Source organism: Pezoporus wallicus, unplaced genomic scaffold, assembly GCF_028554395.1.
Source record: "Pezoporus wallicus isolate ANWC-B61680 ecotype Strahan unplaced genomic scaffold, APGP_CSIRO_Pwel_v1 scaffold_3294, whole genome shotgun sequence".
Taxonomy (NCBI): Eukaryota; Metazoa; Chordata; class Aves; order Psittaciformes; family Psittacidae; genus Pezoporus; species Pezoporus wallicus.
In genome coordinates, this window is record NW_026635478.1 from 10,580,603 (window position 1) to 10,712,268 (window position 131,666).

A 131,666-nucleotide genomic window follows, 5' to 3' on the forward strand; every position below is an offset into this window, starting at 1 on the left:
TCTGAGAACAATTAAGCCAGGAACAAGCCAGTAAATTTGGTCATGACAGCCATCTGTCACAGTAAAAGAGAGCTATCTGGATCAACCTTGTAGAAATGAGGTGTACCCAGAACGTGCTGCAGCAGCAGTTCACCAGCTCATTCACCACTCCACCTGCCTTTTTTCACGCATCCTTTAATTCTGCTGCTCTGAAACATGGTTCTGTATCTTTTAAGCTGCAGGAACCTATCATCACAAGTATCTTCTTGACCTCTGTATTTGCACAGAACAAAAATCATTCTCATCAGGGATAGGGGAATAAAATTACCACCTTCAGAGAAGTCCTAAGTGGCACAAAGCTTTCCAGCTGATAACTACTTCCTGGAATTCCAAGACATTTTATGAATTTACATGATCGATGACAGCTCACAGAACAGAAGTAAAAGACTAAGTGGGAAAGGCCAGAAGCCAGGGTCTGGAGGGAATCAACATCACTTATGCGAGAATAAATGCTTCATTTCATTTGGATCATGAACAGGAATGCACTGCTGTGAGCAACCACTAAAATAACTAACTTTAGCCTTCTGTGCTTGTGAGTAAACCAAATTTTCCAATACTCTTAAAAAAGCATAAGATCCACAGAAAAGTCCAGAACTACAACGCACCACAGGAAAGAAACACGGACTGAAGCTCTGCTTTGAACCGTTCAAGAGCACAGCACTTGGCTAAACACTACAAGGAAATCCCAGAAAGGAGCTGCATCCAGGAGAGCTCAGAAAGGATCCCTCTGCCCCCACACCACCAGCTGTCAAATATCATTACAGGAAATGCAAAAAATTTCCTAAATAAAAGGTTTAATGAGATTCATCGCTGTAAGGCATGAGGTATTCCGAAACACTTTTAATCCTGTGTGCCACATGGCAGCCCAGGCCTTTCTGCAGTCTGCCTCTGCTCCAACTCAGGCTGCTGACAACCAGCTATTGCCCTCTGCCCAGCCAGACCCCTTGCTCATTCCAACAGGTGGAATTTGTCTCTACCACCTTCTCATTCCCTGCTCCTAATTCTGAGAATAATTTTCTCACGTTTTCCTGTCAACACAGGAACTAGTTTCCCAAATAAGCTGCTGCTTACATCTGAACTCCTCTCCCATCAAGATTTTCTTATCTTTAATTCTGTATGTGCCCTCAGTAACAAATTAGTTGACCTATCTCCAAGTACAACCCTGATAACTAATAAGGCTTTTAAGAGCCTGTTGATACCTGCTTTATCACTTAGCATACCTACCCGAAACAAGACTCTGGAAGAATGCATGCATTCTGTTTAAACAGCATCTTTCAGGTAGAGCCTACAGGCACTTTCATTTCCAGATGTGTTCCAGTGAAGCTTCAACACCAGGGTTTTTAGTACCCAGAAAATGGACATTGGTTTGGATTACTAAATTATCATGGCTAGGGAACATCATCTTGAGCTACTAAAATCCTCATTAGTTCAACCTCCCCATTTATATTTTCATGGAATGAGCCTGGGATCTGAAAGCATGCGTACTTCGTATTTAACAGCAGTGCATCAAAATAACATTTCATTGACCTGACTTAAACACATCTGTCAAAAATAAAACCTCTGTCAATATCTTACTAGAATTGTATTGGTACACAAACAGCAATAAGCACATACCATCTCAACTGTATTCAGAAAGTGTGTTACCTTCATCATTACTTACAAGTCACACTTTTTCTGTAAGACTGCTTTAAGCCACAACAAGTCACAAATCGTAAAGGGAGACTCTAATAAATTAATTGAGAGCCACAATACTGATCATTGCAAAATACTCCAAGTCACATTTTTGGTTTTATTTTTCAGAGAAACCCAAGAAGAATCAAAAAATAGTGGTTTGACTCTAGACAGTTATATAAATCTTGTGAAAGAGTGAATATGCTCCTTCAATAACAACATCTGAACAGTTTTCAAAAAGAAACTATGTCGAGGAAAGTCTGCATAATTTCAAGTTATTTATTTACTCATTTATCTGTGTTCGCTGCAGTATTTCTTGGTTTATTGTTTATTTCTATAATTAAATACAAAAAAGAAAATGCATTTTACAGTGGCAAAACCTGAAATTCTCCAAGTTCATTTATACAAATAGAGTTTGACCAATTCTTTAAAAGCGCCAGTTTATTTTTCTCATTTTTCTCCGTGATGTAGCCCAAAATCCATTGTCTGTGAAGAAACAGCAAAGTTTATTCTAATAAAGCTAGCGAACAGATAATTTTGGCCCCATGTCTGTAAAAAAAAAAACAAAACCTCTGACTGCAGGAAATCCCATGCAAAATCTATAGACTGAAAAATAAAAATCAACCCAACAATCCGTTCTAGAAAATCTGGACAAGATGTCACCAAAAAATTCATCATTTGCAAATAGGTACATATCTATAAGATACAAAGGTGCTCTGCCAAAGCATATGAAGAAGCCAGTGCATCACCAAATGATGTATTCCTTCAGGAAAGGGCCGTTATCCAATAGTGGAAGCCTGACATCTAGCGGCTACCACATCCATTTGTGCACACACCTCGGCCATCGCAAAAATAGCCAAATAGGCTGCCTCCCTTTAGTGTTAAAACAAATACCACAGTGCTTATGGTAGTACCTGTGGTTAAATGTCTGTATTACATATGCATGTTTTGAGTATCTTCAAATGCTTTCCTTTCACTACCCGAATTTAGAAACCAAAACAAAGCAGAAAACTGTGCTTTTATGAGCTATAACTGATGCAAAAAGTAATCTAAACCCTTAATACCAGAGATAAAAGATCCCGTTTATATATTAATGCTATATTGTTCTAATACAACCCATTAAGTGCCATGTTCTTGAGTAATTCTCTGTAACTGGGTTACAATTCTTGCAAAAGCTGTCTCCCAAAAGAAGGTCATCCTATATAGCATTTACTTACACACAGCACTATATTACACAAATACTTTTAAAAGTCACAGACTCAAGCAACAGAAAATCACCCTAATCTCTCCAAAAACATGGAGAGGACAAAAGATACTATAGAACATGTTTGCACTAACAGACAGTGCTAGCCTCACGCTGGGACCAAGACAATCCAAACTTCTCTAAGTTAGTAAATAACCCGTGGCGAGACCAAAGTGCTTTATTACAGTTCTAGCATTACTTTTCTTAGGTTCTGTGCACTGCCCCTCTAATAACACATTACAAATAATACAAAATAGTAATTAAAATTTTGTTGATCCTTTCTTACACCCTTATTATGTACTGGAGAAATGACCATTTTTTTCTCAAAACATTATGTTATGGTGCTCCAATGCAAATCCTTGCTCCCAGAGCTGTATGCTTTATTTTTACTTTTGACTACAAAAATTGCACTTCTGAAAGGACAAGGAATCACAAACTGCTTCATCTGAGTATTACAATACCTTATTTTACAAGTGTAGTGTGTGCAATTCATCATTGCAATGAAATTTAATAGTTACAAATAAACTGTGTAAGTACAGTACGCTCTACAGAAAGCAACACGGATAATCAATATTCTACCATTTGAAACAAAAACAATAAATAGAAGGTTTAAGTATTAAAACTAAGAAAAAGTATTCCTGTACACTGTACAGTACCTTTTGGTTAAAGCTTCTTAGCAAAAATATAGTGTTTTAAGCATTCCAGTTACAGATGGTTCAATATTAAAATTTCAAGGTTTCCCCATCATGAAAAAAATATTGCATTTTTCCATAGGTGCATCAGAAGAAACTGTCGCTCTCTGAACAAGGCTTCAGTCTTTAGAAATATACAGACAGTAAGTATGAATTCAAATGAGACATTACAAAATTATAATACAGTACTGAGGATGTATGGTTGTTGTGCATTACGGATTGTACATTCCTTCTTATTTTGAAAAAGCAAAACTAGAGAGCCCATTGTATATCACTGAGTTCCGCTGGATCCCCAAGTCCTCCATCAGCCTCCAAGTAGTTCATAAGAGCTGTCATAGCAGTGTCATCATTTTCACATATTGCATCAAAGTCCAGCTGAGAATTACCACCTGTAAAATTATTAAAACATTAATGCAAGCAGTACAAAGCATGAAGAATATGGTAACTTTCAAAACATATTTGTTTTTAAATAGCACCTTCCTCTGAAGTTAAGGCAAACATATGTTAAAAAAATAATCAAGTAATAGAAATAATGGCTATCCACAAACGGTTACAAGGACATAGATAACTTGATTTAAGACAATGACTGAGGTCTTTGGCTGATCCCTTGGACCACCTCCAACTGCTAGCTAGCAAAACTTGTATCCATGCAGTAAAGTTCACATCACTGAAGGAGAAAACTGCGTTCTACTTTATGTCACTTTAGTGAGAAACACAGTTGTGTACCTGAATTCTCATCTGATGTATTCTGCCAGATGAACTCCTGAACCTTAAGAGTTGCTATGTGTTAGCTCTAGAAATGAACACTATACCCTTGCCTTTAACAAAAGTAAGGTAAAATGCTTTGGCTCAAGTATCCATGAAAAACATTTCCTTGCCTATCTTAGATAACTGTTGTTGGTTTGGATTTCTTTTTCAAACACTTATTTGAGGATTAGCTGTTTTTTTTTTTCCTTTGGATTTTTTTGATACAAAGAGCTCATAGTGAAACTGGAATAAAGTTGTAGGTTATAAATAAGTAAAGCTCTAGTAACGGAAATGAAAGACGGAGATGGAAAAGTTTCTATGAGATGAAATACAGCATAAGCATAAACGTTACTTTTATAGCACTTTGCCTTTTATATTAAAAACAACACAATAGAATTCTCCTCTTACAATGCCAGGGAATTCTATATCCAGACAAACCGCTGCTTTAGTACACACTTGAACTAAGGGATAGGGAAAAATAAAATTCTTTCTAAAACGTTTTGACTAGCCATTTGTATTGACTATTCACAGCTTGCAGTTAAGAAAGAGATGAACTGCTTAAAGGATGAAAGTTTACAAGTTCACAAATTACAACCAGTTCCATTGCATTGAAATTCTCTATTTTCTTGAGAGAGAACTAGTAAGTACCTAATTAAAACCGTGGCAATGGTAGATTTCTATTACGCAATGTTATTTTTGTCACAAAATTCAATCACCGATCAAACTTTGCTGCTTGTCTTCCAATGATAACACATCAGTTTTAAGTCCTCTCCTCTTCAGACAGACAAACGTCTTTACAATTTACACATGGTTGTAAAGTTGTGCACTCAAAAATTACACCATTATCAGAAATGTCTTCATGTGCAACCCTCAAAATACCTACAAGAGCAACAAATCTTACCAAGGAGAGGTTCATTACTGGGATATGGACTAGCACCCTGGTTTTGTTCTGAAGTCTCTGTAACTTCTGACTCCGAAGGACATAACTGAATCAACTCTTTATTTGGCACCTGAAAGAACAGAAGTAGTAAAAAGGACAGAATTAAATCCTGAATTTAGTCACAATTATTACATTTCAGAAACTTAAATCACTGTCAAAGTATTAAGAACTAACTAAATTAAGACTATGCAGATCTACTGAATTTAAGAATAATTTTTACATAGGACTGGACTTGGCTTAAGTAAAAGGTGCTACTTATACATCTGTATAAGTATACTTTACAGTGATAGCATCTTTTTTGAGGGTTCAATATTCAGCAAATAGATCCAGCACAACAAATTGTACTGGTATATACATTCCACGTCTAGTACCATAAACTACAAATTCCCAGTGACACCATGTTTGTCAATGTTGACACATTCTAGCTAAAAGATAAACAAACAAAAAGACCTCCATACCTCCCATGTTCTATATGCATTAAAGCATATGAATTATAAACTTTTCTCTATTGTTTTGCATTTTGTTACCATCGTGATAAAAATCTTTGCTCTTCAGAAAAATTAGGCTAGCAACGATACGGATGGAAGTCATTCTAACCCAAACATACCAGGAAAAAAACCCAACCTTTTTAAAAACCTTTTGTTAATTGTTTCATGTAACTCCAACATGCAATTTAAGTTTCTTGGGCTGCCTGGCTTGTGTATATTCTACAAGGAAATTAATAAAGTTTAAATGCCTTACAAAAGCATTTTAGGAACAAATGGGATATCAAAGTATAAAAATAAAGAAAAACCTTCAATGATTACAATGAAATTATCCTTATGATGAGATGCTGCAAGACTTAGAGAGTTTAGTATATATGAATTCAACCAACTCTTAGGGAGAAAAACCTGCAGTAAGGCATAGGAGAATTGGTCATAAAAAAGGGAGGAAGCCAAAAGGGAGGAAGCCAAAACAATCCCTAGTCCAGAACGGAATTGTTAGGAAATGGAAATTGCAATGGGAAGACAGACTGTCTTTAAATGGAAAAAAAATTACATTCAAAGAAATGCTGATGGAGAAGTAAATGTCTTTTCATACAGTGCACAACACACAACACAGCATGTACTTAAGAAAATATCTAATTATTCCATAGGTATGGTCAGTATCTATGATAGTTATAGTTTGTGGTGTTACCAGCACTATTAGATTAGCAAAACAGCATATTCCATCAATTTTTAGAAGACTAAGTTTTTACTCTTTTTTATTTTTACTTTTTTCAAAGTAAAAATTTGAAACATTCAAGAACTGAGAACCTACAGCAAAGACTTTTTAAAAGGGTCTTCAAGAACACTAAAAGGACAAGTTAGAGAAAACAAGAACTAATATTTTATTTATATTTAGGTTGTCAACAGGTAAAGACATTTCTACCCTCTGACAGTTTTTTAGCAGAAGTTTTAATGCAATTCCAAATCCAGAAAAGTCCTTATCACATGAATCGCATTCATATTTAGCATATTGGTAGAGCTTCAGCAGAGATCCTAATAACTGAGTGGAGACTGCAGTGTTCTCAGGCTTGGGAATAGACCCCTTAAGACTAGAACTGATGCCCCTGTAAGTGAGGATGGAACTTTTAGTGCTGTTGCATCTCTGAAAAGATGTTCACAGTTGCCAGGTAGTTGGGCAATACCTTACAGGGCCTTTCACAAAAATGTAAGTCATGGTAATTTCATTCCAACAGAGGCTTTAAGCTAGCTGACATTAACGTTTTATTTTCAGATTTTTACAGGCAGTGACATACTCACATTGCTGCAGTTTACAGTTAAAGCTGGAGAAGGTGACTTTCTCAAGAGATGTGATGGACTTAACTCCTCAGATGGTGAAGAATGTAACCTAAAATTGTATATGTTTAGTTGATTTATCAAGTGACATTGATCGTCAACTGAAAAACAGCCTATTGCAGAACCCACCAGACCTCCCCAGTGATGAAGCACAAGCCAGCTAATCTGAGACAATGTTGTCTTAAATTCTCCTAAAGATTCCAAATCTCCTGGTCCAAGTTTTGATAACACAAAGACATCAATAAAGGCCAATGGTCATAATTGCTTGAGCACACTTTCATTTTTTCTGTTGAATCACCAGCACTGGCAGACCAAAGAGTAACAGGTTTCAGAATCATGCACACCGAGACAAATAGGTACATTTCAAATACATCTAGCATACAGACAACATAAGGAGGTTCTGCTAAATGACAGAGAGAAAACAACACATACTTCTAACGTTCCCTCTACTATTATTTATATATTATATATATTTATATATATTATATATATCTATATATTATATACTATTTATACCTGTCTTTCCATATTTTCAAATTATTCCAACTAAAGACTTTTTTTTAGCAGAATTCTTGAGATACTGCTCAACCTCCCTCACCGAATGTGCCAGATACAAAACTAACAATGAAAGTGTCATAACATGGCCCTTTGAACAGCTTGCTCCCATAGAATCATAGAATAGTTAGGGTTGGAAAGGACCTTAAGATCATCTAGTTCCAGCCCCCCTGCCATGGGCAGGGACACCTCACACTAAACCATCTCACCCAAGGCTTCATCCAACCTGGCCTTGAACACCTCCAGGGATGGAGCATTCACAACCTCCCTGAGCAACCCATTCCAGGTGCCTCACCACCCTTACAGTAAAGAACTTTCTTATATCCAGTCTAAACTTCCCCTGTTTAAGTTTGAATCCATTACCCCTTGTCCTGTCACTACAGTCCCTAATGAAGAGTCCCTCCCCAGCATCCCTATAGGCCTCCTTCTGGTACTGGAAGGCTGCTATGAGGTCTCCATGCAGCCTTCTCTTCTCCAGGCTGAACAGCCCCAACTTTCTCAGCCTGTCTTCATACGGGAGGTGCTCCAGTCCCCTGATCATCCTCGTGGCCCTCCTCTGGACTTGTTCCAACAGTTCCATGTCCTTTTTATGTTGAGGACACCAGAACTGCACACAGTACTCCAGGTGAGGTCTCACGAGAGCAGAGTAGAGGGGCAGGATCACCTCCCTCTACCTGCTGGTCACACTCCTTTTGATGCAGCCCAGGATACGGCTGGCTTTCTGGGCTGCAAGCTCACACTGAAACCGCCTCATGTTCATTTTCTCATCAACCAGAACCCGCAGGTCCTTCTCCGCAGGGCTGCCCTGAATCTCTTCTCTGCCCAACCTGTATCTGTGCCTGGGATTGCTCCAACCCAGGTGTAGGACCTTGCACTTGGCATGGTTAAACTTCATGAGGTTGGCATCAGCCCACCTCACAAGCGTGTCAAGGTCCCTCTGGATGGCATTCCTTCCCTCCAGCTTATCAACCGAACCACACAGCTTGGTGTCATCGGCAAACTTGCTGAGGGCGCACTCAATCCCACTGTCCATGTCACTGACAAAGATGTTAAACAAGACCGGTCCCAACACCGATCCCTGAGGGACACCACTCATTACTGGTCTCCAGCTGGACATTGAGCCATTGACCACAACTCTGTGTGTGGCCAGCCAGCCAGTTCTTTATCCACTGAGTGCTCCATCCATCAAATTGATGTCTCTCCAATTTAGACACAAGGATGCTGTGTGGGACAGTGTTGAATGCCTTGTACAAGTCCAGGTAGATGACATCAACTGCTCTACCCCTGTCCATCAGTTCCGTAGACCCATCATAGAAGGGCACCAAATTGGTCAGGCAGGATTTCCCCTTGGTGAAGCCATGCTGGCTGTCACCGACCACCTTGTTTTTCATGTGCCTTAGCATGCCTTCCAGGAGAATCTGCTCCAAGATTTTGCCAGGCACGGGGGCGAGACTGACTGGTCTGTAATTCCCCGGGTCATCCATTTTGCCCTTCTTGAAAATGGGGGTTATATTTCCCTTTTTCCAGTCATCAACTACCATCTACCCTTGCTCTTCCTAACTCCCAAAGGACAAGGCTATAGAAAAATTAGGGTAGCCTGGATGCTTCTGTTTCTGTCATTTCATCAGATCTGAAATGTGCTAAGGCACTGAAGGAAAGATAGAAAATGGATGAATAAATAGTCTATCAAGAGCTGTTTGTGGTGAATATTTGTTTTCCCTATACTCCAATTTCCTATGTGCCATTTGATAAGCACTACTGACATCTCTAAAAGCCAGGAGAGAAACTCCAGACTGAATAGACTGTTTTAATTGCATTGCTGTAACTGAACTGATCATTCATTAGATGCCAATTCAATTCAAATATAGCTGTAAATAGAGCTGTAGGCATAGTCCTGGAGTTTTTAAGAAAACTTGATCATGCCTGATGCACAGCTTGAGAGCCATCTGTATCTTATTGGTATTAAAAATGCAGAGAGCAGATTCAGGTAAGAAATGCACTCATCCTACTGGATTAGGTTTGTAGTCAGAAAGGTATTTGATGAAAAGCAGCTGCTGTTAGCCTCTGTTGATCGCTCTTTTGTCCAATTCTGATTCCTTCAGTGTGTGCAAAATGATAACTTGATTTCACAGAAATGAGAAATGAAGAAATAGCATGAAGTTCTGCTCTTCAGCAGGAAAGAAACACAGCCTCGTTTTCAGTAACAACTCTGGAAAAGTGAACTACATCTGGGTGCAAGCAACTACATCCAGACATTTCCAGAAAGTCAGTTCTTACAGACTGCTTGTGGTTCTTAGAAACACAAATACCAGGACTTTCAAGGTGTAGCTTTGAAGAAGATTTTCAGAGGAATACATTCATTCTTTCATCATTCAGTGAATTTAGTATTCATCTACTTCAACTTGTTTCCTTAAGCTGATGACACACATATGCTCACATGGATAAGCATTTTCAGCAAAAGTCAGGTCATTTCAATCAAGAACATCACACTGAAGTGTCTGAAGCATCTAGAACAAGAGTGCAATTAAGCTTTCGGGTCATGCATGGGATCTTAACAGTCAGAGATGAGAACTTCTGCCAACTTCTTCAGTCTTCAGAAAGATATTAATAGATTAATTTTATTATTAAGTGACTCTCCTTCTGTCTAGGTGGTACTGATGAAAGGACATTAACAATGGTATTTCCAAAATGTAATACCCCATCTTTGCTGCTGCTGGTACCAATCCTTTTTTTGTTGCTAGTGCTTTCTTCCTCCTTTCTGGAGAATTCCAGCAAGCTGCCAACGTGCCTTGTGGTGGATTTATTTTCTGTTGTTGTTAAGTAGCAATTTTTTTCCATCACAACTGAAATATTTATTCTTTTCTTCCTTGCACTGAAAATGAATGTTTCCCTGTTCAATTTGACTATTCTAGTAAAAGGATGTGGCTTCACAGTTGGAATGCAATTCCAGAATAATGGAAACAGAGTAAGAAACATCTACCACTTTCACTCATCACACTCTTCAGCTCTGACCACGGTTTTCACTGTTTCAGAAAATTAAATACTTTTTTCTGATGAAGAGACTGCTGAAAAAATGATGGTAATCCTGGACTTCAGCATGGATTCATGAAGGGGAAATCACACTTAACCAACCCTACAGCCTTCTACAAGGAGGTGACTAGCACAGTGGGTAAGAGGATGGCATTGTACGTTGTTGATGTTGACTTCAGTAAAGCTTTTCACGCTTTCCCTTAACCTCAACAGGTGAGCTGATGCTTACTTCTGAAACAGCAGAAACTGACTTAAGTGATGGCACACTGATATACCTATAGACTGGAGGACAACAGGCAGTGCAGCCCTGCTGAAAGAGACCTGGGGCTTTTGGTTGATGGTAACCTCAATGTTAGTCAAAAACATACCCTGACAGCCAAGTAGTATCCTGAGGTGCTTTAAGCTAACCAGTCAAAAGAAGGGATTGTCCCACTATATTCAGCATTGGTGTGGACTCACCTGAAGTACTGTATACTGATTTGGGCTCCACAATATAAGGATATAAAAATATTAGAATGTGTCCAAAGGAGGGCAACAAACATGGCAAAAAGACTAGAGGGCATGACTTCTGAGGAACAGCTGAGGATATTGGGTTTGTTCAGCTCAGAGGAGAATAAGAGGTGACCCCATTGCTGTCTATGACTTCCTTATAAATGGAGAGCAGAGAGGGAGGTGCTGATGTCTTTTCTCTGGTGTCCAGCAGCAGGACATGGGGAATGGCTTAAAGCTGTATCAGGGAAGATATTAAGAAGATCATCTTCACTGAGAGGATGGTCAACCACTGGAACAACCAGAGAAGTGGTCGTGACCCCACACCTGTTTGGACTTCACTCTTAAATATATGGTTTAACTTTAAGCTACCACATGTAATGTCAAGAGTTGAACTTGATCCTCATTGGTCCTTTCCAACTCAGGATATTCTAGGATAGAGACCTATTTCTTATACCATTACCGTTGTTGCCAAAACTGGTGTACTTATTCCTGGAAGACTTAGTATTACTACTCTTTCAGATCCAGTTGCAAAACTGCAAGTGGAAAGAACTACATGAGACCTTGAAACGAACTGGTCTGTAGACAAAAAATACCTTGCCATTTGTTTACCTGGTACTGGAATTATAAGATCTAAAGTCTGAGGGACAGCTTCATTACCCAAAACTAAGACTTACATAACTTCTCCTGTGCTGATGACAGTACCGTTATCCTAAATCTGACCTTAACAAAAGTAGTTAGATCTGATGAAGCCTTAATTCCTAAAAGAGTTGCGAGTGAAACAGACTTTCTGTGCATGTGCATCCCAAAGTCATGAAATTAGGGGGCTCAGAGACTTCTTAAAAATTGTTTTTAGACAACAAATGATACACTACAAACTGACATAGAGTAATATGGCAAGTCAGGCATCACACAAAAATACTCTGGGTACACATCACAAAAAAATACTTAAGGTATCTTCACATTAAAATCATGTTTCTTCCTTTCAAATTCCTTGCCTAAGCTGTGTACCTGCTAACACTAGTTAGTTTTAAAAGGGCCAATCTTTAATTCCCCATTTGAATCTTGTATGGATTCCCCTTTGGAATGATGCAGTGAGGTTTTTTTTAATCTATGGATGGGTATGGGAGGGAATTGTGCTATCACTTTTGCCTGCATTCAGGATAACCAGGCAAAGGACAATACAGGCTATGAAAGTGCTCCATTGGGTACTGTTTCAAGGAAAGTTCCCCTAGCAGAGCAGCACTATCAGAAAAATACAAACATTACTCACAGACAACTGATTTTCCATTCCCAAATGATTTATCTACCCATTTCAACATCATATGAAGCAGCTGCACCACAGTTAACACTTTTGAAGTCACAATTAAATAATACTTTCACTAACAAAGGAAGCTGCATGCCCAGAACAAAACTATTTATTGACATCAGTGATGCTTTCTGACATGTACGAGACTAACATTAGATTATAACCAATCAGTATCTCATACAGCCACTGCTCAACCTAAAAATATTTATACATATAACACAATAAAAACGAAACTTGAACAACCCTCACATACTGCCATATACCTCTTCCCTATCTTTACTTAAAAGCCTAATGCATGATGTTAAGCATTTATTACCTTTGCAATTCTAATATTTCATTTGCAATTTCAGTTCCTATACTTCCAGCACCAAGAACTGTTCCAGAGGACATTCCAGGTACACTTACTAAAGACTGTTTTACAGCATCTACAGTTAAAACAAAACAAAACAAAAAGAAAGCCTTAAGTCTGTAGCAGTTTCATTACAGAGCAAGGACAATCATGCAAGGATTCATTTTAAAGCAGTTTTTGTTCTATATCTCTTATTTTCAGAAATTAAATTCTTCAAAACACTGACTCATGGGAGAGGGAGTTGTCTCATTTGTAATACAAAGATAAGTTTATAGTGTATTTGTGAAAACTCCCGATCTCCATGAAATTAGCTTTAATCATTACCACCTCCAGTCTTACAGACAATGCAAAACACATGAAACAAAAAACCCATTGAATTTTTCAAACTGAAAGCAGTTATTAAACAGAATAATTTCAAAAGCAAAAATAAAAAGCCTTATGTAAAAAAAGATAAAAACCTTATATAAAAAAGATAAAAAATATATAGAAATCAGAATCCATGCACAGCAGAAAAATTTTAACAAAATATGTATCAATATCAGCATCACCCTCTATTCTATAGGTAAATTCAGATAGTACAATTGCATTTCTTCTGAAAACAAGGCAAGATATGAACAGAGGCTGTGACAGAGGTATAATATCCTATCCTATATTATAGGATATTGGTATTATAGTAGCTACAGTAGAAGCTGCTAGAAGGAAAAGATATGATATAGGCTTTTCTGATCAGAGTTATGTGAATGATATGAATTAGGATGCTGTGAGTAACTAGAAATTTTCACCAGAATTAGCTTTAAAAATAGTTAGTATTTCCTTGTACACAACCTAGAATAAAAAAGATTCCATGCACTATGATAACTGTAAGAAGCAACACTTGCCTTCTGCAGGCTGGGAACTGTAGAGGACCTCATCTTCAGCTGACTCGTTATGACCTCTAAGATTTAAATGAATTAAATTATTTTAAAGACCCCAAATCAGCAAGTTTTTCACAGGGAAACCCCAGCATATTTATGTTTGATTTCAAGAAGAATTTTACACAGAGAAAAAACTAACATCCTCAAACTAGTAACATCTTTCTATGCTCAATACTTTGTACTGTTTCTGAAGCATTGGATGAAATATCATTTTCACTTATTCTCCAAATAAAGAAAGGCCAATATAGTTGTCTGTGTGCCATGACAAGAGAACAAGAACACTATATTTACTACTAGGAGGCAGACCAGCTAACCAGAAAAAAATGCTACAAGGACAGGCCTTTCACCAGCAGCCTCTGCCTACCTTCCTTCCTCCAGACAGCTGCAGATGCCCAGAGCTCAAGGGCAGGCAAAACCGGCCTTTGGCTGTTGGATAGCATAGACTGCTTTAACTGCTCTTCTCTGTCTTCTTGAAGAAAAAGGACATGGCCAAAACAGACATGTTGACTTAACACATGAACCAGCTACAGAATGGGTAAAAGGCCCCTTTGACATCTCAAAAACCCAGTCATTGGCAAAGATCCTCAGGATCACTGGAACAATCAACCCAAATTATAACTCATTTGCAAGTCACAGAAAATGAAAAAGAATTAAAAAGAAGAATTAAATACAGACTTTAGTGTCTCACAGGCTCCTCTCCTGCAATCAGCTTGGAGATGATCTTTTTGTCCTGCCTTGCATTTCTACAGTCTATCAGTCACGCTTCTCCACATTCTCACATGCAGTAGGTAGGGTAACATTTAAAATTAGGTCAACTGACATGCAGTCTTGTAAAACTCAGAGGGAAAAGCAGAACTAACTTCACAGTTCCATTTATTCATATCTACTTTTCTTAAAAGATCCTTCATTTCTGCCTTTAAAGGAATTTTTCACCTCTTTTAGTTTTGTTGGGTTTTTTTTTTCTACTGGGAAACAGCAGAGTTTTCAGAGTCAAATCCATGACTTAAGCCTGAAATAAAAATAACCGGTGAAGGCAAAAAAATGTTCTTCCAGGCTACTCAACCACTTTTTGTGCAGTGCTGATATTTTCTAGTCTTGTTCTGCTTCATAAACAGGTTGCTTCCTGTTAATGCTAACTGCAATTAAGACAAAAAGATAACATGGGGAGGTCATATGAATTACTTACAATACCACAGTGTTGTTTGATACAATGTATTCCAGTTCTTTGGTCCATGGATTCATGAAACTAAACCACTGACTCTTTAAAGTAACAAAAGTCCCATCTTTTGCTCTAAATTTGTAGGAATTTGTAAATACTTTTTCTTTATTCTGCAACACTAAATAAGAAAGGAAAGTTACAATCACCATATTTATTCTTGGAAAGATAAAGTTTAATAACAATAAAAATCTGTTTCATAGCATCATAAAACCAAAATGGTTTTGATGGCCAGTAACACAAACTAAATGCCAGAACAACTGACAGGGCAGGACCCTTACTAAACCCAAACTATAGTTTCAGCAATGTTATTAATCTTAAATTAAAGCCCAAGTAGTATGCTTCTGCAAACCGCTAGTAGGAAGCCTCCCGACTTCGTGAACTATCATAATCAATGTCTTTAATTATATGATTAGCACACTTGCTTTTCAGGATTCTTTCTTCATTCTTTTAAAGAAATTAAGCAGAGGGTTGAAAGAAGCATTAACATTATTCCCTTGCAGTTAAAGCACCGCACCAAGATCCAAGGCAACAGAAGTTTCTCTCTGCTTTTACCACAAGCTTTATGCAGGCATGTCTTAACACAGATGTGGAAAAGGACAATGCTAAGATTGTTTAGTTTTCTTAATTCTCAGCTTCTGATATTTGATTTGTAGAGTTTTCACACAGCAGGTAAACGCAGTTGTAAGTAGTCTGGGAAGACCAATTATTTTGTACCTTCTTTATGTTTTTCAGCTAGATGATTGTGATCATCTTGATGGCAGTACTCATAACATGAAGTTCCTAGAAGCTCTTGTGGCAGATACCCTAAAATTGCTGTTGCACTGTTAGAAATAAAAACATGAACTACAGCGGATTCAAACAACTGCAAAGCTGTTTTCTTCAGTATCAGATAAAGCAGAAAATTAATATGTAAAGAAATAGATCCTTGTATTCATGTTTGGGAAAAAGATACAGCATTAGTATAGGTCTAAAACAACAGGAAATATTATTTGCTGGAAATTATCCATTTGCAAGGAATGACAATTAAAAGACAAAATAACAGTGTTTAAATATGCAAACCACAAGTACACACAAAATACTTTTGATCATTAGGTCTTCCCATTAGACAATCAATGGCCATGTAGGAGTCATTAAAAAACAACCAACCAATCAGTAGTTGAATTTTGCTCTGCCACTTTAAGGAATAGGTTTAAACTGTCACTGTTAGATGGTAGACAAGATGACCGAAAGCAATAAAAAGCTTCCAGTGACAATAATGACTCAGTCTCTACATCAAATAAAAGTCTGCTATAGGAAGTTCAGGAAATAGGAACTTCACTTTCACTTCTAATGAAATAATTTGGTACCTCATTTAGATAGAATGTATTTGTTCCAAACAGTAAGATTTAAAGAAGTATAATTTTTGGTGAAGCATTTATTGCTTAAGTCATATACATCACTATGAAGCTCTAACTTGAGGTTTTTTCTTTATGAATAAGTAAGTACATGAGTGCATTTTATGACACTTTAATCTTGCTACCTCACCTTTTCCTATAGGACAATACACTTACTTTTATACATTACATTTTGTTTGACAAAAAACCAAAGCACAAGTACTCATAGTTTCAAAATGAATTGCACCTAAAAACTCTATCCTGTCTGCGAAATCACAGTTTTGACCGAAAGGATGAAAAAAATTTAACTTGTGGTGCCACTGTCATTTTCTCTTCATTAAAAAACAAAACGCTTACCGCTGATCTACATAAACAAATTTTCCATCCATGGCAAACCGTGTAACAAATTCTGTTGCTTTGACTTTTATCTCTCCACTCTTCTGCGGAACAATATAAGGGTGTAACCTCCCAATTGCAACAAGACAGTTAAAGTTACTACAGTCCTTTTCCACATCAGTTTCCTCTTCTACTCCCACCTCATTAGGAGGCCAGTTCTTCATATACCCAGTGCAATGAATGGTACAGTATTTTCTGTGATCTAATGAAAAGCAATGAAATAAGAAGCAGTTACGGTTCAAAAAGTAAACTGAATTACCTTCTTTTATTCTGTTCACTGTAAGACCACAGCAACTATATTTTATGTTTACCTACAACAACTGTACAAAACGATAGATATTTTTACAGAGTACTTTTAAATTAATTTTGTACAACTTAATTTCAGCTTACCTGGAGAGAGCACTTCTAACCCTATGTAAGATTTAGGAAGGTAAGTTATAGGTGTTGGTAGTTCAAACACAGTCTCACAGAAATAAAAGTAAACCAACCGCCTGGTAACCCACAGATCACTTTCTCTTTATATGGCTGCATATGTATTGTAAATGAAAATGAACTAGAGAGGCCCTCTGTAGCTTCCAAATCAATTCACCTTTTGTGAACATGATGACCTTAACATACTGCAATTGCTAAAAGAACTGGTCAAGAGAGCAACCCAAAACGACCCAGCTTGTTTTCTATTTATCTCAGGCTTCTGAAATCCTCAATTCTCTGGGAACAAAAATATTTTATAAATCTTAAATTACAGCTTACACTGTCATTCATCCCTATGGCTGGTAGACTCTCTGATGCCTATGTAACATACAAATACCCCCATACACATCAAGGCATAGAGATGACATTATGCGTCCTGAACTATCTTTTTTGAACTATCATTCAAAAAATTGCCAAAGAATTCTTGATACCTTCATTCTGAACAAATTATGCTTTACACAGATTCAATTTCCTATCAACTATGCAAAATGAAAAAATGAATTATCTACTATGACTTTGTCACAATTTCTCAGACTGTCAAAGCGCCTTCTCTGAATACTGCTTTCCTGAAAAACATTTATAACAGTTAAATTCTTATCTCACACCAAGTTAGCCGGCACACCAAGGGAGACTGCATTCTATTTACTTACAATTACAGACCTATTTTAACATTTACTATTACAGACCTATTTTAACATTTACTATTGTATAGCATATCTCAACAGCAACAGGTTACACTGAAAAACAAAAAAGTAGGAGGATTTATTCAGGGACAAACAATTTCAGCACACCTTTGCAAAAATCAATACTAAGGTATTAAACAGAAGCCAGAAATTCCATTTTAAAAAGATCCATTCACTGAAAACTTTACAAGAGTCAACTGCTGTACAGGCATACCAAAATATGAAGTAGATTAAAATTATTGCAAAAAAAATAATGGAATTACACTGATAAATTAACTTTTAATAGTAGAAGAAAAAAGAAAATCATACTTTTAAGTACACAACACAGAAAAGTAAATTAAAAAAAAGTTGGTTTACTTGCTTTTTTCCTTCAAAACAGTAGATTTTGCAGGCCTTATTCACACAGGTATCTTCAAGACACAGGTTATTTAGTTTTCTCCTTCTGATCTGCTCCAGTGCTTTACAAAATTTCCCTGAGACTTCTAAAATTTGACTACAACAAACCACGCACTCTTAAACAGCCACTATAACTTAGGTTCCTCCCTCCTTCTTTTCCAGGAGTAAATAGGGAGGAGAAAGAACACAAACTGTATTTCTAGTCGCTAGTATGTATCTACACTCTTTACAGCTACTTTTGGTGATAACTACAAGGGTCACACTACTGACTCAGAACTTGAACATACCAATTTCAAGACAGAAAGCTCCCACCTTATCTACACTGTTTGAATACCTTTCTTATTTGAGTTGGGCAAGCATTCCTTTTCTTCTTTGACTGTGGTCCTGCTACATTTTATCCGACAGAAGAAGGAACGGCGAGCACCAGAATTCAGTCGAACTGGTCCAGCTTGAAAATCTGTGTGTACTTGCAAGCCAGCTTACAAAAGTTCAGTAAAATAGTTTAAAAAACCCAAACAAACAAAATCCAACAATAAAACTTCAGAATACAAGGACTTTTTTTTCATTTCAGCTTCCAGTACATTTTCCTTACTGTTTGCCTGTCTAAATTTGTCCTTACAATTAAAAATGAGAAAAGTTTAACTTAAATAGGGCACAGAAAATGTGACTGTCACAGAGATTCAAAAACTAGAAAGAATTATGACACTATTTTTAAAGCCTCTTGATATTCTGAATGGTATTTTAATAAATAAGCTTTATAAACTTTCAACTTCTATTTGGTACAAGGAAAAACTGCAAAGATGCTGATAAAAGCCAGCTATTAAACAGCTATTAGCTGCACAATACATAATGCTTTCCATATTAGAAATAACTGTAAACAAAATAAGATTTGGTTAAATTAGGATTGACACTTAGCATTTTCAGAGAAGACAGTGATTCTTGATATTGAAGTATTTTATCCCATGTTCGACTACATCAGGTCTTTTGTATTGACAAGACCTATCAAATACAAGAAAAAAAAGTAGTATGCCTGGTAGGAAGAGCATCAGACCACATCTTGCTAAATGTTTAACAATGCAGGTTTCAGTAATTCTTATTATCTAAAAAAAAAAATCTTTTCTGGGCTAGCTTTGAAACTGTAAATGCATTCTAAGCAGTAGATAAGCAGTCAAGTATGTTTGGTTCACAGAAATTATACCTCAAGTTTGTACATCTATGCACATATAAACACATTAATATAGCCTGTATAATAACTAGATTTATTAACATGCCTTTAATAAAAAAATTTGAGCACTTTCAAATATGACTTACTTTTCCCATCTACGAGCTTCTCCCTCGGAGAGACATCCGAAGAAGAAAGTTGCTCCTTAACTTTTGCAACATCTTTTGGATGCAAATAATCAAACAAACTTTGTCCAATTAAACTGGCCTATTTAAAACAAAATAAAAAACAAAATCACCACCCCCAAAAAAAAAGTTATAAGAACCACATCATTTTAGAACATGACCCTACACATACTACTTTTCTCAGAAAAACAACTTTCTACACTATTAAAAGTCAAACCTCCCAGTTACTCTAACCATCAATATTTTGATCCTCATTTAATTTCCGTTAATATTTTTAATATACAATTTTTATAAAAACAGGGTAGTAAAAGCATTTTTTTACTTCTCCTTTGAAAAATAGCAAATTTTAGCAGGCATTAAGAAAGTTCTGTAAAATCAAATGTTAAATGTTTTATTTACACACATAATATGATTTCTGTTAACAAGCAGTATGCTAGATTTGAATTGCAACTAACTTTGGATCCACACTACTTGCTATGTGATCACTGCATACATAAAAAGGGGAGCACTTTTCCAATAAGCCAGAGTCAAAAATTAGTTTAATGAAAAGCACCTAAGAAAGCAGGATAAATGTACAGCCTCTTTCATTAGCCTAGCCCCCATCTAACCCAATTACCAAGGGAAAATGCTGAAAGGGGCAATGACCATAAACTAAAACAATACAAGTTTCACCTCAACATGAAGAAGAATTTCCTTACGCCGAGGGTGGCAGAGTGCTGAACAGGCTGCCCAGGGGTTTGTGGAGTCTCCCTCTCTGGAGACATTCAAAACCCTCCTGGACACATTCCTGCGTAACCTGCTCTTGGTGGCCCTGCCTTGGCAGGGGGTTGGACTGGATGATGTCCAGAGGTCACTTCCAACCCTAATGATTCTGTGATTCTGTACATCACTGAAATGCTAATAGCAGCCTTGTCAAAATATACAGGGTGACATTCATTACCTACAATGACTCACAAATAAGTTCAGGAATTCATGCATTAATAAATCATATTCTCTGAACCTCTTTGGCTGGAACAGCAAAGATCTCATGGGTCTCAAAGTAGGCATGTCTGATGCTAGAAACTCAAACAAGTATTTTTTAGTCCTTCAGTAAATTCAGTGCAGAAGTTTGATAAAAAATAAAATATATCTCCTTTATGCTTGTTCTCATGATTAATTTTACTTTCATTTTAAAAAGATGTAGTTTTGGTGGTTTGGATTTGGTTTGTTTTAAATAAAACATTTTTAAAAATCTATAAAACATATGTATTAGAGTCCAGATTGTTTACTCTTCTGCTTATGAAGAAAATGGAACATATCACAAAGGGTTTCAAAGTTATAGAACTAGTCAGATGGAAGAACCAACTATTATAGCCTCTATTTTCAGAGAAGAAGTCATAAATATATGAACAAGTTATTACGCTTTGATTATTTGTTGCTATTGTCCATGATGTTCAATGTCAACTACTGTAAGGTAATTATATTTTTCCTATTTCTCTTCTTTTACAGGCTAAGATAAATCACAAGATCTTGGTTTCCTCCAAGAGTATCTACGTAGATAGTTATTGTGGATGAGGTGTTACGTAGTGCATCTGAGCATAAAGGCATTACCAAGGAAAGCTTTAATTAACTTCCACTATTTCAATTTTCCTTGGCCTAAAAAAAAAAAAACCAAACAACCCAAATCACTTCACCATTTAAAAGAAAATCTCTTGGGGATATAAATGAGGACATCTTCAAATTATCCCTTCCTTTCAAATTAGTAGTTTCCTTAAGGATGATCGATTGACATCTGGTGCTATTACTGAGGTCAGGAATACTGAGTAATAGCAGTTGCAAATATTTTGTTTTGGATACTCACTTACTCTGAAGGAGGTTAAATCAAAGAAATTCCAAGGAATTATATACATGGACTGTTTATAGCAATATACATTAAAATGTAAAAGTTTAAATATTCCTAAGAAAATGCAAGCCAAAAGCAAACCAAGAAGCTCAGTTATAACCACCTGATCATAATTCAGTATTTTGCAAACTGATTCCGAGACAAACAGAATTTTTCCTCTGTTGCACCCAACCACAAATAGGAATCCATCTGCTGCCTGAAAATACAAGGATACCATATTTTAAAATATACATTTAAAAAATACAATGAATATTTATGACTACAAGGAAACATACTTTTAAACCTGATTTAATTAGCCAAATTATACATCACGCTAAAGAGCAACTAAGGTTACAAGGACCAAATCAGACCTTCAGCTACAGATAGCTAAAGTTTCTTAAACACAGCCTTGGGAAAAGAGGTGACCAGCTGCAAAACAGCTTAACTTAGGAGTCATCTTACAGATCTTGGCAAAGCCTGCTATTGCAGCAAAAGGAAAAAGAAAATAGCTGCAAATGAGAGAGTAAAGGGGTGCTGCTATAAGACAAAGTGCAAAAGCAAAGATTTTCTTTAGGGTATTATTTCTGCATCTTTTCCAAGGTTTAAAAATTTAAAATTAAGGAGAGCAAACAACTGAAACTATATTTATGTGTAATTAAAAGCATTCTCTATACTTGCATACAGACTTCAATAGCAACATAAAAACCTGTATGTATTAAATATGCAGACTGCATACAAATTTATTATCCCTTCAGGGGTTGCTGTCTGCCATGCTCACAAATCATCTTCTGTACCACTTAATGAAAAAGCCTGTACAGTGTACAAAGTTTATGAAGTTAACAAGTACAACAAAGCACTTGCCTGAAGAAAAAGAAGGGAAAACATTCTCCAACTAAAAACTCTATGGCAAGCTGTAATAAGGACATAATTCCACTTCCACTTACCCTAAGGATTAACTGTCGGAGCTCATCATCCTTTAGAAATGAAGGTTTATACCGGACTTCTGTATAGGAGCTAGTGGAACCTGGTAAGTAGATTATTTGCAGGCATAATGTCAAAAGTTACATTTTAAATTTACTTTAACAGAATTATACTTGGTTTGTATGTTGGAAGTTTTTTTGCAATCAAAACAGCTTAATTAAAAAAATTCCAAAAATATTATAAACTTCATAAACACACGCTAGTTAATGAATACAGGCACACCAGCAGTTTTTTCCTGCCCTTCACTTGGCATAAACCAAGGAAACTTCTGTTCAGATATCTTTAATGCATTGCTAAAGAAAGGGTATTATGAGAACTGCATTTTCTATAAACATTTCATAGGCCTATTTCAGAATCCTTAACATTCTCTTAATCTGAATAATTCCAATGCTTTCAATTGACTTCTGGCATGAATATTGCTTCATTAGCACTATATATCCAACAATTCGTAAAACACTTTGTTGCAGTTAAATCAAGTGTCACTAAATGTAGTGAGACTGACTCACTACATTTACTGTTCTAGCACCCATGGCAAAAATAACTCAAAAATAACTTTTAACCATTAAAAGCATTTCCACAACTTCTTCTATATTTTTGAGGTATATAGCAGTTGAACTTTCCAGCAAATTTCAGCATTCACCATAATCTCACATAGTATCCTGTACTTTCTTAAAGCATTTCTTTTAAAGATACGTGTAACAACTGTCTCAGATGGAGTCCAGTTTTCGTGTGCTACTGTTAAAATACAAATGTTTTGAGCTGAAGATTTCTTGTACATGATTGTTTATGCTGCAAGTGCAATTACTGCCCTGCTAATTTCTTTATGCAAAATTCTCCTCCTGCTTGGACCAATGGAACTCTAGAAAATCTTCCAACCTAAATTATTCTATGATTCTATTACTGTCGAGTTAGTAGAATAATTTGTCTCCTACACTCCTTTGACTTAAGTCTAATGGGGCCCTTATTAGATATGCTTACTCATAACCAATTTCTTTTTTTTTCATGCAGACAATCTTTGATCTTTTCTTGCAGCTGACCAAATTATTATGCTGAAACAGTGATGCCAAAAACCTGAAATCTTGTGTGCTGCTGGTAGATTATGCAATATGCAACTTGTATTTGGACATTCCAGCACTAAACCATTCACTGAGATCGATGATTACTTTACAGTTGCTAGCTGACTGAGAATACAAATTTTTGATACTTTTTTCTTGGTACTCTGTTGTAGTTTAACCCTAGCTGACAACTAAGCCCCATTCAGTTGCTCACTCACTCACTCCCCCACCTCAGTGGAATGGGGAGGAGAATCAGAGAGAAATAAAATAAAAGGTAAAACTTGTGGGTAAAGATAAAAACAGTTTAATAACTGAAATAAAGTAAAATATAACAACAGTAAGAAGAATAATAAAAGGAAATAGAAGAGAGAGAGCAATAAATCATAAGAGAGACAAGTGCTGCACAATACAATTGCTCACCACCCACTGACCAATACCCAGCCCAATCCGAGCAGTGATCAGTCCCTTCCAGGTAACTCCCCCGGTTTATATACTGGGCATGACATGCTGTGGTATGGAATACTGCTTTGGCTAGTTTAGCTCAGGTGTCCTGTCTCTGCTTCCTCACAGTTTCTTGTGCCACTGAGGGGCATGAGAGCCTGAAAAGTCCTTGATCAGAGCAAGTACTACTTAGCAACAACTAAAAACATCAGTGGGTTATCAGCATTGTTCTCAACCTACAGCCAAAACCACAGCACTGTACCAGGTACTAGGAAGAAAATTAACTCTATCCTAGCTGAAATCAGGACATAACTCTCTAATATTTCATGGTGTTTAAGACTTTAATGGAATGAAAGTGTAATCAAAGTCATCAATACTCTATTTGAGTATTGTCTTGAAACATTCCTTTTGACTACTATTCTTGCAGGAGGAAAAAAAAAAAAAAGTTTGAAAGATGACTATACCCAAACAACTTTTTCTTTAGTTTTACACAACTGGTTTTGGCTTTATGAAGTTACACTGTAAAAGACTTGAGTTCTCTGTGCTCTGCACTGGTGCAACTACTTACATTAGTTTCTTTAGGTAACCATTCACATAGCTTCCCATTGTTGAGGAGACTTTTTTCCTAATCTCACACTGGACAAACAACTCATCAGAAGCATTTGGTATTTTTTTTAATGATTTGGTCTTCAACTTAAACCCTTCCCAAGATTCAGCTGTTTGGGGGTTTTGTTTTGTTTGTTGGTGGGCTTTTTCTTGTCAATGGTTTCTAACAGGATGTTCTAAATTTTGAAGTCAACAGATAAACATGAAATTCCAATATAAAGGGTTGATGTAATCACAAACATGGGAATAACAGAAGAGTATGTGAACTATTTGCTTCTGTATTAGCAGGATAGCTGTTGGCATCCATACAACACCACAGGTATTCCTGTTGAAGAAGGTACGATGCAAAGTGGAGACATCACAAAACACATTTATTTTGGGGGCTGGAAAATAATGAAAGACAGACTTGCTTCATCATTGTAATTTTAAAAAATAATCAAGGAGTAATTTGACTGCAAGTCATACCCCTACAGACAAAAAATATCAGACACCAAAGGGTGACTTTTTTCCTGCTGTACTAAGCAAAATGAAGAAATGAAGTCCTGGAAGCCACAAACTTAAATTTAAATGAAGAACAGACTCAGAACTGAATTGAGCAAGGAAATGCAAAATAAATGACCTTTGATTTATTTAACATCAAAGAAGATACGGATTATGACTCCTGACAGACCAAGGACTTTCAGAATTAGTTCCCTAAAACCCACCTTTTAAAGATTTTAAGTGTTGCACAGCCATCCGTAACACTGTAAGCTTGTCTAGCTTTCGTGCCACTGGATTGCACTGAGGTATCATAGCAGATAATTCCTCTATCAAATTATTCATTTTGTCTCTTCTTCGTTTCTCTGTTTGACTGTGAGCCTCTCTAAGAAGAAAAAAATATTTTAAGAAAGATGTAGAACACATTATTTTCCTGATAATCTTAATCAACTAAATTTTGGGAATGGAACATATCATAAGAAGCACTGAAACAGCTTTTCATACACTACTTGTATTTGACAATTAAACTGGATTCACTTGAACAAAGCAGAAATGGTCACAATAATGTTGGGAAATATTAAGGGGGAAAAAGTATCTCAAGCAACAACTTGATTATCTGTGGCAGGAACAAGAGGCTATGAAAGCTTACAAAAGCTAAAATTCTTCCATTGACATCAAAGAGTCATCCCTGACACCTTATTGTATACCAGAGAACTTTTGATGTCATTAGTAATCACTGGAAGACATTTCTGTTCCCTGGCCCTCTATCTACCTGGCGGTCCTGTGTAACCAGGATGGGGTATGCATACTGATACTTTTTTTTAAAGAAAGAATGCTCTCAGCACTTGCTAAAGCATCACTGAACTCTGTTCTGCAATTTCACCAGAGCTATTTCAGAAAGTTTTCCCCTGCATTCACTGGATAAGGCGGGTAGAAAGGGTTTCAGCCTCTTTGCACATGTTGTGTCTCAGGTTTCATCTTTTGGTAAGCCTCTGTCCAAGAACTCAACCACAGAAAGAGAGCATCTCTTCCCGGACAATTTTCATCAGAAAACCCCTTCTAAGGCACATGACAGTGCACATCACAGCCATATTTATACCTCAGGTCATCTTCTCTTTAATTCTTTCTAGTGGAGTATCTTAGCTTTTCTAGCTGGTCTCTTCCCCTTTAACATTCTCCAGCAGATCAATCATAATTCATTCTATTCCCACCTTACCCAGAATACAAGCTAGTTACTCAATTAAAAAAGATTACTTTCCCTTCTGATTGAGACTAGGCACAGTGATAGTTAACCAAACTGAGGGACAACTGAAACTCCTCCTTTTAGTCATACTATAACAGAAGGTATTAAAGGTAATAGCATTAACTACACCTGGCCTGTTCAGAAAAAAGAGAGTACCATTTTAAAGACCTTGCTGTCTATTATTTTTATTATTTCTCCTAAAAATAAATCCCTTCTCCACACAAATAACTCTGGTCATTATCCAAGCAATTAGCTTTTCTCTCTCCAAGGACTCTTCAAAAAATTAATTTTATCAGCCTTCTCTTTCATTCCTCAGTTACAAAGGGGAAGGAAGAAAAACAAGTTTCCCAGTAAGCTTGAGAAGAGGAACACTGGAAGAAGATAACTGTTAAGCAAACCACCAAAGAATCTTCTGTTTATTTTTTTTCCCCTTCAACTCATGAACCAAAACTTAAAGACATGAATTAACAATACAAAATGCAAGTTACTGAAGCAATGTACAAAACAATCTTGTCTAGCAATCCGGGATACTACATAAAGAGAATTAATTTTGCAGTTAAACCAAAAAACCCTGTAAACGTATTTTGGAACATTTTCATTCCTTCCATTTTATGTAAATTACAGGAACACTTCACAATTATTTGCTAGCCTTCTTTATAAATAACGCTTTTGACAGAAGACTGGATTATGTATTTCTGCCTTGACATCTCTGTTCACATGAGAAATTAAAGACACTATTTTTAAAACAACTTTATAAAACAGCTCTAGTTTTATTAAGTGGCTTCTCTATCATTTCAAATATTTGGATGATTCATGACTGCATTCAGTCACACAGCATTTCAAATCTTACAAGTGCTTTATGTGAATTTCAATTTGGATGCAGGTAAGATGCGAATTCGAAATGCAATGGCAAACTTTAAATAATTCCCTATTCAAAAACTTGTTCCAGAACAAGAACTGTCTTAAAAGAATGCTTTAGGTGAATCCATTTTCAAGTGGGATAAATTTTAAATGCCTCCAAGTGCAGACAAGTCGAGAAAAAACAATTCTCAAATGCATACAGACTGAGTATCAGCTCCCCACTTTATATGGAACTTCAGTGTACTGCATTTAAACCTCACTGTGAAAATTTCAACCTCAGGTTTTTGCTAAACCATCTGACAGATTCTGCAATACATTAAAATTAGTAGGAAACAAAATCCTCAAGGAGGCTCTAAAAATTACTACACATTTGGGAGGCAGGGTGAGGAAAAGTTCACTGTTAAGTTTTTGATAGTTTTAACGAATGTTACCAACAAACTGATATTTTACTATTGTGAATATTAGAATTTGCTAGCAAAATGTACTTTTATTATAAATTAGTACCTGAAATCTTTTATTTTAACATGTTCTTCATCTTCACTCCTAGACAAAACAAAATACAGTTTTATATTGCATATTTAATACTAGGCATTTCTTTCCTCCCATGAAATTGAGAAAATACAGAAAATGCTACAAATTTACTATGGCTCTAACACAAGTGAATCCACAAAAATTCCTAAACCAAAAATAATCTAGAAAGTGAAGCATAAGAGACCAAAGCATAACTTCCAATATTCCATTCAGCTATGTGAAGATGTTATGGGGATATTTCATAATTATGGGGCTATTTTTATCATGGAGAAAAAAATTAATGGAACATTCAAATAACTTAAGTCCAGGCTTGATTTTATTTGTTTATATAAAGTTTACAAAAAAGAGTATCTGTTCATGTTTTTATTTCCAAAATCTTATTGTAAAATGATAAAAAAAGCAACCCCAGCCTACACTGGCTTTAAAATACACTTTAAATGCTTATGGTCAGAAAATGTAAAAATTAAGTATTTTCATATACCCGACAGCAATGACTGGAAAGTCTGTAATAAAACTGTAAGTGAAAGACAATCATAGTCCTTATATCATGAAAAACACTTGGCAACAGGAAAATATAAAGGATGATTCAAACAAAGGCAATAATCTTTCTTCTTCACTAAGATCACTGTATTATTCACCACCATCTATTAAGAATTTCAGAACATGGCCTAAGTTACTTTGCCAATTCAGTTTGCATGATTTGGTACTTGCAGGGAGGCAGTTTCCATACAAATACTGGGCATTCTTTCTTTGAAAGACAAACTGGTACAAATAGTTTTAGTCCTTCTATAGCAGTTCTTCAGCTATTTTTAATTCAGCAGTGGAAACACTTCATACAGTAGTCAACTCCATTCTAGAGGAGAGACCTGCTAACCTATGTCCATTTTGGAAGACACATTTGTTGTACCAGCAGGATTATAAGAAGACAGGCCAATCAGTCAGCAGCTGTTTCCTATGAGAAATGGAAGTAGGAAGTAGGACAGTTGGAGATTACAACTTTAGGAAAGACCCCAAAAGCTGCTTCCACCTGTAGCTAAGCACTGACACCGGTGAGGTTCCAGGAGCCAGAGCCAAATTAACACTGACTCCAGCTCATCACCCTGAGATTTCACTGAACCCAGGAATCTTCTGGACAGTCTGATAAACCCAAACATGAAACTAGGTTGGGCTCAGAAGATGCTAGGATTTCTCCTCAGTGAAACTGTCAGTAATAACTAACTTTTTCTTTCATTTTAAAAGAAACTTTTACCAGAAATGTGCATGTATTATGAACTCAAACAGAAGTTATATTGTCTGACCATAAGAGAAGGGGTAAGGGGAAGCCAGACTAACTGCAGTGCAGCATGTGGCCTATTAACTATATCTCCCTTCTCCCACAGGAGCTCCACTTGGAGAAGAAAGTAGAGCAAATCTGCTGCTTTACCTTGCACACTGTGTGCAACTCTGGGCCCCATAATTTAAGAAGGATGTGAAAGTCCTTGAATGAGTCCAGAGGAGGATAACAAAGCCGGAGAAAGGACGGTAAGGAATGCCCTATAAGGAGCAGCAAAGGACTCCAGGTTTGTCTAATTTTGAGAAAAGGAGGCTCGGGGGTGACCTCATTGCTCTCTACAGCTTCCTGAGAAGGGGGTGTGGAGAGGGAGGTGCTGAGCTCTTCTTCCTGTATCCAGTGATAGGAATGTGGGAATGGTTCAAAGATGTGCCAGAGGAGGTTTAGACTGGACATTAAGAATCATTCCTTTACCTAGGGTGGTCAAACAGTAGAACAGGCTTCTGAGAAAGCTGACTGATGCCACAAGCCTGTTGGTGTTTAAGAAGCATTTGGCAATGCCTTTAACAATATACTTTAACTTCTGATCAGCCCTGAAGTGGTCAGGCAGTTAGATTATATGATCACGGTATGTCCCTTTCCAACTGAAACATTTTATTCTATTTCATAAAAAAGAACAGTGTACAGCTAGATATAAACCAATACATTTTCTAAGTAAGGTATCCAGATACAGAAATAGAAATCACAACAAAGCAATCATGTAATTAATAACTATCCTGTAACATATATACACAAAGGGTTTACTTATGCTGCACAGCCAATCTTAACTCTGGTTTGTCACCTTGTAACATCGTAGCACTATTTAACATAGTTGTGGTAGTTCTATTTTAAAAAGCATGCGACAAGGTTAAAACAAAAAAAGCCTTTACATGCACCAATCCTAGAGGAGTACAAAACCTTTCCTCCACCTCCCTAGTCTTCTTATTTAGGTGCTGCTTTTCATTCATTCCCATTGAGGTAAGGCAAGCCTTAACTTGAATGCTAACAAGTCTGGTAAAGTTATAAGCAAGCCAGAGTGTCTTTTTAGAAAAAAATATTAGAAAACCTTAACATTGCATGGACCTATGCATCCTGTTAATTAGCTGTATGTTTATCACCTTGTGCTGTATGAAGACCTGCTCTTAAACAAAGCATTCTTTAACATAAGAAACCCACATAGCTCATCTAGCCAAACAGAACACGTTTTTCACACTAAACCCAGAAATGGAATGATTTATAAAACATACCTTTTCTGAAGCTCACCATCAACTTCAACTGTATCTCTGCAGAAACAGGTAATTATGTTAAGCAAAACACAGTTTGAAGCACAAAAACAAGACTTGACGTACCCAATGAAAAAAGTCACAGAAAAATTTTAGTGGATTCCACTTGATCAGTTATTTTCAGCAAGAACATTAGTTTTTAGAAACTAATCACTAGTTCTGATAAAATAATGCGTTTTCGATTAGTATTTCAACTTGAACTTGTTATGACAGAAGTTTCATTAAATCAGAAAGATATCCAAACTTCAAGGAAACATTATTGATGAGCCAGCACTTTTACTGAACAGGTAAATAAAACCCAAGAATGGCAGCATGTTTTTTTTTTTCAGAAACTAATGTATTTCTGGAGTTTTCAGTGATCTATGAGATACATTTGAATCTCCAAGTCGACAACTGATACGTATCAACATCCACAGTATTGCTACATTCTGTAGATCAATGGACTGTATGTAAAAGAAGCAGTGATTAAAAAGACTTGCTTTAAAAATCACAAATACATGTAGATTTCCTACTTTCCCCCTTTTTAAATGTAGATTTTATGCACAAGTTTGGAGATACTTGTAATGTATTAGATCTACAGACTGACTTTTGTCCCTTACTTCTGGCTGATTAACACAGTTTTGATTGGATCACTTTTAAAAGTTATTTTTCTATGTAAATGCTTATTTGGTTAACTGTCATCTATTTTGCAGTTAAAAGAGGAGAAGGCAGCCGAAAGTATCATCTCACTAGTCAAGCGTGACCCACTTAAAAAAAGACTGAGCACTACTGTAAGACAGTTCTCTTTTTTAGGTCACAGGTCTATTTGCGCATTTAAGTAAAACGCTGCCCTGGTCACTGAAGAAACATTTCTGATTCTTCGGTACTAGATCAAAGAGCTTAACTAGTAATTGTGTTTCACACTTTAAGGTAATATTCTAGTGTGAGACTTCAGCAACTTAGTACCAATTTGCTGCAAAGAGAACTTGCCTTTACTAGCAGGCAAAGAAGGGGGGAAAAAAAAACCAAACAAAAAAAATAGTTGGGATTGAAATTTCAGCATTAGAGACACACTACCCAGACACTTCAAGCCAGGAAATTGCATTATAGAATCCTACACATATCCCTTTGATTTAGGGATTATTTTTGCTATTTTTAATAAATCAGGACAGTCAGAGAATGTGCTTGGAAGAAATTGCAATAAATAATGGTAATAAACAAAAGAAAGAGGATTCAACACGTTGCGTAAGTAACAGATGAATGTCTCAAGTTTATGTTGAGACACATGCAGAATTGATTTACTTACTGGTTATCAGAATCGCTTCCTTTGCGCTTCCTTGGAATCTCAGCCACAGAAGCATTGAAAGAAGTGGTGGTAGCAGGCTTAGTTGCTGGATTCATGAGGCTGGGTACTCCAGAAGCAATGCACGAGTTTCCATCTATTGAGAAATTATCTGTGAATGAGGAAAAAAAAAAGCTCAATGTCCAGTTAGAGCTGTATTACCATGTATGCATGGATTTTCATTTGGGAAAAAAAAAAAAAAACAACAAAAAACCCAACAGTTCGGGAGTAGCTTCTATGCCTCTGACAAAAAAAAAAACCACAAACCAAAAACATAAAGGTTGCACTGGTACCACCTAAGTACAGAAAAAAGTACATTGTCTTTCCACAGTCCTGTAATGATCTCATCAACCCAATCAACACACCAATGCAACATAAAATACACCTATTCTCCTCCTCATGCCATCTTGGCAGACTACACTTATAATTCCCCAGTACCTCAAACATCCTGCTGCAAAATCACAAGATGTGGCATTAGCAGAACAAAATACTGCAACTAAAAGTAAATTAAATTTAGAGAGTGAACTGTGGTTTTTAAACAAGCTGGATATCTGAAAAATGAAAGTTTGCCATAACAATGTTTCTGACAAAATCTGTAATTACACACAGTATTAGTCAAGTAATTAAGAAGAGTCTCGAAAGCTTGACAAGTTCTACCTCAAAGTTCCCTTCACAATTTTCTTCCCAAGGAGAACCATTTTGTTTCTGGGAGGGACAGAAGTCACAAGCAAAAATAATACTAGTAACCTACTGAGAAAGAAGAGTCTCAAGAAACCTAAGCTCTATTACACTTTTTCCCTACATCACTGCAAAGCTATCACAAAGAATCACTCAACTGATGTCTAGGTAAAGATCAGAATTAACTCTGTTCCAGCAAATGCAGGCCCTCCTTTAGGCTTCATGTGCTAGTGAGGCAAGAATCCTATGTCATACATCTAAAAACAATAAAGCATTAACTCCATGAAGGGACAGATGAGGGACTGAGAGTGGTTATTTAAGGACGCGAGCATCTCCTAGTTTTAGCAGAAGGCAAAACCCAAGATGAGTGCTTTGAAAATCTAGCAGGAAGAAAATCTGGATATTTTATTGTGAGGTTTTTCTCCTTTTTTTTTTAAACACTTGTGCCGTCTGTAAATGATAGGTAAATATGGACAAACAAAGTGATACACAGTATATGTTTTTTTCCTCTTAGGTGTAAGCACATCTTACACTGGAAATATTTTCTAGGTTCTCATTTTCAGTTGGAATATGACTCTGGAGAGTTACATGAAAATAGGCTAATACTTGAACAGCTTGCCTGGTCTTCCACTAATCCTCAGCCAGACTATATGGAGTTAGCCCCTGTTTTATTTTAGAAAGCTCTTTAACTCATTAAGTCACATGGGAAGTTTCATAAAAAGAGGTGGAAGCTCAAAGAATCAATAAATACTTGACAAGTAACAGCCTTTGGTCATCTGCAACAAAAAGAAAGTTACTTCAAATACACAACATATTTAAGTTGGTGATATTACAAATATATAACATCACAAATACTACAAGGGCACAAATGGCAGATGCTTGAAATATTTTTATGATTAATCAGCACTTCGTAATAGCCTTAATTTATATTTATACTGTAAATCCATGCAATTACAAAACAAACAACACCCTATCCCCCCCCAAAAAAAAACAAAATCCCAAAGGAACTCTGTATTTATAAAGAGTAGTTTTAATTCACTTAGTTCATAGCAGCCTATAATTACTAGATTAAGTTATCAAAGTATAATCATACTTCATGAATATTCGTGAAGGAGTACTTACTGAACAGAAACCTACATGTATCAAAGACAAGAATGCCCTCAACACAACAGATCCTTCAGTCCTGGAACAAAGCAGGACAGAACAGACCCACTGACCTAAATACTCCTTCACACACAGATGGCCAGCTTGCTTTCTAAACCACTTCCCTTTAAAGGCACAACATGAAAGGCACCATTTAGAGCTTTTCCAACTTAGCCTTCATATTATCAAAATACTGTTTTTTGACTCACACCCAAGCAACAAATTCTGAATACTGCACTTCTCCACATTTCCTAATAATTCTCTTTAACCAAAATACAAAAACATTTAGATTACCAGCAATGATGATCTGTTACGAACTTCTGCGCTAAAACGTTTACGTGATAAATTGAATCCTGTCACTGTGACAAACTAGATGCCATGTTAAATGCCATCTAACTAAATGCTGGTAAGATAGCTGGTTGTTCTTAGACAAAATATAAGGTTAAGAATCTGTATTGATCCCCGACATGTACAGTAGGTAGCATATATTCCTTATATACATTCTTTCAGATTCTCAATATAAATCCCAAACAAGTAGAGAAATAAATTTAAAGCTTCAGAACTATCAAAGATAGTAGAAGAGTATTTATTTGGAATTTAACAAACAAGAGTAAATCTTTTTAATACCTACTACTCATTGAACAAGAAGCAGACAGAGCATAAAGCTAAGTCAGCTTCAAGAAGTCAGTAAGAGCTCTTTAAAATAATATCGTAGGACTTTATAATAGCTATCATTATGGTACTAGGTGATTCAAGGTCTATATTGCAGTCTATAATGAAAGATTTATTTACTTCTCTGGTTATACCATTTTGGGAGAGCTGGATAAAGGATTTAAAAATCTTAGGGTTCGCAAAGAGAATGGGCTTGGATGCACCCCAATAACCTGGGTGTGCCCCTACAATGGGAAAAAGATGGATTCTTACCTTTCATTTGCGCTCCTGGCTGACTTAGTATCAAATTCTGTCAATATTTTCATACTATTGACATCAAAACCAAATACCCCTAAGAACATATGAAGCAAAACTAAATGTCTTCTAATTTCATAGCAGTCTTGCTTCTTGAAAAATATCATCCAGGAAGACTATTCATTATTACAAGTTTATTTTCCTGGAAAACCAAAATCAGTAAATTTTTAAACAACCAGAAATAGTTTAATTCAACTAGAGGTATTTTGTTTTACCACTCCAAAGGCTATTAGTTACACTAGTCTGGTTTGCAAATCAAATAAAATTCCAACTGAGAAATGACAATAAAAAACCCCAAAATGTTCCTTTCAAAGTTCTGCTAATGCCCTAGCACCGAATTGCAATTATTTGAATTGTAATAGTAAGATTTGAATTAGAATGGTAAGTGAATAGTTCTTCAAATACATATGTCTATTTATGATGTTTGGCTCTCAGTACAAAGCATATATGCTTATCTATATTAAAAATTAAAATTTTAAAAGCATAATATGCACATCAGGACAGATCTCTGAAAAAAAAACAAAGGTGTTGGTGAGGAAGTGAACAACTGCAAATGAGCTGCATGAAACTACTGTTCAGGTGTGGGATATGAAGTAAAGACATACAAAATCAGCTATATTCCTATGTTCAGCGTAAGTCACATGCAATGCATTAAGAAACAAGCTTTGGGAGACTCTATGTTTTTCCAATTACTGACAATAATATTTTCTAAACGCATGCCACATTCCTGAGCTGTTTTCTCCACCAACAGCTTTAAGGTTTCCAGTTCCTAAACAAACACGATCTATTAGAAAAGGCTTATGGCCAAACTCCACCAGCCATAAAAGGTGAGATTCATCTGAACAAATAAAGATGTCCACATCTGAAAGAGGCATTCTAGTCCCTCTTGGAGGGAAGAACACATTTCTAGGGTGATTCATCTCTACCTAAAATAGATTCCTACAGTTGGCTAGATGAAATACAACATTTCTAGGGTGATTCATCTCGATCTAAAATAGATTCCTACAGTTGGTTAGATGAAATGCAGTCCAAGAGTGTTCAGTAATTATACAAAGACCAAAGTAACTAGCTCAGACTTGGGTTTCTACTCTGTGGACATCTAAAGATAAATGAGACGAATTCCACTGAACGTGGCTATTAAACCATCATGCAATTCTTAAAATACACCAGCCACAGACAGCACCTGTTTGTGTCACATGTAACCAGTTTAAGCGCAAGACAGTATTTAAAATGATTGCCTTAATTATTCTGTACAACCTCATGACCCACTCACCCTGCTATGAAAGGTTAACTTTTCTAGCTAGTTTACTCCTCATAGGCTTTCCTAAAATGCTACTTTAGACTTTTTAGACTCGTCAAAAGGAAATCATAAAAGATATGCGCTTAAAAAAATCAGCAGAAAAATACAAGCCATGTAAGTATTAATGAATTTAATAAAAAGGCTGTCAGTCAGCCCCATTTAGCCAGTTTATAAAAAGAACATCTAAATCCATCTATCAGGATCTTACAGTAAAGTATACTTGAAATAAAATGTCAATGAATAAGTGCATTTATAAAACTTACGGGTGGCGCTCTTCATAGTCTGTGAAAAATGTACACACCAGACTTGGAGAAAGGTCGCAGCTCTGCAGCTGCTTAAGTTAACAATGTGGTGACACTAGCACAATCTTTCTAAGAATAAGAAGGCACTTTTAATCCAGCTTCCTATTTTGAAACACTTTCTGGCAGAAGGGAGGTAGAAGAAAGAAGCTGCTTTGAATTGAAATTTTTAAGACCACAGATGCCATGGACTATTACACGTGCATTTTCTAAATGTACATTCCTGGCAGACACAAAAAACTTTACTTACAAATTCAAGCTTTGAGAAGTTTAAAGAAGTCAAAACTATGTTAGAAGTGACTGTAGTTAAAGCAGCACATAACGGTTCTTTAGTGTCACCAGGTGAGTTACTAAAACTGCAATCTACTCACACAAGCTCATCGGCTACGTCTACAGTAGTAAATACAATACCATAACAGCAACAGGTCAGTAGAGAGAAGCAGCTGGTTCACAAGCCCCTGTTTCTAATTTGTAAGTAGTTCAGGGAGCTTACACTAAATCACATTTAGTCTGGTTCACTGGGCCAAAAATCCTTACAATGCATGTATTTGAAAGCTGTCTGAGAACAAACCACTGGTTCAGTCCCTTATGTTTGGAGTTGGAGTATGTTTGGTATGTGCCTGGAGTGGCCCTAACCTTGCTACAAAAAGATTCTAGTTTAGTTTCTTCTGAAAGGAATCCAGTTCATTTATACCAAAATTGCTGTTCAAACCAAACCCATGAGCAGGAAGTGGGGAGGATGGGATTCAGTTCAAACCAGTGCTATTGCTCTGAACCAAAATGCAGATGTGCACACAGACTCTGAGTACTTGCGTGATTTCAGTGTCTCAGTCTAAAATCCTTGGGAGCACACAGTCATACAAAGAAGCAGATATATATGTATATGCACTCAAATCTAGGCAAAGAAGCAACCTACATTTTCTAAACTAAGGTACTACTCGAGATGCCAAGTTGGATTCTTACGTTTTGTCAAATTGACATGTGGGTTTTTTTAAGGCATAAGATGTCTCTGATTACCTAAGCAATTACAGAGTTATCTATCTATACATGCAGCACAGAGGGTAGCTAGTGAGTCAAATAGTTTCAAATAATTGTATGTAATGTAAAATAAATTGCTTTATCTTAATATGGAGAGTTTGGGCTTTTTTCTAAAATTATTTTAATGAATTCTTACTGCAGATTTTCATCAGAGAATGGGAAAACTATACTTATATGCTACATACATACAGGACCGTATGAGGAAGGAAGTTACAGGTGCTGTGATATGCATCTGTTTACAGGTCCTGCAGATCTGAGCACCTATAAAACAAAGAACCATATTTTCTAAACAGGGATGAGAGTTGTGTTAAACAGATTGATTGATTTTAGAGCTTTAAAATAGGCCACGAAAAGCATCTTCAGACTAGTTATAGCAAGTGGCATTCATGTCATAGCCCACAGTATCTCTTACTGAAAGTACGGGCAACAATTTTCATTGGAGTTCTGAAAACAGTAGGAATGTACCACCTAAAACATTTGGGGTTCCTCCCACCCCCATTTTATAAGCATGCGTAATGCAGGAGCAAGATACGGAAATTTCAATAATGAAACCATCTTATCATTCTATACAGAGAATAAACTCTTACAGGTTAATTTAAGAACATTGGATTTGTTTTTAATATCACAAAATGACGAAAGGAAAAATTACAATATCCCGAATTATAGACATTTATATCAAACATTAACATGGGCAACTTTCCACATCTATTTTTACCACTCAGAAGAGTAGTCAAGAATCACAAGCAATTAAACACCTACCAGTTAAACAACACATTTACTTAATAGATTTCAAACACCAAGTATTTGGCCAAACCTATTAGCGTATTAAAAAGAAGACTGTAACCAGCTAATGAAAAGGTACTACACAAGCCCTTGAAAGACTACCCTGCTTTCCCAGTCACTTTCAGGCTCAAACCAGGTCACTGACAGAAATCAAGAGTCTCATATATCCTAGCTCATTACTGTAAAAAAAACCAAACACCCCACCTCTCTCTAATCAAACACAGATAAAGGAATGGAGGGTAGCTGTTTTCTTATAACTTTTTGATTCATATTATTGCAAAATTCTGATTCTCATCAAGTCAGCTGCAGAATTTCCATGGGTTTAGCTGGCTCTGGAGTTCAGAACAACAATCCACTTCCCACAGTCACCCACCAGCTTATTTCTTCTTAAAATGAATTTGATTCTTTGTTGATGTGAACTGTCCAGTTTACAGTTTGCTTTATATAATGTGCAAGTATACCAACAATAATGTGTACACTCAAGTGAAAAAACCCTGTTTAAGCAGCTAACCCTAGTGTGCACCTATTCCACAAAAATTAAGATACTTTTATCTTAAAACAAAACCAGAAAAAAAAACAAAACAGACCTGTCTCTTCAAAATCCGTTAGAACAGGTATAAGCATGGGTAACAAAAGAAACAAGGGAGGAGGGCTTCTTTCACAATCAAACATGAAAGCCTATGGTTTGTTGCTTTCCCAAACAAATTTGTAAATAGAAATGTCTGCATATTTGGAATTTTCCTTATTTTGATTATTTCCTTTCCCCACAATATGTGCATGATATAGAAACGATAAAGCCTTATTCTAAGCACAATTTAACAGATTGCCAAAACTCTATCAAAACCCCCACTTTGTTTTCAAACATTAAATTACTTGCTACAAAATCCTACCAGTTATTTACACAATCAAGCAGCAGAGGCAGAATAATGCCAATCATTCTAAACAACCAGGATACTCATATACATTAAAACACATATAACCCAACGGACGTTTAGGAAACAACTATTAAAAACCTGTAAGAACTCGTGCTAATGAACAGAACTGCAGTGATGACTTGGGAGAGGTTTGCTCACTTGTTTCTCAAAACCCCGTGCAAAAAACCACTTATTTCACCTCGGGAAAGCAACATACTCGTTTCAAAGCAGGAGGAGCACGAACAGCTGTCGATGGTTTACAACTAGCCTTGCTTTAGTAGCAGAAAGTTATGATTAAGAACAAGGAAGAAACATCAAACCCTGGTCACCATACAAGCGTGGGCATGCACACACACACACAGAGTCAAAATCATGGTACATAAATTACTACATTATGTTACCTAGCATATTAGGAACACATAAACCAGGCAAATACATATCAGAAACAACAAACTACACACTAAGTTACAAAAGCCATGACATTTTTAGTCCACGCCACACAGTGCGGTGACACATCTGTAACAAACAGAAGCACAGAGTGAACATTATACTCGGGAATTCTCTGTGAGTGCACAACATAACGCCTGGTAACACCCACCCTTGGTACGTTTACTGAACTTCACCAGGAGAAAGGAGTTTGCAGCGTTCAGGTTACAGTTTGAGCCAGCCGGCGCGCAGGCAACAGCGTGAATTCAAACAAAACCCACCACAAACCCTCACCACCACAGAGCGATACTGGGAACCTGACTAGACCGACGTGCCCCCACAGCAGAGCTCTATCTCCCTGCCCTGCACCTCGGGCACCCACAGCCACGGAGGGCTCGCTTGTGCCATATCACGAAGGCAGAGACGGGCAGGCACACCCCACCCCACCGCATACCGTACGCGCCCACGGCCGCCCCACACACAGCGAAACAGCCACTACAGCGGGGCAGAGGCCACCCAGCGACCGCCGCCACCCCCCCCCCCACCTTCAGGGCCCCGCCGCTCCTCCTCGGCCCCCTCGGCGCGTCCCGCTCCTGCCTCGGCCATGGCGGGCGGCCCGTGCCACCGCTCCACAGCGCCCCCGGCCCCGGTGGCATGCAGGAGGTGAGCTGAGGTGAGCGTGAGCAGCAGCAGCAGCAGCAGCAGCCGCCGGTCCCGCCGGCCCGGGGGAGGGCTCAGCGGCGCCCCATCGGCCTCCCCCCGCCTTGGCGCCGCCTCAGCAGCGCCGCCATCTTCTCGCGACATTTGGTGCCTTCCCGCGGAGCTGGGCGGTGTTCTCCCGTTCCTTGAGCAGCGGGGATGGGGGAGACGTGGCGTGAGGGCTGAGGCCCGCGGGAGGGGGTTGTGGCAGTTGGAGAGGCCACAGCACACCGCAGCACACCGCAGCACACCACACCGGCCGTGTTGAATGTATGGTGGAGGTGGCCCCGCTCCCTCCTGGTATGTTGCAGAGCCAGGGTAGGAGTGGCCCACTTTGGCCTTTGCTGTCTGGGGAAAAACCTCACAGCAGCCTTCCAGTACATGGGGAGGGACTTATAAAAGCAAATAGTGGTAGAACAAGGAGGAATGGCTTTAAACTAAAAGACATTGGATTTAGACTAGGTTTGAGGAAGAAGCTCTGCACGATGAGGGTGGTGAGGCACTGGCACAGGTTGCCCAGAGAAGCCGTGGCTTGCCTCATCCCTGGCAGTGTTCAAGGCCAGGTTGGATGAGGCTTTGAGCAACCTGCTCTAGTGGAAGGTGTGCCTGCCCATGACAGGGGGGTTGGAACTGGATAAGCTTTAAGGTCCCTTCCAACCCAAACCACTCTGTGATTCCATGAAAATACCAAAATTGCTTTGTACTTGTGAACCTGATAGTTTTCAGGGTACTGTATGGAGGACGCCTTGTCTGAGGAAGAACTGTGATCATGGAATAATTTTAATTATGAAAGGCCTCTGTGGGTCGCCTGGTTCCGTGTGTGGTCAGAGCAGGACAGAGAACAGTCACACCTACCAGTCAAAAAACCACAAAAATAGGGTTAACTTCTAGTAGTATATTAAATTGTGTTAGTAGACTTGGATTAACACTAGATGCACAGGCTGTAGCTATATTTTTTGCTAATGCCAGGAGTGCACTTTTGAAGTGAATCTGCCCATCACCCTCACTGCACTTGGGTTCACATCTTGGAAGAGTCTTGGTGTGTGCGAAGTGTATCGTTTTGAGCAAAGACCTGAAGAAGCACTTTCAAGAACATAACATGCTCCAGCTCTGAACGGACATTGACTCCAGCAGACTCCCTTAGAGCTAGTCTCAAATGAAACCTCTGTAACAGGATGTGGGCATCAGGACCTCAGCAATACCTGTTCCATTTGACAGAACCTCTCTTACTGTCCTGCCCTGCTTGTTAATGTTTAATACACACTGTGCTTGCTCAGTTCCAGTCGTAGGTGTAGTAGAACAGGCTTTCACCTGGACCCACACATCCCTGCCCGCGCCATCTTCATAGGTGCACGTGTGCCCGCTTCTAGCTGGTGAACTCAGGTATGAGTGATTTTTACATGTACAGTGCAGCTGGTATCACTTACCAGTAAGCCTGGATCTAATTATTGGCAATGTGTGTAAAGGAAGCTACTTCTGCAGGTGTACTGTTTAGTGGGCTTTCAGAGCATCTGTTGTTAGTAGTCCTTTGGAAATGACAAAGGTAGCTGTAAGTATTTTAACATTCTTTAATATCTAAGGTGTTAAAATTTACATGAGCTGCTGACACATGCAGCCCTGAACTCCATTTGTGCCATCTTTTATACTCTGTGAAGCTCCCAACACAGTTTACGCTTGACATGGAATCACCCTGTGTATGTGGAAGTGGGCAGCTCAACATCTAGCCCATCATTATGTCCAAGGATTACACATGGCATGTGGAAGTGCCGAATGGGTAAGCAGCTCTAATAGAATATGCTTGCCTGGGCAGGGAATTGTGGGTTCCAGCTGGGGATGTTGCTGAACAAATGTACTGTGACAGTCTCAATGCCCATTTTTTTCGTAAGGTGCTTTGCAAGGTGCCCTTGCAAACTCAGCTTTTCATCTCAGAATTTTAGCTTCTATGCGATCACACAGTTACTATTGCAGTGATACATATATTCCACTAGGCTGGCTTCAGCGGGCCTTACAGAATTTGTATTGGACAATAGCAATTACAAACCATTTCTGCCTTAAGTGAAATAAAAAGCAGTAGGATTAGCTAAAAAACAGGAGCTAGGGTTGCTGTCTTTGAGAAAATCATTATAATTAATGCACATTTGTTTTATTCATGTACTACAACTGATACTGGACAATATTTCTAACACTTTGTTCCTAGGGGTCTTAAATGTCATATTTGGCCCTGGCAAAATACTCTTTTTGCCCCAGTTTTAAAGCTAGGAGTTCCCTCCTCCAGCTTTGCATCACCACTGGACGCCCAAACGTGAGGGAGATTTCAGAAGAGTGAGTCAGTTGTATCGACTAAAACATGTTTGAGAGACTCAGTAACCACAGAACATTGAAGATGGCCATTGTTGCAAAGCTCAGTGAGATAAAGAGTTAAATAGTTTCAGAAAACTGCTTGAACAAACTTAATAGCTTAACAGCTATTAAATACAAAAGCCCTCCATATGAGGACATTCAATGAGGACATTTAAAATGCCTCTTCTTTTTCTTTTTAAGTGACTTACTAGAAACAGAGCTAATGTACCTTATCCATATTTTATTGATTTTTTTTTTAGTGCAGCAATAGAAGTACTTGTAATTCAATGCAGAAATTTTTGGCACTTTATGATATGTCTAGGTCAGAAAATCAGAGCAATCTCTTAGCAGTATTTCTGCCTGTCATGTTGCTTCTGTGCATTTCTCTTGATCTCATGGTCAGTGTCACACCTTGGCACTTAGGGAGTTCTTGTAAACATAATGTGCTCCAAATCATTAACAGAGATTCTAGACATCATTTACTATACTTGTTTCTTATTCAAAGGTGATGACTGGTCTCTATGGAACATCTCATACATCTCGTATATGACAGTAATTGGTCTTTATAACACATAGTTAGCCTTGAGTCTTGGCAGAGTAGGATCCCAGTTTATATAAGGCACTGATTTTGAACAGGCCACACTTGATATTTTTGCCCCATTTTTAGGTGAGCGCTTTCTCTTGAGGAGCCTTTACCTATAAAATACAGAACAGAATGCTTTATGTAAGCCTCTTTTTTCCAAACAACTTATACAACAACTTGCTAAAGGGGTAAAAATAACAATCAAATCTCAGAACAATTAAATAATAGCCTGAGACTAAGCAGTTAAAGAAAGGTCTCTGTATTATTACTCCTTTTTCTTTTCAGTAAATGATTAATGACATCCAAAGCATAGCATGTCTTAGCTGTTACACAGGACATGAGGAGCGTGCAGTCAGCATTTCCCTGAGATACCATCTTGAAGAGGATGCAGATTGCTTTGTGTATTTGCTAGGGCCAGGCTAGCTGCACGCATGCCACACTTAAGAGACTTATTTCGTAAGCTGAAAGTGACTGGACAAAAGCAATCTCCTCCTTTGAGGGAGCACTGGGAGTCTGTGTAATTAGAGTGACCTGTATTGCTTCACTTTGAAAACATACTTGGGTGACTGCTTAGGGTGAGCTAACCAACTTTTTTCTGTTGAAACTTTGTAGCAGTAAACCAAAGTTACTCAGCATACCTGTAAATAAAACCACAGATTTTTCACAGACTTCTCTTCCAGAACACAAGTGTTTGTGGTTTCCCCCCAATCATGGTATTACATGGCTCAAAGTAATGTAAAGAACAATCCCTGTGTCTTGAAATCAAGTGTGTTTTTATACAGGACACCTGAACCAGATAGCTAGTTAGAAGAATGAATACAATAACACACATGCACACACCATGATCAATTTACTTTGAGATTTCCTAACCAAGTTAAAGTAAGTCAAAAAGATTAGCATTTTCCAAAGTGCCTACTTTATTTTGGAGTCCTGGCTGGTGAGGTTTGTCCCCACAAAGTAATTCACTTGCTTGTAAATTTCTTGCCTAAAAGTCTCTCAATTTGATGGTGCCACTTTTGACTTAAAACCAAAATAGTACTCAGTTTTTAAATAGCCTTTTCATTCCTGGCCGAAACTGGTATTTTCTGAATGTATGACAAGAGCCTAACGTCTGATGTGTCTGAAAAACAGTATTGCTGTGACAGAGCTCTACACAAGGATAAATAAAGCTGCTTAAGGCAACTGTTGAAATGAAAAGCAATGGAATTGTGCCCATAGTGTACAACTGGCCACCTCTAAGCTGAGTCCTACCTCTCTAGGCTCAGCAAGATCCCACCCAGTGCCTTTTCTGCTGTGACTAAAGGAGAACAAAACCAGCTGTGAGGGCAGGGCATCTCCAAGGACAAAACATCTTCTCTTGGGTTTGCATGCAACTAATCTGTGAACCTCCAAGCTGTAGTTGTCTCACCCACCTTGCCTGCAAAGGTCCTGACAGTGCCTTACATGACAAAGCTTTCTCCTTGGTTAAAGTCTTAACAAGATTTTCAAGTGTTGATAGCCTTGCATTAAATAGCTGGTATAGGAGCAATGTGAAGATACAGACATGTAAACCACGTGTAGTCAGTCTGTGCCACTGAGTTGAGGCAGACTTAACTGGAGAGGTAAACCCAACAACTGTGGCACAGAGTAGGCCCATAAGTATGTCTAATGTCACTCAGCAGAACTGTGCTCATTGAATGCATCGCATTCATAGTTCACTACCTGAGTATTTCATAAATCAAGAAGTCACGCTGATCCCTCTGCTTCCTAGAATGTGCAAAATCCATACCGGGGCCCAGTTATGTACTATGCTCTTTCAGAAAAAGGCATTAAAATAAATTACACACTTTGCAAAGTTTCCTTGAGGCATTAGTTTCATTTTGTTTATTAAAAAAATAGGTAATATTTTCTTCTTTAATAGCAGAGGTGCCACACAAGTTTGTCTCCATTGTAATGTGAAGCTGCAAGGCATCCTCTTCACGTACTGCCTTTCAACTGACTGAATTGCGTAGGCAGTAGAATCTCCTTGTCTTATTTGTAAAGGATACAGAAGCAGCATCAGCAAACAGCTTGCTTTTGAGACCATCCTTGTTCACTGGTTTCTTTGGACCTTAGATAGGGATCTTCGGCTGACATTAGTGGGAGCTGGACAAGACCTTGCAGGCAGCCTGCTGGATTAAAAATCTTGAGATGCATGTCTGGTTTAACAGTGATTTGCACTGTCATGATCAAAAAGTCACTCAAGTTCTTATCTGACTCTTCATTATTATTAAATAGATACATTGAAGTCAGAAGCAGACTTTGTAGAGAAATAAAGTGTCCAAGAGCAGGACAGCTGTTGCAGTTTTTGAAGAAGTCCTGATGCTAGAGAGACATATCTTCACATCAGTGTTCCCATTTCAAGTCTCAAAGTTTTGTGGATAGCTCCATGTGCACAGGCATGGGGACGGGGATTGTCTTGGCACCTGCTTCCTGTTGGAGCTCCATTACCTTCATATTGGTTTTAGATTAGACATTAGGAAGATTTAGGTAGATTTAGATTAGGTTTTAGGAGGAAGTTCTTCCCTTTGAGGTTGGTGAGGCGCTGGCCCAGGGTGCCTAGAGAAGCTGTGGCTGCCCCAGCCCTGGCAATGTTCAAGGCCAGGTTGGATGGAGCTTGGAGCAACCTGTTCTAGTGGAAGGTGTCCTTGCCCATGGCAGGGGGGTTGGAACTAGATGAGCTTTAAGGTCCCTTCCAACCCAAAACCTTCTGTGATTCTACGATTCCAGCATGAACATCCACACCGACAGGCAGATTCTGAACACGTCCCTGGAAGGAAACAAGGTGTTACATAGGCTTGGTGCATATGTAACACTTGCTATCTGTACCTGCCATCTCTGATTCAAAACGTGGAGCAGGGATTGTGGTTATGCTTTTACACAACAGCTTCAAGGTCACAGCACGTACTCAGCTGATGAGCTGCCCTCTTAACATCATCTAGTTTTGTGGCTAGGAAATGTAAGAGTCAAGTTCAAAGATTTTATCTTTGGAGCATGGAGGATGGGCAGAGACCCCTGGGGGGAAGGAACTGCTACCAACTGAAGGTGGACTGCATGGGGACAGCACGTATAGGGAGCATGTATTCCTAGAGGAGAGAGAAGCAGCAGCAGATGGTGACTCACTAGAAATGGATTAAAGCAGCTGCTACAGAAACAAGATGTGGCATCAAGGGTCAGTTCAAATCAGAAACAGACTGCTTCTAGCAGAGCCTGACTTGATTGGGAAATGAGAAACCTGGGTTAATTTCCCTGCTCAGCATGAGGAGGTTCAAGCCTACACGTCCCATTTCCCCAGAGAACAGTAACCTCCATGCTATCATGTAACCTGGAGAAAGGAGGTGGTGGGAGGAGTAGGAGGCAGTGAGATAAACTCTGCAAGTATGAAGATTCATTTCCCCTCACAGTGACTGTAGAAGTGCGCCTGTGTGAAGAAGTGTACAAATCCCACTGCCATCACTATTGACAGAGAAGAAATTCAGTGTATTATATATATACACACATTAACTTGCCCTTCAACTATCCTAACAGCTCATGTACCTGGTTTCTTTCAGGTAGCAGCTTCTTTGAGGCAGAGTGGTGTTCTGTGAGGCAGAGCCTGAACCCAGCTTGGCTGACCCACTACAGTCCACTGGTACCCACATTTAAAACCTGCTTTCATCTTTGAAATTCAGCTATGGAATAGGAATTACAACCTCTGTAATACTTAAAATTTTCATGCTTGATAAAAAAAAATTACCTTAAAGGTTAAGACCTTCCTGAACTGCAGAGATAAACGTGTCGGACTGGCACTGGAAACCACTATTGTCATCACTCCCAACAGCAAGAAAGACTGTTTTGAATACTTCTCCCTTCTCTTTCCATAAGAAGAGCCTCAGGAAAGATATTTTCTTGTCTAGAGCACAACTGTTTTGCTTATATGCAAGATACATTTTGTAAAAGAATGAAGAAATTAAATATAGTAGGTTTTATACAGCATGTTTTATAAACACTATGTAGTATTTAAAAGTGGTTGATTTAAAAACAAGAAACATTTCTGCACATGATGAATGCATAGCCTTTATATTTGCCATTAAAGTGCTGTATTTTTGAGGAATACTAAATTTGGTAATGCAAGGAGATAAAGAACTAAGCCTGCTTATCCTTACGATACATAGCTCTGAGATATGATGTGGTTACTGAAAAAAATGTGTAATCCCGTCGAATAAAATTTGATACAATTTTAACAGGATTTTACATGTACTGAGAGCAGCAATTCTCAAGTGGAAGGGCCTCCAGAAAGAAAGGCCAGTCACCAGCTGTGAGTTCCACTTTCCTTTCAGCTGCTCAACTCTAATATTTTTACATGACTATTTCACACCTGTGTCTGCGGCTGCTGCTCTAAACTCAGCAAGAAAGAGGGAACAATAGGACAAAATTATTTCTACAGTGAATCAGGCCTCCAACTGCCCACAGAGGCCTTTATTCTATAAATCATGGCCTACAGGGAAGAAGGTCTCTTGTGAAAAGCAATAACCATTGTAGAAGTAACTTCACATGACTGCACTCGGTACAAGATGAGCAATTTCCGTGATCTCTACTTTCTGATTGAGAGAGTAGCGCCACTGGGGTTTTCACTATCCATGGAATTCAGGATGAGATACACAAAACAGCCCCTCAATACCTGAGATGTTGCCCGTTCTGGAAAATAAGCATTTGAAGTACATGGTGTGAAAGAATAAAACCAGCAACTTTACAAAAAGAATGCTACTTTTATTTTCAAATGCTGTAAAAAGCCTCATATAAATTTTTATAATGCTTCTATGTAACTTTCCCAACCACAACTAATGAAACAGTCTAGGAAAAATATAGCAGTTGCCATTTCGACTCCAAGAATGAGCTGCTGAAAGATATCAACATTAAAAGGACAAGGTACAGTATGTTACAATGCTTGTAATTGCTCATATTATTGAAAAAGTGAGAGCACTTCCTAAGCATTAGAGTATAACCGGGCTAAACTGCAGTATTCCCTACTTGCTGCTGCACAGAAAGAAAATCACCTCTTTAGAAGGAGCCGATGCAACACCCTGTGTACTGCTTCTGCCCATTTTTCTTAGTGTGGAGAGCTTTCAGCAAGCCCCTTTGCACTTAGGTGAATTCACCCATGTCAGATGCTATTATTCCATACTGTATCCAACGGCTCAGGTGTTTGAACAATTGACCTATAAAAATAACACATAACTCTCCAGCAAGGCAAATTCAACAGTGCAAATGCGGTATCAACAATATTTGATTTCTGAATGCTGGCAATTTTTTTAACTCCTTTTGCACATGAAACAACCTCTGCTGATGTCCTGGAGCTAAGGCCACTCACTCATGCTGATAGGAGTGCAAAAGCTCAGCTGCGTTTCCCAATCCAAGCTTCCTCCCCAGTTTCAGGGTATTCAGATCCAGGATTTGGATTCAGGCTCACCCCTTCCATCAATGCACTCAAGTTTTCTCTGCTGGTATGGGTTAACTTCCCAGCAAACCTCTGATTACAATTTGCATACACAATTCCACATTTTTAACAGAAGTTAACAAAACATACTTCCAGAAAATAATTTTTCACATGGTTGCAATCATCAAGCCATTTCAGGATCTTTGGTACTCCAAGAATAAGAAAAATAAATGGCACAGTGACAAACATCACCAAAGGAAAACACACAACCATCCAAAGGAATAAGACATAAAATAAACAACAGATATGTTGCACTTCCGTGTTTTGAAGCCAGTGTAGATTAACCTTCTGTTCTTTTTAGTCCATACAGTGTCACAGTTTCAACTTTAAAAAAAACAAACTATCCTAAAAGCAGCAGTTAATATTCTGTTTAACTTGACTTACTGATTAAAATAATGCTGTGCTTAAAAAATCCCAAAACAACCAAAAAACAAACTACCACAATGCAGTTGATGCTAAATAGGCTGCAGGCTGTTTCCCTATGGATATAATTCCTATGTGAGCACTGATATGATTAATCATCCTCAACTTTAAATGAGTATTATCTTTAGTGTTACAAATATGAGGGTTGAGCTGTTTTCCCAGGTTTGTAAACCAGTGAGTATGTACAGACGTTGTTGTTTAATAGCTTTAAATTGTGTATTTATCTCCCCTCCCCTGAACCTTGCAGGATAAAGAAAAAAAATCACCAGTATTTACTCAGCATTTGCAGTTTCCATGAAACTTATCTTGTCTCAGGACATTCAAGCAAAGACTTCTGTTTATATTATGCAAATAGGGTTACTCTGGTCTTTTGAAACGTGTTGTTCGCAGGAATTCCACTTCTGGTGCACACAGTGCCCTATGAATGACATAGGAAATTAAAACTAGGAAAAATTCTATTTTGAATAGCAGTGTCCTTTGCGGCTAAGTTTGCATTGCAGGTATTTTTTGCTCAGGCTCCTCTGTCTTATAGAATGGACTGAAGGCCTTAAAAAAGGGATTTCTTTTCCTGAGAAGCCTCAGAAGCTGCTAGGGCACAGGCAGAATGAAGCCTTAAAGTGTAAAGATGGACTGAAGTGAGTGACCACCTTTGGCCAGTCTTTGGATGGATACAGGCTGAGCTTCACTACACTGAGAAGGCTAAGAACAACACTGGGGAATTGCTGAGGGACCTTGTCACAACCGTATAAGGTCTGGGAAAAACAATGTGGAGATCAATGAACTGTTCCCAGGTAGTGATGAGCATTTAGGCAAAAGCATAAACTGTATAAATTGGATGGTCCTTGAGGCACTGGCTACTCCTCTTTGATGGCCTTAAGACTACAATTTTTTTGCAGAAATGCAGTATAAATAGCATATTAGATGCTTGAAGGGAAACAAAATAATGGAGGAAAGACATCACTGAAGGCCTTGAATCTGGTAGCTGTTGGATCAGGGAAGACCACGTGCACGTGAATGTGCCACATAAATCTGGTTGGCAAGTGTCGGGTTTTTTTTATGCAGAAGATGAACACTGCAGTGTTTTTAAAGCATACAAATAACTCAGAACAGCTGCACCATGGTGCCTAACAGCAATAAATATTTCTGTAATGGCTTTATAAATAGTCCCTTCCATTTTGCTGCAAAAGCCAGTCTAATGGAGCCTTCCCTACTCTATGCAAAAACATCCTGTGCTTCACTCCAATGGGTGCTGCAGAGGTTTTAGAGTGTCTGTCATTTCCGTTCAGAGGAAGACAGCGACAGTGACTCTGCTTGTTTAATTACTAGGGAATTGTTGGTTGCTGCAAATCTCTTTTAACCAGAAAGTGACATCAAAAATCTCTGCTGTATTGTGATAGATCACAAAGTATTGCAGATAATATTCTAGTACAGGCAGAGATTAACAGGTAAATTTGCCAACAACCAGTTAATTGTGAACTGTTGAGGTGTGCAATTCAATCCTCAACCGCTGCTGGGCTGAGAAACAAAACCATACACTGCATATGGAGGGATTTCTGCTTCAGTTTCCTTGACCTAGGAGGAGACCTGTCTCTGCTGCAAATCAGTCATCCGCAGACTGGGGAGAAAAGCAGTTGGATGTTCTGCCTAATTCAGTCATGGATGTTTGCAGTCCTTGGAAACTGGACAGCCGACTCATTGATCCTTTGTAATCCCATGGTCCATGTTAGATGGAGATCCTAGAAGACAATGGAGCCCACAGGAGAGTCTGACACAGGGTATTCTAGAAAGACAAGGCTAAAGCAGGATCCCTTCTGCCTGGAACTTCTCAGGGTGATGAAAAAGGAAAAGCAACAATTTGATCACTCTTATAGAATACATTTTGCACTGACAGAAGAGGCTATTTGAATTACAAGCAGCAAAAAGATGATCTGCTTTACAGCAGAGGCAGGAATGTGGTCCTGGAAACTGCCATCTCTTCAGAACTTGGAATCAGATCTCCCTTCTGTGAAAAATCTTTATGATTTTTACTCAGATTCCTTTTTTCTTCTGAAGTTGCCAAAAGGCATCATCATCTTAAACAGTAATACCCATCAACTATCATTTAAAGCTAAAGTACCACTGAACAGATCACAGGGACAGTCTCACCACCACAGACAGTGGGAAAAGGAAGGAAGAGAAGAAGGAATGATCAGATGATAAAGCCCTCCAGTGCACAAAAGCAAAGGCAGGCAGGGTACAAATAGGCCCACAGGACATTGCTATTTAAAATAACTCAATGTTGCCACACTCATGGGGTATCTGCAGACCACAACTGGAACACCCTGGAGCAACTGTTCAGAGAATTTTGCAAATGTGGACAATGGGTTTTTATACTGCATATCTAAAACCCAGGTAAGCAGTATAGTAACAATGCTGCATAAAAGGATATGTTTTACTCCTGGCTGGATTAGATGGTTTACAGTACAAAAGCCACAGTACAGAGAGGCATAATTAACCGTTATACACACATAGGCAGGGCAGTTAAAGGGATGTATGTTCCTTTTATTCCAGTACCTTTGTATAATAAAGTTAACAAAAATATTCAAATATTAAAAAAAAAAAAAAGAAAAAAAAGAAGGAAAAAAAACCAAACCAGCCAGTTGGCACTGCCAACTAATTCCTGTAGTAGTCTCAGAAATCCTAATCCTGTAGAATTTCCTTGTGAAATTGATGCGCACCAGAGTCAATGTATTGATAACTAATGCCAAGCGGGTCTGGTGATGCAGCTACCTGAGGTTTGTGTTTTTGTATCTTTTGTGGGGTTGTGTTTTGTTTCACAACTTCCCCGCTTTCATGTACGAAGGGATTGAGCCACGCTGCGTGAGCCCTTCAAACCTCTTGTAGGTATAATTGAGGAAAACCCAGTCTTTGGATTTGTAGTCAGGTTCCGTTGTGTTTGGCACTAGAATTCAGAAACACAAGTAAAAACAAAACAATTAAAAGCCAACACTACTTCTGAGAGGACTTTTCACAGAGCACTGATATAAACTGCCTTGAGCTCTTATTCCCCTAGTAAGCAGAAGAAATCCTGTTTCTGATCAAGTCAGTTTGCCTTTTTCAGTATGTCTACACACCCTCACAGGCTCATGGGAGCTTGTTAGCAGACCTTGACAAAAAACTCTTAACACAGCCAACAGGATACACGATTACAGTAAACACATTTAGGATGCTCCATGCACAGCAAACACACGTATACATATTGTGTTATCCTCACCACAAACAGAAGAAAAGGGATATCCAAGTTCTCCCAACAGAATTACATATATCAGACATACTACTTTCCCAGAACTTCCTCCTTCTTACAGCTTCCAGCAAGGTTTGTACAGCCTCTTTTTATTCCATGAGCAGCCCACATGGCTGGCATGCTGTACACAGACATTGATTGCAGTAGGCTTCTGTATTTAGCTCCTGGTTACTGCTTTTAAAGTTCTACAATAATATTTTCAACTTGAGATACCAAACACACCAATATTAAAGTTATGTAGGTATCTAGATGTACAGTGTCAGTTTCAGTGGGGCTGAAATGCCAAAACCAATACAAATGTACCTGGCATTATCCAAATACAGACTTAAACAGCTGTTCTTAGACACTGGAGATTGACTACTTTTGCATTAAACTTCCTTGCCATTAAATAAAAGCCATTTCAGAAAAAAAGCCCTAGCTTTTTGATAATTCTCATGGTTGTTAGCACATCTACACTTATCTGTCCTCAATCAAACTTTGTTATGTATCTGCCTATCTTTAAGCAATTAATAATTAATTGAAAACAGTGGGAGTTGGGAGAACTTGGCATATGAGAGAATCAAACCTTTTATGTGTAAAAATTTCCTACCACTTGCCAATAGAAATTAACAATTACAAAAGCTTCAATGATTTGCAGAACCACTCAGGTGCATAAATCATTATGTTAACTCATCATCTGTCTGAAATGTTTTGCCCACACATATGTGAAGATTTATGTTTGGCATGAAACACAGAAGTCATTAAAGATCAAAAGCAAGTCAGTGCATAATGTTTTACCAGAATTTGGTTAGACAGACTGCATGGTAGAAAACTGCACTCTTTTCTGTGCTTGCTATATATGTGAATGCTTTTTATTAACTGTTACAATCTGTGGGCTTTCCCCCTCTCCCCCCCTCCAAAGTTCTAAGGAAGTAAAAGCTATGAGAGATCATAGGTTTACATTCTTTCTTTGAAAGAAAGTCTCTAGATCATGTCTGATTAGAGCATCAAAAAAATTAATATAAGCCACCACAACAACAGCATCTGGCTCATCAGAGATAGAAATTTGGGATTTACAACAGCAGTCTCACCTGGCTGTAATATATCAGATTCAGGAAATTCATCGAAATTGGAAGTATCATCAATACTTTTGATTTCTATAGGGATTGCAGCTGGTCTTTCCCTGCAAATAGAAACAAGTGCCAGAAGAGTGAATAGTAGGAAGAGATACATTAAAATCCAGTTTTAACTTAGCTTTTTACAGTAACAATATGCCTTTAAAACACAAAGGTTCCATTGAGTCCATCAGTGATGTATCTGACTTTCCTGTTTGCTGACACCATGGGGAGATTTACTGGTTTCCTATCTGGCATTAGTATCTTCTTGACAAACACAATTTTCCCATTAATCAAAACAGCATTCCACACTTATCTGCCATATCGCTATTGCTATGATCTTAGTTGTCACCAACTTCATTTCATAAACCCAGCTGAGCAGGACTTCACTTGCATTTGGAGCCCAGATGTGTTACAATTCCAGTGCTCAGAAGCAGCCTGGACCTCATCCAAATACCTGCCAACTGTAGTTCCTATTTCTGACACTCAGTCACCAGTATCTTTCATCCAAAATGGGTTGGCTCTGACATGTTACTGCTTTATTAGCTTAACAATTAATTAGGGAGCCCTTTAAGAAGTCTTAAAGTGGCTTTCGAAATTGTTTAAGTGGCGTGTCCCACAAAAGCATTCAAACTGGAACACAGCACTGTGGGGAAGTCATTAATTTACACCTGTAAATTAATTTAAACTTATTACAGTTGTAATTATTACAATTACTATTAAATACCCTCCTGAGTGGAACAGGGAAACCATTTCACCAGGTTGCCAAATGTGGCATGAACAGATATGTTACTGCTCTTGCTGCTTATTAATACCTCCCACGCTGAGGAGAGGAATTAAATGAGGCTTTCTGCACCAGAGGAAATGAGAAGTACAAGAGCTGTACAACCACATGGCCTCAGTATGTATTTTCATGTGGAAAATTCAGTATTACTGAGGAAAAAAAAAAAAAAAGACTACATCAGACCTTATGGAAGCTGAACAATAGCCATTATTTCAACTGAAAGGATCTGTGGGGTCACCGAATTCTGCTCTAAAGCTGTTATCACTTTGAGTATGTGCAGCTGTAGCTCAGAATCTGCAGGCGCGAGCTCAGGCTGGAACTGGCACAGCTGCCTCGGCCATACCCTTTACCCAGGCTTGGCCCAGCAGAATTTGGCCACAGAGGCGAGTCAGTGCCTCTGCCCAGTGCTCTGTAGACATACCGGTTCCTTCAGGTGTAGCATCTGCAGCATGCAATAAAGACATGCCCTGTATTTTCCTCTCACTTGCTGCCTCTTGCCTCTTCATTCATCTATTTCCCCTGTATTTCTGGAATAGAGTTTGCTTTTCTTGTGTTCCTATTACAAAAAGTTAATTATAGCGATAGCTGCAGAGCCCATTACTACTGGAAGAGGAGGTCTGTGCTGACATCAGAGCATACATCAGGAATAACACAGCCACCTGTCGTGGTTTAAACCCAGTCAGCCACACAGTTTCTACTCCCCCCCCCGCCCCTTTCTTTCCTTCCTTCCCCCCCCCACCTCCCCGCTCCCGGAGGGATGGGGAGGAGAACTGAAAGAATGTAACTCCCATGGGTTGAAGATAAGAACAGTCCAGTAACTAATATATATAATATATAAAACAAATCACTGCTGCTACCAGCAATGATAATAATGATAAGGGAAATAACAAGGGAAGAGAATATGATACCACCCGCCGAAACAAGCCCGACCCAGAAGAGAGCGAGTGCCCTTCCGGGTCACTCCCAGTTACCTCCCCGGGCATGATGTGCTGTGGTATGTAATACCTCTTTGGCTAGCTTGGGTCAGGTGTCCTGTCTCTGCTTCCTCCCAGCCTCCCCTCCTCCCTGGCAGAGCATGAGACTCACAAAGTCCTTGGTCAGAGTAAATATTACTTAGCAACAACTGAAAACATCAGTGTTATCAGCACTGTTCCCAGGCTGAAAGTCAAAAACACAATGCTGCACCAGCTACTAAGAAGAGAAAAATTGCCTGCTACTGCTAAACCCAGGACACCACCCTACCACAGTTTCTTTCCATCCTGGGCACTCTTGGGCAATCTGAGGCATCTCAAGACATTTAAGTTCTGACTAGATCTGTGAATGTCAGCAAGGCCTGAAAATCTTTGTTGTCACCCACCTACTGCCAGTAGCTGCCTTTCAAAATGAAAGATAAATTGGAAATAATTATCCTTGACATTATAGTACATGAAATTCTTGCTTTCATGGCTTTTATTCTCTCTATAAAATGTGTGTATGTATCTATGCATACCTGATGTGTCCCCAGTCCACACCCTCAAAAAATGGGTGACTTTTTATTTCTTCTACTCCGTTACTACCAATTCTATTTTCTGAGTCAATACAAAACCTGAAAAAGTGGAAAAAATAAAGGGAAAGTTACAATCAATGCAAACAGAAGCAGCAGCAAATAAAAGTGCTGTGGCACCCTGTATTAGGAATACGAGGAAGTCATTTCCAATTGTTCCATCACTTGGGGTAATGTAAAAGCAGCCTGTTGCATCTAGGAGAAGCAAAATACTGTTAAGAGTCCCAAAACAAAAAGCTATGATGACAACATCCTACACTGCTGCATCCACATCTTCAAGGTTTGTGAGAAGTTGCAGCAGATCTAGCCCTGTAAAGTCAGTTTGGAATGGAGGCTAAGTCCCTACCACTCAAAACTCCTCTGCATGTTCTCAACTATTTAAAATCCACATTTCCAAGTCAAACTAACAGGAACAGATACATTCAGTGAAATAGGACCACTCTCTGATGTCACATTTTGGAACTACAATGAGTCAGACACATTCAAAGCATGCCGTGTCCCTATTCTCCCTATCATCTCCTTAGACAACCAGGTGCTGGTGGTACAAAGACCCAAGGCCTATTTGTGATATGGCCCAGCTGTATAACCTTATCTCAGACACTACAAGACACTGTCAATTTATGAGAAGCAACTGTGAGAAAGTCCATAGAGTCAAGTAAGAAGAAACAGGTGAAAATGGAGATAGAGATAGGACTGTTCCCTGCTTAGGTAGGCAGGAGAAAAAACACCAACAGCAGAAAGTATAAAATCCTGAAATAAAATAATAGGGAGGTGAAAGCTCTCTGACAGCAACTCAGTGACATCAGGGATTTGTTCCAGTGACTAGCAGAGGCTGACACTTCTTCCCTGGACTGATGCCTGCCTGCACCAATGCCTAAGCTGGCTGGAAAAGATTCTCATCAGAAGTAGCTCGTAAAGGAGACGATGAGCCTACCAATGCTTAGCCTAAGAGTTATTAAATCCTAGCTATCTTTTGTGTGTTAGCAAAGCTAAAACTGCTTTATATTTTTACACTGTCCTTGCAGTCTCTTTAAGTACAACCAAAGATGTCACCAATGCCACAAAGAGGGAGGCTTACAATAACAGGAAAAAACGCCCATGTCAAACAAAAAGCTTGGTCTTGCCAAGTGTGGAGTCACCTAATGACCTCCTGGAAATCAGGAGTACTTGGTAGCATGGGGATGTGGGCCTCCTGTTGCTCTAAAACTCAACTGGCCTTTGTTAAATGAAATCCTGTTTGCCTATATGAGCAAAGCCTCTGGTGGTTGATTTAGTTATCCTGAATTCAGTTTCTCCACATGATCACATCATTCACATTCACAAGGCACTTTTCACATGAGCACACTGCAATACAAAAAAAGGCACCATCTCACTAGTTAGGGAAATATTCGGCAGGTGATTTAGTAACATAGCAAGTTAGGCTGTAACTGTCTCCAATTATAGTCTGTAATGAATGTTCTTCTACTTGTAGTCAAGTGTCACTTGGAAAAAACACTGCTTACATTTCTACTGTACCCCAGCCATCTGGTTGATGCCAAGTACTAATAATAGACCCCAAACCTTGTAAAACAGTTAGCCAGACCAGACTGCAGGACTTGTCAGGCTTTGTCTGAACTTAAGCTTATTTTAGATCGGTTTTATCTCTATCCATAAAAATAAAGAAACTTCAGCTTTGTCTGCAACTTCCTTTAAGTTGAAATATATGTTGTCTGAACTTGTCCAAGCTGTAATGGATAAACTACCCAATGGCCAGCTGTTTGTTGCCTAACCTGCTGGTTTGACCTCATTTTAGTAAATGGCCTATAACAAAAGCTGGCTTACCCTAATTTAAGCCCTTCCATGTATGGAGAAAAACTAACAAATTCAAATAGTCATTGTATAAGTAAGTTCATGAGCAAGACGTTAACAAATATACTGCCTGAAATATCTAAAAATGCTCCAAACACAGCCAAGACTGAGGAGGAAGAAATTCTCAGCAGCAACACTATACTCTTTCCAGCAAAGATGGGATGCTGACAACACACAGGACACGTAATTGGAACACTAGAGACATAGATACGAACCCATAATAAATCCATTACACACAAACATTAATGAGGATTAGAAATAATAATTTGAATTGTTAGTATCACTGTAACTGGATTAAGGGTAATTATTTGTTGTATTTGCTACATTTGTATGCTACTGGAGCACTGCTTGGACTAATAATAATTCTAGCTCTTGGCTCTGCCTATGAAGCATATTCCCCTTTTTGCTTGTAACAAAATTGTGTAAGTGTGTAATATTTTGGGGGGAGGAGGGGGGAAGGTAGGAATCAAAGTCAAAAACCACCCTCCACACCCCCCGCCAAAAAGCACTCTAAGGACAAGAAAGCATTGTGACCTTGACACCAAAACCCGTTGCAAAAACTTCAATGCAAACTGAATGGATTCAAAACTGTCATTTTGGAAAAACTGAGTATAGCCAAAACATCCAAAGATTTCTGTTCAGTCCATTAAATTGTGGTGAGTGGTTATTTTCTAGCTCCCTCTGAGAAGACAAAAATTGTGTTAATCACCTTCTTTTCAGTCTGCTCTGTTTCCCCTCATACTGTGGTACAAATCAAGATCATTACAGCTTATTCCTCTAACTTAAACAAATGGCAAAGGGAAAAAAGATGATGGATGGTGATACAGAAGAAACCCACTTTCCCTCTAATCTAGTTTCCTTCATGCAGAATGGAAAATTAACCTAATGGAAGATGACCATGTCTGGGTAAGTGGCCAGAAGTGGGCTTTTGTTACTGACCTTAGAATTAAATCCTTTGCTTTTTCTGAAATGGGCACCTCTGGAGGAAATACCAATGTTTCTTTCCAGTTCATAACTTTCCTGTAAGTCTCTTGTGGCGTTTCTGAGCAGAAAGGTGGATACCCTGTACAGACAAATGGAAATATTAACAAGCTTTTTCCCAGAAGAGGAAAGTGACCTGGGCCTCTGCTTTTGCCACTAGGGTTCCCAAATCTAACTGGTAGCACCAGCCGAAAGTTCTCTCTTTTGTAATGCAGCATTAAAGGCTATTTTATTACTTCCAATAATGAGATTGAACTGCAAACACATGTAAGAGTGAACTCACTGAAACAGCCGAGGCATCACCTCTTGTTGTCTTTTTGGAAAGGAGGAAGGACTTAAAGGTTTTCTGGAAGCTGAATTTGGGGCTTACTTCAGGTAGAACAATGAAATTCTGGAAACTCTACTATGCAGGGGATCAGACTCAGTGAATTAATGAACCCTCTGCCTCTGAACCTTTTGAATAATTCTCAAGTTGGGGTCTTTCACATACCTATTAGCATTTCATACATAATCACTCCCAAAGACCACCAGTCACACAGCTTGTTGTACCCAGTTTGCATAAATACTTCTGGTGCAATATAGTCTGGGGTTCCAACAGTAGAATATGCCTGGAAAGAAAGAATAAACTCTTTAGAAGATAAAGACTATGTTTTCTCACTTTGCAAACCCTTTTCCTGGGGATATACATATAGGAGCATGTTATTTGGATGGACAAGAATTCCTAACTTGAGAATTCATACTATCTAAAATCCTAAGAACATTATTCTTTTACATGAGTAACCACAGAGAACCTTGAAAGTAAATGGAAATCATCCTCCTAAAAGTGATGAAGTAATGTAATATTCCCACTGCAATATCAGTGGGTCATCTTAGCTGAAGATTCAGGTATCCACCAAAATACACAAGAAGTTCTATAGTTGTTGGCTTTAAAGAGGAAAGAAAAGAAAAAGAAAAGAAGGAATAACCAGTGGTAGATTCCCATGTGTGACACTGGTGATAAATAGCTGTTGGATGTACTACCTTGTCTTTATTGCAGAATTAATTTATGCTATTTCTGGGCCCAGGCTCCATCCTTTTAACCTTTTAAAAGCCTGTATGATTCTGGCTAACAACTAGACCTTGAGCTATTTGGGAATTTTTCTCCACCAATGGAAATTTTTGCACAGGATGGTGAGGTAAGGAAAAAAAAAAACCAAACAAAAAAGGTTTTACTTTCATTTTCTGAGAAGAAACAAAACATTTTATTAAACAGAGCCGAGATGTTCAGTTTTGCACCAATGGAAAGCCAAGAATATGGCTCCTTTTAAAACACTGTTTATAAAAGTTGTCATATTGCCCTTTTATTCTTTCTGTTGGGCTGCCTCGTGATTAACCTAGCTTCATCAGAAAGTTCTACCACATCAGTCATAACTGACATGTAGATGTAGTCTTTTCAGGGATTAACTCCAAGCAGGAGTAAGGGCTTGAAATACAGTCCCTATGAGGCAGCGTGATTGCAATTTAATCACGCTATGTCTCATAAGGCAAGGAAAAACAACCAAAAGCTTCTTGGGAATCCTGCAGCAAGTCACTTTTAAACCAGAGGGTACAAAGTAAAAGGTTCCAAAATTTGAAAACTGCGGGTTCTGCAACTGCTATTTGGTGAAAATCACAAGCAGGGCTGAAATTCTGAAGTCCCACGGCTGACAGATACTTACTTTTGATTCAGTTAATACAACTGCTCCCTTTTATTACTTGACCACTCTTTATTATAAATGCAGGCTGCAGCCCTCTACTGCCAATACTCTCCACTGCCTTTGAATCACATTCCCATTCAGCACAAGGACAAACAAATTTTCCCCATGATTCTCTGAAGAAGAACCACACAGCTCTGCATCTTCTTGCAACACTGAACTGCAGGAGCTCATACACAGTGTCAGTACCACATCAGTCTAGGAGACAAACTCAAAATCCAGCTTTTCTAAGTGGTTACTGACACCTGAGGTTAGTTAGTTCAGATGTTTATAAGGGAAACAAAAGCACAGAGAAGAGCAGGGTCTTGCTAATCACAGATCTGAAATCAGATGAAGCAACCCTGATCCTAGAGCTATTCCACAACTGGAATCACTAGACCATCTTCTTTTGAGTTATTTTCAATTTTGGGAGCTTGAAGAGAACAACATCTGTAACAGATGAGGGCCTTTCAGTTTTTAAAGAAACAGTAGCATTAATGCAGAGCTCTTATTTAACATTTTCTGTAAACAGTTTAAAAGGAAAAAAAAATACATAATTTTAGTAACTCACCAGCTGTCGCCTGTTCTTCTTCCATGTTTCTGCTTTTCTCTTTGAGTTCATGTTCTGAAATGCTAATTTATAAAGTAGTTATTAGGTAATAAATGCATTTGTGAGAATTAAAAGAAAATATACAACCATTCTGATTTCAAAGAATGACTATTTTGTATCTTTAGAATGCTTTAGTCTAGAAACAAATACTGTTGTAACTGGAGATGGGAAAATAGTAACAACTACTGTCCAATTTGCAGCTGAAACTCATCTAAGTAGGATACAGTAGTAATTCTAAATTAGAACTTGCTGAAAGTTTTACACATTGATCTGGGATAAGCAGCACTTATTGTTGCAGCTGGCAATACATATTCAGATGCAGGCAATGGTATTTTTAAGCAACAAGTGAAGAATTCAGGAACTGCAGAGGAGTTTTGCATTTATAGAATAACACACTAATGTGGCTGTGCCACCAAGTCATGCTGATGAACAACTTTACTATTAGAGAAAGCTTAATGAGAGTGTCGCTGACTTCAGTAAGCTGGCACAGGAAACCCATGTCCCTTCCGAAATAGCACTTCTCCGAGTTCCTAACACTATTCTGAAAAATACATTAAAATACAGACACATTACCTGTATTTGTATCTGTGTATGGATGTGCAAAAATACATCAACACTGCAGAAATTATGATTTTTCCTGTGAAATGCTTCCCTGTCCGAGGGAACATGCATTTCCAGTTTTTCAATTAAATACAATCAGCCTGAGCAATCTTTCTTATCCCAGTAGACAGAAGTTAGAATGTGGCATAGCCACAGCTCAGAACTATTTAAATGTTTAACTAGGACACTGTCTACTTACAGAAGTCACTTGGCGGGTTGTGTGTGAGGTTCCTGTAGAACTCTGTTCTGTGAGCTTTTTTTAAACCTGTGCATAGTCCAAAATCAGACAGTTTTACATGTCCCTAAAACAAGAAAAAGAAATAGATAGATAGATCAGAGAAGATGAAAACATAGTTTAGAAAGGTAGTGCTTGAAAGTTTTAATAACTGCATATGCCTTCTCAGGCCATGATGGACTTGCACAGGACTATCTAACCCAGGACAACCAGGCAAATAATGACTGAATCTTGGTGTATTTGAGAGTGTGTTTCCTCTCAAACAGCTTATTGCCCCCTGGGAACAGTTGTAACTACAATGCTGCAAGAGCTGAGAGAAGCTAGTTTGCCTGATTTTGTTTTGAGCTGGATACCACTGAGACTGCAAAAGCCTTCAGGACAAAATTCCTTTGTTTTGCTTTGATGGCAACCTGGCTTTAATCAGATTTCCAGACATCAGTGCTAGATAGTCTACAGACTTGTATATGATGCTTACTAGATGCATTTAATGGCTTGCTATAGTTAGGCTAACAGACAGACTTGCCTTCACTGGCAAGTAGGTAATAAAACAAGTAAGGTAACTGTAGGAATTGAACTGGTTATCTAACATTGTCTGAATGTTTCATGCTTTCATTCATCTTGAAGTAACCGAGGTTATTAGTTTTTAATGTGTATGACTATAGAATCAGATTTGTTTAGGCTGGAAAAGATCTTTAGTATCGATTACAACTGTTAACCTAGCACTGCCAAGCCCACTGCTAAACCATGTCCCTATGAATATGGGCATCTGAGCATCTTAAGTGGGTCTAGTCTTGCCTTACAAGGGTTAGAAAGCTTTTCAATTAAAGCCAAGGGCGGTTTTACTTCAAGTATACAAGTGTTCTACAAGGAAAAGACAGAGACCACTTTCTGCCTTTACTCCAGCTAGTTTAAATCACTGGTGTGGCACTACTGGTTCCCACTGATTAGCACGGCTATAAATGGCATTATCTGTTTAAAGCATAGGCAGTTTATATGCACATTACATGCCTTAGCATCCAGCAGGAGGTTATCTGGTTTAATATCTCTGTGGATGAATCCCAGCTGGTGAATAGCATCTATGGCCAACACAGTTTCGGAAATGTAAAACTGTGTCTCCTCTTCTGATAAGGTGTCTTTCTTCATTAGTAAGGTCATCATGTCACCTAATCAAAGAGATGAAAATTCAGCTTAGAAATCAGAACATTTTAATCACAAGACTAATTCCAAATGAAACCCCAGTAGAATCCAAATTTAACCTTGCAACTGGCCTTATAGCTACTAATTATAAAGCTATTACTGCAAGGACCTACAAACCCAACATACTTTTTTAGTAAACTGAATGTAAACCTGTTGAAAATCCTAAATAGGAATAGCCCAGGATGTGAATTTTAACACATAATGGATATTTTGTGCAAATAAACTGTTTAAACAAGAGTTTTTATTGTTGTTTTTACTGTTACTAGCTCCAGCAGTAAAAAGCAGAACATTGGATTAGAATAATTATTTAATCCAAGTCTACTTTAACACCACTTTATAACTTTCTTCCTTCCCCTAAAACTCAGGCATGGTCACATTACTGGGACTTGATTTAAAACAGCATTAAAATTTTTATCACCACAAATTTTACAGCATGTTTGTTTCTAACATTTTACAAAGCTGACAACAAGAGCTAAGGAAAAAGTACTCGTAATCACCTAATGCCCCAACATGCAGCTTACCTCCAGGCAAGAACTCCATGATCAGGTAAAGATTTCTTTTATCCTGAAAGCTGTAAAACATTTTCACCACCCAGGCTCCATCTGCTTCAACCAAAATATCTCTTTCTGCTCGGATATGGGCCACCTAAAATTTAAAAGAAAAAAAAATATTATTAAAGGACAATTTAAATATTTCAAAGAGAAACACTATATTATTGCCTAGTCTTACAATATATTGCCATGATCTTTACGAAAGAAACTATTTTTCATGCTCTCTTCATAGTTTCATACTAGATCCTACAAAGTCCTCCCAAAATACCCACCAGGAACCCACAGAAGTCAACTCAATGTTGAAAAAGACCTGTTCACTCAACTTTGCAGAAGCAGTCTCTAGAAACACAAAACATAGCTTGTTAAGCTGGTTTTGTTTGCTTGGAAAGAACTGACAAAGGTGGTGGAAAAGTGCAATTCCCATTTTTTACTATACCTAAAATGAAACGGAAACATTAAATAGAAGTCACAAAGCTGACCCTCAGAGCTTTTTAAGTGTCCTGGGTTCAGCAGTAGCAGTCATTTTTCCCCTTCTTGGTAGCTGGTGCAGTGCTGTGTTTTGACTTTCGGCCTGGGAACAGAGCTGATAACAATGATGTTTTGGTTTGGCCAAGGACTTTGTGAGCCTCATGCTCTGCCAGGGAGGAGGGGAAGCCAGGAGGAAGCAGAGACAGGACACCTGACCCAAGCTAGCCAAAGAGGTATTCCATACCACAGCACGTCATGCCCAGGATGTAACTGAGAGTTACCTGGAAGAGCTAGTGGACTGCAGGGTTGGACTAGGTATTGGTCAGTGCTTGGTCAGGCTGGGGGGGTGAGTTATCGGTTGGCTGGTGGTGAGGTGTTGTATTCTCTTCCCTTGCTATTTCCTTTATCATTATTACTATTGGTGGTAGCAGTAGTGATTTGTGTTATACCTTAGGTACTAAACTGTTCTTATCTCAACCCGTGGGAGTTGCATTCTTTTCAGTTCTCCTCTCTGTCTCTCCGGGCATAGGGGGAGGGCAAGAAGGGGGGGAGTGAGTGAACGAGCTGTCTGGTTGGGTTTAAACCACGACAATAAGGTACATGTAGATGCAAGCTTAGACAAAAATTCCATTTGCAAATACTGATAAAGTTATTAGAAAAGGCCAGAGCTGGTCTTAAAGAATTCAAGAACCAAGAGGTAAATGGTAAATACATTATGATTACTATCACAAGTTACCAGATTTCTCATACACATATACAAAGAAACAAATTGCTAATAGCAACTTCTATGCTGCCATTACTGCTAATAGCAACTTCTATGCTATATCTCAGTTTAAACTTGGCAAGACAAGCATTGGGAATTCTCCTCTACGAAGAGTGACAGTGTCTAATTATTTCCTGCAAAACCCAATTCCTTCATTGCTGTGAAGAAAGAAATGCCTGACTTACAGTGAACTACTGTCTAGTTCCCAAATTACCATTGTACAAGCTGATGATGGTGCATGTACCCCTTCCAGATGATACACAGGGACTGCTCCTATGCACATGCTCCTTTTGCATAGCAAACCTTATTTAAACTGCATGGCATGTGCCTTGGCCAAGTGGGAAAAGGGCTGGGATGAGTTTCAGCCCACAGATGACGGCAGGTAGCAATGAGCTCAGTGGCAAGTGCTGAAGCAGTGCAAAAATGGTAAAAGTCTTGGGCTATGTAAGCAGGGGCAAAGTGAAGAAAAGATGGAGCCATTCCTCCAAGTGAGGTGTGTGAAGCTGGTCCAGAACTGATATAGCTACCACTGCTGCTGATGGGCAAGGGAGGTTCAGAATATATGACGTTACTCAGGCTATTCCAGCCCCAGCTGAAGCCTTGGGGGAAAAGAACCCCAAACACAGAGGGCTGTTACTCCATGAATTCACTGGGAACTACTAATAGAGATTGGAGGAGGATGGTGTGTTTCACTAGAATGTACCCTCATACTTCAGGAAAATGAAAGACATGCATGGGAAAATACTTCTTAACAGCTCTAAGATTTTCATTATTCACACCCCAGAAAACACCTTCTGTAGAGAAAATACGTACTACTATTCCAGCTTCAAGGGCTGTCTTCTGCATCTCTTTCCCAATTCTACTGGCCAGGAGCATCTTTACATGTACGTGTTCTTTCCACAGGGTTTCACAGAGCACTGGGTTCTCTCTCTGTAGTAGGCACTCCAACTTTGATTTATCTAGCTCTATTCTCATCAGAAAATATTTCTTTCCACCCTCCACTCCTCAATGTGGCTATAAAATACAATATTAAAACCTTGCTTAAAAACCAGCCAGGATATCTCCCAATGCTATCAGGCTTGAAAAAAAGTTAATAATAATAATAAAAAAAATCTTAATCTTCTTGCATTTGTGTCTTGTGTTGCTTTCTGCTGAACAAATCAGGCAATGAAAATTATACCAGAGAAACACTCTTCAGGGAAGATTTCCATCACAAATGAAATGGAGAGTCAGAGCTCAGCCTCCTTGTCACATCAGGTTACAAAACCAGGACAGGGCTTTGACCAGAGGGCCACACACATCCTGGCTGCTGTGCAGAACATGCTGCTCCTCTAGTCCCCTACATTCAGCACATGGGCATGAGGAGACAAAACGTCTGTGCCAGGAAAAAAAAAAAAAAAAAAAAAGAAGTACCACTGCTGGGAAATGTAATACAAGAGCAAATGATGAGCAAGGTTTGGACTTGGGTTTAATAAGGAAAAAACCTCTCTTATCTGCCCTTATGCTTGAGACATCTGCTCTTGATTTGCTTGCTTTGAGGTGCCGAAGTACTTGCCGTGTCCTACCAGGAATTTGGAGTGTATTAACTAAAAAGTAAAAGCAAAAACCAAACCAAACTAACAAAACCAAAGCAAAACAACACAAGACCCAGCTAAAAAGGAAAACAAAGCCACTGAACAGTGGGATATCTGTTGGTATCTAACCATCAAAAGAAAATGTCAAATACTCTCGGTTTACACTTTGGCACAATATTACTTTTCAAGAAGCATTTTCCTTGAACTGCAGTTTTACATATTACTATAAGGTCTGTGCTGATAAAGGGAGGAAAAGCAAAACCAAAACCCAACCCAACTTTGTTTCTATTCAAAACAGACTGCAAATAAAACGTATTTAAAAATGTTGTTACATGACCTTATTTCCTAACTTCTGCTTATTCTTTTGTACTGTGCTAGCAGCTCCATAGATGCTTTGGGCTGCTATACCGTTATTGGGGCTTTCAAAGTGGAAAATATGACCAAATAGGATCTGCACAAAGAACTTCAGCGATCTTCTAGAGAGCATAAGTTTGAACTCAAAGGGACTTATACAACACAAACCTGCTCTTTCTCCAGCATATCTGCTTTTCTTAGTATCTTCATTGCATAAATATGACCTGTATCCTTCTTCTGAACGAGGCGCACCTATAATGAGAAATACAACCCAATCAATCGTTTATACATCAGAACTTAGACCTCAGCATGGAATCTACTGGAAAGCTCAAAGTTGCTGAGCATGGAAAAGTTCTTTTGTTAAACATTTAAAAACACATGGAAAAAAGGAATATTTCTACACCACATATACTACTGATGAACAGACAGTTTGAAGTAGCTATTGTTTTAGGAAAACTTAGCAAGCACCATAAATTCCAGGCAGCTGTGAGATTGTGCATACTAAAACTCAGAAGCAGATATAATGTGATGGTAAACATTATTCCTGCCTTGTGTCACAAGAGGAGCTGTGCAACAGCAAATCACAGAATAGAATCATAGGGGTCCACATGGGCAACATCAGTTTGGGAAGTTGTGGGAAACCTCCCAGGGCTTTCCAGGGGCCTTGAGAAATGCAAGTAATTCATTACTTATCACACTTGCACAATTATTCAAATAGCTGTTCTTCTGCAATAAAACTCCCCAAGTGGAACGTTTTATTCTGTAATTAAAATGTTTCATTTTAATGTTCAATATAATTATGTCACGTTCAAGCAAAAATGCCACAAACCTCCCCAAATGCTCCTCTTCCTATAACTTTCAAAGACTCAAAGTCATCCAAGCCAAGTCTGGTCCTCTTCAGTCGCAGAAATTCTGTTTCTTTGCGAGCATGTTGTGACCTACGCAGTTTTTTCTAAGGGGACACACGGACAGAAGTTTGTAAGTCATTTAACAGTAGAAAATCCAGATATAGACTTTCCCTTCCTGTGAAATATTTCTCTGTAATCCTAATGGAAAAGAGAAATGCAAAAAGGAGAAGCCTTTTTGAATCTACTCAGCTCTCATGAGACCTCACTTGGAGTATTGTGTGCAGTTCTGGTGTCCTCAACATAAAAAGGACATGGAACTGTTGGAACAAGTCCAGAGAAGGGCCACGAAGATCATCAGGGGACTGGAGCACCTCCCATATGAAGACAGGCTAAGAAACTTGGGGCTGTTTAGCCTGGAGACGAGAAGGCTGCGTGGAGACCTCATAGCAGCCTTCCAGTATCTGAAGGGGGCCTATAGGGATGCTGGGGAGAGACTCTTCATTAGGGACTGTAGTGACAGGACAAGGGGTAATGGGTTAAAACTTAAACAGAGGAAGTTTAGACTGGATACAAGGAAGAAGTTCTTTACTATAAGGGTGGTGAGCCACTGGAATGGGTTGTCCAGGGAAGTTGTAAATGCTCCATCCCTGGCGGTGCTCAAGGCCAGGTTGGACAGAGCCTTGGGTGACATGGTTTAGTGTGAGGTGTCCCTGCCCATGGCAGGGGGGTTGGAACTAGATGATCTTAAGGTCCTTTCCAACCCTAACGATTCTATGATTCTATGATTCTAATTTCTACGAGTATGACCCACAAGCAGGGTTTTCAATACAGAGGCCCAGGTTCACTTTTCTGGGGAGGTCATTTTATTATTTTTAATACTTAGATGTAAATAAATGGTAATTAAAAATAATGAAGAAAAAAAAAAATCACACTGGTTCAAACAAAGTCCAAAGGCCAAAGTCGCTGCCTGAGACAGGGACTCTCGGTTTTGGGCATCTGAAGGATCAATAAAAGCTGAAACGTGCCCCCCACCGAAAAGAATGGGTGCAAAAAAGGCAGTAAGAAGCCTGACAGGCAGTAGAGATGCAACTTACACTCTCTGTAGCAAAATCCATTTGGTTTATGGCAGGCAAACACTTGCATTTGAAAGAAAAACCTGTCCAATCCTGCCATATATTTTGTTCTATAAAAATGTCAATGAGATTCAGCCTGAGAGGAGACAAACACCAATCAATGCTCCCAAAGATGCAGGGAGAATCTCAGACCCTTAACGAGATCCATCAATCAGGCACCTACCTGCCACATTTTGTACTAGGGTGACAGCACCATTTAAAACCACAAGATGGCAATACACACTCACGCTCGCCTTTCCCTCTTCCTAGAAGTTAGGGCAGCCACACCTCAGAAATAACCGAGGCACTGTTCCTACTTATTTCCCTGACAACCCTTGAAGGCAGTACAGACACCCATGATTTGATGGGCCTCAGAAAAGCAACTGACTGACCAAAGTTCTGAGAGATGCCAACCGAACACAGATTCCCTCCTTATCTGTATCTTAATGGAGCAAGGGTTTACCCATTTACTGTTTAAATGAAAAAATGGTTCAGCATTTTGCATTCTATCCACTTCTAAGCACATCTCACTGCTTTTTCTTCCCAAACAGAATGGCAAACAAGTTTAATTTTTGAAAAGCATGCTATATACTTGCTGTGGCCACATGCCTCATAAGGACTAAGGGTGGCATACAAAGTATCATTCAAGTATATTCACAGCTTCCCTAATAAACAATTATTTATAGGGGCAACATTCATTTACAGAATAAAACATACTGTCATGCTAGCTAATGGTCCCGTCAGCTTCTCAAATGCCAATTTCAAGTAGGGAAACAAAAGCAAAGCAGTCTCTTCAGAGGTTACTTAAGTAGTATTTACCTCCTCATCTGCGAGACCTTCCTCTTCCATAGCCACTTCTAGCTTCTTCTGCCTGAGAAGGGGAAAAACAGAGATTGCTTTTTTAAATATTAATGAAAAACAAATGGAACACTACAGCAAGACAACTCTTTTACTTCACATATTCCAGATACCAAAGAATTTGCATCAAATGGAAATTCGAAGACTTATTGGCCTCTCCTCCCATTTATTCATTTGTGATCAAAGCTGTTAAAAATGCATAAGCAAATTCAAGCAAGTACTTAAGTATTTGCACAATTAGGCATTCAAGGTCCAAACATACAATCACTCTACTGATTTGTACTTCTTCATATAACCTTGTTGAAACAAAGCTGGTTTCACCAATTTGGGTAACCAATCAGAATAAACACTTCTTTTTTCCCCACCGTTTCTATCTCAGCTCTACCTCCAACACCTCAGCCAGCTCCAGCTTTCACCACTATCCCCCACCCCAGCCTTGCTGACCTCTCTCTGCTCACACATCTGGTCCTGCTCCCCTTACCCTTGGGCCAACTAACTATACCCCCCCAGGGTCATCATCACCCAGTGTCCTGCCCAGGCCAGGGCTCACTGGTCCTGGGGCTCATCCAGCTGGTGCCATGCCAGGCTGGGAGGATCTGAGTGGTAAGTGAAGCCTGAGGGTTACCCTAGAGATGTCAGGGGGTCAGCATGTGGCGACACACATTCATAGAATGGTTTGGGTTAGAAGGGACATTAAAGATCATCCAGTTCCAATCCCCTGCCATGGGCAGGGACACCTTCCACTAAATCAGGTTGCTCAAAGCTCCATCCAACCTCTCCTTGAACATGCCAGGGATGGGGCAGCCACAGCTTCTCTGGGCAACCTGTTCCAGTGTCTCACTACCCTCACATGTCTACTGGACCCCTCTTCTTCTACCCATGGCACACTTCTTTATGACTCTCTGGGTGCAGGTTTCAGAAAGTTCATCACCCACTAGCAGCAGCAAAGAGTTTGAAGGCTCGCTACTGGTGTCTTTCTGCACTTTGGGAAGTACAGCAGGATCCCCTAAATTAAAGGCCCTCAGCAGACACTCTATTCTCCTAACTAGAAGCAACTCAATTACGTGGGATAATGACTAAATATGATGAAGAGAGAAACCCTGCTGCTCAGCTGAAAACCCCTCAATTAAAAACATATTACCAGGGGAATGATAATTTCACATGCTGATGACAATTTGAAATACAACATTCATTATCATCAAATACTGGTGTGTTGACACTTAATTCAAGTAGCACTTCACCACATCAGAGGCAGAATTGGGCACAGATGAGAAAAATTAAAGTGGAGATGACCAACACATACTCCCACAGAGTACCAGTTAGCACCACCCAAGAACAATTTAGAGGTGGGAACTGCATTATCCCCAGAATTCTTCCTGCCTACCCAAGAGCCTCTCAAACCCTCCATTACCAACCCTATGCTCTTTACTGCCCCTTATTTCCACTCCAGGCCACCCCCAACTCCCTGCCTCCTTTCCTTACCCCATCACTCCTGTCAGTCCTTTTCCCCACCTCCTGTAACCCTTCTGCAGGGTTTGGGAGTCTTGGCATGAGCCCCATGCTGCAGAGCATGAATAGACACCACAAACCCAAATTACCATTCATCAGCAGCTCTGCAGCATCTGCCTCTGTAGAGTTTTAAGAATTGGAGATTACCAACCTCACATGCTGAGGCAGAAACCTTGCATGTGCTGCAAAATAAGACACTGCACAGAGCAGTTTTCACAAAGTAGTAATAACCTGATGAGATTGTATGAGATGTCTATAGTGGAGGTCCTCTGTCACTCAGTGACTGTTACAGTAGCAGGGGATGTTCACAGCCAGCAGCTGCAATGTAGCCTGTGTCCTTCAGGGATAAGCTCCTTGCTACCAAGCAGAAAAAAAAACCAACCTTACAAGAATGGGGAATCAAAGTGCCCTTAAAGAAACACCGCAAAAAGCCAACCAAGAAAAGATGAAGCCAGTACCTGGTTTCTCTCTCTTCGTGCTGTATAATTAGGTTGCTGTAGAAGTTCTCCAGTGTAAGTTTGGCCACCGTCACCCTCTCCCGGGTGTGGTTACTCATGGGAAAGGATGTTGTAGTCCCTGCAGTCATCGCCATGGTAACATGTACTGAAACAGAGCATGTCACATCATTACTCACTTGGAAAAAATAATACAAAAATTATATATACACATATATTTTTTTCTTTCCCATTCTTCATCACCAAATTCTTAGACACTACAGAATTCACAGGAAAGGCACTGTTCTTTAGATAGAAGAAAATCCATTAAAAAAAAACCTTCTGTATTATAAAATTATCCCAAGATAGCAGGAGGGCCTATTACCCACTCTCTAAAAAAACACCCAAACCAAACCAATTGGAAAAACAAAGGGTGAATTATAGCAAAGAATTATGCAGGCTACAGGCCTTGTTCGTGAATGAGGAAAATGTACCTCCAGCAGGCTTGAGCCCAGCTTGGGCAAGAGAAGAGCTGGCAGAGTGGAAAGGAGTAAGCCAGAGGAGGACCAAGCACCTCCCACAGCTGGATACATCATAACTCTACAACAATTTCAGACTCCAGAAATTCTAGGTGCTACAAAAGGACAGGATAAAATGGAAAAGTAAACTGAGAAAATCCCTAATCCCATCCAGAGAAGAACCTATTTCAAGGACAGAAGAAAGTAATCAACTATCTTTCAATCTTAAAAGATGCTCAACAAAATTACATGGGGAAAGTTGGGGAGGGCTTCTAGAAATCATTGCATTGAAATGAAATAATGCAGCTGCCATATTTTAAATGGGAAACTGCTGCTGCTGGGGTTTGTTTTTCTTTTTGGCCGTTTTTTTTAAGCAACAACCAACCGCCAAGAATAGAAAACCCTTCCTTACCGCAAGGCCATTAGGCAACCAGTGTTTCTGTTTAATTTCCAGCCACCTCTGTGCCATGCTGCCAATGAAACAAGCATTTTCTGAAGTAGCTGTTCGTTTACAGACCTGCCTGTGTTTGGATTCACAAATCTATGGGGAAATCATCTTATGCAGCTGTAAATGTGTTGCCCATATAAATGATGTACTTGAAGGTCAGGGCATGTGGTCACTGAGCACTTAAAAACTGGGAAGAAAGAGGACAGAAGAAGGGCTGTTCTCTTCAATAGCTTTGATCTCAAACCCAAAGAACTTGGACATACTAGAACAATGCTTTTAATGCTGGAAAAAGACATCTTAGGGCAGTCCTGAGTCCCTTGCATCTGGTCCAGGGAAGCCAGGGGAGATGTAAAAAGAAGTACAATTTGTCCTGAGACTCATGCCCTACCTGGAAGTGGGTTGAGGCACTTCAAAAGAGCCTCACAAAGGAGAGCCACGAATAGCAGGACCTCAGCCCCATGCTCGTTTGATCAGGTTATTTGGGGTTGGTTTTGGAAAATTCCACAGAAGTACGTACACTTCCTTTTGACTATTTACGTAATCCCCTTCCATTTCACCAGGGGATTTTAAGGAAGACAAACCCTAAATTAGGCGTACGAACTTCAAGCAGATCTTAATACCTTTTAAGGTGAACTGATTAAAACTTTCATATGGAAGAAAACTTGTATGTCCACATCAGGATAGGGAAATTACTTAATTCTGCCTGTTTTTTTTTGTTGCGGATTTGACTGCTCCCCTCTGTGAGGACGGGATTTTCTCTCATGGATTTTTAATTTCATTGGTGCAACAATAAGATATCTGTTGCCAGAAATGCAGCTGATGCGTCACAAATAAAGGAGTTTTATAGTATTATGTACATATTATTTTAGCTGTGTATTTTGCAGTGTGCAAGATGTTGAAGTTCCAAGAATAAAAATTTAGCTGTCTATACACATACAAAGAGGTTTTAATAGCTCTACAGCTGCTTCAGGATGATGTCAATATTTCTGTTTTTTAATCACTTTTATCCCCTTCAATTTTCTACTACAGAAAGATGAGAGCTGTCAACTCTTAATAGCCTTTACTAAAAATTGAGGGGTTCTACTCTTCACACATGTACTACAGATTGGACACCTCTCCAAAAGCTGGGGAACTTCTCACTGCTCTCCCTACTGAGTCTGTTGTACAATATTATACTCTCTTTCTCCATTGACAGGTGAGAAAAGAAATATAAACCGGGTATCTGAGTGGAAAAACCTATAGCGTATTGACACACCTAAATCAAACGGAGCAACTGCTGACCACACACTGGCATCTGTGATTAAGTTATTTCAAGAAATTACCTAATAGAGTAAAACCCCATCTTATGGTCATTTCGGAGTATCAGGATAGAGCAGCATTAACCCAGGCTTGAAATGGATTAACCTTTACTTAAGGTATAATGAGGACACTTCTAGCACTGGCAAGCAACAGGATATTTATCCTTTGCACATCTTGTATTCCTGGTAGGATAAAATAACCTGCAGTTCTATTTCCTGTTAATTTGTTTTCCTGATGCGCCTATACTCACAAATGCAGACATTACCAAATAGCAAATCTAAGTTACTTGATCTTATTAAGCCTGTAAAAAGGAGATAACAATTCTGGCACTAGTACACCATGCTATAAATAGCAGGGCTGACCCTCACTGTAGTTCTATAGTAGGAAAACACAGACAAGAAGCCAATCCATAAACCAGCAAACTCAGAGAAAGCTGTTTGCTGGAGAAGAAACTTGTATTGACTTCACTGTCATACCATAGCATAAACCCACCATTATCCCCTCCACTAAAGTAGGAGGGATACATTACCAGAAGCACTTGCTTCCAGCATAGAATCACAGAATGATTTGGGTTGGAAGGGACCTTAAAGCATCCCATATATCCTGTGCACACCCCACCAGCCCTGCCTTCAGACCATGTTGTACCACAGCACAACAATTTTTCTTCAGGCAGAATTTATGTTTGCTCAGTGTGCAATTGGTGTTCCCAGTTACAAAACAAAACAGAAAACCCACCCCACAACAAAACAATGACCTTTGTAAACAACAAAATAAGCACCTTTATAAACCAAAGAGTGCCCTCCAGGTTCCCCAAAGTAAGCAGGAAAGTGCACAAACCTAGCAGGAGACACAAGATACCCTGCAAAATCCTATGTCAACCCACAGCACAGAAAAACTCTTCATCCTTTTTCCTCTGGCCTCTCTGCTTCCGCTAACAAACCTCAAAACAAAGCACAAATCCACATCCCAAATGAAATATTCAGTTGGAAATAACAAAGTAAAGTCCTTAAGCATGGCCTTTATAAACAAATGATGCTGGAGGAGACGAGGGGGGGAAGGAAGAAGCTTCAAAATGGGGCCTTTTATTGACAGCACACTGCTACTGACCTCATCACATTAACAGGAATGTTTTGAAAAGGTGCCACCCATAGTTCTTGGAAATGCCCTCAAAAATCTACTAATTCACCCAAATTCATTCCATTTGCATAATGGAACCATTCTACTCCTGCTGCATCACCAGCCTTGCATTAGGCTCTCTGGACCATGAATAAGGTCATATTAAACCAGCCAACCACATTTGGCCAAAACTCCTCTGGCTGATGAGGACCAAAGGCGTTTCTTTCCAAAGGGCCTGTTACTTTGGGGAAAAAAAAAGAACACTGGCTGTGAGAGAGAGACTGAGAGAGAGATAGAGACATCAAATCCAACTAGTGGACAGGAGACACTGAGCAGTGCACAGCTGCAGAACAGTATCTCAGAGATGCCAGAAGCACAGAGGCTGTATGTGCTCCTTGGCCCAGAAACAGAGGCTGTGCCTTCTGGATGGATGGCTAACCTCACAGCAGGAGGGAGCCCTTCTCCTGATGCCTGCTTGGTTCAGTAGCAAGCACCTAGGGCAAGCAGATGAGGAGTTACAGATGTGCAGCAGCTGCAGAAAATCTTGCCCCCAGAGGCAGGTGGAACAGCAGCAGAGTGGGAAGGAGCTGAAGGATGTTCCCAAAGGATGAGGGATAGCATGGGACAAGCACAGAAAGGGGACAGCAGGCCCAATGCTAACACACTGGAGTTTGAGTGTCTTCTGTAAGGAAGATTCTCCAGACTTACTACAGAATAGAGTATTTCAGTTGGAAGGGACCTCTCCCTTCTTGTAGAACAATGTTGCCTGGTCAAAGCATACGTTGATCTTTTCATTCCCAGATCTTCCCTGATTGAGAATCAGAGAAAGGCCAAGCAGTGGCCTCCAGTTTACTACAACTTCAGTTTGCACTCCCAGCATCTCTAAGTTAAACTGTCAATTGATTTTCCTGAAAATTTCCACCACTGAAAACCCCTCACTAAAACCCAACATCACTCCCCAAAGCAGGTAAATTCAGAATTTCAGATCCTTCTAGCATATTATTCAAACCTTTCACATTTACATTTTTAATGATTTCTCACTTCAGTGAGAATATAAATACATGCAAGTATGCTACAAGTAGTGAAAACTGAAACTGTCTTTCCAGCTGTCTTCCTTATTAGAGGGTTTTACATTTCTCAGGATACTACAGTAACCTATTTTATCAATCCTTGCTCTCTATCACAAAGATTGTCTGCAAAAATAACAACTCTGTGCCAGTTAGACAGTGGTGGGTATCGCAACTGGGCTCCAATTCCGCAATAACTGGTCTGAAAGTGCCAGTCTCTACAGGCGAGTCTCCTGCACAACTGTGTTATATCATATAGCTTGTTCTTACTATCAAATAAAGTTGATCTATACTATCAAATTAATGTGGACTTAAGTCACACAGTGGAAATATTCTTATTTTTGAAAGTATGTCTATAGCATAATTATACAGCAGCCCTAACAAATTTACTCTGGACTTGGTGCATATTTAAGTTATACAAGCAAACACCAATACAATTCTCTTGGAGAGAAAAGCATTGTTTTTTACCGCATGACAGAATGACAGCATGCTTCTGGGTCTCTGACTTGGATTTAAAATGTAAAGCTACAAACATCAGCAGAACAGGAAACACCAATCCTTCCTCCCAAAACAGCTACATCACAAAAAGGTTGAAATAATTTTGGCACCCAAGCACACCCCTAGAGCCCAGCAATTAGGAAAGCAGCAAAAAGGGTAAAATTGCAAAGTTTATAAAGATTCAATTTACATTCCGAGGGAATTGGCTCTTGAATGAAAGCCTCTGGGTAAGGCAGATATTGAAACATATTTCTGCCTTTCAAAGTTCCCATTTTCTCAGCATGACACATTTTGGCATTCAACTTCCTCCCGAAATGAAGTATACAAATGGTATTTTTCAAGCATTAGAAGGTAAAAAAGAAAGGAGAGGGTTTCAGTGCCAGACCTGTTCCAAAGTAAACAAATACAGCTCAATAAAGCAAGTACCTTCAGAAACACCAGTTATCACCACTGTGCGCTGTGCTGGAGCTCTTCTGGGTGAGAAGCTAGAGTGGACTTAGTAACGCTGCGTGGCTCCTTACAGACAAGGCAGCAAAGCAACTCACTAAAACCGCTGGCAAAGACTGTATCTGAAAAATGAAGTTCTGTCTAGGAAAACAGCACGGACACAGCAAAGCTTCAAATAAGAGTGCCAGCCTGCTCTCTCCAAAGTGTTCAGATTCTCACACAAAGAGACAGGAGATCTGTATATATGAGGAAATAAAAAAAATAGAAAAAACAACCCACTGTACACAAATAACAGCATGATTCACACCAAAAGGCAGTGGGCAGGGACAGATAGATGAAAAAAGCAACCAAAGGCTCAGCCAGATGAGGTGGTGTGACATAGCAGCAGGAGTAAGGGGAGGAGCAGCAGCTGGAGCAGCAGCCACACAGGCACCCCAAGCAACTTCTGAAACATGCAACTGTACGTGGTATGAGCTGACATACAAACAGAAAGCAAAGATAAAAATGTTGTACAACAGCTGATAGTTCCAGTGATGAAACAGAAGGAGAAAGTGGTCATAACGTGGTATCAGCTGGAGGGAAAATTACTTTCTGCACTACAGTTTCTGCTAGCACAAGTTTGGCAATTGTGCTGTGCATATTTTCACTGTCCAATTGTTTATACCAAACCTTCTCCTGGAGAGGTTCACTGCCTTCTTTTTCTATAACCCGCTTTAAATACACTTCCAAAGCTTTTGAGAAAGCTCCAGGGACAAACAAAACACTACAGGATTCTGAAGCCTCCAAACAGCAGGCAAACAACAAAACCCCACTACTCCAAGCTATGTCAATTATGGGCCAGCATTTTTCAACCCCTTGGAGCTTGATCTTAATACTTGTGTTATTACTAAACATAGATTTCCATGTTCAGAACAGAACCCTGCCCAAAGTTCACTTATTTCAATAAAAAAACCTTACAGCTCAATAGGTTTTTACCTAATAGTCCTATTCTGGCATCTGGATGATGCTAGCTGTGCTACTCCTGTTACTGAAGTTCCTAGTTATCAGATCAGCATGTTTGCCAAGCACTGCTCTGAGGTACATTTCAAAAAGAAAAATAAATATTATGATCCTACATAATTCATGTTTTCAGTAGTATCACCATTCACAAGCCCCTATTTTATTTGTTACTTGAAGGAAGCAACATTTTATGCCAAATAAAACAAATCAGATGATTACTTCACATGCAGGTTTTTCTTCTTTTCAATGTTAATTGCCAAGACCAGATCTTTCCGAGATCCTCCACTTTTTACAGCAGTCTGAGAAGGGAAAATGAAGTAACAAGACTGCAACAAAATGGCACTGACACTTCAACTTTCATTTACCTCATTTATATACTTCATTTCCTTTAGCTTCTTACTCATTCCTCAATGTGTGTTATGTTCTAGTAAGTTTTGCTACTTTAAAGTTACAGCATGAATTATATTTGTTCTATTTAAAGCAGCACTAAACCTGAGTAAAATTAGCCCTGTTGGAACAGGCTTTGCTATTTAAAAGCAAAAGATATTCAAATGTTTTAGCCATTTTAAGTCATTCTTGCTTTCCCCCCAGAGCATCTGGGCGAGTTGCCCGTTACAGTCACAGCTAAAAGCAGAGAGCACTCCATGACTCGCCCAGCCCCAGCTCGTAATCCAAAAGTGGTGGACACTCCCAGTGTCTGACCCCCATGATCGTGAGAAAACCCTGAAGAAACGTTCAAACCCACAGGACTCGGGATAGAGATGCTACACAGGTCCTGCTGCCTCAGCGGCTGCTGCGCTTCTAGCACTGATGACACCAGGGAAATGTGGGGGACGGTGAGGCCCAGAGAACAACTTGGGGTGTCAGTGGCTGGCTCCAAGATGCCACCTAAACTCTGCAAGAGCTTTTCACCCAATGCGCCCAAGTAAAAGATGCTTTCAAAATGAAGGAAGTTACTTTCCTACCTTGGGGTAGACTCCTAAATCTATAAATACCCTAAAATGTCAAGGAGGGGCAGTGGGCAAAAATCCCCTCTGAAACCACCAATGTCCCTTCCCCCAACAAAAGCCACAGTTGCATGCACACTGTAACTTGGCACTAGCCAGTACTGTTTCTGAAAGAACCTGTCCCACTTTCCATCCAACCATCTGTTTGTTTCTCTCCTGCTGCCGCTTGATGCTTTGTGCCAGCACAAGAAGCTGTGTAACCCAGATTGAGGAACTGCACCAAGCTGAAACGACTTCTAAAACAGTTTTGGTGAAGTTGGTTTTACTTGCACTGACTGAAAAGGGCCACACTTCCCCAGGCAGAGCCTGCTCATTCCTTGCCATGGAGTTTGTCCAGAGGTGAGAAGCAGGCAACACAGCCTCACCTTCTAATTTGGCTCACAGAAATGAACCTCACAAATCATTCCGACACACCCACAGTAATGATAAGGAAATATTTCCTAATATGGAATAAACCCTGAATATTGGATTTGTGCTGCACTCCAGGATTTCCTGCTATTCACCAAAGCTGAGCAGCAGAAGCCTCCCATGAACAGTGGCCCTGATTCAGTTCTCTGCTACTTTCAATAAGCGGAGTGCACAGTGCCAAACACAAATTCATTTCCCTGACAGGAAAAGATAAAAGACGTATGTATGTACAAAAATATATATGTATATGGGTGTATATATATAAACTATATATACCTACACCTAGATAAAATATATGCACTGTTTTCTTTCATTTAATCTTTGGCCCACACCAAGTTACAAAAAAACTTTTGATCCAAACATCATAACCTTTGCTTTCACTAACAATGGGAGACTGGTCACCTAAAGTTTAGAAACACAAATCCACTAAAAAGGTCATTTCCATCTCAGCTCCATTTGCCTCAACCTTCGGCAATACAATTACATTCTTTATGCTCTACTATCAATAGCACTGTCCCAAAGTTAACGGTACATTTTGAGACATCCTGTACTTAGAACACTCACTCAGCATTGAATTACTTACAATGACATACCAAAATCTTCATGAGCTCAGTCCTTTCAAGTAACTTATGTTATTTTCCTTATGGAGGGCTTTTAAAGAAAATCTAACCATTTGGGTTTTAACAGTACCCACTCAAATTGCTCTACCGTGCATGCATGCGTAGCTGCAAGATAGGACTCCCCCCACCCCCCACCCCATTAGCCTCATTTAAAGAGAGAAAACAGAGGGTGTACTTCTGCTCCACCAGCAAGGACAGAGGGCTAAAGCTAGGAACAGGAAGGGAATAGAGATGCTGGTGTATCCACATGTTGCTGTTTCCATAGTGCTCCAGATGGGAGGTCAGCTCAGGACAACCATCCTGCATGACCAAATGAAACACAAAACACAATAAGGGAACTAGACTTGCAGTGCCATGTGGCCATCTCTCTCTTCCAGTGTATCCCACGTCACCTGAATTGATGCATTTTAATTTCTTGGAAACAAAAGAAATCAGTAGCTTGCTGAAAAGCTAACAATGGCATTTCATAGCTTGCTTTAGCTCACTTGTATCTTTCCTTTCTCCTGGATCTCCCCAAGCTTCAGTGCTGCAAATCTTAGTCCTCTTAGAAGTGTCTAAAAACAGGAAGCTCTTCTATCTACTGAAGTAATTGCATTCCTGTGCACTTAAGCATTTTCTCAGCTTTTAGCAGGTACTTGCATCCAGGCATATTCAAGAAAGCCTTGTTCCAAGACCTGCTAAAATAACCGGGAAAAAAAAAAAAAAAGAGCCCATGCTAAATACTTTGCTGTAGTGTTTTGGATCATGAAATAATTATGAACAGAGCAAGATCAATGACCAAAAAATCTGCTTCCTCTCCAACTACTGGTTTTCTGGATAAAATTATACCAAGGTCTAATGAAAGATATGGCCCACTCCAAAACATGTACAGCCATCCAAAAGTCAAATTCAGCCACAGTGCATTTCTCTACATTTGGCTTTTCCATGGCCAAGAGACACAACGTAGGACAGAAGTAAAGAATACAAAAAGGAGCTTCTAGCCTGGAACCTGCACAAAGTTTCCCTGAAATCATAACACATTTTCAGCTTTGATCAAAGAAGCTCTGCTTTTTAATTTTAGGCATGCTGTAAAGCCTTTCTATTTTCTAAGGAGCCTAGGGAAGCAGGAGCAGAGGGAGGATTCAGTTTTGGGAACTAGGAAGTACTTTTGCATTGGAGAATGCTGGATGAGAAGAAAACACTAAGGTTTTTTTTTATTTTTACTGATGAATGTTCAAACCCCTGACTCTTACTAGGCTCTTTTTAGGTCACATCAATCAAATTAAGTATAGTAATTACACGTGATAAGTCTGCCAACAAAGAAGCTGACTGCTAAGTGAGATGCAGAACATCAATGACTGGCTATAGCCTATGCAATGCCTCTAGTCAGGGTTAATGAGCACAACAGATCCCTCTGGCTTTAAAAATCTGCAAATGCAGGTAGTACATCTTACTATATGCAGTACTGAAGAACAGATGCTTGCCCATTCAAATCCCACTACCACAGTTCATTTCTTTAACTCTGATTTTTGGAGAAGACAACAGCTGTTGGCACGTAAAGCAGACTACCCTGATGAGGCCCAGCATACACAAAGATGAAAAGACGTGTGCAGTCATTGACACAAGAGAGGATACATGGTGCCACCTTCCTACTGCCTAAAGTTTGGAAGTAGATTTGGAATGGCGAGGACGGAGCTGTGCCACAGTTTTACCACCAAACCATCAGGAGTTCTGGACATCAGTATCAAAGGTGCAGAAAGAAATATTATTTCATGAAGAAGCCCTAATGGCAATATCTGAACCCTAGAGTGGTAACAAGGGCAACTGAAAAGAGAAAGCATTATATACTGCCTTATTAGCAGACTGTTTTAGGGGAGAACAGTCAACAGAACTGCGGTTTTGCATTTCAGCATTTATACCTCTTTGAGAAGATATATATCACTATCAGCCTATAGATCACTTTCAGAACAATAATATACTGCACGTGGGTAGCTGGGACTTATCCTTCTGAGATTTAGGTATGGAGAAAACCAGCTCTTACAGTGGCAGACTTACAGAGCTTTGCCTTCATGAAATCTTCCTGCAGCCTACTGCCTATTGTCCCAACTGCTAATTTCTTCTAAGGCTGAAGAGTGACCAGAGGAGTGTTTTGTTATGGCTATGCTATGATACTACATGACCACATATCCATCCTTCTAGGAAGATAAGACAAAAAAAAAAGAAAAAGGAAATAAAAGATTGCACTGAAGTGAGTGATAATGAGGTCTGTGATGAGCATTAGTTCCCTGTTGAAGGTCATTCTCCCATCTTGGCCCTAGAAAAATCACTCAGAATGGGTGGTGTTTTCCTTTAAATTTATCTCAGAGATTTGATTCTGTTATCTGTTTTCCTACTTAAAGCATAAGAGAGGCAAAAGCAGGGTGTGGGGAAAAGCTCCAGCTATACCCAGCTGCAAGGGGAAGTGAGAGGGAAAAGCAACAGAGGATATCTGCTTAAGTTTCTATAAGATACTAAGGCTATACGTAGCTGCTATGCGCCAGTTAAACATGCAAGAATGAGCAAATTTCCAGATTTTTAAAAAATAAAAATCTTAAAGAATCCAGTTTCATACACTTTCAAGATTAAATCAATTATGACAAGAATGAGAGAAGATGATGACAACTTCTCTAAGAGCAAACCTTTGCCACCAAGAAAGCCTTCAGAATAGAACAGTCTTGCAGCATGTCCTGAGGGCTAAGTATGCTCTCCACTGAGAAAAGGAGCAAGACTCATCAGTAAGAAGGACTCTTCATTGAACACAGGCCATCTACAAAGGTATGGGCTTTACAGGAAGAAAGGAAGAAAGAAAAGCAACACTTGTGTTCCCACAGAACAGCTCTCACCATTCCTTTCCAAGGTGTTAGTCTCTATTGCCTTGTAAAGTGACAAAGTACCATTGTGCTTCCATTTCTGTATCTGTCAAGTGGAGACTAGACAAGTGGAGTTACTTGTAGGAAATTTGAACAGAAATAGCAGTTTAGTGCAAGCAGCGTGTAAGGCTGCAGACTGGTGGAGAGGCAAATAAAGAAGTCTTTCAGGCAGTGATCTGAATTTCTTGACAAGTTGGATGCAACCAGCTATTTCCCATAAACAGTAATAAGAGTAAATCAATAAGAGAAAAAAACAAATAAGCTGTAGGAAGAATGAGATCATTTCCACTTTTGGAATATATTTAACATTAACATTTCCTTATGGGGATGGGCCCCATGCACAAGGCCCTTACACAGAAAGGACAGACATTGCTGCCAAGTGTGAGCGAAGGTCTATGAATTGCATTTTAGAGAGAGACACCCCTCTCTCCCACTTTGCTGATCCCTCCAGTCTTGGGCATGCACTCTTCCAGTTTCCCCAATAATGCAGCCATAGCCAAGTTAGACAAACTCAGCAGCCTGACAAAACTAAGTTACCAACCACCCCACACTCCAATAAGGAGACTATTCTTCCATAAAATCAGAATGTTGGGTTTGTCCCACCCTCCAACTACACAACTGCTAAATTCAGTGAAAGAGAAGTAATGAAACATGGATAGGCACAGAGGACAAGGGGCAAAACAGCACTGCCCCTTTTTGCAGGCACCCAGATTTGGAGATCACCCAAGTAGGGTTCAGATACACTTGTGGCAATGGGAAAACTGGACTGTTGTATCAGACTGGATACAACATAAATCCTAGAATCTAATGGTAACAACTGTTAAATGTCAGCTCTCACCAATGAGTCGCATTCTTCTTGCACCATTTTTTGCTGGCTCCATTTGGAAATGGCCTGATGTTGAGGACAGCTTTGCAAAGCTTTCAAAAGATAGGCTATAACTACTTTCTCACATCCCCTTTACTTTAGGCTGCAACAATTAATTTGATTTTGATGAAAATGGTTATGGTGAGGCTAAATATGATGAACAGCTGAACATCTATCCCCTAGATAGTGCACCATGTGCTGCGCTCTTCATGAATAACCCAAGCTATATTTACAAAGACCAGGAAGGGTTTGTACTATGTGCTGCTTCTCGCTTCAGAAGCCATACCAAATGCTTCTCCTGGAGCACTGCTTGGTTGCTGTATGTTGAATAAAGCCCAATACAGACAAGTAAGCTCAAACAACAATGCTGACATGGAGCAGAAGTCCACACTATGCAGTTAACACAGACATAATTTGTACTTGAATAGTTTTATGCTTATCCAAAGAATGCCAACAGCAAAGACGTAGAGAAAGCCTGGTACCTGACCTACAGTAACACACCAGGAATATCCACCTTAAGGTCCACTATAATTTCTCAGTCAGTCCTCTCATTCTACTCAATGACTCTACCAGAAGAGTTACCAGCAAAGGTATCCCTCACACAACATCTAATGTTGACTTGAGTTTATTTCTGCAAAATAAACCCACATTAAACTCCTGGCATTTACAAGTGATTCAAATGTTGAAATAATGAATATTTTCTGTTTTCTTTTTCTAATTGCAGATGGTCTATGTACAGAGGAAGGATGCTTTTGTGGCTACAACACAGGAAACTGCATAAAGAAACAGATGAGCTGGATTCTATTTTATTTCCCATATGCAAAAACAAACCCTACAGAAAAAAATGAAATAAAGAAAAAATGTACTTAGGGTGTGCCTCAGTTACCCTATGTGAAAACAAATATATTATTTCTGTTCCTAGTGGGTGATGAACTTAATGAGTTCATACGAACAAAGAACCTGGGCTCTTAAGAGGAAAGATGCTAAAGAAGTATTAAAAATTATTTATTAAGCCATTCCGGAAACTCATTATTTAACCCAGCCCCAAAACATGTGGCCCCTTCCTTGCTATTCCACTTCCCTGAGCTGCCCATTCAATCAGATTGGACATCGAACAAACCCCTACAGCTGACTGCAGAAGAAGCATTAATCTGTACATAGTGGATTTGGAAGGGAGTTTTATGGGAAAAGGCAATAGAAAGGACAATTAAATATTAACATACTGCAAGTGGCCAAGTTTGGTGATACCGTTTCCAGGTTGATCTACACTCAGCCTTGACGAAACGTTGCTATTGTGAATCTAGCTGAACGTATTCATTTGTATGACTCCCCAGTCAATGTTTACACATTCTGTTGCTCATATGCAAATAACATTAATCAGCTGTCTTTTAAAGTACTGATAAATAGACAATGTTTGGAATGTTTTATCAGTTTCCTTGTAAAGCCACACATAATATCAGGAATGTAGTTTGTCAAATTGGTATAATACAGGGTGAAAGAGAAAACTTCTCTATTTCACTATTCACAAGGAAACAGCTGCTCTGCTATAATCTCACTTCTGAAAATACAGGGAGCACTAAAAAAAAAGAGAAAGAAATCTAATAACGTAGTATTAGTACAGCATAAAAAAATATTTACATCTGTGATTCCTCAGACAATTAATTATTGTGTCAGTTGAGTCTTAAAATACATTTCAACTTGCTCTCATTTGCAAAAAGAAAGCCAAGTAAAATCTCTTATTTTAGAAGTACCCCACGGCAGTCAGAAAAGGTCTGTGCAAAAATAAGCACTTTTCACTCCACAGATAATGCCCCAATTGATACTGAGCCCTACCTCCCTAGCCTAGATGCGTAATAAAAATTTCATTACTCTCCCCAGATATAAGATGATAGCACAGGGATGGAGGCTAGTCTGTTTTGTGGTTGGGGTTTTTTTTCATCCCCTTGAGTAAAATCTCACAAAATAAATCAGTAATAAAATAAATTATGGAAATTTCAGCAAATCCTGAAAGCACAGGGAAGCAGCTCTGCTGGTAGCCTCTGGGAGGGAAGGTGTGCCCTCCCCCTTCCCAGCATGCCCAAAAATGCAGAGGGCTCTTGGGGTTGTTACCAACCCTCAAGCTGCTTTCCTCTCCTTTCGGTTATTCCTCACATTAATAATGCCAGAAAGCGTCTTCATCTTCCCGTAAGATGGAGCTGCAAGCTTTATTCTGCTTCCCTGTGTGACATACCTTTCCCAGAGCCTCCAAGCAAATTATGGTTTGCTCCTTTAAAATATCTTCCACTCAGATTGTGAGGTAATTTGCAAAACTGAAACATTAAACGCATCATCTTGGAAAAGCAAGTCCGCAATTGTATCACTGCTGACTACAAAGGGAAGTAAACCCAACCTCAATCCTGGGAAGACCCTGAGGGCTTATGAGCAAGGGAAGAACTTGACCAGACAGCCCTGCTTTGTAACAAGTATCTACAGCAGCCTGGGGAACAGACCCCTTCCAATGCCACTCAATTAGTAGTAGAAATATATTCAAGATAACATACAGGCTTACATAATGCTCTCCATGTATAGATGTGAAAACACAAGGACTGATTTTAGAAACAGGGAAAGTGAGGCATAACAAAATGAATCAAAACCACCAAATTAAAAGAATATATGTATGTGTATATATATATATACATATATATTTAAACCATGCAGCACCACACCAGCATCTGAAGCACAAAGAGTAGTTTGCAGAAGGTGCCAGAAACCTGAAGGAAGAGCTGAGACATGGAATCACTGCATTAGTCCTGACTCTTACCTCGAGTTTAGTATTACAGTCAGATCAGGTCAGCACTGAAGGAAAGGCAAGCTTTTCTCTGGCAAGCCTTCACAGAGATATGCGTTCAAAACAAAGTGTATGCACTTAAGGAACATAAAATGTTTTATGGAATCCTATTTTTAACACCAAATGGCACAATGAACTATGGAAAAAAGATAGAATTACAGCAGGAAACAGAAAAAAAGTTCAGCTGACCTAAGCCCAGGGGTTTCCAGAGGTGCAACTGCAGAGGAGCTGTCTACTTAAACCACCTTTTACATGGGCTGCTACTGAGGAAGCACATTCTTCATGCTCTTCTGGAGAAAACCAAACTGATTCAACTATGCTGTGAGCAAAACAAAAGGAGTCTGTGAATTCACACACAAGTTTTTGCATGCACCTGCAGAGATATTTTACTAAGATGAAGCCAGTGGATTTTATTACTGTTGAAATTTCAACTGCCATATGAAACTACTCAGAAGTCAGTTATTAGACCCTATACATGCATGCAAGGCTCCACAACTAGAAGTGCACCAGGGCCTTGCTTGTACCCATCTTCTTCTGAAAAACATGTCAACCTCTGTTCTACCAGTTGTAGTGGTGGAGTCCTAAAACAGTCACCCTTGCATTAGGTACAACAAAACATCTCCTCTTAGTGACTTTTCATATCCACTGACTACAGAGCACAGTTAAGATGATTAACTGGCTCAGATGTGCAATTTTTAAGCACCCAAAGGTAGACAGGTGAATCTTGCCTGACAGCTGATACAATGCCAACTCTCATTGTGATGAGGGTACCTGGTACCTTTGGATTTAGCAGTTTGCTTCTCCTGACCATTTCAAAAGCCTGTAACTGTTGCCCACGTCTATAATTGGTTTCTCAAATAATGTTTAGAAACCCAGCCTCATCCAATAATAGTCCTACAGCAAACAGATTTGCTTGACAGTTAAAATGTGTTTCAAGGGCCAAATGAAACCAAAAAAATAGGTGGCATCCCTCTCCCACCCCCATAGAGCACTGGACTCTCCAGCAGAGGAAAATTATTCCTATCCCATATGCTAACTGCATTTAAATATTTCTAAGTAATATATATAACCCCACACTTTCTCAGTAGAAAGAAACAACACCTGCTGACTTCCAACATGCCAGAGCCATGCAAAAGGAGAGCAGGCAACATGAATATTCCTATCCCATATGCTAACTGCATTCCTGCTTCCAGAGCCAACAAAAAGTTTAAGAGCTCCCAAGTATTATTTCTTTAAGAAAATTTAACATACAAACATAGGCTTACCTTGAACAAACTGCTCAATTTCAAGGACTCACATCATTAGGAATATTTGCCTTTTCTCTTGCCAGAAAAGGGACGTGAAGTAAGAAATCACAGAATATACAAACTTAGAAAACTAAGTAACTAAGTATTGTTACTAAAGTAACAATATTTTAAACTTGCTTCAAGCACACAGAGTAAGTTTAAGAGGACACAGATAATATGGGATCAAAATCTTTGACCATGAACATCAAACTTGATTTCTCATAATAAATCCTCACATATGCAGAAAGCATCATACAGATACTAGTTTATTAAGTTTGCTAGAAATCAAAGCCATAGAAGTCACAAATAAAATTTAGAGTAATAGTTTTTTAAACATCAGTTGAGTCTATTAATTAATTTAACCTTTGGTGCACTCAGATGTCACAATGTATCCGAATATAAACACACTTAATATTACCTGGATTAGTGGTGCTCCGAAAATTGAGATGCCAAGTTGAGAGAACAGCATGTGTTTCATTCAAAGAAGATGAAGGCCTTCTGAATTTTGGTGCTTTGTAAACACCTGCTAAACTTTGATTGAATGGTGCTTGTGAAGTACGCAGGGTCAAATATGGTCAGTATCTCAAAAAGCACCAGATCTTTCAATGTTGAAAAAGCACTTATAAAAAGATCTTGGTACATTCATGTATTCCCTCTTTGCTTGTCACTTCAAAAATGTGCTAGGTATCCACAACAGAGGATAGATTATCCTTTGTCAGTCCCCTCTCCCTCAATGTTGATGAGAATTATACCCACAAATTCCATATGCGTAGTAGATTGAGCTTTGTATCAACGAAAGAGGCTTCTTCCTTAGAAGCAGCATTGACTGAGGTATGAAACAAATCCAAGAATTACAAAGAAATTCTCAACTGTTTCATTTGTATGTTAGTTCTTGGCAAATATTAATTTAGATCCCCTTAACTTGGAAAGCCATTATAATGTATTCAAGTGCAGCTTCTTTGTAAAAAGTAGGATTAGCCAAATTTTGTTTCCATCAAAAATCCTACACTCTTGGTCAAGCACAAACTCCATTCCTGATCTACCCAAGGAAGAGAAAACAGGAGGAAAAAGCATAAGCAGGTGCAGCATTTGTTATACCACAACCAAAAAAAGCCCCTATTTCCCTCCCTAGTTGTACATATATGATGGAAGCCTACTTCTGTAAGTGATTTTATCTTGTAAAACTGGTGCCTTGTTGACAAGATGATCACCACCCTTGAACAGAAGGAAGCTGCACCCAAAGCACCAATTCAGATGTTCCAGACAGAAGTCTAGCCTTCCATCCAAGACAAATATGGAGCTTAATCTCCACTTCTTTTACTGTGGTTTATTAGCCTGCAATATTTGGAGAGGACTTGCTTTATGATTTAAAATGAATGGGGTTGAGCAGGCCTTACTTAACCAATATCTTTGCGGTAAAATTCAAACTTGCCTTGGCAGAAAAAGAGAGGGAGGGAAAGCACTTAAGATTCCACAATGACAGAAGAAAATCTCATCATGCAACTGCATTCTTCTGCTGCACCCAGGCAGACGCAGATCACCATCACTCTCTAATGTCCTAAGTAAGTGTGCAGAAGCTTTTATCCTCAGTCTGTATGGCAGTATTCTTTAAAGATGACATGACTACTTCAGAGCACTTATGCAAAGGAATCAAGAAAATACATTTACACTGCATTTCTTAGGCGGAGAAGATGACAGTCAGATAGAAAGAAGATACTGTCAGGACTAGTTTCAAAAGTGAGCTTCTACATGAAAAAAATACAAACACCAAAGGGTTTCAGTTGTGTGTGTGTGGTTTTTTTGGTTTTGCTTTGCTTAAAGAGAAATAATATAACTAAAATTGTCCTCGTAATTCTTCTCTTGCAGGCTTTGATCCCTAAACAAGACAGGCTCATCGCATGCCTGGGGGTCAAAATCTGAAACAGAGGTTGGACTGGAAACAAAACCAAAATAGGCTTTCCAAATATTACTGCTCTTTTAATAAAAAGGGCAGAGAAAAAAATAGCTAAAAACTTTTATCTTTACTAGAGTATAACAATTTATCCCTAATTACCCCATAATTACTTCCATTTTCATTTTTTATTTTCCACTATTCTTTCAATCCTTTCAAATGCAGTGATCTAAAATACACATTAAAAAATGGATGTGTATCTATTTTTTTTCCTGAACGTTGCTGTAAAGATTATTTTATAAAGCAGAATGTTATATTGCTTATTTAAACAGATAATGGGTAAGCATATTTCCTCGTTGTACATTTTACACCATTGCCACGAGTTTTGCATCTTCCTGAAGAGCGAAGGTGAAGGCAGCAGTATTTTTGACAGGCTCTAAGGAACCTCTTTTCTGGTTTCCAGCAAAAGCTTTCAGAAAAGCTATTCTGTGAGAAGCTAGGCTGCAGCAGAAGCTGAGTAGCAATTGAAATCAGTGGTGGAGGTCAGGGTATTTTCATACACATGAAATTTTCTCATGTCTGGTTTGGATGATATTCACCTATTTCTCCTGAACATTGAAAAGGATTTTTTGGTCTTTTTTCATTTGACACTACACAACTGGCTTATATGTCTGTGAGCAAGAGCAGAGAGTTAACATAAAACAGGTGCCCTCTGGGATTAAATAGGGCTTAAAGGTATTCAAGTACAAGCCTGATACTTCGTAGTTATGAATCAACACAGCTGTAAAGAGACTGCTTTCAGTACGAACTTAAAGCAAGTGGCATCATAACAGCAGGCAACATGGCAGGTTGTACCTGGATGCCTCCTGAAAAATCAAGTGGAAAGTTCCTCTAGGTTGCCCTACAGTAATATCAGCACCACTGATATTGATTGAAAGAGTTGGATCAAAGCTGCAGCACATGAAGTCAACTTGAACATCCACATATTGGTTAACCCACTAAACATCCATGGTCAGATTCACAGCACTGTCGAGAGATTGGTCATATCAGTGCAGCATTCATTTTGCACTTCTCATGGTGCAAAGGCTAGAGCAGAATGTCTTGGAAGGCAAGAGGACATATCACCATTCCTGTCACAAGAAACTCTGATATAAGCTCACTCGCATTTAAATTACTTCCCAGGTGTAACCAACCATCCGAAAATGCCAAGATTTATTTACTCAAACTGATCAGCTGGTAAACATATTATAATCGTCACTCAGACAGCCCCATCCTTCCATATATAGTACCATGCCCGCACAGCTGAAATGCAGGTTTCCATCCCACACATTTGTTCTCCTGTAACACTACCTTAGCTACATGGCCTCAAGACTTTGGAGACAATTTTGCATTACCTTGTGCACCTGGGGCTCCCAGTGACTTCAGTGTGTTCCTTCCTGTTGAAGGAATGAATGAATGTTGCCTGTAAACACTGCTAATTACTGAGAACTAGAGCTGGTCAAGAAATGGCACATGCTGCGATGTAAGAAAGAAGACAAAAAAATTTCCAGTTTCTTTGAAGGTTTGCCAGCAAAGCTTGAAAATCTAAAGCATCCCATTTCATTCTTCTTCCCTTTATCACTGGCTCACAATAAGAAAGACAGGGAAAGAAAAGAAAGGAAAGGGAAAGATTTAACAGGGCAGGGAAAGAATCCCTTTGTCTAGTCCACTGATCTTCCAAACCAAAGTAACTTAGGTGGTATTCCTAACACTACAGCCCATCATAACTTAGTGATTTCCAACCTGTGATCCACAGACAGTGTCAGCAGCATGTGGCTGGTCAATGGGACCGGAGCGTTTTTTTAATCAAAGGTGTATGGTGGAAGTGCGCTGTGGCCTGACAGTAGTCTGTGGTTCACTGGACTTGAGAGCCACAGCCTCAACTTCTGCCGCTGTGTGATCACTCCATGGCTTGTATAACTCAGCCTCAGAAACAGCTGTTATACTCAGATTCAGCTGAAGAATATCAGGGAGAGCTTTATTTTGCTTCACTTCCATATGTATTTCTTTAAGCAGATACTAAAGGTCAATTATGTTTTATACTACACATGCATGTTTTTATTTCCCTCCTATAAAGATCCCCCTGATGTAATCACAGAATCATAGAATAGTTAGGGTTGGAAAGGACCTTATGTCTGTATTCTGCTCTTTGGGCTTTTCAGATAATTCAAAACAGTCCCTGGTTTACACATTTTTATTCTTATTATTGCTATTTTGCCTGACTTCAATTTCCAGTTGGAATGATCCAAAGCATAAGCAATGAAAGGAGATTATTCCAGGTGTTAACATCATGGAAAAATTACAAAAAAATACCCAAACCAAAACAACAGAGAAAAGTTTCTACTTACTAGTTATACAACTGAGCAGTGGGGTCACCACATCCAGAGCACAAGTGGGCTAAGATGCTCACATAATACATATTTTATACGAACTTTCTCTCTTTGTTAAATGAAACTCCCTGACAAGATAAACAGGACAGAGCAGGGAAAGAGCCTCCATACAATAAGAACCCACCTACTATACTTCCATACAAAATGGTCCTCCATCTACTTTGCTCACGAGATTTGAGAGCTGAATTCATGGAGAACAACTGTTTCAATGAATCTTGCTTCTCTTCCCCTAATCATTACTTCATAAGATGCTACCTATGCCTGTTAACATTGGGGAAGGACTAAACACTAAGACTTTACCAGAAATTGCATTTACAATATGAACAGGGTTGTTTTGTTTTGGGGAGTCCCCCCAAACTTGCATATGACTATTTCCTCTCCTACAACATTTGCAGAAGCCAAGATTCATTGCTTATTTCATAAAGTAAGTTCTTTTAAAGTGTAAGCAGGCAGCTTTAGTAAGAGAAATTTTCTTCAGGCACAACAGAACTTTTGATTTACAGAAGTGAAATATGGCAAGTTAGTCATGAAGAACATTGACTCACCTCTCAACCAGAGTCTTCTACCATTTTTTTGAGCTAAGCAAGCATAAATAAAATCAACAAAACCTCGTGACAAAGATGTACACTGATGACACCAGAACCGAAGCTTGACAGTCAGAATTCACTGCGATGCACTCAACTGCTTTCTGAGACATGCCATTATTAGATCTGAACTATAAGATGACCTTACTTGGTAAGTCTCACCAAGTATATCTGCTACAGAAATATCTGTTATTCAAAAGCCATTACTCCACTAAGTAGGAATGTGTTTAAACAGTTGGCTGTTACATATTCTTAACAGCCATGTCTTTCATTGTCTTTCATTGCTGTATGATTGCTTAGAGTATCAGAGAGAAGCTCACATGCAGAACACAGAATTCTCTCATAGTTCCAGATTTTAGAGCTTGTTAAACTATACTTTTAATTATTGTTAAACAGACTTTATCCTCCATATTCAGATTCTACCATTTGTAAAAACAGGTACTCCCATCAAATCCTTACCTTGTGATTGAATTTGCTCTCCTTTCCTACTCTGCCAAACACTAAGTACCATGACACAAAAGAATCCAGTTATCTTAAACTTCAGAAAACAACAACTGCCTTTAAACAATGCAGTACAATGCTTTTGTCCGTGGAGCTACTAATATAAGCTTTCCTCTTCATACAGGACTCAGTATGCTAAAAATTAGTGACATTTTAAATGGAACTATTCTTTAATCATCAGGCTGATATTTGGCTGGCGTTCTGGTTACCTCCCTTATAAGGCACCAGTGAGAGGGAAGAGCTGAAAACACATTATGCAACTATTCATTGGAAAAAAAAATAGTTAAAACAAATTTTAAGAAATGTCTGTGATAAACACTTGCAATACACACAGGAAGACAAAAGGAGTCTGATGCCATTAGTCTAAGGTCTGCTATTTCACAGAATCATAGAATGGCTTGGGTTGGAAGGGACCCTGAAGATCATCCAGCTCCAACCAGCTGCCACAGGCAGGGACACCTTCCACTAGACCAGATTACTCAAAGCGCCATCCAACCTGGGCTTGAACACTGCCAGGGATGGGGCAGCCACAGCTTCTCTGGGCAGCCTGTGCCAGTGTCTCACCACCCTCATAGTGAAGAATTTCTATCTAACATCTAATCTAAATATACCCTCTTTCAGTTTAAAGCCATTCCCCTTGTCTTATCACTACATGCCCTTGTAAAAAGTCCCTCTCCAGCGTTCTTGTAGGGCCTCTTTAGGTACTGGAAGACTGTTGTAAGGTCTCCCGGAGCCTTCTCTTCTCCTGGCTGAACAAGCCCAACTTTCTCAGCCTGCCCATAGGAGAGGTGTTCCAGTTCTCTAATCATCTACCTGGCTGATTTGGAAAAGAAGAATTTTTCCTGAAAGGCTTTCCTCAGTTTTCATGGGAAGAAGTGGAACACTTAAGCCTGTGAGCTGCTCCTGCCTTCTCCACATTTTGGTTCAGATGTAGCTAATCAGCTAAAGAGGTAGTTCTGCACTAGGAAATAAGGAAGATACCGGGCCACACTGTGACCTGTCACCCTCCCCTCTGTGCTCAGCTGTGACACATGGAAAACCAAGATGGCTAATCATAAATTCAGCTTCAGACAGTGGCAAGGGAACTCTGTGGCTAGATAATCTGCATCTGGGCTGGCCTGTACAAAACAGCTCTCCTGAGACCATGAAATATTGCTTGGAATTTAACTATCAGTTCAGCTATAAGTAATTTCTTTTTTTACTAGAGCACTTGTAACAACACTGAGGTCTCTATGAAGTGAGGTTATAGCTGTTCTGGTGTTACATGGCAGTTAAGCCAGGCTCTCTCAATATTGGATTCAGCTCTACTCATTCTGTAAAAAAAACAAGTAGAAAACAGTGATTTGTAGGAAAGGCACACCACCAAGCCATCCCCCACAGGTGACTGACTGGTAGTAGTGCCAGCATACTCAAGGTTTGAATACATGGCAGTAGCAAACACTGACCCTGGAAAATCCTTTCCTCACAAAGCAGACTCAGAGTCTCCTAACTGGCAGCAGCCTAGCAGGAATAGGACATAGCTGTCCTCTGGGCGGATTCTCAGTGATGCTGACAGAGGTTCATGATAGAGCACAAGTGTGCTAGACAGGTTGTCTTACTCTCTGTTGCATCAGGGAGAGGGAGATGGAGCCTAACCTGGTACAATCAGCAGAGTCCCCTAAGCACACACAACTCCCCACTTGTAGCAAGCCACTTCCTTTTGCTGTCTGCATCCCTCTTAGCAGTACAGTTAGAGTAGTCATGTGCCTTTCTGAAGTTATGACTTCCATTCTTTCCCCTCCTAATTTAAACTCCTCTGTACGGAAGCTGGCTGTATTTGCAACTCTTATGGCTTGGCAAAACCTAGTGTATCTTCATTTTAGTAGCATCCAACTTAAGCACAACTGTCTTTCTCATAAACTTTATTCTACTACGGTGGCTCATAAGTAGGACCAGAAAGACATACTTGGTTTAGGGCAAGGTACCCACTTGACTGAAGATTTCTAATTGTTTGTCTGGGAAGTGGTTTGCTTGGTTTTACTACAAGGAGATTTAATTGCTAAAATTTCTTGGCACGTTTTATAGATGCAATAGCAGTGCCTCACTTAATGTGACATTACACACAATACTCTCAGAGAATTGTAAACTGCTATCTTTATAACACATAGTAGAAGGAAGCCTTGCAACCTTTCCTCTATTCAAAGATAACAAAAAGGTTTTTTTTGTTTCCACTTCTGGGGAAGGAAATGTAACAAATTCCAGTATGCCAAGATCTTTGCGAAGCAAGCAGCTCCTCTACAGCATGCCAGCAATCACAGGTTCAAACTTTGGAACATTAGAGTTACAGCTAATCTAAATTGCAATACAGTAAACACTCTTCCTCTAAACACAGCTCCTCTCCTCATATAGATTCAAGTTATCCCCTTAGTTCCTCCCTCCCATTCATTCTGCCGCCTAGGATAAACTCAACCTCTTTGTGCAACCTGTTCACATCAACTATTACTTAACATTGTCTGTTCCTTACTAATAAAAGGTGAATAGTTGTCTCTCCTTTTCACTACTTCAGAAGATTCTTCTCTTGTGAAGTCCCATAAACCCAGTCTACAATTTTAATCAACCACTGTTCCTCTTTACTAGCAAAAATATAGAAATTTATTTATATATATTTATACAGAATTTTATTTAAAATATTTTAATAGAATTTAAAAATATATATTTCCTATGACAATCAAAATCTCACATAAGCAGTCTTCTGAAGTTTATTACATTAGAATTCTAGGTATCTCCTTTCTTCATATTCTATTCAGTTACAAGTCTCGAACTCATATGTCAGCTGACAAATTGCGAGTTTGTAGGTATAAATAAAGACATACATCACAAACTAAGTTCCAAATCTACAGTTCAAACCATAATGCAAAATCAGATAACCCTATATTTGAAGCAAGATTAATATTCTTTCCTGATCCACTGTTTTGCTTTGCTTTTTTAAGTTCTATCAAGTAGTGAGATATTAATGCAAGGCTCACAAAATTACCAGATTTCACATGTAAAAGACAGTATTAACTATGACGACTGCCTATTATAATGCTTCCCATGTTGATAAAATTATTTATGACAAGGAAAAGAAGTTTTTTCTGATAAATTCATTCCCTCCCCTCAGTCCCATGTTGTCTCATTCTATTGTTTCCTCATGCAGATGCAGGAGCTATAGGACTGCCAAAAGTTATTCTGTAGTTTTACACTACAGAGCAGCAGGACCTTTCATACCAATGAAATGATCTACTCTTTGTCATCTGGCATCAACCAACTTCTGATCCTTCAAGGAAAGATCCCTCCACCTTAAATACAGTTCACCATATAGATCCAATACCATGCTCTAAATAACTCCTCCCTGAGTTCACACCCCACAGCATCAGACTGGGTTACCCTTGGTGTTACTCCTTTTTTTGCAAAACAAAAGATGTTGTTTAGTCACCAGACTTCGAAAAATCCTGCATCAACCCATCCCAAAGAATTAGCTGTCAGTTGTTTATCAAACCCACATTTTCATGCTACAGTAACCCAATTACTACTGATGGCAGGTCCGCTCTAAGTGCAGCTATATGCTGAAATGAGCTACCAACAAGAGAAGATTAAATGATTTGGTGAACAATAGTATGTTTGATTTATGTCAACTGTCGCTAAGACACATAAAGCCTCTTTCAGAGGGACTAAAAGCAAACCATTTACCATATACAGCTTAGTAAGTAGTCTTTGTGTTGATGAATGCTGTATACAGAGAAGTAATTCTTTTCATTGTAATTTACATGTCTATCTTGCATCTCCTAGAATAAAAATACCAAAGTTTAGCAATTGATTTTACATTTTAACTAACCCTTGGCTTAAACTTGGTGGGAAGAACATTTTTATTAGAATAAAAATGGATAGAGCAAAAAACTGAATTTATAAGGAGAAGGTAAGCTTTAAAACCAAAACAAACCCATTGCCTAGGCAGATAAGAGTGGACAAAACCAGTGCTCCTCAAACTGTGACTAAGCTCCTTGTAGTTGCTAAAGGATTCAAGAGGGATCCCAAAGTACAGAAGGTAACTTATTAAAAACCTCTACCCACCACTCAAGCTTCAGGGGTATAAAGATAGATGAGCTCAAAGGAGGCTATACAGAAGTCCTGAGAGACTACAGTTAGGCAAACCTCACCATGTGCAAGAGAAGCTATACATACACTGAACTCCATTCAGCATGCCATCCCATATAATTCCAACCAGTACACCAGGGACACCACTAAGCACAGGACCAGATTCTCAGAGGTCAGCACCACAAGTTTTGCACAAGCAAGTCCACAATGGATTATCTGACAGAAATCCAAAGCTTCTGTTCTCCTGGGAACATAACCTCATTGCGTCCCAAGAGAATAGGCCTTGTCCAACTCCATTGCAAGTTAATGATAGGGTGTGAGTTTGTTGTTTGCTTCTTTTTAAGAAAGACTTTCTAAAAAAAAAAAAAAAAAAAAAAAAAAAAAAAAAGAAAAGGCAAAATGAAATAAAGCATGGTACCTGTCCACTGTAAATATTAACTTCTGAGTTCTGTTTAGCCAGTGGTTTGGGAGTTTATTTTCTCCTGAAATGTTTGAGAAATAATTTTGTAATTTTTTAAAGCTCTGTTAAGCAATAACATTTAAACTGAACATATACTACATTGTGTACAATGCGAAAAATACCTGAGTCCCAGTTTCACAGAACTATGTGAATTTTATTTTTATAATTCAAGACACCTTTTAAAAAAGGCAGGAAAACATGCCTACATATAGCCTAGAAGATGAAATTGCATCAATTCTATTAGATACAGTAGCAGATTTCTCATATGCAGCAAGTGTGGCCACTGCTTATCACCTCTCAGAATAGTAGTGTATGGACTAGTATTGCCATTAACGGCGCAGGGTAAAAGTAAGATTGATACTGTTTCATCCCTAAGATTTTCAGCAGTTTTTAGGATTTCTGTTTATGTCCAGGCATCTTTTATGGAACACGCCCAACCACTTAGTGAGATTTATTAGAGTTATATACACTCACAAACAAGATCCCTTTACTGCAAGTGACTTCAGAAAAACTGTAATCAAAAGACTGAATTGGCATACCTGACAAATCCCAGCACCTGTAGCCTCCAAAATAAATTTCATGCCTCTTCAGCAAAAAGCAAGTAAAAGCAAAACAACATTAATATAACCCATCAAATACCCTACAGGAAACTTTTTTTTACTTCAAACTTCAGCACTGCTTTTTATTCAGAAGCTACATCAAGGGTCATTTATTCCTATTCCGTATTTCACGCCAGGAAATCAGGTAAGCAGTATCAATGGTGGCATGCCTATACCTGCTACTCTAACCCAAGACATTTCAAACTAATTAAAACCAACAAAACTACAAACAATAAGGAAAAAACAAACAGGAGACATAGGTCTTCCACTTAACTTTTATCTTAGTCACTGCAAATTGCCTAAAGATACAGAGCACGACCTGGGCTGTCAAATTACGGGCCCAATCCCAAACTCCTTTGGCTCAGGACAAAAGCAGGTTTTGGATTTGTGCATCTGAGAGTGGCAACTTGTGAGTTCCTGAGTTTTTTTTTCGGCTGGGTATCTTTGTTGTTGTGTTTGGGTTTTTTTTGTTCTGTGTTGTTTGTTAAATATACTTTTCAAGCGCATTACATGGATATTTTTGTCCCTTTATTTATTTATTCACAGAGCGGGCAGGACACCCGAAAGCCACACTACCTACCATGGGTACACCCCACCCCACCCCGCCTCACCTCAGGATGGACAGCAGCGCCTGAGCCTGACCCTCGCAGCACACAGCACGGCGCTCACACCCGCCCGGCTTCACCTCCTACCCCACCAAGCTCGCCTCTGTCCCCGGCACCACCCCGGGGCATCCGCGGCCCCTAAGCCCGCCGCGCCCAAACGCCGAGCTGCCGGTGGGCTCAATCGTCGCCCCCCCCCCCCCCGGGGGAGGATGGAGCGGCGGCCGTGGCTGGGTAACTCCAGCGCCTCGCTGGCTGGCGGCACCCACCCCGGGGAAACGGACGGGGAAAGTCAGGCAACTTGTGCCTCTGGCAGGAGGCGGCAGCCCCCGCTCGCCCGCCAGGGGCAGGGGAAGAAATCACCTGAGGGGCAGCGCGCCGAAGGCAGGCGGGCAAACTGCCTCGGTGGCTCCCCAGCCGAGACCCACCCCCGATCCTCCCACCTCCTTCCCGGGCTGATCGGCAGCCGGGGCTGAGGCTGTCCTCCCTCAGGCTCTACGGCGATGGCTGTTCCTGCTGCCTCACGGTGGGGGGGAGGAAGGAGAAGAGGGAAGGCAGAAGGAGACTTCTAGTCTTCAGTGACAGGGTCCCCATTCCCTCCGCACCGCTCCAGGGGAAAGCCTGCTTCCCCACCGCCGGGTCAGAAGGCTGCGCCGGCTCGCCGCAGCACTCACCTCTCCTCGCTCGCTGCTTGCAGCCGGCGCCTCAGAGAACACAGCCCCCTCCTCCGCGCTAATGGCAGGAGGAGGAGCAGGAGAGCGGCGGGAGGGCCTCGGCAGAGCGCTGTTTACTCGGCGGCTCTCGCGAGAGTCCGCTGCTGCTAAGCTGCGCCGCGGTTGGCTGCTGCCGCCAGCCGCCGCACCGGGAGGCAGGTACCTCAGGACCGCCACAGCGGGGGAGTGTTCCCGGCGGCCCGTTCTCCTCCTTCGAAACCGGCCCAGGAGCGGTGACCGGGAGCGAGCGGCCTCGCTTTAGGCTCTTACCGAACTGCAGCCACCAGTCCTGGCACCCCACGGGCCGGACGGAGTGCCCGTCTCTTCAGCCCGAGCATCCGGCTTAAGCCCTCGCTCTCGGCAGGCTGTGATGATCGAGGTTCACTGAAGGGCTTGTAGCTGTGGAGAGCTCTCCCACTCAGGAGGGCACTATTAAACTTTCTTTGAGCACACGTAGGTGCCCGGGTGCTCAACCAGAAGACAGAAGAATTATCTGGAAACTGAGTTTTCAGGCCTTTCACTTTTGTACCCTTCTGTCCCACCACTGAAGAAGTACAAGTGTGGGGATGTTTGCACAGCTTGCCCTGTGAAACCGTGCTTTGGTGTTAGTACCTCCTGATCATAAAACGAAGCAGCCAGCACTTACAGAGAAAGCTGTTATCCCAAGGATGCAGCAATATAGACTTCTCACACAGCCAGCTACGTGGAAGGCCAGTCTCTGAGCTCAGACTGGGAGAATGACAAAGTACAATCATCTGCTGCTGTCACAACGTGCAACGTGTGCAAGGGAGTGAAAGTTTGTCCTCGTGATGTCACTTCACTTGAGGATGGTTGCTGATGAAGAGGATTTATTTGGTAGCCACGTTTAATTTGTTTTACCTAATTAGTCTTTATATAGTGACAAGGGTCTTAGGAACTCTGTACACTAAAGCAGATCTCTTGCCCAGAGATCTCAGTCTCAGGACCTCAGGAGTATCTACATGTCCCCTTTGCCTGCAGGCAGAGCCAGGAAATTCACTGAGCGCTGTGGATCCACATGCCGAGACTGGTTTCAAGAAGCATTAGATTTGGTAGGTTTGAAATAACAGAAGCCTAAAATTAGCATGTTTTAACTTGAATGTGATGCAAGAGTGCTTCCTTTGTGATACCTGAACTCCATTTCCACATTAGGAGCCTGTGGTAATGAAGAAGTGGTGCACTCCCATTTACCATGTTGCAGTGCTGAAAGCACGCACAACCCAGAAAAAGAGTTAGCAAGAAGGGAAAAATACATTCTACATTATGATAAGTAAATTCAATATGAACTGGCTATGGATCTAAAAAAAAAATCAGTATTTCACTAAAGCATTCTTCCCAGGGCAAAAATCTTTACCAATAACAATGGTAAATGGGAGGGACAGACACCCCTGCGCCCCCCCCCCCCCCCCAAGGAATGGGGACTGATTTTGACTGGGGGTTTCTAGTGGTTGAGGCTTATGCTTTCAGTGTCTTGCTTCTGTCTGCTCCTCTGCACTAAAGCTGTCAAAGGGAAGTTTGGGGAGGCAAGGTCAGTCTTAGAGATGATGAGGGCCAGCTGTGACAATGAAAATTGAATGAATATTCACAACATGACGTTACAGTTCCTGACTTGCTGCTGCTACTCCTCTTGTGGGTCCTGCCAGCACAGCAGATGGCAGGCACTGAAAGACTGTTGTACCAGTGGAAAATTACTGAGTTTTGTTGGTCCTGCATATGTGTGAGGGGGGAAGTGGGGCAAACTTCTATTTATTTAATTATTTTCAAGAGACAAAAGGAAAAGAAATGGTTGCTAAGACTATAGAGATTACTGGCATGTAAAGAACTGGCCTCCTATTTTAAATTACTGATACATGTCTGTAATTCCATGTAACTTTCTTCATAAATCAAAATCATGACTTTTCCTAAGCAGTAGTGCAATTAAAGAGAGAAACAACACTGTAATAATAGCACTGGCTATTACTTAAGAGATCTATGGAAAAACTACATAATTCATGTTTCTATTTTTAAGCAGCTGTGACAGTATTCATGTTAGTGGACTTTCCATTACAGAACAGATATGTTTATTTTGTTTTTTTATTTTACTTTTTTTTTTTTTACATAGCTATACACACAGCAGGTTTTCTTACTGCTATACACATAAGAGGTTGTCTTGCTTGATCTTGCAGTGAGGTCACCACTGCTACAGTTGAAGTCAATAGGATACCTAAGTGAACACAGTTCTTTGTGTCCAGTCTTTGAAGGTCTGCACACTTAAAAGAGGATGCAACCAAATGTTCATCCTAACATAAACCATGGCAGAACCAAACCTGCAGATAGTGTCTGTGCAGGCAAATGAGGTGTGGAGAGTTGGCAGAAATAAGGTTTTAACCAACACTGGGGTGCCACTTACAGTTATAAATAGCAGTGTTTGCCCAGTAACTTCTGTTTGTGTATATTTGTAGAGTTAGCCCTTCATCTAGAGGTTTAACAACTCATTCACTTGTAGAATGGTAACATCTCTTTAAGATGACAGGCATAGGACTCAGAAAAACATTTTGAATCAAAATCTTTGCTCTAAATGTGCATACTTCTCTACACTGTATAATATTCCAGTCCTGCAAGTTGCAACAAGCAGCAAAAGGCTCTGCTCAGACGTTCTGGCTGCTGCATCAGGATACACCCTGGTGGGCAGCAATTAAAGGCAAACACAAAAGCCTAAATACCTTTTGTCAAATTCCGCTGAACCTCTGAAGCCTTCAGAGAACTTAGGGGAAGGTCTTCAGCAAACCAAAACAGTATTGTGCTCATTATTGAAATTCAAAGGAAGGATATATTGTCTGTGAAAGAACATTTATGTGAGGTTTTGACATATTTTTCTTTCTTCAGTCAACTGGTATAACAAATCACTGTGTCAGTCATGCTGAAGATGTGTCTTGGAAAGATTTGGGGCTTTTTTAACTGTGAAAGGTCCTTGTCATCAGCAGAAATAACCTATAAATGTTTAATTCACAGAAGACATTACAAGTAGTTTGCAACTAACTACTTAATCAATGTAGCATTTAGGAATCAATTCTGACTTTTCTTTCTTGCTTTCTTACTAGTTTTCTATACTGTATAAGCCATTCCGTACCTCTCATTGTTCTTGTTGCCCAGCTCTGAATCTTTTCCTTTTCTATTACATTTTTGCAACTATAAGGACCAGATTTTCACTATTCAGGCTGTGGACAAGCTGTTCATTTATCCAGGGCCATATACTTCTTGCATCACCTCTTAATCAGAAGGCAGAATACACCATTTGCTATGCCTCTTAAAAATAGTAACAAAGTTAAGCAATGTCAGCAAGTAAGTAATATTAGTTAAGTTTTTAAATGAGGTGTCTTCTGAAGGCATTTGCAACAATCCAGCTCTGTTCCATACAGGCAACTACAGACTGTTGCTATCTCCAGACCCCTTCTTAGAAAGTTCTACTTTATACTTTGCTGAAAGCCCAGATAATTTCATGCATATTAATAGCATCTACATCACTGGGAAACAATTTGTGTTTCCATACATGTAGTCTAAGAAACAAAGCAACTCATTCAGGTATACAAAACCAAGGAAATTACTATAGCCACCTTACAGACTGTCAACTCATATCCTGAATGTCTTAGCAACTCACAACTGTCCTTCCAAACCAGTATTTTGCCAGTTTTCAATATCATTAAAATTACTTCTTTCCTATGTAAATGTTATTCTTTAACATGAACATCTGGCTTAGCTATGACTTTTGCAGGTAATTTGGAACCTACAGCATAGATCTTTCTGGAACAGAGACAGCAAATTCCTCATGAAGGAGTTTAAGGATGTGACAAATTAATGGATTAATTTTGTAAGCAATTAAAATATTTATTGCTAAGTTCATTTAAACAACATCATCTCTTAAAATATTATTCCTGGATTCTTTTTGGAGAAAATCCTTGGTGGACTTGCAAGATACATATTTAGTACATTATCTTTTTTCCATAAACAAAGAAACACAGAAAGTCTGGAACAAAAAAGCTACCAAAAGCACTAACTACTAATAACTATTTTTAATTATTAAGGAAGCTCAATATTCTTTGTCAGCATAGTCAGCATTGTCCTTTCTTTAAAACGCTAGAGAAAAATGAAGTTGACAACCTTTCCAGTCAATCCTAGGGTTACAAAATAACATCTTTGTAAAAAATACTCATATTTTTCAGGCATTTTATTCTTAGTTAATATATCTGTTCTTGCACTGTTTCAGGAGTTACCATATGTTTTTTTCCTCTTAGCAAAGATTGTCTGCATTCTTTGCCAGATTCATTGTTATTTTCACATTATCCTGATACATGGGAGATCATCTGTATATCACAAGCTTACCACACAGTCTGTCTCCTTACTTAAGGTTTGTCTTTGCGTTATAGCTATTTAGTTCAACTTTTGTGTCTGACATAAAGCTCTTAAAATAAATTTAGAAAAAAAAAAGAAATTGGAACAAGATATAAACTAAATGATGCAACTTGCTTTTACAGTCTGTTCTCTGTTTTTCAACCTTAGTGCATCTGTTTTAGGGCCTGATACTGAAGCCTCTATACTCACAGGAGTTACCCTGTTGAACATGGGCTTCTAGAACAGTCTAGGGAGAGGAAATTCTTGTTTGGGAGGGATGGCCTGCATCACAGCATAGTGTAGCTCTCATAGAAGAACAAAGAACAACCAAATGGGCACAGGAGGCAAAGACTAACCTGACTGGAGTAGGACCCATTGTATTTCTTCCACTATAAGGTGAAACACCACTCTTCAGGTCACAGGATAGGGTCGTGTGGACTGAAGTTTGCCTACACAAGGTGACAAGCTTCCTGCCTGAAGGCCATGGACTTCTGTCCTCTCTCCGTCTTGGTATCTTTGTGTATGGATGGACAGCTGGAGAGGAGTCAACACCTTCAATTAGTTTCAGAATCTGTATCTCAAAGTATGGAGGCAGTATGGAAAGTAAGAAGATGGATTACAAGGAAGTGGGGTAAAACATCGCAGGGGTTGTGAAGAAACATTTCTAGGACAAGGAAAGATTTGTCCAGAAGTTATTGGTAAAAGCTTAGAACATAAGCTTGCATTCATGTTCAGGCACTCATGTTGCTAAGATGTATGGTCCAGCTGCTAAATACCTCAGAAGAGCTGCACTGAAGGGAGAAGAATTTGGTGAGGGAAGAAGCTGGAGCAAGGATCACAGATAGCCTGAGAAAACCACAGTTCCAAGGACAGTGTAAAGGGATCACCAGAAAGAACTTTGGAGGTATTTCTTACCTAAAGCTAAGCTGATCTGATTGCAGCACTACAAACTCTTAAGCAGCTCCTTGGATGGATAAGGAGCTGCTGAGGAAACTTAGAGGGACAAAAAGAGGCTTATAAAAGGTAAAAGCAAGGACAGGTGGCCTGGGAGGAATACAGGGATGTTGTTCAGGAAGCTGGAGACCATGTTAGGAAAGCTAAGGCCCAATTAGAATTAAACTTGGCTAGGGATATTAAAGATAACAGGAAGGGATTCTATAGGTACATTGCAAATGAAAGGCAGACAAGGGACAACATGGGCCCTCTCCAGGAGCTATCAGGAGAACTGGCTACCCTGGATTTGGAGAAGGCTGAGGTTCTTAATGACTTCTTTGCCTCAGTCTTCACTTGCAAATGCTCTGACCACACCACCCAAGTCTTGGAAGGCAGATGCAGGAACTGTGAGAATGAAGACATTGGGTTTACTGTAGGAGAGGATCTGGTTCAAGACCATCTTAAGAACCTGAACGTGCACAGGTCCATGGAACCTGATGAAATCCATCCACAGATCCTGAAGGAGCTGGCAAATGAAGTTGCTAAGCCACTGTCCATCATATTTGAAAAATTATGGCAGTCAGGTGAAGTTCCCGATGACCAGAAAAAGGGAAATATAACCCCCATTTTCAAGAAGGGGAAAATGGATGACCCGGGGAATTACAGACCAGTCAGTCTCACCCCCGTGCCTGGCAAAATCTTGGAGCAGATTCTCCTGGAAGGCATGCTAAGGCACATGAAAAACAACAAGGTGCTTGGTGACAGCCAGCATGGCTTCACTAAGGGGAAATCCTGCCTGACCAATTTGGTGGCTTTCTATGGTGGGGCTATGGAACTGATGGAAAGGGGCAGTACAGTTGACATCATCTACCTGGACTTGTGCAAAGCGTTCGACGCTGTCCCACACAACATCCTTGTCTCTAAATTGGGGAGACATCTATTTGATAGGTGGACCACTCCATGGATAAAGAACTGGCTGGATGGCCACACACAAAGAGTTGTGTTCAATGGCTCAATGTCCAGCTGGAGACCAGTAACGAGTGGTGTCCCTCAGGGATCAGTGTTGGGACCGGTCTTGTTCAACGTCTTTGTCGCTGACATGGACAGTGGGATTGAGCGTGCCCTCAGCAAGTTTGCCGATGACACCAAGCTGTGTGGTTCAGTTGGTACGCTGGAGGGAAGGAATGCCATCCAGAGGGACCTCGACATGCTTGTGAGGTGGGCTGATGCCAACCTCATGAAGTTCAACCATGCCAAGTGCAAAGTCCTACACCTGGGTCAGAGCAATCCCAGGCACAGCTACAGGTTGGGCAGAGAAGAGATTCAGAGCAGCCCTGTGGAGAAGGACTTGGGGGTGTTGGTTGATGAGAAACTTAACATAAGCTGGCAGTGTGTGTTTGCAGCCCAGAAAGCCAACCGTATCCTTGACTGCATGGAGCCCAGAAAGCCAACCGTATCCTTGGCTGCAAGGAGCTTGAGCAGCAGGTAGAGGGAGGTGATCCTGCCCCTCTACTCTGCTTTTGTGAGACCTCACCTGGAGTATTGTGTGCAGTTCTGGTGTCCTCAACATAAAAAGGACATGAAACTGTTGGAACAAGTCCAGAGGAGGGCCACGAGGATGATCAGGGGACTGGAGCACCTCCCGTATGAAGATAGGCTGAGAAACTTGGGGCTGTTCAGCCTGGAGAAGAGAAGGCTGCGTGGAGACCTCATAGCAGCCTTCCAGTATCTGAAGGGGGCCTATAGGGGTGCTGGGGAGGGACTCTTCATTAGGGACTGTAGTGATAGGACAAGGGGTAATGGGTTAAAACTTAAAGAGGGGAAGTTTAGATTGGATATAAGGAGGAAGTTCCTTCCTGTTAGGGTGGTGAGGCACTGGAATAGGTTGCCCAGGGAGGTTGTGAATGCTCCATCCCTGGCAGTGTTCAAGACCAGGTTGGACGAGGCCTTTGGGTGATATGGTTTAGTGTGAGGTGTCCCTGCCCATGGCAGGGGGGCGTTGGAACTAGATGATCTTAAGGTCCTTTCCAACCCTAACTATTCTATGATTCTATGATTCTATAAATTTTAAGGGGTCTCTGACTCTGTCCATTTGTCTGTCCCACACACAAGCACATAATGTGCAGTCAGTGTAATTAAGTCTGGCACTTGAAGATGTCAAGTGTACTGGCCTATGTCAACAAGATCACTTACGTTCTTGAGTTTTAATGTCACTAAAGAACAACTAACACTACATGCTATTGCCCTATGCAGTAGGGTATCTGCCTGAATGTTCAGCCAGTGAGCGATGCAAACACAGAGATGAGTGTGCGCTTCCCCCATTCATCTCAAAAGCTTCAACCTCTGAACATCTCCAAATGAAGCACTAACTACTGTGAGAATTTCAACGATAGTTTTAGCATTTCAGTAATAGTTTTCAAAGATTACTAAGGGGAGGAACTGGTCAGCTATTGAGTTTGTAGGTCAAGCCCATGAGAAATTGTGACAATTATCCTGTGGAGACATACATAATAAATGCGATGACATTTTGAAGTCTCACCTGTGTTGCAGGCAGAGCTTGCAGTGATACTATCATCTTCCCAATTTAGCCTCTCAGCACAGAGATTTGATTAGGTCACTTTTTATGCTACTTTTGTAGTAAAAAGAATATAAACACACTGTAATTTCCTTTCTCTTTTGCTGCTCTTCTTTGTGAGACTTAACCTTTGCTGTCCTTCTTTTTCACTATCAAGGTAATTGAAAACATAAATTATATAAGTACCCTTTTCACTTTTAATATACCACAACCACACACTGGAATATAATGATCTAAGCACAGTCTCCATCTGCAGAAGAGAAGAATGTGATTCCAAGCTAACAAAATAGTTACAAACTTAATGCAGCCTCACACCTGTTTAGACTACTAATGAGGGAAAGCAGAGAGAGGAAAACAATTCCGTTCCATTCCAGTTATCTCGTGGGCTTGGATCTTTAAATGAAAATAATCCGATTAATTGTCACAGCATGAAGAAATCAGTTGGGTCTCAAAAAACTAAGGCACAGTCCTAAAAAAGAAAAATAATTAAAAATGTTTAAGATCTTAATATAAGCCAACAAAAGATCTCTTGTTTTCTGTGCTCTTATTCCAGACCTCGCTCTGGAATGTGTGTCTGTGTAAGTATAATATCATGGAGGGGTAAAGCAGTCAGCTCAGGTATAGTTAGCAGGACCAGTTGTGTAGTGCTAGATCTCTCTGGCTGTAGTTATGTTTGATGAAATTCTTCTGGAGTCCTCAGGAGTACAGAGCCCTGTGCAGAGGCTGCTGTGCATGGATGGAAACAGAACGAGTAATTAAGCCTGCAATGCTCAAGTCTGCTATGAGAAAGGCCACAGGGGGCCCAGTGAAGAAAAGCTTTTCAAAATGGCATCAAACATCAAATCCCCGGAACTCTGTTCTCACCCTCCCAGTCAACAGTCAAGGATCAGCCACGTTTTTCCAAGAATTATTGCAATTCAGAAAACAGGGCAATAAGCTGCCAGCAGGGTGTAGGTGAATGTGGAGCTGCCGAAGTAATCTCCTAGTCTCTCCAGAGGGAAAAGAATGTTAATCAATGTACTCATTTTCCTCCTTCCTCTGTAATTAGCCATGCATGGCCACAGCTTGACCACCTAAGTTATCTGAAAACTGTTGAAAACTCAGTATACTCAGAAGTGTTGCTTGCAAAACAGAGAAGCTTTGGAAGGACAATAGGAAGTCAAATATCTAACCTAGATTTGTGAGGGCCTATTAAAGCAAGAGTGTACATACAAAAAAAGAGTAAACACAGATGAAAATTCTCTTAAGTTTCTTAGGAATTTAACTAGTCTCCTGTCTCCCTGGAAGAGTAATTTCTTAGTAAAAATAAATAGTTCCAAGGCTGTTTCCAAAGAGATTTCATATATTAATTAGGGTTCTTCCACTAGCTGGAATTTTTTCATCAGCTGAACTAACTATGAATCCCTACTCTTTAATGAGACTCTTTTCCTGTTGTATGTAGAGGTGGAGAAACAACCCATGAAGCAACTGTAAAATCAGTAAAATCAGACTGAAGCCTTTGGTTCTTCACCCTGATTACTGCATACTAAGAAAACATCATGGCAGTGAATGTGGAAGGAAAGAAGTGACAAAAGCAAACACCAGCTAAAAATTCTTCAGAGAAGCTGGAAAAAATTCTTTTTTGGAACAAAATATTTGAGAAAATATTTGAATTTGAAAAAACAGTCAAATATGTTGGAGGGGAAGAAGAATATAAAAGCTCACTTTTCATAAATATTTGTTGGAATAGATAAGATCCAGAAGGTAGTTTAGAGAGTATTTTCATTTATGCTAGGAGACCAAAATGTGAAGTGATGGTGATACTAGGCGGTACCTTTTAGAACTTCCTTCGCTGATGTCAGATAGTGTCAGGAAGCAGCAAGAGCAGGGTTTCTTCATGAGAGGGCACGAGCTGGGGCTAAGGGCAGCCATACCACACGCAATGCCTTCACTGGCTAGGGCCAAGTCCTACAGCATGTGAATAGAGCGTGCAGTATCCATCAACAATCCCAGGCAAGGCAAGGTGATGGAGTCTGCCCTGGGAGTCCAGTCAGGAGCAGCACAAGACAGAAATGGAGCCAAGACTACAACACAGATCTGAGGTTTGTCCAGGAGACAGTATACAAGCTTCCTACACCATGGATCGGAGATGAGCTGGGAAACAGTGCCAAAGATAGGCCTAGGCACAGGAATATCTACAACATAACTGGGGCAAGGACTGAAGACCCTGACAAGAAAAACTATGCCAGGTTCCTCCTGACTAGGGAAGCAAGTTCGATGTGAGTAAGGTGGAAACAGCAGGTTTATTGTTCTCTGAACCGCCCAGATCAAATGCAGGGCTGTTGCAGGTACCTCCAGTCAGTCCCTGTTACATCATCTTCATTCCCTTATGGTTGCCTTTTCACCCTTCCAGGTTCTTCTTTCCCATGCTCATCCTCTTCCAAATAAAAACCCCACACTGGTTAACTGTTGTCCCATCTTCCCTTCTGTTACTCTTTTTGGTGCTTATCATATAGCTGCTTTAATAATTTCTACCTCAGTCAGCAATTCGATTTTGTCAGAACCCCTCTTTTGTTACGTATGTTTCTCACTTCTACCATTTTTCTTGTTATTATCTTGTTAGTGTAGCCACAGGACAGCGATTGCCAGCTGCATATACATTATTCCCCCTTTGCTATCTTTAGATCCTTGTGGGTTTTTGTGTTGTAACTTTGCTCAGTGATGACCTTCTGCATATTTCAGAAGTTTATATCAGCTAATAAATAAAGTGAGAGCATATAGCTTGCAACAGCAATAGACAAAAATCTGATTTCTTCAATTTTTAAGACTATTCGGTTCATTGGAGTTTTACTTCCAAGTTGAAGACATACACACATATGTAAGAAGTTCTTGTTAGTGGTCTCTTTCCCTTTCCTACTTGTCATTCTTACTGCCTGCTACACATAACTGAAGACAAATGAAGATATGTACTCAAAGGTGCTCATTTTGAGTCTGTTTTTTCAAGGTTTCTTTCTCTGAACCTGACCTACACAATCTTCTGTCACCCCAGGCCTCAGTCAAAAAACACTGACAACAGTGTTGAATAGCAGTAAGAGCAGAGATATAGATGTTTCTTTACCATGAACTGTCTCTGTCTCCTGCTCTTGCCTAGGGTTGAACAGTTGATATTTACTCTTTAAAAACTGGAAAGAGATTTGTTGAGGGTCATTGAGGTCTTTACAAGCTTGTCTACTTGTGGACAATACAGAGAATTGCTAAAATTTAGAGGACGTCTGTTTTATATCTTTATTTCTGCCTGATTACTCACTTTTCATTATGTCATGTACTGTTTCCACTTTTTAGGGTACACAGGGAAATCTCATTTGTCAGTTTTGCCATCACGCATCACTTCACTTGCATTATGGAGTAAGTCTATACTGCTGACCTCCGCACAGTTCTGTGACTGGACTTTAATGTAGATAACCCAGAGCAAGTTTTAAAACAGTTGTAGCCTGGAAACCAGTGATAACAGAGTTGTCTCCAGGCATCCCAGCTGCAGAAGCAAAATTAGAGGTTTTTTCTCCTTCAGTATGAAGGGGCTGGAGTTGGCTGGTTCAAGAGGAACTCTTGAAAGAAGAAATAGGTCTTCAAAAGGGAATGCTTTGTGTCTCTTCTGTTAGTCTTTTGTTCTCTAGATCTGACAGGGCCCCAGTTTGGCAGCTTCTTCACACATTTACAGGCATGTTGTGGACATAACATTCTATTTTCTTGATGTGAGCAGTGGCAGCAAGAGATGCTAATCAGAGTGCTCTGCTTGTTCCTCCCTGTCTGGAAGTCCCTGTCTATTTTATTAAAATAGACATCAGAAGACTTCCTTACAGTCATCTACAAAATACAGGGGGGAAACTGAAACACTGCAACCTCCTCTACTTTCTCATTACTCAAGAAAAACTTCTATTTCAAGCATGGTTTTTATCCTACTACTTTTCTGGCTTGTCGTACTAAGCCACACCATTAATTCTATCCAAGTGATCACTAAATCTGTGCTTTTTTGAGCTTGCCTTTTTATATCCATTCTTCATTTGATTTCAAGTTCACATGCTACACTTTAAGCATGTAATTCATATTCTACCAGCTACGTGAACAGAGCTGATCTTGTCAAAGAACAAACTACCTTACAAATAATTGTCTGCAGCCTAGTATAAGATTTCTGATTTACTCTTGATTAGGTGAAAAGAAGATGAAAAGCTACTTCAATTGCCAGTAAAAAATAACATTTCAATAGCTGGACTGTCAAAAATACAATGATGCAGCACAACTAAATCCAAGAAGGAAGAATTTATGCCATTGCACTATTACCCTGTCCAATAACTATTTTGAATTGAATAGAGTTCCAAAAAACCCCACCTAAGAACTCCCTCAAAAAGGCAACATTCACCAAGGAATAATTCATAAGTAACCTATTGGTAAAACCATTTAATGCTTGAAGTGTTACCAAATCTGGTCCAGCAATTTTGACTTATCTGATGCTTTAACTTCCTGATTTTATTTTAGATTTACATAATTTCCTCTCCTCATGTCTAAAGCACCATGCAGTGCCTTATTTAAGCCAGAGCAAGTAGCCAAATGTACCAGTTCATTACAGAACAGTGGTGGTAAGTCACCTTTTTATTATAGCAACTTAGTAGTTGCTGCATCCACTCCAGGTACGGGCTTACCTCATGAAGCAGATAGATACAAGCACTGATAAAACAGGGCAAATAGCCTGACATCTGCAAGATCAGTATGCACCAGTGTAACCAGGCTAGGTTCCCAGGAACTGGGGGGCTGCAGGGATCCAATGGCATGAAGCAGGTGACAAATTTCTGCTTCTCTTGACTGTAATAATATTCTTAGGTGTGCAGTAACAGCAGTGAGGCAATCAAAAATAAAAGCAACAAATGCATCTCAATTAGATATGTCACACAAGACTACACCCATTTACTTGTGAAATTTTCATCACACCCTTCTAGAAGTGACACCTCTGAACTAGTTTTGTGATCTGCCAGGAAAGGATATCATTAGGTAGACAGGTTCTGAATGTGAAAGTGATTGACATAAGTTCAAACCATTGCAATATTTAAAACTGGCACTAAAACTCTTAACTCAGTTTCTTAAGCTCTCTCAAAAGAAAATACTCCCTATTGTTGCTAAATTACTTGCTTTTCAGGAAATATACTAAGAGAAGCAGTCACCATCCAGATCATCATTAGTGAAAGAACATGGTGACAGTTAACCTATTTATGGTTTACAGCTGAAGTTCAGTCCTACACTGTTAAAGTCAAGGGATGCTGCTCTTCTAATGTCTTTTTACTTCTGCCTTCCTATTCCTGTGGGGTTACACCTCTCTGGCATCATGTGTGGGATGATGCTTCCAAGACTTCTATACACATGGCTTTAGTGATGGAGCTGAGAGCAGCAACTGTGTTACTTACACATTGACTCTTCTCTCTCTTATTAACATATTTTACCACCATAATATCTATTCTTCAAATTTATTCTTTAGAAGGGAAAGGGCTCTTTATATATATTTCACATCTGTTGTCCTGTGTGCATTTTGACGATGATACTTTAATTAAAAATATAGAGAAGGACTATGTTGAAAAGAAAGTTGACTGGTAGAATGACCATGAAAGGGTGAAAGAAAGAGCAAGCCAAATTGCAGGTCTTGTTGAGCTAAGACATTTGAAATTAAGGGGAACTGAAAATGCAGTTAGTTGCTGGTGAATTTTACCTTCAAAAAAGTTTTGTAACAAAAGCTTAAAGCAAAGCTGGCTGTGCAAGCCCATGCTGGTCAATAGGGCAAGATTTAGTCAAAGTTAAGAGAATTTCTTTTTGACATTGTGCCCTAAGTGTAGGGCAAAACATGATCAGTTGGTTGAATCATCTGAAAAATCATGTGTCTTTGTAAGATGTTAAGGAGAACAATTCAGTGGAGAAAGTCTTCACTTTGTTTTCCCTAATTAGCCTGATTTTGGAGTATCTTCCACAGTCACAGCTTTCAGGCTGTGAGTGCTTATGGGGATGGACACCTTACTGCAGTACCTCACTGCTTACAGAGAGGGCAAGTCAGCACCTACTGCCAGGTGCCACCATGCACACAAAACACATGGTTTACACCATGAAACAACAGGTCCCACATATTTGTTAGCTGAGAAGAAAAAGCTTATAGGATGTCTCTGTCATTCCAGTTGTCCAACATCTAACGTCAAATATGTCAGTGTACTGAGGCTGCATGTAAGAAATCCTGGTTTTGTTGTGGGGCAGGGTTGGGAACTGTTGACCTGGACAATAAGAGTATCATTGCTGAGGTCTGAAATGAAAAGTCTGCTACAGAAGAACCCGTTCTCTCTTAGGGATGGATCATCATCATGCTTTCCTAACTGCAAGCTGGGAACGAGTAGGAGAACTTTTGGCCTCAGTGCAGCTAATTTTTTGAAGGATGGGAGAGGAAGCAGGGCCTTCTGCTTCAATAAGTAAGTGATCATCCCGCAGCAATAAGTGACAGAGCAAGAAAGGCAACTCAGTAGTAAGTACTATTGACCACACTTTCATTAGTTATTCTCTTCCCATCTGTTTGAAGAGAACACAGTATAGGCACTGGCTTGAATTAGTTGTTGTTTATAGTCCTGCCTATGGACAGAGCCTTTTTCCATATACTGGAGGTGATTTTTTACGGTCCAGAGAAGCTCAAAGTTCAGGATAGCTATTAGGTGTAGGGGATCAACAGCAGGCAATATCTGTTGTGCTTGATGCCAGTCTTATAAGCACTCTCACAAAAGGAGCTTTTTAAAATTCACCTGACTTTGGGAAGAAACAAGACCAGCTCTAAGGAAATTAGCAGGTGTCTTCAGAAGATACGCTAAAGGACAATCTCCTTGGTGAGAAGTAACAGAGTCAGCTGCTTTCCTTTGAGCATATGTGCTCTTCTGCTCTAGCATGTGTATCTCTGGCTTGCTGAGGCAACATCCATCTGACTCCTGGAAGGCGCTGACCCATAGTTGCAGTTGGTTAACACCACGGATGACACTGGATTTCCAGTTTGGACGGTGTAAGCTCTAATGTCCTGGAGGTTTATCTAAATACAATCATTGATGCTCACTCACTCTTTGCCATATCCATTACCCCTTACTGAATTAATCCGAGCAAAAAATGCTGAGTTATCTCTGTTGAGGTTCCCAGAAGCCCTCTGTATTTATCTGAAAGAGGAAGGAAGTCAGAACAAAATATTGTGTATAAAACCTTCTGATCTGATTTCTATCAAGTGTCCTTCAGGGCCACATAACATTTTCAGGGTTCTTTAAACATACATAGAAACTTAAGTATTTGATCTTGCTGTGGTGGGGTGTTGTTTTTTTTGGTTTTTTGCTAAAATTTTGGAACTGCCGTTGTTGTTCAGTCAAGGAAAAGGTGGCCTGATCCCTAGAAGGAAGAGTCCTACAGATATTTCAGGGGATACAAAGGGGGGACACTGCTTTTTAGCTAATCCCATCATTGTCATATGACATAATTTTATAGAAATCAGCAGGCAAGAAATGCAAAATTCATACAATTTACCCAGCTGGGCCAGCTAGAAACAGGCAGGAAAGGAAGGGAGAGTGAAGAAGTGTAAGGTGTGTTCTCCTCACACCAGTTTCTTCATAATGGTAAAATAAATTGCCTTGCAGAGCTGCTCATACAGATGATCTGTGTAGTTTTTAATTTGTTTCTTGAAGCAAGGCATTTACAGGAAGGCAGAATAGCTTGGCTAGCTTCGTTGCTGGCTTAACAATGTGGTACAGAATCAATCTACTTAGTTTACTTCTCAAAGCTACACAGAGGTATGAGTCACAAAACGCAGAGACAGCATCTAGACATCACTATCCCTAATGTTCAAGGAGTTCAGCTCTGTTGCTTTTGTTCAAGCTTTTCTCTCTTTGAGATGACAAAGTGATGATCCCTGAAGAAGAGGAAGCTATTTTAAGTGTTTATTAGTACACTCCTAAAAAGACAAGAGAATCCTGAAAAGGGTAAGGCAGTCATTTGTTTGTAGCAACATAGAACTGCAAAGTTGTTAGTGCAGAAAACTGGAAATAAAGGCTAGAGAATCTATTCCTGATTCAATGCATAGTCAGGAGAGATGCTTAGCATTCACTTTTGTTAAACTACAGGTACTATTTGTGAGTATTACTACATTAAATTAAAGCTTGGTATCCAGCCTAGAAACTGAGAAACTGCATTGTATTTCAGCTATATGTTAAAGCAGTTGTTAAGGCAGATATTTACTTTGCATTCACAAATTTACTAGTTTGCAGTGGGGCTATTAAAATAAGTCTTCTGATGCCAGGCTTGTATGTGTTTTAGCCTGACCCTTTCTTGGTTTCTCTTCTTGAACTCGCTACCATTTGTACCCTTCATGAAAAAAGTAGTAGAGTGGGCAACTGTTAAGGAAGGGGAGAGAGGGAGAGCAAAAGGCAGGCATATGGGGGGCTGCAATCTACAGTCTATCTTCCCACCACTGGCAGGTTTTTGGTGACCAAATATTTATCAAGTCAGGTAAAATACATCTTTCATCATCTTGTGGGTGGTTCAAGGTTCAATTTAATTGTTTTTCTGGAATCAGAACTGAACAAGCCAGAGCCAGTTTTGTCTTGCAGATGCCTTGAGGCTAGAGTGCACATTGACCACTCCTATATTTCTTTACTGTAACAGGTGCATGCAGGAGTCTCAGGTATTCACCAGTGCAGAAGCAAGTAACCTTGGCCACTGCAAGTAGGGGGAAAAGCTCCCTTAGGAAGCTTTGCTCTTGTTGGGTATCTCTGTTCAAGGTTCATTTATAATTCAAAAACCATTTCATGGAAGGTGTTCCATGGATGAGCACTAGCTCCAGTTCTGATTCCAGCAGCAGATCAGCAAATGCCATGTAGACCAATGCAGACCTATTGCATGTGATCTTTCCCTGGAACTTCACAGTGAGATATACCCAGAAGAAAACCAGGTGTGTTTGAAACCTGCAGCTTTTAGTCTTGAAGGCTAAAGTGTTTTCATCAAATGCAAGATTCAAGTAGACAGAGGAGATCCTTTAGGAAGTGAGGGCTGCAATTGGTAACAAAATTTGAGTGGGCTGATCAGCCACCCAAAACATGATGCTTCCACTATCTGAAAGCTGATTCTTGGCAAAAAAAAATGTGTATCAGGGAAAACCAAAAGACTAGGTGGATCTTAAGGACCCTTATGATTGTAATAAAGAATGTATAGCTTCTGGTGCATCAGTGTCTTATGTTTTGTGATGAAATCTTTAATGGCAGGATGAGTGTTCACTAAGCTATAGTGTCACTGGCAAACCGATACCTTTTCTACAAGGATATGCATTCCCAGCAAGGGTTACTCCTTGCTTTCTTCTGGTTTATGGAGTGCTATGATTTACCAGCATGGGTGCTCCAATGCACTTTATTCTTCTTGGCAGGATTTTCAGGGTTACTAAATACTCCACACAGGGTCAGGCATTCTGATTATCTCAAAAAATCAGTTGTATAGGCTGAAAATCTGGCCTTAAGCATTTACAAGAAGCAGTTGGTGGGTGTTGAGCTTCTGAGAGTTGGATCAAGTTGTGAGAGCCTGAGTCTCTTTGTGTCAGGGACCAGAAGAAGCCATCCAGCCTAAGATAGAAGCTCAGTGTGTGCAGAGCATGATTATAACAGGCCAATATCTCTCCACCTGTGTGTTTAGATTTTCTTCATGCTCTTCTCCTAATCTTCCTGGCCTACTGCTGGTACAGCATGTTTTTCTGCTGTCTGTTGCACCAGCACTGCATTCTGCTCCAGTCCGTTGGTTAGTTTAGTTTATATAGCTCATTTATGATAAATGTGGTCCACAATAAGAGCTGAATACAAGTAAGAAATCTTCAGCCTCAAGAGGAAGGGAGGACTTTATAACAGAAAGGGAGCAGCTGAGGACAACACTGTGCTTTTTCTTGAAGATGTCTTGAATTCCGCTTGCAGCAATGGAACCCACACTATCCTGGACAATACAACACACCTGATACACAAATGCAGATCCTCCAGTTGCTAAAGAGGTGAAAAAACTCATCTAAAATATAAGAAACAGCTGGTGATCAGAATACTACCAAGATCCAAAGAAAGCAGATTCTGACAAATGTTCACTGGGAGGCAGAACAACCTCTTCTTTGCCAAGGGGTCATAGTCTTGAGTACAGATGTCACTGTTACCAAAGGCAGGCTATTGAGCTGGGAGCTTGGGAAAGCTGTCAACCAAGCTATGCAGGTGCCAGCCACACACACTAATAGGAAGCAGGCTGCTATCCAGTGTAAATCAGCTTGGCAGGCATGTTTCCCCCCAGAAATCAGCCTGGGCTTCCTCAGAAATTCATTAACAGACACATTCCTGCAGAGCATGTTGGGCCAGCAGGCAAGATATCCTCCCTGTGTGCTGTCTGGAAATGGGAGCAGCTTTTACAGTAGTAGGATGACGGCAAGAGGGGCACCTTGTGGGCTGTTTGACCTTCACAATTGGAGCAGCAGATGCAAGGAAAGCACGGAAGGAAAACACACAAGAAAAGGCAAAGTTTGTTATGGTAGAAAGGTCAGCTGTTCAGCTCTGTGATTCCTTATGTGTAGAACTGTTTTGTTTACACACTTGATAATTAATGGCATTTGCCTAATTGTCTCTACTAGACTAATTGTTAGTTTTACCAGTCTGCAAATAGGACAATCTATGGTTTTAGTAGAATAGAATCTCTCCCTGTGAGTTTGTCAAATAAATAGGGATTGCAAAATACAAATATGTACTCTACCCTGTGAGCAAAAGCCTGCATTGTAATACTGCAAAGGGTAGTCTGGCTGAGTAATAAACCTGTGAAACACACAGGCTCCAGAAGCAACAGATAGTGAATTCGAAATACTTAAGTAGTTTCAGACTTTGTTACACCCAGGTGGTTTGTATTACTGAAAGCATCACTGCTTTCAAAGCATAGGAAGGAAGGACAGAGATTTTAAGTGACATGTAATCACACAACAAATGTCCAATGAGGTGTCAGATATGAAGCAGCTGGTGGGTACTGCATACCAATAGGTTTCCTGGTATACGGAAGAGAGGGAGCAAATTTGACTGTGCAGTGAGAATAAGGGTGGTAATACTGGAGTAAAGGTGTTACAATAAGACTATGGTAGTTTATATTTTGTGATGACACACTGCCTCTGCTGACAGCTTAATTTGTAGGAGAACTCAGTACCTGCAAGCTTATGTGGCCCTTGCAAGTGGATACAAATAGATATGAGCTGAGGATCTGATTCTCATACTTCAAATAGGTCTGTAAACGCTAAATATTTTCCAGCATCAGTGAAAAGTCTCTCCAGAGATACACTATTATTACTCCCTCCTTCTAATGCATGCACAGTTCTTGCTAGCCTGCGTGAGTACAGAGACATTTGAGGGATTTGCTCACTTGGCTTTGACCGCACTTAAAGGAGGCACATGGTCAGGAGATACCTCAGTCTCCCCCATCAGCCTGAAAAGCAGCCTACAGAAGTAGGCCAACCACCTGTGTTTTAGGACAGCAAAGTTAAGTGAGATAAATTTCGTCAAATTATAGCAACAACCAAGGTTGCAATCCAAAGGTGTGTAAAAGGGCCTATCACTCCTAGCCATAGTAAGTTCAAAGTGCACCTCAGGAAGCATGTGAACAGGTTTGTGTTTTGCTCCTGGCTTTTTCTAGTCTGCTCATCTGCACCAGATATATTACACAGTGTGGAGCACAGTTAATATCTGATTGCTGTCCGCTCTCTTGCCCTATGATGCACAACATCCTTAATTAGCAAAAATGCAAGAATGAGACAACATATTAAATTGCTAATGTGTATTGAGTATTTCTCAGACATTTTTCTTTTAATCAGTGAGAAAACTAGGCTGCAGATGTGTCAGCATATTCATAACAGCATCACTCAGCATGACTGTGCATGTGATTAAGCAAAACCCTTTCAAGGAAGTGATTCATTGTTTTGGGTTTGCTTTTTTATTTTTTATTGCATTATACATAATAAGCATATAAATGTGCATTTTGTTTATAGATGGTTCTGGGATGAAAATGTACACTGTGTGCACCATCAGTTAAATAATCCATGTCTACCTTTATCCTAGGGTGCAGACACCAGAAAAGCACAGCTGAAAGATGACCATCATGCAATAATTATGTCTCCTCATATTGAGTCAGATCATTTTGATAGTGGATAGCTTCTGTGAGACTGTTATCCCTGAGCATCTCTTAGAAGTTGTGAGCCTCAGGATGTCTTGTCTAGTTGCGTCTATTCTGAAGTACTCAGATCTATCTTATCCTGTTGTTCTGGCTAATGGATAATTGATTTAATGGGAAAGGAAAGTTTCCTGTTCATAGTCAACTTCATAGTACTGTCTGCCTAGATATGTAGTATTCCAAGATACTGGTTCCCAGGATCATATTTCTGATCTTCCACCTACTTCCAGAACATATCTGATGTCCTGGTTTACCATGTGTCCTAGCTAACAATTAGACCTAAGCAAGTCAATACTGAGCAGATGTCCCTGGGTACAGTTTATCAAGTGGATTATCATCTCAATTATGCTGGGTTCAGGGACATGCATGCTCTTCAGACGCAGAGTTAGAGCCAATCACTGTATATCAGAGGCAAGTAAATGCTGGGAGAGGGTTTAGTGGCTTTTTGTTTGTTTTCCCCCACTAGCTGTGAATTAGAGCCATTAATTTAATGCAATGTTTTATGTGAGACTTCCTGTGTGGTCTGTGACAAATCATTAGTTGAATGTCCGTTTGTCTGTAAAGAAATACTGCCATTTGTGCCCTTGAAAATCAGTCTTAAATTCATTGGGCCTCTGTAGTCATTTGCAAATTGTTTCAATTTAGGAGCATAGGGCAAGTTTTAGAAGGCCTGTCTGCTTAAGAAGAGGAAGCATTTCGGAACTCATAAAAGAGAGTGGATGCTGAGCAAAGGTAATTTGAAAATTATTGCTGTGATTATCAAACTGCAGTACCAGTAAATAATGTGGTATCATAAATGTAGTAAATAATTTGCATCCAATTTCCACATTTTATTACAGTGTCTGCCTGGAATTCAAAGTGCTGCATCCTAGCCTGTTTCTGTAGCTTCTGGGGGAAGACCGAGGTTAACTCTATGTTTAACGCTCCAAAACAAAACTCAAAGGGGCAATTACACCAGCTTCCTACCAGCAGGGGTAGAGAGGGCTCACATTTAAATGGCTTCAGTGCCAAATTCAAATCCTCCTTTAACTCTAGAACCAAATCCCTTGAATTGTAGCCTTGTTTTTATCCCTGATAACACTCCCAAGATTTCAGATGAAGAACTTTATCTAGAAGGCAAGAGTCCTGTGCTGTACCCAGCTCTGCCAGAGCAACTCAGACAAGTGTAGCTACCAGGACCTTACTGTCCCAGGTCCCAAATGCAGCCTGCCAGATGACTCACCTGTGCAGTTAGGTCAATGGCACCATGAACTATTACACTACTTACCTGAACTGCAACTGCATGTCAGATGTGTGTGTGGGATTTGCTTTTAATACAGAGAAGTGAAGCAAAATCTGTCGTGTTCTGACATGGCCTCACACTTACATTATCCGAGGAGTTTCATTGTGGGGATGTAGATTAATGGTTCTCTACCTCATTTGCCATATGGCTGACAGCTTGGCAAAGCCCAGGGCCTCCAGCTGTCACACACGATGGTGCAGCTGACAGCAGCATGTGGCTCACTCTTCTCTTGCCCCCAATCAGGCCGTTTTGAGGCTGACTTAATCTGTGTCAGAACATGCAATCAATTTACTACTTGGCTTGCCTAAAATGCTGTCACAGCTGCTTGTGGCTGAGATTCCAGTTACCAATGTGAAATAGTCTCTTAGGACCCACCACTGAGCTCTGTGTCTGCCTCTGGGCAGTTTCATGGGAATGAGCTGTTAAAATTGCTCTAATCCCATTGTGTCCCTTGTGATTATTCCTCAAAGGCTGCAGCTGCTTGCCTGAGTTTATAAGAATGTGAATGTACTATGGCTCTGCAGATCACCTGTATATGGTTCCTCAGTATGGGCCCAGAGGGTGAGTGATTAACCTGGAGTGGTGGGATTATGTTAGGATGAGTTTGCAGGTGTGTTGATCAGTATTTTCCCCTAATCACGACAGTTACCCTCTGCTTTAATATCTGACACTGTTTCTGTCCCAGAAACCATCAGATGGTTTCTCTCTGTTTTTCCTGCAGCTAATGAGAATGGTGTTGTAGGGCAGCTGACAGAGAAGAGCTATATTAATCCCACCAGCTTCTTTCTCCTGGCTTCTGCCTGGGCAGTGCCTTTTCAGAGTGATCTGTTTGAAGTGAATGCATAATCAGTTGTTGTCAGAATGGACTCATATTATCTCTTTGTATGGCAAAACAAATTTTGCTAGTAGCAGCTGATATATTTCACACATCTTCAAAACCACCATTGCAAGTCACATCTTTACCATTCTTTAGCCTGGACACAACAATGGAGGGCACACTAATAGATGCTTCCACTGATCAGAACATTTTTAGAGACTAAGTGATCTTCTTTGAGTACAGTGCATTGTTTCTTTAGATGATTCCTCTAGAAAGACCCAGTAATGGTTTTGCTGGGTTACTGGATAATCCCAGGAGAACACAAGCATTTTATGGCTGACAGGTAGTCAATATGGAGTATCTGCATAAGGGATGGTTTGTTTAGGTGGAGTTGCAGTATACATTAACTGTTTGCCAAAATCCAGGAGTATAAAATATTTAGCCTTGATTTAGCCTCACACAAGTTCAAAGCAGGAGGATCACATCCACACCATAGCTACTTTAATGATATGCTTTAGGGCTAGTTTTAGGACCAGAATGTTGTTACAGATACACTTTCAGCAGTTAAGGGGGCTGCACTTATAAACTGGTAATATCAACATGTTACCGTAAGCAGAAGACCCTACTGTAAAAGTTGAGAGCAACAGCAGTTACCTTGGAATGTTACTGCAGCCATGCCAGTATGGCAATATGGATGCCGGGGTGGTGGGTGAGTGGCTTTCTTCCTTCTTGCCATGGTGTGTCTACCCCTTTGTGTTTAGCTGACCAGTTACTCCAGTGAGCCAGGTACTGCGAATACTTTTGCCTGCGTCCTTCACATTGAACACAGTGAGCCTTCCTTGGCATGCTTCATTTTAGTTTAGATACAAACCCAGGCTGGGTTGAATTAGCTTTTCAAAGTGATCTAGATGGGCCTAAATCCCTCTGACCCTGTGTGCTTTTTTTCAGTCCTCGTAGTCAAAGACTCCTTTTAAGTTCCTGTGCTGAGCCACTAGGTTCAGCTTTTCCAATACTTTGTTTATACTTTGTTTATGCTTTTCCTCATGCTTTTCCTCCTCCACGGCAGGGGGGCTGGAACTAGATCTTAAGGTCCTTTCCAACCCTAATGATTCTATGATTCTATGATTCTAACCTGAAAAATCATATTTTGCTTTCTGAATGTGCTGGTGTTTGCCTTTCTTTACTTGGGTTTTGGGCATGCAATGCAGGCAGGCTGCTATTACCAGCCTCACTTCATCCATAAGCAGCACCCAGGCAATCCCATCACAATAGGCAGCAAAATCTGTTTCCAGGTCCCTTCTAGGATCTGGCCCTACCTTTTATAATGCTTTGTGGCAACAGAAAGGTTTAATGAAGCCTGGACAAGGGTTTTATGCCTGAGAGCTGAAGTCTATTAGTTCTTTGTTCCAGCTGTAAAGACAACCCCCTTTCAGCATCAGATGTAGGTGAGGCTCATGCTCTCAGTTTCTAGCTTCTACCCTGCACCTGCTGTAACTACAAAAGACCAAAACAAAAGTCTTTCTGTTCTCAGATGGTTTAAGAATAAGGTGAAGTAATACATTTCTTGCAGTCATACCACTTCAAAGTGATTTTACCCTTGGGAGCAGCATTACCTTACACACAACAAGAGAACATCTATGCGCTTAAATGTCAAACCTCACAAGACAAGAGTTGCTCTGCTGTAACTGCTTATGTAGCTTTCCACAGCTTTCTTTCATTCTGTCTTTTATTGGTTCTGGTATAGACTGACTGATCATCCTTGCACAGATTTTCTTAACTCAATGGACAGTTTTATTTAACACAAGGAGGGATCTGTCACAGCAAGTGGAGAAGCCTGGTAAAACTGCTTAGAAGCCAGCACGCTTTTGCAAAGCATCATGTTTGCAGAGCCCTGCCTCGCACCTGATGTAGTCTTGTTTAACAGATATCTTAATTTCTATGGCTCTGCTTCACCTCTGCCTTGTTTGTCTTGTCTTTCCCTGGTGCAAGTTCATAAAGGCAGCAACTGCCTTCCTGTTTGTACATTGGCTGTCTTCATCTCAGCCAGGCACTCTTGATATTGCATAGCTAACTGCACTGCAGAAGCATCATTTCCTTCAGGCCACTGCTAAAGAATGGAAACACAGCTGACATCTGATTCTCCAGTTAATCCATAGGCCCCATGCTAATTACCTTTACACAGTAGGCTGCACAGCCTAAGTGCAGAAAAACAGCTTGTATCAATCCAGAGAACAGCTAATGAGAATAACCAGCCATTAACACATCAAGTCAGATAAATGCTGGAGAGCACATCTGGTGGCTCAGAGTCTCTTATAATATGTGAAGGTTGTTTTTTTTTACTACTCAGTAAAATAGCCACTTTTATGCAGCTTAGCTTCATAGGAAGTGGCTTTTATTAGGGTTATAGATCAAATCAAAATGTATGGTGAGTTACAGTAGCTGGGATTAAAATTCTAGACTTATGTATTGAAGTTGTCTTCTGCCAAAACCATGTTTCACTCTGCTGGTAAAGGACCTTAGGGCCATCTGGGAGAAGTGTGGGGAGAGTATAGCTCTGCAAGTCCAAGTAATTTTACCAGCAGTCTCAGGTGCAGGGACTGGATGAAAAGGGGCAGCAAACATGCTAGTGAAGTGTGCCAGTATGCTGTGTTATGTGCTCTTTTAGCCTGACCTAACTCACATAGGATTTCAGTATGTGAAGTTTGTTTGATGTTAGTCCTTACTACAGCCAGCATAGGAACAAAAGAAATACCATTGGAAATACGCTACCTGGAGTTACAAATTTGGGACTAGCCATCAGAGGAGTTTTCTGACCTTTGATATTTTGCTTGATGGTCTTAAATTTCTTCCCTGTCAATTAATCTGTCTACATGACACTCTTTCACAGTATAAACTTCTCTTTGGCTGGGGAAATAGCAGAATACTAGCAACCTGGAGAGTTTTCTTCCCGGTACAGAATTGCAGAGTAAGACACTGCTCATTTTTTTCTGTCACTTTTGTGTTCATTCACTGTAAGATAGAAGACAATTCCCTCCTAGGAGCAGACCAGCATAACAGAATCTACAGCTGGATCATTTTCCACACAGAGCCATCTTCTAAAGAATTGTTCTTCTTTGCAGTATACTCATGTGGCTATATTGCTCATATAATTTCCTTGGATTTCCTTGGATCCTGATGATGGCATCACTATGATGCACTGTCAAGAAAGAGTCTCTGTCATATCTTCAGCTCACTAAGGAAGTGTAGGTTTGCTATGGAGGCAGTTTAATTGTATCCCAGCTCACATGCTTGTGCCAATTTTTGATGCCACTCAGAAGCAGCACATACCTGCAGCTTGATTTCCTCACCTGTTTCATAGCATTATTAGCTTGGCTGAGTCAAGAAGTTGACAGCAGCTGCCACATTGAGTTTCACTGGCTGGGCTGGCAGAGGCTTAAAATCCAGATGTTCATTTATTTTCATTACACAGACTGCATATGTTTATCTTTGGTGAGCTTGATGCAAAGCTAGCTGAATTGTTTGGGAGACTTTGTGTTACCTTCAGTGTGTTTGGATCTAGGCCCATAGGAATGTTCATTACTTTTCACTCAAAATAGTAAGAAACATCAGGCTTTATTACCTGATATAGAAGCTGAGGTGGAAAAGAGTGATGGCTGGCAAGGAAAAGAAGGGGAATGTTTTTTTATCACCAGAGGACATATTTCACAATATTGGTGGATTTATACAGCTTGCCTCATTGCATGGAAAGAGAGCAAGGATCCTTTCTGGAGGTAGCTATTGAGAACTCCATGGATGGAAAATCTGCTGACAAAAGTTTCAGTTATCACTAAAGTGAAAATATACCATGTATTTTATAATAGCTTATCCTTCTGCCAAGATCTGGTTAGAAAATGAGAAATAACAGAGCAAGAAAAATTCTTCATGAAAATTACAGGAAAAAGAGTGTCCCATGAAATCTGAGACCTTCAATTCGTCCACATCTGGTCTTCAAGGATCAGTGAATATCAATGAAAATAGAGAACATTTTTTTCTTTTTCTGTGGCTCTTCCTTCTAACTTATCCTTTCAAATTGCTTTGGGCTGTTTCCAGACATCCTAAATTCCACCTTAATGTCTATTCTTGTAGTGGGTTAGTGTCTCTGGAGAGCAATTCAGAAAGCCTGGGGGTAGTGCAGAGTGAGAATATCTTAAGTCAGAGAGCAGGAAACACAAGACAAAGATGACACTTGGTGCCACTTAAAGCCAGCTGAATATACCCATTTTCTTCTGTTTGTTTGGGGGTTTTGTTTGGTTGGTTTTGGTTTTGGTTTTATAATGGTGACACCAGTTGGTAAGTTTAAACATTATTTCTGTCCTTTTTCAGGAGATGAGCTGCATGAAAGGAGGAGAAGAGAATCCTTTTGGTTCTAAGGAACATAAGGTACAAATTCAACCTCTATCCAGTGGATAGTGTAGGCTCCTTCCATAAGGACAATCTTGTGCCCACTGTCCATGAACCTTGTGGGTTCACACCACATTTCACAAGGAAGTAGGACTTCTTGTAAGTGACAACAGTAACAGCAGTTCAGAGATAATCAGATTTTTGATCTGCATGTTTTAAGTGATAATCAATGTCCAGACAGTAATTAGAATCTCAAACAAAACTAGTGCACTCATACAAAGTTCTGGTTCCCAGTCAGAAGAATGGTGGTATGTCTGAGTAACCCTTTTGGGCTGACTCTCTGCATCCTCCTTTGTACAGTGCCAGGGTTTGTTGGTGTGCTGGCATACTGCTTGGCTTTTCAGAAGGATGATTCTGTTGACTAGTGCAGGTGGGGCATGCCACCTGGTCTCCCACCAACTCTCTTCAGGAGGAAAATGTTGGAAAGAATGAATGTAAACCACATTGTTCTTAAGGCCACTGCAAATCCTCCATCAAAAATACCTTGGTTTAGACCATAAGAAGCTCTGGCAGATTTACTGTGGTCCTGGAGACCAAAGGGCCTTAACATTTTTGGAAAGCCCTTTGCCAGTCATCAGACAGCTACAGCAGCTTTCAGTTCTCTGGGGAACTAGAAGCAAGGCACCCAGTGATGTTAAGCTATGTTCCCTGGGGACTGCAGCCTTCCACAACACTGCTGGGAATAGGGAAAGAAATACAGAGAAAAGTGATTTGTTCAGTGGGAACAAAACCTGCCTTTTCCTAACTCCTGCTCACATTATACATTTCCTCTTGGTGGTATAATGCCAGAATCATACTAGCATGTTAAAATTGTGATCACAGGGTGCTAACATCCAGATGGAAGTATTAAATAAAACCCACAAAAACCCCCTTTCTCACAGAGGAAGCTATCACAGCATACCTGCCTATAGCCAAAAGGGTGGCCACAATTCCAAAGGGAAAAGCATTTCTTTTCTGTCAAGGCTGTTCAGAAAAGACACAGCCATTTTCTACTTGTTAAAAGCACTGATATCTTTCAAAGTAAGCACCCTTATTGCTCCCAGGAAAGTGTATCATGGACACTGGCAGTTCTCTTCCACCCCCTTTCTTTCTTCCTTCCTTGATTCCAGCCCTTGCACTCTCTACACTCAGAAGTCCTGGAAGACATTAGAAACTGAGGCTCATTTCTTTCTATCTTTGCTACTTGCATGACATTTTAATGACTTTAATGTATTTATCTTCCTTATACCACACTAAAATAGGGAAGTACTGTTGTCTGGAATTTAAAGATAAGTAACTGAGGTGTAGAAGGTTGAGGCATTGATCCTGGGCTGCATCAAAAGGAGCGTGACCAGCAGGTCAAGGGAGATGATTTTCTCCCTCTACTCTGCTCTTATGAGACCCCCACCTGTATCTGAAGTTTCAATGCTTTTTGGGCTGTCACTTCTTACTTTTTCAAGCCTATAGCTAGAATAACTGGCAGAAGTTTGTATCCTGTTCAAACAGCAGGTTTTTCCTGGGTTTATGATTATACACACACCGTGACCTTTAGACAGAAAGAATATTACAACATATAACTTTATGGAAGTGAAACAAAAGGAAAAGCTTTGCCGCTTCACAGATGTTGCCGTTGCTTTTATGTTCCCTGTCCTTGTAAAGAGCCTTTGTGAGCTGTTTTCTTGCCTACTGCTCCTACAGTAGCTCCTTTGAGTTTCTCATCTGTCAGTTAAAGCATTCTAGATAAGGTTTATTCCACACAACTGATTTTTCAAGCACCTGTTTGTTGCTGTGCAGGGAAACCTGTGAGTGAAAGTGGCAACTACAACACATTTCATATGCAGCCTGAATTAATTTATTCTGGTTTCTATATGAACACGGGATCATTTCTTTCTTGTGCGTCCGCCGCATATTATGGGAAGGTACAATGGTACTTTCAGTGTATTTTTTTTCCAATGAATATTTATCTACACAATAGCCCTTGGCAAGCTCAGAGATTCCAAAAGTTGGAATGCACCTACAGAGATCCTTGCCTTAAAAGTAACAGCTCTCTTTTGAACCCTGTCTGGGGTTAAACTACAACAATGAGGTAAGAAAATATATGCGTTCACTGATCACACTGTGCCTGGTTTGGAGGCAGAGAAATGCAGTTACTTGCTGGCTGTTCAGTTCAGACACAGTTCAGAGAACGGCCACAAATTCTTCTTCAGTCCCCACAGTCCTGTGTATCATAGGCTTTCTTCTGGAGCATCCAGCTGTAGTGATTTGAGGTGAGGACACCAGTCAATTCAAGGGCTTAATGACTGTTTGGAGTGATGGGAGGGTCTGAGTGAGAGCTGAATACCTGCTCACATTCCAGAGTGATGGAGACATGCTGAGAGTTCTGTGAAGCAGCATCCCCATCAGCCCAGCCTCACCACAGTTCTGATTTTTCTTCCTTTCATTATCATGTAAATAAAAAATTGAAGCAGGGGGAGACAGGAGACTCTTCACTTCTGAAATGGGTCTGTAAATGATACCTGTATTTGAAAAAGCTATTTTTGGAAGAAAGCATATGCTGTATGAGAGTTAACTTCAGTAAGTGTCCATTAGTCACACCATCCTCCCTAACACTTCTGTAGGGTGTTGTAAATCAATAGAGCATAAAACAAGGTGGTTGTTCAGTGAGAAAGCTCATTTCCCTTTGATCTTTACCAGCATTTCAACTGTAGACCTCTGTGGAGCTCTTCTGGTTTAGAGATAAGATTATGCAAGTGAACACTATCTGAAACGGAGAAAAAAAGGAAGAACATTGTCTTAGTTATTAAAACATGGGACTATCTTAGTTCCATCCTGTGCTCTGTGGTGACTCACTTTGACCTTGAACAAGTCCCCTTTATGTTTTCCTGACTGCAAGAATGGTGTAATAATAGTATTTTCTGCTTCCTGGAAAAAGATATGAACAAGGCTCAACATATCTAATGCACTTGTATGGAAGGTACAGTGGGGACACAAAGTTCTTTTTCCATGTAGGGCAGCCAAGAAGAGTTGTAACTGGAACGTCCATAGTGTTGCAAGGTTCCATTTGGGACACTGCCTTTTTTTAACCTCCTATCACTGCATTTTTCTTTCTTGAAAGAGTCAAGTAAAACAACTCAGCAATTCAAAGATTGGAGCTAGGAAAGAAAAACCATACATTTTGTCCTCTAACAAATATTTTGGTGATTTTGCTTAGAGATGTTCTGATGTCACTGCCTGATGTAAGGCAGTGTCTAGTCATTTGCTGTAAAATCCTTCTTAGCATACATTATGTTCAGCCACAAATACTTGAGAAAAACAGTTGGCAAGTGCTCAGTGGCACTTAATAAAAAGCCCTGGAAATGTCACTCTTCTCATGCTTGGGCCTCTGATGAGGTGATTGATTCGGTTGTGGAAACTGAAGTTCTGAGCAAGCATAGCAATGTTTCAGGTATGAAAGAAGACCTGTATTCTGATATAAGGATTTTGGAAGCTCCATGGGTATGTGCTCTGTGTTTTTATACAGGAGGAGATGCTACTCTTCTGGACCTGTCAGTGTAACTTTGATTCCTGAGAAGATTCTGGAACAAGCTGTTAAAGAATTACTTTGTAAGTGCCTAAATGATTACAAAGTGGACCACTTGGTGGGTAAAGAACTGGCTGGATGGCTGCATGCAAAGAGTTGCGGTCAATGGCTCAATGTCCAGCTGGAGACCAGTAACGAGTGGTGTCCCTCAGGGATCAGTGTTGGGACTGGTCCTGTTCAACATCTTTGTCACTGACATGGACAGTGGGATTGAGTGCCCCCTCAGCAAGTTTGCCAATGACACCAAGCTGTGTGGTTCTGTTGATATGCTGGAGGGAAGGAATGCCATCCAGAGGGACCTTGACATGCTTGTGAGGTGGGCTGATGCCAACCTCATGAAGTTCAACCATGCCAAGTGCAAAGTCCTACACCTGGGTCAGAGCAATCCCAGGCACAGCTACAGATTGGGCAGAGAAGAGATTCAGAGCAGCCCTGCGGAGAAGGACTTGGGTGTGTTGGTCAATGAGAAACTGAACATGAGCCAGCTTCAGTGTGCACTAGCAGCCTAGAAAGCCAACCGTATCCTGGGCTGCATCAAAAGGAGCGTGACCAGCAGGCAGAGGGAGGTGATCCTGCCCCTCTACTCTGCTTTTGTGAGACCTCACCTGGAGTATTGTGTGCAGTTCTGGTGTCCTCAACATAAAAAGGACATGGAACTGTCGGAACAAGTCCAGAGGAGGGCCACGAAGATCATCAGGGAGCACCTCCCATATGAAGACAGGCTAAGAAATTTGGGGCTGTTCAGCCTGGAGAAGAGAAGGCTGCGTGGAGACCTCATAGCAGCCTTCCAGTACCTGAAGGGGGGCCTATAAGGATGCTGGAGAGGGACTCTTCATTAGGGACTGTAGTGATAGGACAAGGGGTAATGGGTTAAAACTTAAAGAGGGGAAGTTTAGACTGGATATAAGGAAGAAGTTCTTTACTGTAAGGGTGGTGAGGCACTGGAAGTGGGTGCCCAGGGAGGTTGTGAATGCTCCATCCCTGGCGGTGTTCAAGGCCAGGTTGGACAGAGCCTTGGGTGACATGGTTTAGTGTGAGGTGTCCCTGCCCATGGCAGGGGCGTTGGAACTAGGTGATCTTAAGGTCCTTTCCAACCCTAACTATTCTATGATTCTATATCCATCCAGGATTTCTGAGAATGGGTCTTGTCAAGCCTGTTAAATTTCTGCCTTCGGCTGGTTAAGTGGCCTACTGAGGCAAAAAAGGGGGATACAATTAATGTGATATAATCTCAACCCCAGTGACATTTCTGTCACTTCTCCGTGACATTCGCATAAGGAAACTAATGAAGTACAGTGCTAATATGGTTGTGAGAAGACAGGTGTTCAGTGGTTGAAAACTTGCTCTCAGAGAGCACGCATGAGATCTTTGCTGTCAAATTTCAGCTGGAGTTTAATCATGCTCTGTTCTTGACCTGGCTCTGTTCAGCATTTCTGTTGACAGTTTGAAGCACCACAAGAAAGACTATGGTCATAATATTAATAAATGAGAATGGTGCAGATCAAGGTTGCAAGTACTGTGGACACAAGCATCAGAATTCAGCACATGCTTGAAAGATTAGAATCTGAAATCAGAACAGCTGAAATTCAGCAAAGTCTCCTCCTTAGGAAGGAGAAATTCAACAGACAAGCACAAAATTGGGAGTTATTGTCTAGGCAGGATCACAGCAGAAGAGGAACATTTTTCTGACTGGACCATCCAGTATGATTTAAGATAGCACTTTTGTCTCCTAACAACTAGATATGAAGACAGTGAAGCACTGGAACAGATTGCCTGTGATGATAATGAAATCTCCCCTGTTGGAAAATCTTAAAGAAAAGTGAGGCAAATATCTTTTGAAGATTTCAAGGTATCACTGTTGTTGCTTAACCCCACATGGCAACTAGGCACCACACAGACACTCCCTCCCTCCCCCCACCACTGGGAATGGAAAAGAGAATTGGAAAATGTGAAACTCTTGAGTTTCACATTTAATAATTGAATTTAATAATTTGAATTTAATAATTGAAATAAATACAGTACCCACTAACCAATGCCCAGCAAGTCCCAGAGCAGTGATCGGTGGCTCCCGGCCAACTTCCCCCAGTTTCTATACTGTGTATGACGTTCTGTGGTATGGAATATCCCTTTGAATAGTTGGGATCAGCTGT

At 39.9% G+C, this 131,666-nt stretch overlaps 2 protein-coding genes and 1 long non-coding RNA gene across 8 annotated transcripts; 1 reads left to right on the forward strand and 2 right to left on the reverse strand.

The window, feature by feature from the left end:
* Positions 1-1,794: 1,794 nt before the first annotated feature.
* BMAL2 (basic helix-loop-helix ARNT like 2) lies at positions 1,795-39,889 on the reverse strand. Of its 6 annotated transcripts, XR_008974719.1 has the most exons (18): positions 39,745-39,889; positions 31,617-31,764; positions 30,296-30,331; positions 27,713-27,751; positions 25,332-25,489; positions 22,489-22,568; positions 21,669-21,761; positions 19,648-19,765; positions 18,671-18,814; positions 16,748-16,988; positions 15,732-15,838; positions 14,985-15,135; positions 13,763-13,818; positions 12,852-12,960; positions 7,117-7,204; positions 5,294-5,402; positions 3,610-4,034; positions 1,795-2,196 (listed from the first exon to the last, which is right to left on the reverse strand). XR_008974719.1 is itself a non-coding variant. In XM_057427758.1 (17 exons), exons 1-17 carry the CDS (start codon positions 39,803-39,805, stop codon positions 3,898-3,900), a joined length of 1,875 nt encoding a protein of 624 aa, XP_057283741.1. In that variant the 5' UTR covers positions 39,806-39,889; the 3' UTR covers positions 1,795-3,897. The 6 variants fall into 6 exon arrangements, 5 of the variants coding, with proteins under 5 accessions (XP_057283741.1, XP_057283764.1, XP_057283749.1 ...); XM_057427758.1 differs by having other exon boundaries at positions 1,795-4,034; XM_057427781.1 differs by lacking the exon at positions 39,745-39,889 and adding an exon at positions 39,381-39,521 and having other exon boundaries at positions 1,795-4,034.
* Positions 39,748-46,981, forward strand: LOC130609152 (uncharacterized). Its single transcript, XR_008974724.1, has 2 exons — positions 39,748-39,872; positions 46,391-46,981. It is a non-coding gene; the product is annotated as an uncharacterized LOC130609152 (long non-coding RNA).
* A 4,273-nt stretch (positions 46,982-51,254) lies between these two features.
* On the reverse strand, positions 51,255-99,395 carry STK38L (serine/threonine kinase 38 like). Its single transcript, XM_057427801.1, has 14 exons — positions 99,243-99,395; positions 71,121-71,265; positions 69,115-69,166; positions 67,165-67,287; positions 66,504-66,587; positions 63,147-63,270; positions 62,437-62,591; positions 61,393-61,495; positions 60,555-60,616; positions 58,762-58,879; positions 58,230-58,353; positions 55,389-55,484; positions 53,092-53,183; positions 51,255-51,679 (listed from the first exon to the last, which is right to left on the reverse strand). The coding sequence occupies exons 2-14, from the start codon at positions 71,252-71,254 to the stop codon at positions 51,552-51,554; spliced, it is 1,395 nt and encodes a 464-aa protein (XP_057283784.1). The 5' UTR covers positions 71,255-71,265; positions 99,243-99,395; the 3' UTR covers positions 51,255-51,551.
* Between the last annotated feature and the right edge of the window lie 32,271 nt (positions 99,396-131,666).

Excerpts from the sequence above, each read along its gene's own strand:
- BMAL2 (XM_057427758.1), bottom strand. The coding sequence starts at position 39,805 with ATGGCCGAGGCAGGAGCGGGACGCGCCGAGGGGGCCGAGGAGGAGCGG. Across the intron at positions 31,765-39,744 it reads GGAGCGGCGGGGCCCTGAAG|ATAATTTCTCAATAGATGGA; the intron begins GTGGGGGGGGGG and ends CCTCATTCACAG. Across the intron at positions 21,762-22,488 it reads TCCGACAGTTAATCCTTAGG|GCAGCAGATGGATTCCTATT; the intron begins GTAAGTGGAAGT and ends TTGTATTTTCAG.
- STK38L (XM_057427801.1), bottom strand. The coding sequence starts at position 71,254 with ATGGCGATGACTGCAGGGACTACAACATCCTTTCCCATGAGTAACCAC. Across the intron at positions 62,592-63,146 it reads CATGGAGTTCTTGCCTGGAG|GTGACATGATGACCTTACTA; the intron begins GTAAGCTGCATG and ends CTCTTTGATTAG. Across the intron at positions 58,880-60,554 it reads AGAAGAACAGGCGACAGCTG|GCATATTCTACTGTTGGAAC; the intron begins GTGAGTTACTAA and ends CTTTCTTTCCAG.